This window comes from Varanus komodoensis, unplaced genomic scaffold, assembly GCF_004798865.1.
Source record: "Varanus komodoensis strain SLA01 unplaced genomic scaffold, ASM479886v1 scaffold9, whole genome shotgun sequence".
NCBI lineage: Eukaryota > Metazoa > Chordata > Lepidosauria > Squamata > Varanidae > Varanus > Varanus komodoensis.
The window spans coordinates 24,674,009-24,818,187 of record NW_025336598.1 but is presented as its reverse complement, the minus strand read 5'-3'; the positions used below and the strand labels follow the sequence as shown (position 1 = coordinate 24,818,187).

General features: G+C 40.1%; 3 protein-coding genes across 6 annotated transcripts; all 3 read right to left on the bottom strand.

Annotated features, from left to right (window-relative positions):
* Positions 1-43,719: 43,719 nt before the first annotated feature.
* On the bottom strand, positions 43,720-81,773 carry CEP135 (centrosomal protein 135). Its single transcript, XM_044418417.1, has 26 exons — positions 81,464-81,773; positions 80,374-80,527; positions 78,931-79,121; positions 76,924-77,091; positions 75,925-76,066; positions 74,816-74,900; positions 74,260-74,388; positions 73,384-73,599; positions 71,846-71,911; positions 68,984-69,134; positions 66,736-66,929; positions 62,666-62,809; positions 62,113-62,256; positions 61,120-61,197; positions 60,565-60,716; positions 59,073-59,188; positions 58,440-58,594; positions 56,354-56,409; positions 55,462-55,630; positions 54,414-54,524; positions 51,372-51,557; positions 50,810-51,019; positions 47,733-47,935; positions 46,879-46,983; positions 46,353-46,484; positions 43,720-45,919 (listed from the first exon to the last, which is right to left on the bottom strand). The coding sequence occupies exons 2-26, from the start codon at positions 80,484-80,486 to the stop codon at positions 45,898-45,900; spliced, it is 3,438 nt and encodes a 1,145-aa protein (XP_044274352.1). The 5' UTR covers positions 80,487-80,527; positions 81,464-81,773; the 3' UTR covers positions 43,720-45,897.
* A 3,345-nt stretch (positions 81,774-85,118) lies between these two features.
* Positions 85,119-121,073, bottom strand: EXOC1 (exocyst complex component 1). Of its 4 annotated transcripts, XM_044418037.1 has the most exons (20): positions 120,985-121,073; positions 119,175-119,308; positions 118,396-118,526; positions 117,653-117,812; positions 112,477-112,664; positions 109,589-109,816; positions 108,192-108,324; positions 107,949-108,058; positions 105,534-105,578; positions 103,867-104,016; positions 102,557-102,662; positions 99,022-99,066; positions 96,949-97,112; positions 93,938-94,048; positions 93,706-93,782; positions 92,366-92,594; positions 91,207-91,390; positions 90,105-90,304; positions 87,792-87,986; positions 85,119-85,713 (listed from the first exon to the last, which is right to left on the bottom strand). In XM_044418037.1, the coding sequence occupies exons 2-20, from the start codon at positions 119,296-119,298 to the stop codon at positions 85,561-85,563; spliced, it is 2,733 nt and encodes a 910-aa protein (XP_044273972.1). In that variant the 5' UTR covers positions 119,299-119,308; positions 120,985-121,073; the 3' UTR covers positions 85,119-85,560. The 4 variants fall into 4 exon arrangements, with proteins under 4 accessions (XP_044273972.1, XP_044273974.1, XP_044273973.1 ...); XM_044418039.1 differs by lacking the exon at positions 99,022-99,066; XM_044418038.1 differs by lacking the exon at positions 105,534-105,578.
* Positions 121,074-125,827: 4,754 nt separating this feature from the next.
* Positions 125,828-135,978, bottom strand: EXOC1L (exocyst complex component 1 like). Its single transcript, XM_044418280.1, has 3 exons — positions 135,858-135,978; positions 127,912-128,042; positions 125,828-126,094 (listed from the first exon to the last, which is right to left on the bottom strand). The coding sequence occupies exons 1-3, from the start codon at positions 135,976-135,978 to the stop codon at positions 125,828-125,830; spliced, it is 519 nt and encodes a 172-aa protein (XP_044274215.1).
* Between the last annotated feature and the right edge of the window lie 8,201 nt (positions 135,979-144,179).

The window sequence follows — 144,179 nt, the reverse complement described above, 5'->3', positions numbered from 1 at the left end:
CCGTCCTGTTCAGCTCTCCCAAGTGGGCCCTGATAGAAGAATGGTTGAGAACTGCTGGCCTACAGGAAGTCGAACTTTGCACCTGGATAGTTCAGGACACTATGCACAAATCTGAACAAGAGATTGCTGTGCATTTCTCCAACAAGACAGCAGCAAGAAGAATATCTCAAACTAGTTAAGGCACATCCATGACACTCAGGACATGGTAATATGGGGCAAATGCAGCCCAGGTACTCTAATTACAAAGCAAACCTAAAAGGAAAATGTCTTTACATCTATGAGTCAAAGCTTCAGACATGAAGTTTACTTTATGAAGTACACTACACATTGGATAGAATACTTGGCTGAGGAAGTGCTGTTGCCAATACATACAATGAATGAGCCACATTGTATCAGGCTGGAATTTAACATAATATCCCAGAAAATGTACATTTATCCTTGGCAACTTGCAAGTTTTATTTATGAAGGGTGAATATGTATTATATACAGGAACAACTGCTCCCACAGACAAAAGGAAAGCATGTAAATTAATCACTGCCTGCTAGGCCAGTGAGACCTCTACCTAGCAGGTGAAGAAACAAAAGCTCTTCACACATCTAATAGTTTCTAGTCCCTCCCGCAGTGAAAAGTGCTCCATTGATAATGTTATTCCATCTCGGCAAGAAGACAGCAAATCGTGCTTTCAAAAGCACAGCCAGAACTTTCAAAATGAACTATCTGAATGAATGCATAATTGCAATATAGAGTCCCAGAAGAAAAGGTGAAGCAGATGCACATAGATTGTGTACCTTGGCAGCAGCTATGAAGTTGCTTAATAGTCACACCTAGTCCTAGTAAAAAAATGTGCTTCTGATACACAAGGGAGCCTTCAGTTATGTTAAGTGATTATTAGCCGAATATCCAAAGAACCACGCAAGTAGTTCCAAGGGGGAAATTAAATGGTTCCTACAATAATAGTTCTCTAAGCTGTATGAGTTGGCAAAATGCTTTTGAAAGAGAGGGGAGGTCAAAAGCAATTTATAACATGGCACTGGGAGAAAGGGCATTTCAATGTTGTTCAACAGGGGGAAAGAGTAACTTGGCATACATAAAATCACACTTTAACAGGTATGGGGAATCTCCAACCTGCAGACCAGATATGGCCCACAGAGGATTACCATCCATCTCCATTCATCTATTGTGCCAGCTTCTTCCCCAAGATGTGGTACATTGCAGAACATGCAAATCAAATCTAAACTTAATAAAAATCTTCAAAATACTTGTGATGTTAAGTGAGTTCCAGTATGACATTAATTAGGGCAACTTCAAAGAGTATAAAGAGGAAATATTTGCAGCATGTCCACTTTTTCCAAAGATAGCTAAAAGTAGTATTTCAAAGACACTCTTGTCCTTGACATATACCCACATTTATTTATTTTGCAAAAAGATGCATAGCTGATCCTTAAGCATTAAAACCACCATCATTTGCTTTGTCTATTGCCTCAGTGCTATACATAGCCATGCACATTTACAGAATAGAGAAGTGTATGTACACATGGTCTTCTTCTCTTGATATCCCAGCATTTCACATCAGTAGCAAACAATTTGTACCTTTATTATTGTCTCTGTTGGCAAATCAGTTTGCAAGGAACTTTGCCAGCCACATGAGCACAAAGTGGTAGTTTCACATCAATCATTAAAGAGAGGCAGGCAAATGACCCCATTCTTTCCTTTTATAACCAGAGAAGCATGAAAGAAATACTCTCCCTGCTGAGTAACTGAAAGAGAATGCGCTCATGGTAGATAGCGTTCTGCATCAGTGGTCCATGGCTTGCGCACACATGTACACGCACCACCCCTCATGTCAGAGCAGATGGAAGATGAGTTGTGACATACATCTAATTTCAGTCTTGTCAGCTCCTGATCTATTAAAGCAGAGAGCTGCTAAAGTCCTGCACTGTAGTGTGGCCAACAGGGTTAGAAGCATCTCAGGAGGACAAAACATGATCCTGGAATACAGTAATTAAACATTGCACCACATTTGCCTGATCTGACCCTCACAAAGTATTGCAATAAACATACTCACCTGGTGCAAATAATTGGATTAAATGGGAGGGGTGGAGGGAGTAAAGGGTTCATTTTGTCACTGTCATTTTCAGAAAGGTGAATGAGTTATAGTAATTTATGGTCAGGCTTCAGTCCAGGACAATTCTGCAATGCTTTCTTATTGATTGCTAATGAGCTCTGCACTGCAGTAGCATATGCGTCTTATCCAAAAATGGGACTCCATTTTATACACACACTCATCTATCACAAATATTAGGAATGCACAACCTTTTTGGGCCAGCACCTGCATGGATTGCTAGCTTGCTGGTTGTGTGCACAATCACGCACACACAAAGCTATCTGTATTAGGTTTTCTGGGGAAAGGAGTCCATGAGGAATTTGGCAAAGGTATGGGGGCAGGGCTCCCTTGGGGGCCCCAGTAAAAACTACTGGGGGTCCCAGTAAAAACAGGTTGTGCACCTCTGCTATAATTTTAAAATGCATACGCTATTTGTTTAGGTTAAAAAGTGTAAGTAGTGGGGGGGGGGACTATGAAGCAGGATCTGTAGGTGTCAGGTTCTGATGAGCTGCTTAGACCCACACAAGGAGCTTACACTCACCCCATGTAATTTTTTATACATTTGACCAGCATGCCAGATCGAAACCGCTTTTGAATTATCCCTCCATTTCAAAAGAAGTTTAGCACGTGGTAAAGTGACCACATTTTGGGGTAGTGGGCTGTTGGGATCACAACACTAATCACATAGTCCTCTTCACCCATTCATCAATTCTTCAGAGTTATAAACTGCATTTCCATTGGCTGCCCAATATGGTAACGGTACCTCAAGGAGGTGGTAAATGCAGTACCACTGATCTAGGGAAAGAATTATCTCTCTACCCCTTTCAAAACTAATATGTAAATAATTCCAGTTCTATACATAGTAATTTTCCTTTACGATTTAGAATTTCATCGTTTGTCACTACTATCTGCCCTAATTCCTCGGACTCCCTTCCAGAATGCATGAGCTTGGGGGCAGGTATCTGCTCCTCATCCTCTGCTGTGAAGACTGATGAAAAGCTTACATTCAGCTCCTCTGCAATCTCCTCAGCCTTGCTTAGTGCTCCTTTAATTCCATTACCATCCAACAGTCCAGCTACTTGTTTAGCCACTTTCTTCTGATATATTTAAAGATCAAGTCTTTATTGTTGGCCTTGATGGTGTTAGCAATATGCTCCTCAAAGTGTTTCTTTGCTTCTCCGATTGTCTGCTTGCATTTCCCTTGTGCAAGGTCGTGGTCCTGCCTGTTCTTTTCATTTGGGCAAGACTTCCATTCTTTTAAAGGAAGGTGTCTTCTCCCTGGCTTTGCTGGAGGCCTCCCTGATTTCGTTTCCCATTTCAAGGTCACCCTGAACTGTTTGCTGTGGGGTACAATAGCGCATTCCTATGACTTAGTTAGTTTTGAAGCCTGGGAGTTTCACCCATACTGCTTCTGTGAAGGAGTCTTCACACCTTAAATTATCAATTTTGCTGGACATGGAGGGCAACACTCCCTCCAGTACACCTTTCCCTGTCTTTCCTATGCAGTTTATATCCAGAGATGACTGTATCTCATTGGTTATCTCCACCCCGGCAGGTTTCTGAATGCCCACCAGCTTCTCTTTATCACCAGGTAGTCCAGCTCTCCTATTTCGGCTCTAAAGCTTCTGACATTTACATAGAAATTGCTAAGCACTTCTAGTCACATGCAACTATTTTTCTGGCACTGTTCTCTCCAGATGGTTATTGTGGTTTCCATAACCTCGTTATCTGCTTCCTCCCCTTCCCCACTTGAGCAATCTAAAATGTCCTCACCTTCATCCACTAGGGATGATTTGACCCAAACCAGATGCTTCCCACCTCCTGTTGGCTTCCCCCCAGGGTTCAATTTAAAAGTTGTTCTGCCACCTTGTTAATGATTATGCACCATCAGTCTGGTTCCATTTTGGTTCAAGTGGAGCCCTTCCCTCCTGAGCAGGCCTGGCTTGTCCAAAAACATCCCCCATACCTCACAAACGTGAAACCCTCCCCTGTACCCCACTGTCTCATCCACGCATTGGGACCATGGTTGCACCAGTCTATCTGGCCCTGCACATGGAACTGATAGCATTTTGCAGAAGGCCACCTTGGAGGTCTTGGATTTCAGCCTTCTACATAGCAACCTATACTGGGCTTACTTTTCTCCACATCACTGGTACCAATGTGGACCACCCTGCACAAGGCTACCTAGGTGGTGTGATACCCACCACCTCTGCATCAGGCAAGCAATTCACCATACTGCCCACATGTCCATTGCAAACCCAATTTTCTATGTTCCCGATGATCAAATATCCCACTACCACCCCATAGAGGTATATCATCTCTGCAAGAGGATACATGCTTGTCTTCCAAGGAATGTCCCTTTCTAAGGGATTGTTTCCCTCTTCCTCAGAATGATACCCACCTCTCCCGAGACCCCCTTTCTCTGTGACTGCAAAGGAGCTGTGACCCAGGAGATGGGACCCTGCTAGTTGGTCCCTGGGGGTCCCATCATCCAACTTGTCTGCCTCTCTGCTTCTCCAGGTCAGTAATCTTGGCTTCAAGGAAATGAATATGTTTATCACATGAAACACACACACATGACTTTTGATGACAGGGACTCATGAATGTAAATGATAAATGTGCTGGAAAAGCAGGGTGAATGGAAATGCCAGGTAGATTTATACTTCATATAAATCTTATGCCCTTGTTAGGTCCTATTATTTCAAAGTAAGAGATTTCAACACATGCTTATCAGGGGTAACCAAAAATATCTGGGACCCAGACCCCCAACAAAAGTGCATACACCCAAATTACAGAAGCTTTAATGTCTATAATGCCTATTTTAAAAAGGGATGTGTGGTCAGGGGAGAGGCCTGCATTTCATTTCAGGCACAAGGATCCAAGGCTGGAGGATCAGACAGTGAAGCAAAAGGCCAGCCAATGCAACAGGGATCATCAGGACCATCAGCCACCCACTGCCGTTAGCCCTGTGCTGAGCGGTGGAAAGCCTCTGATCTGGGTAGGCATAAAAAGTGGGATAGTGATGCTGTCCATTTCCTTACAAATTACAAAACAATTTATAAACCACAACGCTGAATGGGGCTTTTGTTATGTAAGCCACCCAAGGGCATTTGCCCTTTGGGCAGCATATGAAGTTAATTAATTAACGATGCAGCCAACCAGTCTTCTATGACACCCTGGCACACAATAAAGCTTCTAATTTTCCTGCCTGCCTGTGAAGTAGATACATGGTTTGGGAACGGGCGCTCAGATGTCTCAGACATCACAAAGCTTTTCCACACTAGGTATTTGTTATGCACTCACCATTCCCTAATAGAAGTTGTTTATGGTGTCATCAGACAGCATCATGAACCTCAGTTTTGTTCCTCCTTGTAAACAGCACTATGCATGAGTATTTTTAACCCAGGGGAAATGGGGTATTACTTGAAACTGGGGATTAAATGAGACTGATTCTGGAAACAGTTTCTTAGAAAAGATAAGTTTCTTCAGAACAAAGTGTTGTTGTGGGAATAGGATTAAGAGCAGGAGAAGGAGAATGATGTAAGCCTCTTTGAATTCTTTTCCTTTTTTAAGGCAGGATATAAATCTGATAAATAAGTAATACAAATAAATAGGAAAAAGGGTTTAGCAAAGCCGAACAACTATCTGCAGGATACAAAGTTAACATGGTGTATATACTTTTTGGGTTACAAATGTGCTCCACAAGCATGCTGATACAGCAAAGACCGCCACATTCCAACTCTTTAGGGCAGATAAACCAGTTTTGGCTAGAGGGCCCCTAACTCATTATCTTGTTCTTGACTTTGGTCATCTTTGCTCTCTCATCCCTTTCAACTTTTTGATTTTGCTCCTTACTTGGTTGTCACAAACCTTCAAGCCATCAGCTTTCTTGAGCGATGGAAGCGGCTTTCTTTCTCATTGCAAAAGAAAATGAGATCTCCTCTTGTGCACTTGCACTATCTTGCTACGTCACGGTGCCATCTAGCCCTTTTGTACTAGAAAAGCAGGAAAGGAGATGCTCCTGCTGCAGCGCTCGGAGCTCCCTTCTGTGATGAAACCAAAAATAAATGCAGCAGATTAATAGCCTTGTGTAGAAAAGCCTATCATCATCTCATTACTACCTTAGCTTGGTGGATAATGGTTATTATCAGCATACTATAGAAGGGACCTTGGGGATAAGTGAGTAAAGACGTGCTTTAAGACACAGCGTGAAACGCATGGCTGAAGAGACAGTGGAATCCTCTGGTTGGGAGAAGGGCTGCCATTGAGTGGCAGAGCAGAAACATTGCCTGAAGAAGGGTGCAGTTTCTTTGTGCCGCTGCCATTCAGTGTCAGCAATACTAGGTTAAATGGACACACGGCCTGACTTAGTACAAGGCAGTGTCTATATCCCCATGGCCAGCGGCTCACAGTCATGACCCCTACCCTGCACCAGCTCTCAAGCTCCATTCCACAGATGCTGCTGCACTGCAAATGATCGCTCCACCCCTCAGACAACAGCACTGCACCTGCATGGTGTACCTGCACCTGTATGCAAGCCTTGCATCCCATCTCCTCTGTGCTGAGCATCAGTGCCTTTGCAGACATTCATGGCAAGAAGACCTGGTCACAGGCTGCAGCTGCTCAGCTTTTCTTACAAAGACCTTTGCAAAGTGTTGGACATGTCCCAGAATCGTTACAGATACTGGTAACCTTGCCCTATGATTCAGCTAGCACAAATGTGCATCTTTTTAATATTCAGTGTTGTGTCTTCCTTCATCTAATAGTTTTGAATGCAGACAGAGCCAAGGAGACGATAAACATTTCTGCCATGCTTCACTTTCCAATTTGCATATCCACTTTCCTCAGGAGCCATCAGTTATGCAGAAAGAGAGAAAAAGTAAAAGGCTATTAAAAATACAGTCTTGTAAAGGAAGTGATATTTCATTTTAATTATATGAGAAACTCATTAACCGTGACTGTGATTCAAATGATTTAGTGAACTGGACATGTTTCACATGGTTTGAAATCCTAATGTTATCCAAATAAATGATTCTATTTATTACTCAAGGATTGTTGTTTGACACCCACTGGCCTATTAAATCAATATATTGGTGTTTAAATGCACTTTATATACAGCCATATATCCAAGTGCAAAAACCCCATTGTCTTGTCAAAGTCCCCTTGAGCTAGCTGCCAAAGCTCTTAAAACTCCTTTTTCCCCAGGAAAAAAAGGGGGGCACTTTGCCAAGCAGCTAGATTATGGGGAGTGCAAAACATACAGCATCCTGAGGATGGTCAGACTGGGGGGAAAGGGAACTTGGTACAAAAGGGTGTAAATCACACCATTGTCTTTTTGTGGGTAAAGACCAGTTGTGTGCTTGGTTTCTTGTGAGAGCTTGCCCTTTGACAGCTGTTAAAATAAATCAAAAGCAGAGGAAACTACTTGCAAGCTGCTTGGAGTAATGTCCAGCTTGGTACCTGCTGCAGAACTGCAAACAGTTTTAAAAAAATTAAGCATGGTTTGCACACATTTTGTTTGCATACATTTTGTATGCAGAATAAATACATTAAAAGTTCTGGCAGCTTCTCCAAGGTGCTGCTCGGGTAGTTCAAAAGGCCTGTCTCTGGCTGTCAAATCAAGGCCTGGAAAAGCCGGCTGTGAGTTGGTTTTCCTGCTCGCAAAAGAAAAAAAAAAGTTAAAAATGCAAAAGAGCTGCAGGGTCCTGAAAATGGCTCTTGCTTAAGGCAGGAAGGGCAGCCAGGCTGAGCCAAGCACCCACACATGCTGTTTATGCACCTGTGGGTCAGCTGACACTGGTGGTAGCTAGGGGAAGCTCTGGAAAGCAACAAGGGGTTTTTGCAGCTATTCCCAAGTGAGTATCTGGACACTGGACTTTACCCACAGTAGGACTGGTCATCCACGTTCATACAACCACCCACCATGGGTAAAGCAATCCCTAGAACAGACCCTAGGTTCTCAGAGTGGCTGGCTGAGTTGCTTGCTTGCTTATGTATTTATTTAAGGCTAGATTTGGGGCGACACAGCACTCAACCAGATCTCAGAGCCCAAAACACTATTACTTCATCTGATTGCTGCAGTCTATCCATGTTATAAATGCATTGTAATCCTCTTGTGGGGACAGGGGGTCCCTTGATATGAACAGAACGAATTCTACTGAGTCAATCAAATTTTAAATATAGCCTAGGAAATAAGATGCAATGAACTCACTGAGATGTATTTCTGAGAGAATATGCTTGGTATTGAAAGGTGTGGTAAAAATTGTTATGGCTGAAAAAACCTCTTTTGAAAAACAAACAAATACATAGGCATAGAGACAGAACCATTCATTGGAATTAAATGGGAAGCTCATAAGATGTCCTGAGGTTGCACATCACAATTTTCACATGCCCCACACGACGTAAATCTTCAGTGACTATTCCCACCCCACTGAGTGCAATAATTAGAATACAATTACAAAGAATGATTGATCTAGAGAAAGTAAAAAAGGCACTTTGGAGACTATCCTCCACTGGGTAGGAGAATAGAAGTTTAATATTAAAGTGGATAATATCTATGAGGGGATTTTATAAAAAATATATATTTATTATTTACTGCACTATGCATTCCTTTATCATTTTTTTCTATTTGTATTGTGAACATATGGTGGGCTACGCATCATTGGCTTTCATGGATCAAAATGAAGTACTGGCAGCCATTCATGCAGTTGTAGAAAGATACATTCTGTGCTTGGGTTTCTACACATAATTTCTGTCTTGAAAGGATATTATTGATTTTCATCTTTATACTGTGCCATGAACCTACATTTCAATGTTGTGGAATTCATTAACAATTGATCTGCCATGTAACTGAAATGCAATGTAACTGAAACAGAACAATCACAGCCTTGCACACTGTTTGGCTGATAAATCCCATTTGTTACTCTTTCAGCAATCTCACCTTATCAAAGACCGCAGTCTAGGCAAATGATGCAATGCAATGCAAGAGTGGTGATCTAACATTGCCAGTATAATGCAAATCATGTTATGAATTTGTTTTAAAATCAAAATAATATGTCCGAAGTGACCCGCATCGGTTAACATCACGGAAGCTAAGGATGACATTCACCCCAAGCCTACAGAATAAGGATGGCTATTTAAACAATATAAAAAGAACCACTTTCTTCACTTACTAGCTTACACCCAAAAGTGCATTATCCACAATAATAAATCTGCTGTAATCAGGGAGCATAATTCCTTTATGCAATACTGAAGGAGAATCTTTTGCCTTGGATATGGATTCAGTTCCTCCTTGTATATCTGATGTTTCTTTCTGTTGTCTCTGAAACATTGAAAGAGCAACCCTATGCTTGTTTAGGCCGGAAAAATACTATTATTCCCAAAATGTCCCAAATAGCATGGCTGTTGGGGCATGCTGGGAACTGCAGAAATTGTAGTCATAGCTGCGCTGACTGGGCATGCTGGGAGTTGCATGAGCTTTTTTCTGCCTAAACACGCACAGGATTGCATCCTTAGAGAAGCAATAGTGGGGAAGGAGTGGTATGGTGTGGTAAAGTGTTGGACAGGGGTCCTGGGAGATCCGGGTTCTAGTCCCCCTCAGCCATGAAGCTCACCGGGTGACTTTGGTCCAGCCACAGACTCTTAACCTGCCTCACAGGGCTGCTGTTGTGAGGATCAAGTGGAGTTGAGGAAGACCGTGAAAAACACTTTGGGTTCCTTGCAAAAGGAAATAAGGCAGACTATAAATACAATGTAATAATCATCATATAATGACTTGAGCACCTATATCATTAATAATTAAAAGGTATTAAAAGTAACCAAACCAAAAGCTCTTAAAATGTCCTGCATTTTGCAATGGAATCTTGAAAGTATCCAAAAGAAAGCTTTTCAATTCTGCTGCAAATGTTTGATTCTGAAATTGCTTTGATCTGTCCACCAAACCCTGAAATGACGCTTCTTTATAAAGTTCTTTATAACTTCTTTATAAAGTTTTCCATAAACCAAATTTCAGAATAATCCAGGCAGAAAATTTAACCCACTGCAGATGTATCCCTTTTGATGAACAAATCCTCAACACCTGCATCTTCCAGATGATCACCATGGATGGTGCTTAGTTGGGAGGAATTTGCTGTCCGCCACAGAGTAGCCATCTCAATCACCAAAAAAGAGGACATACTTTTGGATTAAATATGCATGTGTTAATACATATGTATCGATGCAAATTTAGAAATGACTATTATAGTTCAAATTGAAATTTAGTACATCAACCCATAGTTTGGAAGTCCGTGACCAGGTGAACTCTGTGCCTGCCCATTCAGTCCATTGCTAGGGGCTTATTGGTGATGGACAATCATTTCTATGGTTTCTTAATGACAAATTGCAATTAGACAGACAACTAAAGATGCCTTTAAATAGAGAAGTGTCTGTGTCAGCCCTTTAACAGAGGGGTGCCCGCTGTAAAAGAAAACATATGGCTGCCCTACCATAGGTTAAAAATATTTGGGCAAGTTCTTTTTCTGAAAAACAATATTTGGTTCTTTTCTGTTTAGTTCCTGCAGTGATCTGACAGAAAGATTTTTTAAAAACTCATTCTAAACTTGCACAAGAATATGATTGAATAGAGGCACTTACTTGTATGCCAGAAAATTGCTGCAGGTACTTAAAGATAGGTCATGACTTCTTTCCAAGAAAAAATAAAACTGGAAAGTGGCAAAGTTTGCCTGTGGCAAAGTTCTGAGTTGTTACCTCCAGATGTCCAAGGAACTAGAGTTAAAACTTTGTTGTATGTTCTGTTGATTGCATACTCTACAGGAGACTTAGCTTAGGCCAGAACTACATAGGGACAGAAACTTGGTTCACATATGAGGAAATGCCCCTGTGGGGGACTTCCCTGTGAGGCTTGTTGTCATGGTGGCCACCATTTTGGATATGTGAGCTTTGGTGAGGACAAGCTTACACTGACACACACATCTATTCAAGATGGGTTGTTGAGTTGGTTGACAACTCACCCTCACTAGGATTGTACAAAATCACAAACTATGATAGCCCACCATTCGAAATGTTAGTGTATGTTGTGACAAGTAGCCTCATGGGGAAATGCACTGACAGAGGCTTCTTCTTATGTGTAAAATGGCCCATGCATAGTTCAGAGATTCTGCAGCTGTTTTGCTTTACAAAATGAAACCACAGAGGCTGCAAATTGAACAAGGAACTTGTGCAAAGAGGGGCTTCTTCATACTTTATTTTTAGACCATTTCCCCCACTGAAAATTATCCCCTAACTGCTTTTATTTTATTTCTAGTCTACCCTTGATTGATATAAGATATAGGAACACCACAAAAATACACACACAAATACACACACAACAATATAACCATACTTTCTTGCTTTAATAAGAATAACCTGCCTTCCTTGCTTTCAATGTGCTCCGCAACTGATGAAACTAAACATTATGAAGGAAGCATGGGTTTCCTCACCTCAAGTTTTCTTTGTAGCATGAATGCAAGGGCTGGAGGGCTGCTTAGCTGCTCCTCTTAGCTAACCATCCATCATTAAAAATTCCACCAAAGCAGTCTTATCCTGCTCCAGAACCAGAAGAAACCCTGCCTGGGGAGAAATGGCCTGGTGGTATTTGAAGAGGAGAATCAAAGGCGAGTGGAAGGTCTAAATACATCCTTGATTGCCCACCAACTCCCATTAACTCAGGAAATGCAAGTTTAGGACCACATGCTTGCTGAGATAAGGTTCCATCCTGTCATACTAAGACTGAAGCTTATTTCATGCTATTGACTTAAATACAAAGATGTACTGCAGTCTGTGGGTTGGAGATTAGGTTGTAAGGAACTGATCTCTTTGTTTGTTCATTGAAGGTTTCTGCTTATCATCTTTAAATGGCTCATGAGTATTCTCTGCTCTTGTGAACATTACACTCATTAATCAAATCTAATCACACACACACACACACACACACACATCCTAGGTATACTTCATATCTAGCTTGGATGAGACATTCTGTCTGAGTGAGTTTCCTAATGAGAAAGTTATTTTCTACTGATGATGAGATCCAATATAAGCCATAAAGATCTTATTGTTATGCAGAATAATTGCTGTATTGTCTATTAAATCAACCAGGTAAACTATAAGCAGAGCCTTTTCCTAAAATGCCCAGTGCCTGCAACTGTATCTATAAGCATTATTAGCAAGTTCTCAGATTACCTTTGTCAGCACTTGTCCAAGAGATTCCCTGAGAGCAGAAATGAAGGGTATGTCATTACAGGGCTGCATTAGAGGGGATCTTACAGGTGGGTTCTATTCTAAGCCCTTTTCTAAGTGATGAGGAAGATTGGGACAAGAGAGGGAAGAACCCAGTGCAATAAACTCAGTTACTTCCAGGTGTGAGTGCTGTTTACCTCCCGGTTTAAGTGCCTGGTGAAGAAGTCTCAACAAGAATATAGCAGCCTTGAGTATGCCATAGATCCAGGAAAGCACATAAAAAGTGTGAAATGGTCTGTACCACAGAGCATTTTTTTGAGATTCTCTGCTTCATTCGTAATGTTCTATATGTGTTATCTGACACATTGAGCCCATTTACCCCAACATCCAAGAACTTGATTTGGCTGTATATTCTGACAACACCGCTTTACTTCAATGAAACTTAAATCATCTGAATGTCTGCATATTCTCTCAAGAGCCGTGATCGTTTTAAACATTACAGTAACAGCACAATGCACGTGAAGCACAGCTGTATCTCGACAAGATCAACAAAAAGGTGAACCGTAAAAGGAGATCTAGCTAAAAATTGTCATCTTTTCTTATATCTCTTCAAAGTCCATTTCTGATTCCAGAATCACAATGAAGAGCGAAATAAATGCTTGTAACTACAAAGCAAGAGGAGATAAGAAGAGGATGTTATTTTCCCAATCTTGCATGAGCCTGGATGAAAAACGCAACAATGGGGCTGTCCCTCTGTGCTGAGTCAGGCAGGCCAGCCCCTGCTTTGTATCAAATGTGCAGGCCAACAGGCGTCCTTTCATCCCCTGTGGGGTGATGCAAAGGCCTAATGAACCAGTACGGCTTTCCTGTCACATCTGAGTGCAGACTGAAAGGACTGAAAGATGAAGGAATGTACACAAATCCCACAGGGTGGCACATGAAACTGCTGATAAAGATGGGCTCATCGGGGGGGCGGGGGAGGAGGATGGGGTCTCTGATAGTATCATTTCTCCATTGAGGATTTACATGATTTAATGAAAATAAATCCTGGGAGTAAGCCCCACAGAAGTCCGTGGGACTCAGTTCTGAGCAGAAATCCATAGGGTTGCCCTGTAGGCCTCCCTTACAAGAGGTGACTATAAAAGTTCACAGCAGATTGGGAACCAGGATTTAACAAAAAGGATTTCCCAGGGAGAAGACAAATCCAGAAATCTAACAGGGATGGACTGGGCAACTCTTTACTTTTCCTAAGTCTGTGGTGGGACAAGGCAAATATAGCAGGCACTCCTTCTTCCTGCTAAAGCTACTAAACATAACCTACATCCCATCCATCTTCTAAAATTATGGATTCCATACAAGAATGCATATCTTCCTATATGATCTCAGGAATATGTGCAATATTCCTGATGCAACCCATGTGGGAGCTCGAACATGGACACGGAGCCTCATTATTCTCTGCTCACTCTAGTGGAGAGGTTTAGCTCTGCTCACATGCTGAACAGAAAAGCTTCCATTTGTGTTGAAATGGATAGGGCCGCCCCCTAATTACACAAATGCCATTACATTGTACTATGTATTTATAGTACCCTGAAGCTGCCTCAGATACAGAAGTTTATGGAGAGCTGTATCTTATCATATTTGACTCTATGTTTCCTTGCAGATTATTCCATCGTTTCTCCCTTGAGGAAGAACATCCATTAAGCTGAAAAGGCCTCTTCAGCTATGTGGGCTACTGACCTCACAGAACTCAGGCATACGACAGCTGCCTGTAGGAGCCTTAGGTGACCCTGTCAGTGTCCAAGAGAAATGTGTGGACAGGCTTTTTGGCATGGTCAAGTGGCAGGGCTGGACAACATCTAGAAAAATGAGAAACCTGGCAGCGCTGCTGCAATGGCAAGGAAGTGCTGGTTGCTGAGTTAGGCTGAGCCACTAATAGGAGTAGGCTCCTATTTGCATCACACTCACCCAATAAAGAGCAAACCTTTTATTTATAAAAACATATTTGTGCTGTGCATTGTCTTCCCACATAGAAGCCTCACTGCAGCTTATAAAAACATAATAAAACACCATTAAACATTAAAATAAACAAAGAAAATAAAGCTCAATAACAATAAAACATGTCATGAGCAGAACCATCAACAGAGCCATGAGCGGCTTCTTAGCTTTTAATATTTATGTGGAGATGTTCACAAGCAAAGTATTTGACATACAGATCCAACACACTAATAGTCATTGCTCAAATGGCACAGTTGCTTTTGGGCTGCTTCATATGTGAGTTTTCCCTTTCAACCACTGTTCCAGAAACAAAGAGGGCCACTGCTCACATAGAGGTAAATGAACAAAAGCTACTTGACTCTCTGAATCCAAAGAGCGGCAACCTTCCTTGCGAACTCTGTACTTCACCAGTCTAAACAAATCTCTAATTCACGAAGCTGGACACTTCAGAGTCATTTCCTTCTGTGTAAGCACCTTAACCCCCAAAGCGAAGGGCATCCACGGCATATTTATTCATGCATTTCATTTTTATTCTGCCCAATAGTCAAAGGCTCTCTGGGCAGTTAACAAAAATTAAAAGTTAATAGAATCTAATGAGAAGACAAAGACCACATATGAACAGTGAAGCAATAGAATGATAAGACAATGAAACAATAAAATCACAGCAGTTGCAATCAGAACGGTACAGAGGTACATCAGCAGTAGAGAATAAAAAGCAGTGTTAAAACTAAAAGGTTAATTATTAAAAGACAGGGAGAATAAAAAGGTTTTCACCTGGCACTGAAAAGAATAGACAGTAGGCACCAGGCACACCTCTCTGAGGAACTTGGAACTTCTCCCTCTTTACTTCCTTTGGATGCGGCTTCGGAAGGACCCCAGAGGATGATCTTCTGCCCTCAGTAGCTGCATAAGGGACAAGGTGTTCCTTCAGATAACCCGAAAAACTGTGTATTGCAACGTGAGAAATTCAGCTGGAAGCACCAAAATATTCAGTTCCCCAGCACAACCAATTTCTCCTCTACTTCTAGTTTTGTAATAAGGGTTCAAGCCCGTGTGCATTGAGACAGAAGAAAGCATAGAATTGCCCAAGAAGTGGCCCCATCTCTTCAGGGCTAAGCCAACACGTGTGTGTGTGGGGTGTGTGTGTGGGGTGGGGCACAGCTTCTTAGACTTCTGTGATGTTCCCTTAGCAACTGTTTCTGGAAGGCTACAAAGATGCCATGATCTGGCTATATTCGGCAGGGTCAAGGATGTTCCCCCATTTTTTGAGCTTTGCATGTCCTACCTAGTGGTGTACACATGAAATATAACTTGGGGAGATGTACACTAGAGCCCCTTCTGTTTATGAGGGAATACAGTCAAGGTCTTTATGAGAAATTCATGAACAACTGCTAATGAATACAGTGTAGTGACACTACATGAGCTTGTAGGAGACACCAATGCAATTATGGGATAAAAGTTGAAAAGAAAATGTGTGCAGAAAAAACAACCCTACATGTTTTCTCTGTTTGCTTGTTTTGCTCAATTAGCTATCCGTTGCATGAACTGGCCTCTTCCCCCTTTCCCTTCTGCTTATCAAACTCAAGATGAACCCTGTGAAGTGCAATTCTTTTACAGAAATGTAATGGATTACAGAACAGTGTGAACTCTAAAGTAGCCTTCTGTTAAGTTGAGGAAAGGGCATCTGCCCATGTAAAGAGTTTAATCCAAACTGAAAACTTCCCTTCTGTCTCCTTTCAGGAGCCTCCATCTTCAGAGTGGATCTTGCTGCTTGAAGGTTAGATGAAGGGAACACCAGAGATACTTCGATTGTGCAGTGTACTTCTCCCATTGCCTCCTTATCAAGTCAAAGATCAGGTTTTACATTTGTTCCCCTTCCCACCCTAAAAGCCCTTTTGCCCATTCCAAAGCAGGCGGGTTCGCCTGCTCTGCCTGAGGAACTTGACTAGATACTCTTGAATCCGTGGCCCCTTGCTCCTCCTTCACTCCTCTGCTTCCTCAGAATCAGGCAAAACTGAGCACACTATAAGGAGTGAGAAACGGATCCACTCACTACAATGTGAAGGTGCTAAGATGTGAAAAAAATGAAATATTTGAAAATAAAAGAAAGAGAAGTAATTGACAGTTCTTCTAGTCCCCTCACAAAAAAATTATGGAGGAGGAGGAAGAATACTACTGCTTGCTCTTGTGGGGTGAAGTCAGTGGGAACAGTACTTCAGAAGCAGGCAAGTACTACTCCCTCCAACTCAGACTTTCCACAAGTTCACTCCATTGACGTAAATGCAATTGCAAGGCCATTGAAGATAATCTGATTTACTTCTGAACAGACATGTGTTTCAGCTAGTATTTCTTGAGTAAGAGGACAAAAAGAAGACAATCAGGAAGACTTGAAAAAACACAGAAAACTTCCTTTTTTCAGTGGAGAAAGGAAGGAACGGGGCACTGGCAAGTCAGTGGGAGACAGAGAGGGGCCACAGAGCAGGGGGCAAGGGAGACAACAAAGTGAGTGAAAGATCTTTATTTTTACATATTCCTGACAGGGCACCTTCTCCCTCTCCCCTGCCTGCCGTCCAACAGCCCATTAAAGTTATGTCTGGCCCCAGAGCAGTAGTGGGAGTTTAGCACACACTGAGACATGCAGAAATACCAGGACAAAATGGCGGCATATAAAAAAGCTATAACATAACAGGTTTGTACAAATCTGGATATATTGGCAGAAATAATGCAAGGAGAATGAGTTGGGGTGAGGATCATGTGACACACTAGTGAGTCAGGCATTACAATGCCAATGAAATGTCTTGTCAACTTGCCCCTTGGCGACTCAGCATGTATTATGTGAGATGATGGGGATTAGAAGTCCATGGGATAATGTCATGCCATGAGCATCACAAGGATGAGAAGGTGAAGAGACATGGAACATAACACAGCAACTACAACATCTGTCTGAAAAGACTGACAGTGCAATCCCAGAGAGGCCTACTCAGGTGCTAAATCTCACTGAGTTCATTGGGTCTTAGTTCCAAGTAAGTGGGAACTTACTGCCCTTTTTTTCTTCCCCACTGAAATGCCCAAATGTTGGGAGTTGTCGTCCACGTATGGAGGGTGCCAGCTTGGAGAAAGCTAACTTATGCGATGATTTCCCCAACAACATGTTCCAATTTTCATTAATTAGAAACTTTGAGAGTTTCAGCTAACTGCAGTTTAAAAATTGGAAGGGAAAGGTCACTTCAGATTATCAGTAAAAGGGTGAATGTGAACATCCCAAATTTGAGGTATGGCTAGAATGAAGATTCAAAGTTCCAGTTTGTGTAAGTATGGAGTGAAGCAAATCCAGTGGTCTTATCTTTAGCTCTAGCAAATTGATTGAAGCTCAGCTTTCTTCCCCAGTCATGCTCCCATTCAAAAAGATCATGTGAGCTGCAGTAAACACAACTGGGCATTTTCTCAAGTCACATAATACGAATTAAAAAGGAATGGATTCCTAGCTGAGTGGGAGCTGATGTACTGGCAACAGAAGCTGCTCTTTCAGAAAAGAACAAAGTGATCTTGTAGTGATTCAAGATGCTCCTATTGTATGGATTGTTATGGGGAAGAAGGAAATGCTGGCTTTCAATTACAATTTTCATCTGTTAATTGGCTATAAAGAACATGAGCGATAACATACATGATGAGTTTTCTTCACCAATTTCTTCCATAGATGAAACAATGTGCTCCAAATCGGACACGTGCTCTTTCCATTGTACTGTCCCATTGTGGCTTCTCAGTCCATGTGCTTGTGTGTGTCATAGCTCAGGTCCATACTTAGCATGATGCAAAATAAGTCTTTGCATTCAATGCACCTGTTATACCTACCAGCCTGTAGGGAGGAGGCCATAATTGTGGAAGGAGGAGAAAAATGCTACTCAGGATCAGCCAATGGAGTTAATAGGCAGTAGATCTGGGGCAGCCAAATGAAAGAACACCTTCACCAATGCAAAGTTAACATAAGAGATTAAACATATATGGCCATGGCTCCTAGCAAAGCTGTCCCAAGAGATACAACGGCCTGAGGCAAAGGTCAAGGTGGCACCTCTCCACACATACATAAGTTGACTGGAATGGCAAGTGCATCTTATTTGAGCACCAGTAAGAGAAGTAAGACACACGGGGCAAGCCACATATCCTAAATATCTGTCCTCCAACACTTCAGCACCATCGCTCCAGCATCTGACACAGGAGGGGGCGGCTACACTTTGCCTAATGGTGGACCGGCCCTGACTGCCAGGTTAAATGGCTGAAAACAAGGCAGTGGCAATTGGTCCAACAGCAGCTACATCAAGTTAACCAACAGGTAAACGGAGCCTCCATGTTTCTGAGGCAAAGTGCTGTTGAATGCCAATGCCAGTTCCAGTCCGGGGTGGGGGGGGGGGCAACACTGGAAGCTCATGGGCTTCCAGAAAGTATTTGGTTGGCTACTGGGGGAAACAGGATGCTAGACCTGATGAATCTTTGGTCTAATCCAACATAAACTTGCTCTTATACCTTGCACAACAGGAGTCACTCACTTCAACTCATTCACAGGTCACTATAAAACCTAAAAAAATATTAAAGCCTTTTAAGCCATACGAAGAGCATGATCCAAATGCAACAAATAAAGAGGCATCAAGTGAGAGTAGGGTGATTATACAACTTCCCATTAGACTTGCTGGTTTTACATATTAAATTAATAGAGAGAAGTTGCCCCCACACACACCCATTACACTATTAAAATTATGACCACCTACTGCCCTTTACACTCAAAACACTAGCTTGCCGAAACAAAAATGGGGATTCTCTTCACACACTGATTGCATGGCAGAGTTTTGTCATATCACAGCAAAGAAAGGTCAAATAAATGCCAGTGCATAAAGTGACTGAACCAAAAAACAGAAAAAGAATTGGCAAAAGTAGACCACAGGGGCTTAGAGAAGAGGCATTTATTGTGTAATTGTCCTACCTCAAGTATGTAATTTTACAGGGGGTCCAGATGTTGTCATGCTTTCCCACTGCTTATCCCATCATTTTTCTTAACACAGAAAATCCATTAGGGAGGGAAAGATGGAGTAGCTGTACTATGTCTTTAGATAGGTAACTCCAGGAGCCACCTGTTCAGAAACGCTCAAGGTAAGCAAATGGACGGCCACCCCATGACACTGACAGGATGTTCCTAGAACAAGCACTATTCCTCCTACGGCAATGTGTTTCTCTGGGTAGCCAAATACAGATAACTATCTACTAAACAGAAATTTACCACAGTGTGCATCTAGTTAGTTGGTGGGCCAGCTGTATCATCCTACTAAATAGTTGTTTAAAATAGTCCATCAGTCATTAAGTGCTGAATCCTGGACAAATCAAAGGAGTACAGTTTAAAATAGAACCCAGTAACACCGTGAAAACATTGCTGAAAACTTCAAATTAACATGAACAGAGATGGTGCACTTACTTGAACATAGAGGCTTTTGCCTGGTGCCTAGAAGACTGTTACCAAAAAGCTTTCCCAGGAAGAGCTTTCCATAACCACCACACCTGAAAACACGCTGTCCTTAGCTGACATCTGCCTCATCACCAAAGGCTGAGGCACTTGAAGAAGAGCGTTAGCAGGAGATCTTAAAGGGAAGGCAGATGGAAATAGGAGAATAGTTGAACCACTGCCCTGCTTGCTGGATATCTAACTGAATAGGATTCTACGGTAAACCATTCTCTGCTACCTGGAGGACAACAAAGACAGTTAGCTTCCCTCGAAGGAGTGAGAATACAGGGAAAGGCACTCAGTGCTCAGCGGCCTTTGCTTTAGACTGCAGTTCTCATTAGCTAGGATCAGCCTAGCTAATTGCCAGGGATTGAATGGGGTGCAGTCCAAAACCACATGGTATGAGGCTGTCTACCCCTGAGGACAGAAAGAGCCAGTCTGGGATGGTGTGTATGTGTGTAGCAGGGTAGGAGAGAATTGCCACTCTGCTTCAGCCCTGATAGGGGAAAGGATGCATGCACACAAGCACTCACACACCATTTTGGTAAGCTGTATAAAGCACAGTGGGTTACGGTAGCTGCTTTTGTTTTGGAGACTTGTCTGCAAATTGAGGAATACAGAATGTATGCAATCAGAGACTGTTCGTGTTTATTTCTAATGAGAATTCAGCGTCTCATTCCTACTTTTTTTGCATCCATCATTTTTGCCGGTTTGGGTGATATTAATGCTGACTGTGACCGACTTAGCACAAAAATGAACTCAATTGCTCGCTACAGCTGGGATGGGAAAATCCAGGATTACTAAGGCCACTCTGCATTTGGCAGCCTTACAATTCCTACATGGCTGTAATTCATTAGTGCCATACAGGCAAATTAGCTGAACAGGCTGCCAGGTGTGGTGTTCTCACCTGAGAGGTGCCGTACCTGCCTCAAGAGGGCTTCCTGCAAATGGCAAAAGTACCGAGGAGGCTATTTCCATAATCAAGACAAAGACCTCTATTTGTACCAAGAGCAAAATAATTGAAAAGGCTGCCTTGATCAGAAGGAACATTGCATTGTAAAACAGTTATATAATGCGGATACTGTCTGTCATATTATCCAATGTCCTGTTTGTGTAGATCTGTGAGAAAAAAGATTGCCAGATTTTAGGCTTAGGAACATTTTCATTGCACAAATTCACTAAGTATATTTCCCAGAAAATTTGATCAGGAAAACTTGTGTGCCTTCTTATTCGGGTCATCTTGTGTATTTCCTTATTTGAGCTGGCAGTCAGGAAGTTAAAAGCTGGACTTTTCTGCACAGCCCTTAATGTTTCTTCTGCCTTTGCTACGGTTTATGTAGCTAAATCATAGAAGTATTACTATTTTACAAGAAGAACCACTTTTAAATGATCATCTTCCTGTATACCAACTTTCTTCAACACAGTGTCCTTCAAATGTGTCACTTATAAATCCCAGCATCCCCAGACAGCCAGGAAAAGGTTTCCACTTTTGCATTGCCAGCAGCAATTTATGCTTAGGAGCCTTCAGTGCAGTGGAAGAAGAGGTGAATTCGTTTTCTTGCTTGTGTGCAGCCAGCTTCCTGTATGAGTGGAGAATACACTCTAGATTTCTTTGGGACAAAGTCTGGGCTTTCAGGGAACACTCAGCTGGACAGCTGAAAATCTGAAGTCAGCAATAGTGGACAATAAGAGCCAACTTGGAAGCTGAGCAGAAATGTACAAAGAATGGTGCAACTCACTTGCCTCCAAGCTGAATTCACCCATATGGCTAGTCTGGAGCTTTCCCAACCATGCCGTGTTCAGTTGATTATGACCAAAAAGCAATTGTTCTAAAACAGTGCTAGGGAAACTCAGACCCGGGGGGTGGTTCAAACCCAAATCCACTGAAGCCCCAATATGACCCTCCAATTGTTCCCTACCCCATTCCCCTGTTCCCATCCCCTTAATCCCAAGCTATAAATTGTTTGTGATTTTCTGGCTTTCGTATTTTAACCCATTCTGAAAGGTTGAAATGCCTTTTTGGAGGCTTAGTTACTGGCACTAAGAGCTTTAAGCTTTAATATACTGGTACTTTTTAAACTTTACCTCTCTTTCCCATTATAGCTGACCAAGACAAAGGATTGCACAGTACTTGGGCAAGCAAAACTTCTGGCTTCTCTTGGAGCAGGTTGTCAGAACTTGTGGCAAGTTATACTAAGTAGAGCTGCCATCTTGAGTGGAATGACTGTAGCAGTGGGAGCCTTCAAGCATACAGGGAACCAGATTTATAATCTATAATCATCACACATTGAACAAAGTATTTATGTTTGAAGGATGAGAAGTAGCTTTGGGATGACCATTAACTTCATTCCTACAAAGAATAGGAAGTGTCACTTGTGACGGATTGGCTCATCTATTTGCAGCCTGTCCCCCGTGCATTCAAAAAAGGAAAACAAGAGAACCTGCTTCATATTAATTCAGACTACTGGGCCAGCTTTAGTACTATTTACTTCAGCCATTCCCAGTCTGGTGACCACTGGAAGGAAGTGTTGAGCTACAGTCCCATGACTATGCCACCTGGAATTGTGGGGTTTGTTGCCTGACACAACAGGAAGGTTGGGAAATGCTGATCTACTCAAATGGGCCCAATTCCTTAAGGCCTGAAGCAAGGGCCCTTTCCAGCCTGTTATTTGATATCTTTTTAACTGGAGAACCCTAGGATTCTAAATGCACAGGATGTAATCTGCCAGTGAAATCCCAGACAAAGTAAAATATTCATTGCATGGATTTGTTTAAAACTGAACCTCAACAAGGAAAGACAAACATTTTGTTATGGCAGGTTCCAGTTCAAATTGTCCCATCCTGGACAATCAGTTTTCCCTATCGGTTGCTCTCCAGAGTCTCCAAGTGTTCATAGCACAATAGCAGAAGACTGCAAAGTAGAGGTGGGTGGGGAAGAAATTGGGTAACCTTCTCCACTTGTCCACCCTAAACCTCCCCAAGGCCTGAATGGGACAAAAAGGTCATGTTCCTGACTGGCTGGAGTCCTGAATTCACTTCAGGGGATGGGAGGCTTTTATGGTACCATTGCCTTGCCTCATTCCTGGAATTTTATGGGGGGGAGGGTCCAAATGAGGCCTTCAACTTGTAACCTTCCCATAATTTGCCACAGATTCTTCCATCTTTTTTATTACCATAGATATTCTAAGGAACAAAAGAAGGAATAACCACATAACACCTTCTCCTTGGCTGGGGTCACCTGCATACCTCATTCCATTACCTTGGTGGATATTACAACCAACCAACCAAGCTGGAAACAGACAGTCTTGCTGGCAAACATCCCCTGTAATCTCTCTGGAGCTCTTCTCAGCACAGCTCAGCCACAGCGTGCTGTCAGGGCCCTGAATTAGAAAGGCAGGTGCCCACCAGAACGTCCAGGGCTGCCATGCCAAGAGCCCAGGTGAGGCTGCCTGCCGAGTCAGCATCAGGGTACACATTGGCCTTACTCAGGGCTGGGACCATCAAGAAGTACCCAGCTGTGCTGCCTATTGAAACCATGCCAGCTTCAACATTCCAGGTCTAAAACTGCGCAGCCGATTGATGCCTCAAGTTGCTCGGAAAGAGGACATGAAGTGATGGCCATGTCACAGCTGTGTGTGTTTTGTTTTGTTTGTCTGTAGCAACTACTACTTAATCATGTGGCCTTTGAACAGGGAAAGTCTATTTAGCTATTATAGCTATAATATACCTAATGAGTTACTTATGGTATTAAGAAACCTTCCTATCTCCAGATGCATATCACTACAGTATGTGGTACTGTATAGCAATATTCCAGATATTTAATGATTAAATAGATCATTCTTTTGTCTGAGCCATATTTATTCATTTATTATACTTCTATCCCACCTTTTTTTCCTTTCAAGGAACTCAAGGAAGAGAAATGTAATTCTCTTCCTCCTGATATCACTCTTATCCCCACAACAACAACCCTGTGAGGTAGGTTGGGCTGAGAATCTGTGACTGGCCCAGAGTCACCCAGTTGGCTCCATGGCTGAGCAGGGACCCAAATCAAAGATAGAACCCAGATCCACTGAGTCCCAGACCCATGCTTTTAACCACTACACCTTACTGGCTCTCAAATTTTTGATTTGATTTTGATTTCTTATAGAAAAATCAAATATGTTATTGTTGCAGGGAGGAGAACACACAAGCACACTATCATTCTCTCTACACTGTCAACACTTTTATTAACTTAATTCATTTATTTTTGTGGCAGCACCTTCAGCTTGCAAAAGACTCCACTTTCACCAAGAAGAGGCAGGAGTTGTCCTTGCAAATGAACTTGTCCTTGCTGCACCATCTGGTGAGGAACAGTGAAAGTACTCGCAGGAGTTAAGTAGCCGTAGTGCAGTGCTGACAACCAGAGAATTGTGGGGAAGATAAATGCAATTTGGACCTTGAAAGCTACCTGAGTGTTGCAACTACACCAAGTAAGAGGAAACATCTGTGTGAGTTTAGAGAGAAAACTACTTCTGGGGAATGCTGCAAGACCCTTTTTTTCCTGACTGTTTATAGGATTGTGCCCTGAGGCTCCCAAATTGACACATTGCTTTAGCAAGGTTGGCTTTCTCTGCTCCCACTTCATGCATGGAGTTTTAATTGTGTTATTACCTGAAACTTCACAAGCTTACCTTGCCACTCATCTCCCTTTCTATATCCTCTCTGTATCAAACAACCAGGGCTGGCAAAGTTGCCTCATCCCCCCAGTCAATACAGCAATATTTAGGTCTGTGCAGTATTTAGTTCAGAATCCTTTACAAAATTGGCACAGACTTCGAGTATCATTTGCAGTACACATAGCAAAGGGTTGGCTAGCAAAGAGTGTGATATCTTGAGAGTGATGGCTTTCAAACATTCTGTCTTTGCTGCAGATTTCCCTATTTGTTTGCTGCCAGGGTATGAGGATGAGGGGGTGTTTTACAGTCCACAATAAATCCACACTGGATGCTGGTCAGGTCTGTTGGGCTTTAAGCAGTCATTTGTGTGAACTGAAAATCTGCCCTTGTTCTTGATTTAGCAACCAACGAACAGGGGCAGGTGTGTGAGAGTATGTAAGCCAACCAGTTTGTTGCTGCTACTGTTGATTTCAGGCAAGATTCCTGAAAAGGCCAGTTTTTGTATCATTGAAAAACACAGATTTTATGTTGGACTTCAAATCTGCTGCCTTTTAAATGCCTTCCATGTATATTCTTAAGCAAATCTCATCTCTGTATGAGTTTTTGCAAAATATTAGACAATGGGAAAAGTTGGCTCGGCAGTAATTTCAGTGCAGTTTTTCTTCTGAAGGTATGGCTTTGGTCAGCATAGCCAAGAAAGGCAGATGATTTCCTCTCTCCACTGTAGCTTCCTCTGCACTCGAAAAATTTACACAGGAGAGAAGGGCATCCTTCAGGTGAAGTTTTCTGGAGGCTAGAGAGGAGACAGAGGAAATGTCTTGGGGCCTGGTTATCTAAAGGAATGCCTTACTCCGTATGTTCCTGCCTGGACACTAAGATCATCAGTGGAGGTCCTTCCCTGGGAGCCACCCCCAAAAGAAATAAGGGTATGGGCTAGAAGAGCGGCTTTTTCAGTAGTTTCACCCCATCTCTGGAGCATGCTTTCCAAGGAGGTGCACCTGGCACTATTCCTGTTTTTCTTTCAGTGCCAGGCCAGGTGAAAACCTTTTTATTTTTGCTTCAGAACTTTAAATCAAAACTCTCTCCAACTGTTGGAGGTTGTACAAATAAAAAAACCAGTTACATTTAAAGGGAATCTATAACATGACGTGCAACAGCATAGTATTCACACTCATTTCAAATTTCCTAAAACATGACAAGCCCTTCTCCACATATTAGCCCACTCATCTTCTTTATCTGTATTCTATTCCTTTTTAAAAGAGGGAGACAAAAAAGGGCAGGATATTTCAAAATCGGCGCCCCAAGGGGAAACAAATTACTACACTGAAATGAATTGGTACAGTGTGTGCAATTTATTGCATGGTTATTTTCAGTTGCTGGTAAGTTGTACTTAAATAGCTCGTTTACCAAGTAACAGAAGCAAAAACAAAATACAGGCAATTCCTGCCCTGAAGAGCTTATCAGCTACATTGTGATAAAGGAGAGGGAAGAATGGGTGAGGCATGGCCGACAAGAAACCAATGTGAGCACACTTGGCTAATAAAAGATCCTGTTGTTTGTAAGTTAAATGCCTACTTCTAGCCCAGTAGGTCTGTCAACTAGGCTGGGTGGATCCACTGTACGAATATAGGACAACTGTTCCTGCTTTAGGTGTGTTTGCTGAGATAGTTGGGTGCAAAGGCAACATTAAGCTGCTTGCTGTGTGGCACTGTGGGAATACAGGAAATTGCCAGGCACATGACTGACAAGCAGCCTTTAGAGACTTTGAAAGCTGACAAGAAAAAAACACAACAAGGTTCCTGGAAAGACATGACGGCAGCAACTATATCCAAAACTGCCACCAGTTCTGTACAATTGAGTTACCAAAGTAGATGGCAGGCACAGTATCCACGTCTGCAGAAACAAAAACGGGCTTCCAGTACAGGAAGGATGTGCCGGATTTTGAACTGACATCTCCAATTGAACAACTCTACAACCATATCCCCCTCCTTAAGCAGGCACTGCTCATTCCCAAGGTGCCACCAGCAGTTTTCCTTTGTGTTCCTTTTTGCATGTGGGGCAAACCAATTCCCCTCCCCCCAATTTAATTCTTCAGCAATATCTCTACACCCTGGAGTGATCTCTTGATTAGGCTTTAGTTATGATCTTGCCCTGTGCCACACATGGAATTTTATGGGTTTTCCCAGCACATCCCTGCAGGGACTTCCATTTGTAACTCTCTAGGGTTCTCCCACTAAGTGATCCATCATCTTACTACAGAAAGGAGGGAATAATTGAAAAGCTGCACACTGCAGGTTAACTGGTGGTGTGAAGAGTTTTCATTTGGAATCACCACTAATAAACATCTGATTTAGTTAGGAGCTCAATTATTCCTTATTACACGCATAAACAAAAAGCATGCAGGAAGTGTAATCATCACACTCCATGTCTTATGCTTTTTGGTCCTTGAACCCATAGGCATTGGATGACCACTTGCAAGTGCTGCAAGTGCTAATTAAGATTAGCAGTTTAATCAAGCCCAACATTTTCAGAAGAAAGTTAACTTATCTTTAGGGATTAGTGACACCATTTTTGATATCCCCAAATACGGTTAGGAGATAAGAGAACTACTATATCCCATTTAGAGGAAAAAGAGACAGAAAAAAATCAGAAACATTCCCAGTACAGCAATATAATTGTACCTCACCTTTTGATTTTCACAATGAAATTTTTCAAATCACCCTATAGGACATATCTGGCTGGCCAGCACTAAGCCAGCAACCTCCAAGTAGCCCAGCATCCCAGGTAATCACAGGGACCACCTGAATTCAAACATGCCAATCAATGCTCATAGCAGGAATTTCAATGCAATAAGCAGCTGTCACCACTGCCTGATCAGCAGGGGAATAAACAGGGATCCCACCATGCTTTCTAGATTGATCGCCACTTTGCTGTGATCAAACTTTATTCACAAGAATAAAATACATTTTTTCTACCTCTCACCCTGCCGTGCTTAATTGGGCTAAGCATGCCAGGTCCGGACCCCTTGTGTCCAACAACCCTTATATGAAAATCATTCCAATTACCATGTCAGTAAAGTTGCCAACTAACCAGAAATGTTTTTTCCCCCAGTCTAGTCGCTTCAAAAGTGCAGGGCAAGACCTTTCCCACTCTCCCTTGGCTTGGTCTAGCTAAACAACTTGGTGAATGGATTAAAGAGGGGTAGGCAATTTCCAAGGGTTGGAGACTATGTTGCCTCCGTGGACTCAAGTGGGATCCAAAAGCCCACCGCTGCTTGACCTGGCAGCATTATGTAACCAAACTTTAGCAGCAAAGCAGTGTGTGTGGCAGGGGAAACCCCTCTTTAAAAGGAAAATCAAGGGTTTGCTGCTGAATTTTTGTGGAGCAGTGGTAACAGCAGCAAAAGTGGTTTAGTTTGCTTTAAAATGCATTGTTGAACCCACACAATATGATACTGTGGTGATCTACAGGCCTTCCTCCTGTTGTCTAGGATGCACAACATTGATCGCCAGCACAGGACTGCCATTCGCTCAGCACACCACTGAATAGTGCTCTCATACGCAGAAAGCATCCCCAGGCTACACAAAGAAGGATTCCACATGGTCTTTACCAGTGCATTTTTTGTAAGAAAAAAGGTGCCAGAACTCATGAAATTATTTACCTTTCGCACGTAGTCAATCACTGTACACACACCCACACACGTCAGTTGTGTACCGAAACATAATGGTCGCTGCTCACAATAAGCACTCAGCGCGCGACCACATGATCAATCAAAGCCGACCAGTGCCACAAGCCGAGCAGCGCCATCACAACCAGTGCAGACAAAGTACGCATGCAACGGACTCGACACACAAGCAGCCCGCATGCACCATTTTAATGATTTTGCCGCCAACCTGCTACGCTTGACAGGGCGATTCAAATCCACATGGACCAAACATCAAATTTTCAAAAGTTACTTTTAAAACTTGGAAAATCTGTAGAAAAGGGGTGTTGGAATTCTGTTCCGGTGCGTTCTATGACAAAAAAAGCACTGGTCTTTACCAGATAATGGCAATAGCAGTTTTGATTTGACTTTTTTCTTTCTTTTTTACATTGAGTGCTTTGGGTGTCACACCCATGCTGAGGCTTCATTTGTTACACTCTTAGCTGTGCAGAATATGATGCCACCCACATGCCTGGAAAACAATGCTGTCATCATAATCAAAGCGACCAACACAAATCAAACAATATATTACCATGTTCCTTGCCAGTTCCTGGCTGAGAGACAATTCTCCAGCACCTCATTTTACAGGTGCCTATTCTCAGGTCCTAGTGGAAAATATCAGAAGGAATTATTTAACCTAATGAAGGAATCACCCACAGATGTAGTTTCAAATTCGTACTGAAACAGAACCCTTGACTTCTCTGCCTCCCAAAACCAACCAGGCATTCCCAGGTGCCCTCTACTTTCAGCCGTTGCTACTATCAAAGTAGGAATTTTTCTCTTCTCAGACCATATGCACATCAAGGCACTTGAAAGATACTACTGACTTCCTCAGAAGAATAAAGTCCTTCCTCAGAAGAATAAAATCCTTTCTCTCATCCTTGCTACCGTGAATACTGAGGATCTTTATACCAAGATCTCTTTATGTCAACTCCATCACTCTTTACTTACTTTAGGGTCTGAAAGAAAAGAAAACATCTTTAGATCAGTGGCACGGCCATAGTACTGCCATGGGATGGCTCCACAGTAGGCGAGAATTTCCCTCAAACAACTCTTTCAGCTCCTGTCCCAATTCCACCCCCCACCCCCCGCTTCTCCTGGAGTATATGGATATCTTTAACATCTGGAGCCACAGACAGGTGGCTCATAAGAAATTCCATCAAATTGGATTTTATTTTTTATTATATTCCACCTTTTTCCTTTCAAGGAACTCAAGACAGCTTTACATAATTCTCCTCCTCCTCTCATTCTTTGTCCCACAACTGTAGGTTGAGCTGAGAGTCTGTGACTGGCCCAAAGTCACCCAGTTACCTTCATATCTAAGAGGGAATTAGAACCCAGATTGCTTGAGTCTCAGTCCTGCGGTCTTAGCCACTACAACACAGTGGCTCTAGATTCTGCTGTGCAACTACACAATGGACACATAAGCATCAGAAACCTACTGATCACTATACACATCAATGTACTTCTAGCTTTTATCTGAAACACACTACAAAATCCATTGTCCGTAGACAAACCCCATGATACAACACCATCAATTTCAAACTGTTGGAAAGAGACTGGCAACTTAAGAATGTATTAGGCAACAACACCTTCCAAATGAAGTGAAAAAGCAAATCAATAAGGCCAATCTGCTCATGAGGAAAAATTCACTAGGGATCGGATGCTGAGGAGAAAGTGCTAGAATACTGTGTATTGCACTTACAGCCCTCAACTAAACCCATTCCAGGATAGTAAAAATCTGCAGTCTATCTTGGACAATAATACTTCCCCTTTTGCAGAATTTGGGTAGTAGTCCGCTCTTTCTTACAGACAGCCCCCCAACCCAAAACAGTTGCTCACCAGCCACAACAGGCCACACAAGAGACACAAACCTAGATGCCAATTCTGTCCTTCTGTGTGCCCTGGAAATGCTATCACAGGCCTTAATAACATCAGCCAGGACATCAGGACAGCCAAGACATTTACCTGCACATGTTTGAAGGTGCTAAATGCTATAATCTGTCAGCAGCACCCTTTGCATTTTACACAGGAAAAACAGGCCAGTCTGTATGCCAAAGAATAAACAGACACAGTCAGAACTGAGAGAATATTTAAATCTCTAAGAACACTAGTAAGACCTTAAAACAGCCTTTTTTGAATTTCAAAGGGAAATTTTGTTGGATTACATTGTAAAGAAGCTCAGTTCTCCCACCCCTGACCTGAATCAAGATAATGTGCGCTCATTAAAATAGGCCTCACCAACCAGGTGCTCTTTAGAAGTGTTTAATTATACACATCTGGGCATGTTGGCAGAAGATTATGGGAGCTGTTGTCAAGCATATCTGGAAGGCACCCAGTTGGGGAAGGCTGCACTAAAATATTAAAGACATAAGAAGAGTCCTGCTGGACCAGACCAAAGTTCTATCTAGACCAGCATCCCAAAGCCACAATAGCCAACTCGATGCCAGTGGGAAGCCCATAAGTGCAGCATGAGTGCAATACAACCTTCCCTCTCATGTTCCCAGTAAATGGTCTTTAGGGCTATACAACTTTGGTAGCTCCATCCTCCATGGACTTGCCTAAAATTCCCTTAAACCTATCCAGGTTGCTGGTCACCCATTTTATGGACAACTTGAGGCCTTCCACATACTTTGGTCTACAACCTCCATCAGCCCTTGCTAAAGGGGAAGCATCATGGGAGCTGTAGGCCCAAACATTTGGAGCGACAGCACTTGCCTGGCCTTCTATTATAGTTCCATTGGATACCAAGGTCTAGTATAGTGAAAGGGGGAGGAAAACGTAACATGCCTGTTAATTTATTTAGCAATGCTGGGATACTGGTGTCACTATCAACACAACTTTCTGAATGGTCCCTGTGGTATTTTGCATGAATTTATGTTACAGTCTGTACTTCTTGTATTTCCTGTCTCCCATAACTTGTTACTTATCATTATCCTTTCTAAAGCCATGTATATTTAACTATGCATGTTTGTCTTCCCTCTACCCACAATCATTTGTATACGTATCTGCCAATTTAGGACATGGTATATATCAGATGAAGTTGAATCTGGTCCACTGAAGCTTATGCCGTAATAAATGTATTAGCCGTTAAGAGGTCACAAATCTCTTGGAGAATGCACAAAATAACTGACTGAAAGGAACAGCTGGAATTCATGCTCTCTGCAGTTATTTCTTTGATCCAAGATGCACTTCAGGAGAAGCTTTATTTACTATTCATGTGAATCTGGGTTTAACGTTCTACATGAAGGTCAGGCAGGTACCTGGATTATCAAACACAATTGGTGACTATTTATAGAATTCCTGGGCTGCTTTCTAACCCTCTGCCTTTTATAACATATTGCCTAATGAAGAGATCTGGGGACCTCAAAAGCTTGTACAATTGGTTAGTGATTTTTTAGTTACCGTTTTTTTTTTCTTTTGGCTGCAGCTTGCCAGATGTTACATCTTTAAGAAGTGTGTGCCTCAGAAGTCATATTTCATGGTTTAATAGCTCCTATGACATTGTTTCTCAATTCCTTTATACCAAAGAGAACTGCTATGCTTCATGGGTGGTCAAATTTCATGTTTGTAACTGTTCCTCTAATATGCTTTCTCATCTCCTTTATACCTTAGAGAGCGGTTATGCTTCATGACTAGCTACATTTCATGTTTTTAACAGCTTCTATGCTATTGCTTTTAATTTCCTTTACCTTAAAGTACTGCTAGGTTCTATATTTCATGTTTGGCCACACTTCCAGTGACACCTTCACACCACCTTTGCTTGATCAACTTTCTGTCCCACAAGTCAGATTGGCCATCAGCTACCACTAGTTGAAATGCAGATTTGGCCTTATATTTCCCTGTTCACATTGGCTCCATCATCCCAACAGACCCTGTAAAAAAGAGCAGGAAAAAGCTGCCAGCAGGCTTGGTGATGCACAGACTTCATGCCTGCTCCCCTTCCTGAACACACAACGCTGAAGTGCCCCACACATATTCTCTTTGTCTTGCTCTGCAACGATATACCTACCTGGCCACAGAGAGGTCTGTTGGTGCAGTTTTACCAGCACTGCAACCTGCTGACATGCCATGGAGGGTGAAATGACCATGGCTACTTCAGCAAGCAACCACCCACTCCTAACAAACCAAAGCAAAGTCTGCATCTTTGGGAAAAGAAATAGAGTAATGATATCAGTGGCCATGTATGTGCCAGGTGGATGTGCTGGAATGCAACTCCCATCATTTTCCGAACAGCATGACTAGGGATGGTTAGAGTTGTAGTCTGCATGGTAGCATTGTAGTCTAACACATTTGGAACCCACCACGTTGGGAAAGGTTGTCTGAAATAGATCAGAGATAGGGAACTTTTGTAACTCCTTCACCATTTGCTGTGCTGGCAAGTCAGATGGGAGTTGCAATCCATTAAATATCTGGAAGACCATTAATCTCTTACCTCTGCTACAGATAATGCAAATGAGAGGAGAAAAATGCTTAAACGAGGCATTATCAGAAAATATCTTCTGTAAGAACAGAATTAGGAATTTCCTACCTCCTTTTGGTCATCCTAGAAAAGTATAAAAAGAAAAATAATAGATGTTCATCTATAATATGCTACTAAAAACTCTCAGGAAGACACATTATAGATCAATACATAAAACACTGCAAAAACAAAATAGCTGAAGCAGCAATGATAACAGTCCATACTCTGTATCCAGCAAAACAGATAAACTCTAACATATATTCCACACTGAAATGCCTGGATAATAAAAAGACTCCAAATACAAAAGCCGTAATATCAAAGTTGGCACTGGCTGAGTTTCTTTGGAGAAGTCATTGACAGACAGTACACCAAAACCAAAAAGTCACTACCCCTGTCAGGGTGTGGAGAAAGATGACAGTGGTCCTCAGCTGATGACCATGGAGTCTGGCCTGGCTCATGTAGTAGAAGGCAAGACAGTCCACCTGTCTAGGACTTCATAGACAACCACCACCAGTTCAGCTGTTTAAGACCTGACAAGATATGATAGTCACATTTAGCTGCAGTTAGTAACTGAGCAGCTGCATTTTGTTCTAAAGTTTCAGATAAGTCTTCAAAAGCAACCCTTGTACAGCGTAATGCAATAATTTAATCTGGAGATCACCAGGTCACTGTGAGTTTAGACTCTTAGTCTAAGATAACCTGGCCATGAAATTAATATTTACCCACTTAAGAAACAATTAGGTGCTCCACAAAGATACAGAAAAGACCTTCCATGCCTGCAATCTAAAGGACAGGAGAAGTGAGCAAAAGCTATATTCAGTTTCATAAATTTTAAAAAGGAGTAAGGACAGTTCTTGCAATATTCAGGCACCAACAGTACTAAGAATAGACAGTATCCAACACCATCCACGTGCAAATGGAAACCACTGCTAGTGAAAGTGGAAGACAGCAGATTCTGAAGCAATTGGAAAGACCTTTTTCTAGAATGGGGTAGGTCAGCACAGCTTGAAGAAAGGAGCTTTGCTGACCTGCCTCATTCTGGAAACAAGCATTTCTGTTCATTTCTAGGAGAATGAATGAGGAAAAGTGAGCTTCCCATTGTTTTTGCAGTGGATCCCATTGGTACAACAAACAGCAAGGAACCAAGCAACAATAACTGATACTTCTCAATGTTAGCAGCAGAAAAGTGGGGAGGGGAGGATACAGATAGTTAGATATTAATTAGATACATATGGAAAGTTCCAATAACAACTTGGATCTGCACCACAAGAAATTTAAAAGTAACTCTTCATCCAACTCACAGGTTATTTGGGAAGATCATTGAAAGGAAAATAAACTAAAGCAAATGAAAAAAAATGTTTTCTTGAGATGCTGTCTGAGAAAATTACCCAAGTTGTGATATCAGAAAAGCAACTGAATATTTTAGAAAGTGCAGATGGGTGGAAGAGAATCAGAAAGATAAGGCCATACATTTCAGCCTTTTTTCTAGTATTTTAAATTCTCCAGTGGTGTTCATAGTTTGCACTGTAAGCTGCTTTATATACCACTGGTATACTGTATGCAGCTTAACCTTTCTAAATAAATCATTTGCATAGAAGATGTGAGAGGGAGACAAAGTGGAAGCACGCAGGCAACATAAGGAGACCAAGAACATATTACTGGGTAACACTGACAGGCATAGAATAAGAAGAGGAAAGAATTTCATTGGGGAATTTCAAAAAGAGTGATTGGATGGATGGGCTAAACTGGGATAAAACCACAAATTCCTAACTCTGTAAGAGGAAGAGTGTGATCTACAGTGCTGAAGGTAAATACTAAGTTAATTGCATGCAATGAAAATCAGTTGAATACTGGTAACAGTATTCAAGAACAATATTAAAGAACAGGTAACAAAAGATAGAATTAAGTGGCTTATTCTCACAAGGAAGGGAATAGCAGTGAGATCTTTCTAAGATCTCTATCAGTATATGGTATCTGAAATATCTGTAGGTAGGAAAGGCAATTAATGTAGTAAGACCATCAAGTGAGAAATGAGCAAGCATTTTGCAGACTATGTAGTGTTTTACCATCTTGATACAGGATACTGAAAAGTCAGACTACAAAGAACTTCCCAAAGATCTCCTCATACTGAGTGATTCAGTAAACAGCAAATGAGATTCAAGGTAAACAAATGTACAGAGATAATGCTCTCCACCCAACTAATCTCATGTATAGTGAAGGTGTCTAGATTGGCAATAGCTAATCAGAAAAGAAATTGTGGGGTTGTAATAGATACACAATGCATTAAAGCCACCAGTTTGATATATGGCAGTAGTTAATTTTACTTATTATTTAAAAAAAAAGAAAAAAGACAAAGCCATTCATTCATTCATTTTACATTTGTATGGTGCCTCATAGCCCAAATTTCATGCTAGATTATTAGGAACTGAAAACAGAAGAGCTAGTATCTTAATATTTTTCCATAAAAGCATGATATGACCACATTTGGAATACAACAGAAATACATCTGTTGTCTAAAAGAAAGCAAATCCAGCTGTTATATATTGCATTACAGGTGCTCAGGTATAATGAGCAATGCTGGTTTGTGCTCATGTTGCCAGTGCACCTGCTGTGCAAGTGGGGTTCTGCTTTTGCACGTATGATTTGTGTGCTTTGCGTATTTGCTGCTTGTTTAATTTCACACACATCCTGCACCCATCCCACAACTCTAGTCCACCTGTGCTCCATGCTTTGGTCAGACTCCCATGTTGTTTGGGCTACCACCTAGTGACTAAGATGCAAACACCCACACTGTAAATAAAATCTGTGCGCACTGACATGGCAGTGTTTGCATGTGCAAACCCATGAAGGCACGACACAGGCAGCAGGAGAGTCTCTGTGTTAATGGTAGGAGTGCATGTACTGTGTCAGCAGGCACTACACACATACTGTAGGTAGCAGTGGGGACAGGCCCACACACCTAGCAGTGGCCACAGGTTGTGCTTGCGGCATGTGGATTGCATAATTAGCAGAATGATTCAGCTCAAAGAAGGGAGCCACTAATGTCCCTGAGCATTGGTGAACTTGATCTTGACTTGACTCACTTCCTAAGCCAGGGCTGTGCACAGGAAAGAAGCCTGGCAAATATAAGAGAGCTGGATTCTGGGTGGATTTCTGCATCACCAGCACTGAGGCAGCGCTGCTTGGTGAGGCAGGCAGGAAAAAGCAAAATGGCATTTCATAATGCCTCTCCAAGTGATGTTACATCAGGGTGACAGGAAGGTAATTTGGACCCCAGCCCTGGAAAAAACACCCAGTAACACACTTCCCATTTCTCTGCCCATAAATAAGATGTTGAACATTCTGGCTCAGGGCTAGCGATATTGATCTTGAGCAGACAGTGAAGGAGGCTGCTTCCATGGTTGGTAACCCAAACGCATCTTTGGTTTGACCTAAGAGAGCTGTCTTTTGTTTCATTTAGATTCATAGATTTCTATAGGATGGAAATTCTATAGAATTAAACACATGCCCTGAACCAACTACTAAGCAGTCTATTCTTACGTTCCAATACGATAAATAATAAGAAATCTCTAGTTGCCACTGTTCCTGGTGGTATGCAGGACTGGGTCATAAAAATTTCTTAGTAGAAAGTAGATTCTGGAGTGATCATGCTAAGCAATTTCTAATCTGCAAAGTGATGGAACTAGGTTGCATGGGATTGCAGCTGTCAGAAGCACCTTCCACTTCCTTCCCCAAACCTTAATTTGGTTAATTAAAGCACGGTGACAGTGTGCTAGACTTTCTTCTCCCACTTCTACTTGCACATTGTATGCTCCTTTGCTACCTGGGGGGAATACTGAGTTTGGTAGCTGTGCTTGCTCAGAATGTTTCCCCAGATCAACAGAACTATCTAGAAAGCAAGAGGAAATAGCAGGGGTAAGGCACACACTTCTTGCCTCCCGTATGTCATTGTTTTGGGTCCTTGACACTTGTGCAGGCCTCACAATTTATTTCCTAAGAAGCTTGGCTTCTGAGGGAGCCTCACCCCAGTCCAGAAGGCTAACCACCAGTGTTGTTCCTGTCAATGCCTGCCCAAAGAGCAGCAGGTGGTGGTCAAATGGCAGCAGAGACCATGAAAGAGGTACAGTCATGATGGGAAAAGCAGTGTTAGGGATGGGTCTCTCTGTGATGGTGATGTGCTTGTGCTTTTTGTGGGGGTTGGCTAGGCGATTGTTTTCTGCATGTGGGTTGCTGGGTCTCTGTCTTTCTGTGTGGCTGGCTGGGTCTGTGGATGATGTGTGTATGATCACACTGTGTAAAATCAGCTCACTTGATCTAGACTAGACACCAGAGGAAGGTAGGGTTCTAAATATTGTTTTATAATATGGGGGTAAAGCTTTCCAGGACCTTTGTGGAATTTTGCGTTTCATTTTGCCTTCAAAACCCAGAATAGCGCTTTGACAATTTCCTGTTGCAAACTTTTATCATTATCCCATCTTCGCCACCTGTACTGTTCTACAAATATGCCACCTTCTTCTGCGTTATCAATTCTATCTTATTTACTTAGTAGACATGTATATGATTTTTTTTTACTGTGCTGGTACTTCTGAGTAGATATGTGGAAGGGTACCTTGTGAACATGCAAAGAGTGGATTGCAGATACTTTCAGAACTTGCTGCAGCTCTTAGGGTATTATCACCATCCCACCCCTTGCAGTTTTGAAAACATGCTCTCTACATTCTCTTTTGTAATGGATTGTCAGTTTTTACAATTATTTTGTGTAGATTCCTGCTCTCATCCTCCATTTTTCAATTGTCACCTTATGCTCACTATCTGCTAAAAGTTGCAAAAGGAGAGTGGTACTTTTGTATGGCTTACCACTCATTTTTTGCATGATTCTTTTGTGCAATAGTTGCTGTTGCTAAAATATGTAAATGGAAATCTAAGAGTGTTTTTGTTTGGATCCTCCCATTTTGGATTCATGATCTTAAAGTTTATGTGCCTCAGTTTTCTCTTCCTGCGGTATGGTCTGCTGGGAATTCAAAAGAGCCAGTGTGGTATAGTGATTAAGAATGTGGGAGTGGGATCCAGGTGATGTGGGTTCTAGTCCCCATTTGACCATGAAGCCAACTGGGTGACTTTGGGACAGTCACACACTTTCAGCCCAGCCTACCTCACAGGGTAGTTGTTGTGGGGATAGGATTGAAAGAATTATGTAAGCCACTTTGCTGCAGGGAAAAAAGCAGACTATACATCTAATTAATAAAGATGGCTTCATCCCTGATGAACCTGCCTTCTATCCAAGTAGTGTCAGTTGGCACCAGCTACCACTAGCAGCTTTATGGGTGTTTCACAACTGTTTGATATGACATGAGTTGCTATTCAAAGAGAAAATAATTTTTAAAATGCGCACACCTAAATGGTACTTGGATCCCATCCAGTAAGCTTTTCTGGAACCACCAGAATATTCTTAATACAGTATTATTACTGCAGCTTAGCAGTTTGTGCAGAAATCTTTTTCAGAGTCTAGAATGTCTTGACTCTATTCTGTATCTGCAGATTCTTGCCCTCCTTGCCATTGGACCTGAATCAAATCTACCCAGACAGAATGTTAAAAAGAAACACATTCACACAACACATATAATACTTAATTTCTCTATGATTTCTTTTAGTCTGATTGGTCCCCCGCCTTTCAGCCAATTAATCCTTCCCACAAGGCAGTTGGTGATAAATCGCTCTGTGGGGGAGAAGGGGCAGTCCAACTGAAGTAGGTCTGAGGTGGAAGGAGAAAGAAGCAGGCAGGGAGGCAAAGACCTCCTCCAAGCCTACTTTGGCCAGCCTGTAGAGAATCCTGATGACTTATTATACAGGCAGGCAGGAAGGTTGGTTGGGTGGGTGAGAGGGAGGGAGGGAATATATGCATGCACACTGGGTTTGATTTTTACTCATATGCCTGAATGATTTCTATCTTCAGGGGGGGTATATATAAATACCTGTAAATAATTATATAAAGATAAAATGCAATAAATTAGTGAACATTTAGTTGGTCCTAAAATGTACTCTATGATCACTTTTAAATATTTTCTCCCTCATTCAGCAGTAAAATAAAGGAAATTAATTTAGTACTTGAGTGCTAAAATACACCCTTACAAATATCACACATGTACAAATTTTGAAAAGAGTGGGGAAATCCCATTTAAAATTTGGCTTTGAAATACACATTGTTGTATTTGTAATGGGCACTTTCCTTTCACTCTACTAACCTCTTCTCCTCCCCTAGCAGCTCAGTTTCAGCAGCACTATTGTTAACCATATTAAAATTTCAACATGTACAGTTGTGGCTTCTAGTTTTCCTGTAACCTACTGAAAAGATGATCATATAAGGCAGATCTTTTCTAAATTCCAAAGTATTTGCAGAATAATTCTATAAATTCATGCTGTTTTGTAATTATCATATTCCTCTCTAATAATCTGCCTTTTGAAACAGTAGCATTTGTATCCCAGCTATTGTGGGGAGGGAAGTAAAAAAAATTAACCTATAAATTAAAGGGGAGGGGAGAACAAGCCTACCTATGACAAATTTAAAAACCAACCCAACCCAACCCATGAATGAGAAGCTTAAATGGAAACTGATTCCCCATTCTTGGTCATGTAACCTTTAGTACACTTGATTTAGTCCAGAGTGGGGGTGGGGGTGGCAGTGGCAAAGGGAAAGTGCACAGAAAACTATAGCATCTGTCTTTCAACCATGACAACTAGCATATTTCAGAGCTCATTAAAATATGGTGACCGAGTTCTGTGATAAATGGCATTAGAGAAGGTTAGACAAAGCAATGCAGTACTGGAGATGGGGTTGGAGGTGGATGGGGAGGGGGGTACAGGAAGCAACAAAAGTCATCCCTTTATCTCTGCCTTTAAGAAAATGAATGCTAAAGTGAAAGAAAATGCTAATCAAATGAATGAAAAAATACAGAACAAAATTAAACATGTGCATGTACACACTTGGGAAAAAGATATGCCATGAAAATACAGCCAAGGTTGTTTTTATTTAACATTTTAGGAGAGCTGCCAATATGATTGTAGTTCACCACCGCCCTGTCTTCATCACAGCAGCTGCCTTTCGCAGATGCTCAAGGAATACCATCTTTTCAGAAAACTGACACATCCCCTAGGTTGACTGACAGTAAGCAAAGGCAGCCTTTCATGCCAACACAGCACCCAAGGAAACACCAGCCTTCAGGCTAACAATAGACAAAATGAAGCTCTCCATGAAAGACAAGAAATGCATTGCAGGAGGTTAAGTGGCACAAAGGTGTTAAAGCCTGAAATTGACAAGGTCAAAACACAAGGGATTGCAAATCGAACTTCTGCTCTTGATCATTCCCTTTATTAAAAAAAAAAAAAAAAAAGCACCTCTAAGAAAGAAGACAAAAGAAAATCTTGGAACATGACAGTCCTACCTTGGTCCTAGCCTTGATTTGGCGACAGGAAATTTGGTTGGGCTTTTCCTTTTGCAATGGATCCAGCAAGCAGCGGCGGCAGCCCAGCCCCGTCTCTCAAGCAGCCTCCATTGCTCTCCGCGCTGCTGCCACACCATGGCAAAGGAAAGAGCAAGCAAATTCAATTCAGGCGATCACATGTTCGCTCTCTCTCCCTGCAACCCGACAACCTCAGGTTGACAAGGGAGGGAACAGCTTCGTTTGGGTCGAAGGACGATTGACCTACCAGATAATGGTGATGATTATAATACCACCACCACCACCACCAGGATCCTCCCCAACATTTCCTTTTTAGCTTCACCTAGCAGATCCTGCCAAGAAAGAGCTTTCTAATAACTTTAGTGTTATTAGACTGGCTTGTGTTAAAGGAAGAATCTCATATAATCACAATGCCACTTCTAAGGGGTTCAAGAGGGACTTCTAAAACAAAGAACATTATATAATTCTAACAGATCTGGGTAACGTTTTCCACCCAGAATGAAAATAAGCATCTTTTAGTGTCTGATTAAATCACATTCATTTTAGTGGGTCTAACACTAAGTTGGACTAACATTGGATACAACTCTTAGATGACTAGCCACCAAACTGCAGCTGATAGGGACTGTTCAGTATGAACCACAGCATCAAAAACTAAAATTCATATTCTGCTGAAATTAAGTTTAACTTGACACTCATCCCCAAATCTTTTTATTTGGAAATTATCTTTCACATACAGACTATTCATGCCACCAGATATTTTGGTGCAATCAATCCATATAACCATCTTAGATTTTTGTTGAGTGATTTGTTTTTATAATGGTACGAGTGATGGGAGCAAAATTTGCTCAAAACTGTTTGGTCTTTGAGCTATGACTACCACCAGAATTCATAGCTCATTAAAATATGACCAAGTCTTGGTAAGCAATGGAGCTCTGCAGAAGGGGTGGGAATGGGGCTATGAAATGGAACAAAACTCAAATTTGTCACTTTGTGATGGTCACTAGAAAATGAATTTAAGATGATAGAAAAGAAAGTTCTGCCCAATTGCAGAATCACAATCCATACCACAAATTACTACTTGCCAGACCCAACTTCTGTTTGGAATAACAGCTTGTCAACATGAGCATCAGTAAGTCATGTGGGATAGACAGAAATCTTGTATTATACATATAAAAGTCTAGAAAAAAATTGTTATTTCCTAGTTAGTTTCAAATTTGCTGTATATGTGAATGCAATAGAAAGATTATACAAAATTTGGGCAGGAAGTATACAATCCTCTCACACAGCTATTATTTCTTGAGGTGAATGTTGCAGGATTGGTCCTTGTTATCTTCTGACTTAAGTGATAACTCTGTATCACTTCTATATTTTTATTTATTTGTTAAAAATGTATACTGTTCACTCAGCCATGTTCGCACTCTGAATGGTTTACACTCAATAAAATCCAAACATAATATATTTAAACAGAGTAACAATCAATAAAATAGGTAAAACTAAATAAAACAGCTTACAGCATAATTAAACAAACTGGTGAGTACAAGATCCCAATAAAAACAAATACAAAAAAGAACCAGGACAAAAGTAAAACAAAGACCTGCTTTGTAGAGATTAAAATGCTGAGTGAAAACAAAAGTTTTTGCCTGGAGCTGCAAGGTTGTACAGTGTTGGTGCCAGGCATACTTCTCTGGGAAGTGAATTCCATAAATGAGGTACCACTACCAAAACGGGCCTTTCCTGAGTAGCCACCTTCTTCACGTCTTTTAAAGGTGGCTCCTGGAGGACTTCCAAAGACGATGTTAAGGTACAGGTAGGTAATAATCATGTCTTATTTTTCAAATATACATATATTTTCCTGTGTCAATTCATGCCACAGTGATCACATTGCTTGGCTTAATATAGTCACGTTTTTGGAAGGCAAAAGACCCAGAGAGGTCTGCCTGGCACTGTCGTTATTTGTTTTTTGGCACCAGGCAAAAACCTTTTTATTCAAACGTTAATTTAATTGTTCATATTATTTATTTTATTCTTTGGCCAGGGCGACTTAATTTATACTGTTAAATTATATTGTTTTATAGGATGTTATTTATTTATGTTTGTGAGCTGCCCCGAGGCTTCGGTGAATGGGGCGGCATAGAAGTTCCCTAAATAAATAAATAAAAGCTAGCCCCACCCATATACACTTTAGTAAACAGAATGGGATTGCACGGGACGTTGCTACCAAACCCATGAATGCTCACTGGGCTGTCACTGTATCTGCTAAAGCCTACTGGGGTCTGCAGTGCCTCTAGTTTCGCCAGTAGATGTGTTGTCTGTTTCTGATAAAGGTTTCAGCATCTGTGCTCTACACAACTACCAGAATTCTGCAAGAATTCTAAAGCGGAATAAGGCTAGACGTTTAACACAATGGCAGGCAGGAGTCACAGTAATCATATTTATTGTGAAGCTATCAAAAAGGGCAGTCAAATTTATGGAGAGGATAGCAATCAATTACTATTGAGTCATGATAGTTACATCAAACTTCAAAGGAAAACATAGCCCATGCCATGGTTTCAGTAAAACTAAACACCTTCTCCCACTAAACACCTATTTTTGTACCAGCTGCAGAGTATCTCTAATGTTCTGATATTATAGTAATCAACTGTAGCTGACCATTTTCCTATCAGTAGTGGTGAGGCATTCTCATGCAGACTGAGCATTGTATGGACTATTTAGTTGTTCTACAACTTGTTAGCAATAAGGACATAAGCAAGGTAAGGTAAAAGATTTATTGTTCTAGCTTTCATGATACAGTTCATAGAACCTAGCAATGCCTCTTCATATTAGCTGCCATATGGTTTACCTCAGAAACAGATGATGCAAATACAAGAGAAGTAGAACTCAGGTACCTAGGCAAAAAATCTGGTGTAACCGACCACAAACATAAGCATCTCCGTTAGAACTCTGAATATGTTTTAACTATCCTCAGTCAGCCAAAGTCCAAGCAGATTCCAGTTCCTCTCATTAATCAAATGTGCCCCTGCTCAGTGTAAACTTCCTATCAACAGGGAACTACTTCCATAGCAATCCAGCAGCAACAGGACCCCTGTACAATTCAGGAGAATCAGGGTGGGGGGACTGCAGAGAACTGGGTTTCACAGTGAAAGGATCCATACCCATTGCACATTTCCGTGTGCAGTTTCTGTTCCAAGTAGAGATGTGCAAACTGAAGACTGTTTATATAAATGGACACGCTTAAGTTGTGCTAGGTTGTGTAGCAAAAAAGAATGAACAACTTTTTTCTAGTTGCAGGGTACTTCTCTTTAATTTGGGTTTGGAGGACTGGAGTTTCACAATCACAAAGTAGTATATGGAAGAAAATTTGTTTTTCACTAGTGAAATTCACAATGAAATGCAACTGGAAACCATGGTTTCCTCCAATGGGCTTCTGTGCTACTCATCCTCCCAACTCCTACTCTATGACCATGAGATTTGAGGTTCTTTTAAACTCTAGTTAAAGGACAAACCAAGATCATAAACCATAGTTCAGTTTCATGAGTTTGGACGAAATGGTTAAATCAAGTTTAAAATCGAGTCTTCCAATTTCCTTTTTGGAGCCATTAAAAAAGGAAAAATGAGCCTGAGCTTCATTGCATCTTGTGCACATAGCTGGAAGTGATGGTTTCATTACAGCTGAATTTGGATACTTTTAGGTTGCAGGGCTATCAAACAGAAGATATCATGCCACAGTTCGGTAGCTATTTTGGCTTTTGTTTTTTTTAAACAGACTTTCAGTAGGAGAACAAAGAGCTATGCATAGAAGACAGTGTATGAAACCCCCCTTATAAAATTCAACGAATGAGGTGCATTTCAGGGTTATGGTGCAATAAGAGTCTTATCTGAAAGCACTCTTATTTAGGAAAGTTTTAAGCTTACTTTTCTTTAAAAGTTTCCTAATTTCTTCAAGAGATTTGTTCTTTTATTCAGCATTTATGTAAAAGTGTTAATTATAAACTTGACATGTTTACTATTGCCCTGAATCTCTAACACTAAAATCAACAGAGCTTGCACTAAGTTATTATGCCGATTTGCAAGGTCCTTTTCAATATCCAAAAGAGTAACTTGTGGTTCTGCTGTAACACATGAAACAGTGATGACGACAACTTTATTGAAAAAAAAAACCTGTTTATAATTTATTTTCTCTTTTCTGTTGCCACATTCATTCTAAATGATGCAGAAGGTATAAAAATATATCATGTCAATACCTTTAAAGAAGTACTAAATGGTAATCCTTATATTTAAATTAAGTAAGATTCTTCTGCTCACACCATTATTCTAGGAATATATTTTTTTATTTATTACAGTATGTTTTAACAGTTTTCTCAGCAATAGTCTAGGCATAGTCAGATCTAGGATTTGGGTCCCCCTTCTCTGTTGCATGCCATTTCTGTTCTTCTTACACATGTCTATAAGGGAAATTGAAAAATATAACTCTTCTTCATAATTGCACATCAGTCTGCAGTGCTTTGAAAACTGAAGTTTCCTGATCTAGTCATAAGGAACAATAGTCTCTTCCCATTGTCATACTCTGTTATATCAACAAGAACATATGTTACAGCAGAAGGATATTAAGCATTAATATTTTAGAAACATTAGTATAGCAGAAATATAATTATTCCAGATATACACACTAATCTAGCATTTCATGTACATTCTGATACACAGATGGCTTTTAGTATGCACATGGAAGTCTTTGAACATTCAATCCAGAGATATCCTTCCAAAGACAAATCCATCTCCTTTAAAACACGCAGAAACAAAAAATGGGCAACTAGTACAGAGAAGCAGCTCTGTATTTTAACATACTTCTCTTCCAGGGAAAGATTGCTGATTGATGATAGATCCAAGGTGGAATTAGTAGTGTAGACTCTATTGTGGAATGTATGCTTGAACCTGCTATTGTGACATTATTATGACAAGAACTTCAAGATGATCAGTCTTCTTGAAATAAGATTCTTACTTGCTTACTTACCTAATAATTTTTCTATCTAACCTCCCTTGTTTTATGCCCTTAAAAGCTGGAGCTCAGCTGTGCCATCTCTTCAAACTTTATTTCTGAACTTTAAAAAAAAATAAATTATGTTGCCAACTCTCTTTAAGACAAACAAATACATTGCATTATTTAATACTAACATGATCATTTAGTACACATAATTTTCTTTTTAAAAATTCAAACTGATTTTTAGAATATAGGCTCAGTTCTGAAGATTAGATCAAGCATTCATTAAAAAGATAAAATTACTAATATATCCTGGTCACTGTTTGACATCTTTGTTATGGTTATTGAGCAAAGTCAGGTTAAGATGAACAATAACTTATTATATATAAATCATATCAGATTAGCAGAGTATAAACAAAGGGTAGCATCGTATAATACCACTAAGCCTCTGCTAGTCCTCCGCAAAACAGAGATACTTCCCATCTTTACCTGTTTTGACTAAACAGCAGTAGCAGCTTGCAACTCCATGTCTGATTTAAGCAAACTTGAATAAGCATAAATATCAAAATGAAGTTAACAATCCACACCACTTACTCCAACTGAAAATTTGGTCCTAATCTACAATGCCCTTCAGCATAGCTAAGAGGAAATATCTCAGTTGAACTGCAGTAACAAAATGTAGCAAGGATTGATCACGCATTAAACATTCCTACAAGATTCTGTTGCTTCAGTTTTCTATGGTGTTAATGATTTAACAATATTTTAGAGGTAGAATTCGTGTCAACGTTGACAACAAGTCCAAACATGTTAAACCTTCCATTATTGTTCTGCTGTTAAAGTAACTGATTAATCCTTGAAGCCCACATTTCTGAGAAGGAAAAAAAAAATAATTACACTGACGGAATGTCCATTTAAGACATGATAATACAGAATTATTTTCTTCAGATTCTATAGACCACACTATAGTAAATAGTATTCTTCCTAATATGTACTGGGCATTAATTTTAACTATACAAGTTTCATAAAAACCAGCACAACTCTCTACATCCAATAGGTAGAGTACTCCCAGGCACTGTAGTCAGAGGGCATAGGATGAATACCTCAGCTACCATTCCCCAAGTCAGAATGGTAAAGAGGATGCAGAGAAAGCCTCTTAATATATTCTTCTACAATCTCCTAGGAAAATGCCAAGTGCAAAACCATTCTGACATTTCAATTTTGAAAATATTAGTAAACTAGCAAACTAGTAAAATGCAAAAAAAAAAAAAAATCCCCAAAACCTAATCTATTTAATTACGTACTTGTCTGTCCGTTCTGTAAGTGCTCTCTCTGGAGAATGGGAAGGAGATCTCAATGTTGAGCTAAGTGGAGATGAGGCATGTAGAGAAGTTGTAGAGAGGCCATGCCGTCGCATCTCCTGAATGGCACGTTCCCTGTCATGTAAAAATCAGAATTGGAATTTGGGAGTATTTCCACACATTTTCTCAAACATTAAAGCAAGCTGACCACTATGCCTATATGATAAACTTAATCCCTGCATACCCTACATGATCAGGCTTTTAGCAGCCTGCCAAATGGTCAATGACCTGTCAGGAGCCTGAGTATACTGAGCAAAGAGGCATGTGTGGATGACTCTACCCACTGCACTGTTCTCTAGCTGTTCTGTCCAACTGCGCTGGAAAAGAAGGCATGCAGGGAAAGTTATCCTGAATCATTTGCAATCAACTGTATATAGTTTTATCAACAAATATTGCAAGTCTATTTGTAGTTTTCCTCTTAGATACAGGAATACAGATAATGGTATTTCTATAAAGCATATTCACTTACCGTTCAAATCGTTCTGTTGTCAGCTGTCTTTTTACAATATCATAATCAGCCTGCAGCTGTGCAAGTTTATTTCGGAGTATAGAAACTTCTCTATTAAGACTTGTGCTAAAAATAGTAGAACAAAGAAAGGTCTTAACAATTGCACATTTACAGAGGGCATCTTACAGAAACTTTTAAAAATAGCCACAAGCAATACAAGCAGATAAACAAAAATCATGAAATTATGCACCAATATGCATACATATTAATTAACGCACTCATATGCAAATATGTACAGCTGTGCAAAATGTGGATACTATTTCTTAACAGCTAGAAAAAATGCTTAAGAGATTAGTCCAGTTCAAGTATATATATTTCCCTTTTGCACTGCCTTCTTTGACTGATCCACAGTTGCATGATGATGTTACCAAATGGATAAAAAATACATGGCTATAAGAGATTGAATACCCTGATCATCAAGAGAAAATTTAGTATAGTACTGCTGCTGGCAGGCAACTTCACATATTCTGTCACCACACTATCTGACCCATATGGCACTGTGCAGAGGGAGCAAATTCATCACTACCATTAAAGGAACATATGAAATCACCCATTTCTTCCATGTTACGTTAGTCAAGGTATTTGAGCTTTGGATGCAGGGTTAGCAGAACTAGGATTCCAGACAAAAGAAATTAGGCTTAACGGCTTCTCACTATGTTTATGTGTAAGTATGCACTAAACAGAAATGCTGGATTTTATCAGGTGAAAAGACTTGTACATTGAAGTTTTATTAAAAAGAAATTAGACATATCTGCATTCAGTAACAACAGCTGAAACAAAATGTTAAAAATGTAGTTTTATGCTTTAAAACATACAGTTTACTTTCTGAGAGTGTTAACTTGTCTTTGAGTAGCTGTATTTCTGATTCTTTCTCATGGGTTATCAAATGATTCTGAAAATCTTTGTCTCTGCTAGTAGCCAACAATGTTTCCAGGTTTTGTATTGTAAGTCGTTCACTGGATAGTTGCTTTTTTAAAAGTTCTGCCTCTGCTTTTGCTTCTTCCAATTCTGACATAATCTAGGAACATAAAAATAATTCATTCCAATTAGCAGCCTCATAGTAAGTATTACATATTAAACGTCTTATTTATAGAAAAAGAAATCAAATGCATAGCTACAAGGTGAGGGATACCTGGTTCAACAACACTACACATAAGAAGGATCTTGGAACTATTGTAGATCACAAGCAGCATAGGAGTCAATAATTTGATTTGGCTGCAAAAAAGGCTAATGCTATTTTGGGCCGCATTAATAGAAGTATCATTTTCAAATCACATGAAGTACAAGTTCCCCTCTACTCAGAACTGGTTAGGTATTATCTTGGGTACTATGTCCAGTTCTGGGCATAACAGTTTAAGATGCTGGAAAGGGTTCTGAGCAGGGTAACAAAGATGATCAGGTGACTGGAAACAAAGCCCTATTATTATCACTATATTAATGTATACTATTATTATTATTTTACATTTCCATATGATGTTTGGCTGCTGCTTAAGGGCATCAACCTGTGTGCCAGCTGATTATGAAGGTGCAGCCAGAGTGGCCCCACCTCATCTCCACCTCCACAAATGCAACTACTCCCCTTTCTTCCTCTCCTCGGCACCAGAGTTCTCACTACTTGACATGCGGGGGCGGGGGGGGGGTACTGCAGTGACAGGCAGTGGGGGCAGCAGAAGCTGTGCCACTGTGCGGTAGGCACAGCAGCACAGGCGATGCCAAGGAAAGACTGAAAGAACTGGCCATGTTTAGCCTTGAGAAGAGAAGAGTGAACCTAGATATAATAGCATTCTTCAAGTGCTTGAAAGGTTGTCACCCAGAAGAGCCAGGATCTATTCTTGATCGATACAAGAGCAGATAATGTGAAATAATGGACTCAAGTTACAAGAAGCCATATTCCAACTGAGTATCAGGAAAAACCTCCTATTAGCGCAGTACAACAATGGAACCAGTGGCCTAAGGTTCTCCCATGCCAGACATATTCAAGATGCAGGTGGACATTGCTTTAACTTGGATGGTTTAGGGATGCTTTTGCTTGGTGTCTGGCATTGACTGGGTGGAGTGTGGACACAATGGTCTTACTGCTACCTTCCAACTCTAGTATTGTGATTCTATAATTGGCTTGAAACTTAAGAACTTGAGGTCATTCACAGAAAGAGTTGTGGGTCTCATTTGACTCCTCGCAATCCCTTGATATGGGATTTTAAGTGAATGGTTACTATGGAAGGAGGAGGACTGCCAAAAATTGGGTTTGGATCCAAACCTAAAGGAAGATTTCCAGGAAACACACTTAGCTTTTGAGGGAAGGCGTGAACAGGAAGCTTTCTATCCATAGAAGTCCTATTCACAAACTTTCTATCTTTAAGTTATATTCTGTAAGAAAAATCCTTTTGAAAACTTAACTTAGAATGCAAGCTGTTGGGTATTACGTTAAATTTTTATATTGACTTTGCAAAGCATTTTAGGGAGAAAATTGCTCAGATTTGTCACGAGCTGGACTCCACTAGTGACCCAGAGGCTTCTGGGGAGATACCAATGTCGCAGTCTGGTCCAAAATTGATGGATGAGTTTCAGTTACTGCGGCCTGATGATGTGGACAAGGTGCTGGGACAAGTACATCCCACCACCTGCCTAATGGACTTTTGCCCATCTTGGCTAATTAACAACGCCAAACACGGGATAGGGACCTGGATCTTGGAAGTGGTTTACGCCTCTCTGAGGGATGGCTGGGTACCTGCCCCTTTAAAGGAGGCGGTAGTCCGGCCAGTCCTGAAGAAGGCATCCCTGGATCCAGAGATGGCCATTAATTATAGACCAGTGGCCAATAGCCCGTTTTTGGGCAAGGTGTTGGAGCAGGTGGTGGCAGGACAACTCCAAGCACTCTTGGATGAAAATGATTATCTGGACCCATTTCGGTTCGGCTTCAGACCCGGGTACGGTACTGAATCTGCCTTGGTCGCCCTGTATGATGACCTGTGCAGGAAGAGAGACAGGGAGAGTGCGTCGTTCTCCTGGACCTCTATAGCGTTCAATACCATTGACCATGGTATCCTTCTGGATAGGCTAGCAGGATTGGGAGTAGGAGGCACTGCTTTGCAGTAGTTCCGCTCCTATCTCAATGGCTGATTCCAGAAGGTGGTGCTGGGGGACTATGGCTCTGCGCCATGGCAGTTATGACATGGAGTACCACAGAGATCCATTTTGTCCCCTTTGCTATTTAACAACGTGCTCTACGTGGGGCTGCCCTTGAAGACTGTCTGGGTACTTCAGTTGGTTCAAAATAGAGCTGCCAGGCTGCTGACGGGACTGGGCGTTATGTTCACATGACTCCAGTTCTCCGTCAGCTTCACTGGCTTCCCATTGAAGTCCGGGCCCAATTCAAGGTGTTGGTTATTACCTATAAAGCCCTCAACAGCTTGGGTCCTGGTTACCTAAAGGAGCGCTTACATCCATACGTGCCCTCCCGCCCCTTGAGATCAGCGGGGGAGGCCGTTCTCCAGGAACCCTCCGTGAAGGACATTAGGGGGGTAAGTACCCGGAGGAGGGCTTTCTCTGCGGTGGTGCCCAATCTATGGAATGCGCTCCCCAGAGAGGTCCACCTGGCGCCGTCATTATTTGCTTTTCAGCACCAGGCCAAGACCTTTTTATTTAAACATCATTTTAATTGTTAACATTATTTATTGATTTTATATCTTTGGCCAGAACATCTCCAATTATATTGTTTTATATGGTTAATGTGTATTTATTGTTGTGAGCCGCCCCGAGGCTTCGGTGAATGGGGCAGCATAGAAGCTTGCTAAATAAATAAATAAATAAATAATTGGTATTACGTTCCATTATTTCACTTAAATGTAAAATTTATTTAGATGCATTAAGAATGAAGTTCTTTCTCTCTTACCCTTTCTAATTCCAGAGATTTGGAAGTTAACTGACGTGAGAGAAGGTCTTTCCCAGATTCCAGTTTAACACACATTTCTCTAACAGAAGTAACATCAACAATGACTGAAGACTTTTCTTCTTTTTCTTGCCTGAGACTTTCCTCCAGTTTGGCCATATTTTTTGCCATTGAAGAGATCTGTGATTCATAAGCTTGGTGTGCAATGATATGCTAAGTAAAAGACAAAAGCCACTCTATTGATACATGCATACGTGCAAAGATCCTTCTCACCAGACTAACAAATTCAGTTTCCCATACTCATCTATTTAAAAACAAACAAGAAAATCCCCGGTAACTTGAATAATTTTTTTCTTTTCAAAATACACTTACAACCATTTGCAAGAATTAACTGGGCAAGAACGGAAACAGATCTGAAATTAGTTTTCCCTTGTGCACATACTAATGATTAATTAACATCACTTGATCCTTGTAGCAATCTCCAATTATGCCAAGGCATTAGATTAAAAAAGCACAGTATTTAAGTGGACCAGGCAGCAAAATTTAGCTATCACTGATAAATTACCTCTTGAATTTCTTTTTCCAGCAGTTCCACTCTCTCCCTAAGATGTCTTCGCTCAGTATCAACAGAAAGGAGCTCCAGTCGTACAGAACTGCTTTGTCCCTCAGCTTGATGGGCCTTTACTTCCCAGTCCTCAGCCTGGCTATGGAGCATCTGAAACTTCTCTAACAGCTCCTTGTTTTCTCTTTCCTGATTCAAATTGAAACAGCCAAGCACTGAGCAATGAATCACTGTATCAAATATCTTCTATCCACCAGTCATTTGACCCTTTTTATTACTACAAGTCAAATAAGTAAACAAGTTCACTACACACATTTTCCACACCATACACATCTCATCTCCTTTAAAAAAAACCAAACACTGACACAAAAAATCAAAATAGATGAATGTACCTCCACCTTTCTTATACTCAGGTTGAGTCCCTGAGTTGAGATTTCAAAACATTTAAAGCAGAAGTTATTTTAATTAACTCACAAAAATACTAATTATTGTACACAATGGGCAGGTTTGGACAAAGTTTTAAATCAGCCACCCTGGGCTTGGGGTCCCTAGCTGTGCCCAACTAACAACTGGACACAGACAGGTCCTGAGGCGATACTTCTCTTTCTTCCCCATCAGTTCTCTCAGCAGTATCCTAGGTGACAGCATGGGAATACTGAAGGAAACAGTGATGAAGGCTCACAAAACAGGGCATTTTTGGCAGTTGTCATATGCTTTCCAGTCTCATGCTCCTGCTGATGCTGACAGAGCAGGCTTGCTCATAATCAATCCCAGTCTTCCAGTATCAGCAGGGGTGTAGGGTGGGGAATCTGGAAAAAAGGTAACATAAGTTGCCTCATTCTAGGCTTCCAAATGTAAGGCTGCCCTTCCCAATACTCAGCAGCAGTGCCACTCCACTGATCAGCACCAGTGTGGAAGCAACTAAACAGTGGTAAGCAGCTTCCTAAGCAGAGCTGGGAGGGCACATCCTTCTGTGTGTCAATGTCATGCACAGTGATAATGGTTAGAAAAAACTTCCCTCGGACCTACCCTACACTTTTCATGGCTGCAAGACCCATGCACACCACAACAAACAAGGACAGTACCTTTGACTGGGTTTCCACCCAGCTAACTCCCACCCCACAGCTGCCGGCATAATAGTGACTCTGTGTATGGGGTGGCCAGCAGGGGTGGGGGGAGCACATTTAGCTAGGTCCCCCCAGGAAACAGCATGGCTAAATGAGCCACTCCTGCTTGCAGTTGACATAGTGCCTGCAGGCAGCACACCAGCCAGGAGCAGTTCAGTAAACCAGTGTCTGCCACATGCACTTTTCCAAGCCCTGAGTGGGCCTTGGAAAGGCAGGTGAGGACAGGCATCATAGGCACTACTGCTGGCCCTATGCAGCACTGCAGATGGGGTGGAAATATGAAGAAGGAAACACTTCTTTTCTCCCACACTGGCCAATGAAATGTCAAAATGATTGCCCTGCATGACTTGGGGAAGAAGAGGTAATTCTGAGCACCAAACAGCTCATGCCACTTGGGCACTGTGTTGACTGTCATCACCTAGAGTCCTGTGGCTAGGTCAACAACCCTTCTTTGCCAATAGAGTGCTGGACTGGGGACAGGATAGATTTGGATTCTAGTCCTTACTCAGCAATGAAGCTCACTAGCTGACTTTGGACCAGTCACTTTCCCTCAACCTAACCTACCTCAAAGGTTTGGTGTGAGAATGGTATGGATCTATGTATGCTACCTTGGGTTCCTCACAAGAGGGAAAAAGGGTGGGATGTAAAGCAGCACTGGTAATAACAATACAGGTTTCTTAAACCTCAGTACAAACCATGGCTAGTTGAAGTGGTTTAAATGCTGCTTGAGGGTGACTTAACATGTCATGTGAGCTAGTCAGTGATTCTTTAAAAATCAATACAGCAGACTAACATAAAGAGCTAAGTAGGGTAAAATAAAGCTCTTTCAACATGTGTATCTGTACCATTCACATACACTGGTCCATGAGTGGCAGGACCTACCCCAAAGGGTAAACCAAGGTGAAGTGATTTAGAAGAAAGTGGAGGCATTCAGTTCAGGATGAATTTTCTGTCAGCAAAGGAAAAAAGTAGGATAGAATGCTAATAAGTAAATAGACTTTAGTTATAAAGCCTCTGTCCTGATCAGGAAAAACACTGATGGTGACAGTTCATGCAGTAACAAATAACAAGCTTGAAATAGTTGGGGAAAAATATGATTTAAAATTGTAAATAGATTCCACAAGCAAATTAAATAAATCCATGATCTGCATGTTACATGAAAGACATTGTATTGTCCAACAGTGAAATGTATGCAGAATTAGAGATTGGCTTTAGAATTTGGAGTCCTGAAGATGGGCATAATCCAACCATTTATATGACACCTACACTCACAAGGCTACATTCCATGTTCTCATCTGTAACCATAATGATGTATCTCATCTCTGAAAGGAAACAGGATGGTATTGGCTAGATCAGTGCTTAATAAATGGGCTGTGCTACTGAAAATGCCCCTGTGCTTTCTGTCTAGGAAGTACCTGGAAGTTGCTTCTACATTAAAAGCTCTATTCAGAACTGAAATTGTTTTCCATCAATACACCTTAACCTCCTTTCTGGCAGCCTTTCTTACCTCTGCAGCACTCCACTTGTATACTAAGACTGTACTGGATCATGCTCAATCAGTTTAATTTAAAAAACAAACAAACCAGTTTTTATCATCTCTCAGGTTTTGAAGTTTGATTTATAAAATATGTGGGCAACACCTGCTGAATTTCAGAGGCCAGAGGAACTTATCAGTATGCCAAATAATTTAGGAATGTCTGGCTTCAGTGCCCAATGTAAGTATTTGTCCCTCCCACTGGATAGCCAAAGAATTGAAGAAAATGAGTATACTCTTGCATGAATCCCATAGTTTACACAGGTTTCAGTTTTATGCAGAATTTCAGTTAATGTAGTGCCGAGTATACACGACTCTATTTATGAAATTAAAACATGGTACATTTGTTTCATAAAGTATTCATATTAGTTTGTATTTCCTCACCTTTGAGGCCATTAAACTTTCAAACCTGGAGACTTCCGTTATGTAATTATGCACTCTAATTTTCATGTCTTCTTTTTCACGTAAAGCTATTTCCAATTCAGTTGAGATTGCCTGTTTAGATTACACATAGTGTTAGGTAGCATAATATATACAAATATAAGAGGCCTAGCTCACCTATGTCTGGGCTGGATAACCTCAGGTGCATGCTCACATGCCCAAGTATTTCAGCATAACAAAAACCAAAAACCACCCTGCAGAGATTTAGATGTCAGGGAAATGGCTACTCCTGATTTCTGATACAAGTATTTTATATCTACAGGTGTTCAGCGAAGACACTGGTTGTCTACCTTAAGGGGCACTAGGCCAATAGTACATACTTTAACTTTTCTCTTTGTACATTTACTCAACAGCTATTTTAACATTTCATACATTTTTGCAACTGAATGTCTAAAGCGGCAAAACCCAAATTTGGTAGGAATATTCATTAGTCTTTTGCTATGTAATGGAAAAAGCAATTGGTTCTGAGTTCTAATGCAACTGCAAAAGTTACTTAAACAGAAAAGTAGAGAGATGATTTATAAAAACTCAAAATGTTCATCTAGATTTACAAGGCTTCTTCCTATCCGATGACTGTAGACAGTATTAGAATAATGTACATGTAGACTTGTCATTTTACACAATATAATTTACTAGGTTATTGTGACTGTTTTTATGAAATTCTGTGCATTCTCTACTGACACAGCAATTGAAGTCAAACATTTGAAAAAAGATAATTCTATAGTCAACACAATTTAAGAAACCTAAGAGCAGACACACTTGAGAACAAGCTTGATATGTGAATAAATACTTGGTAGCAGCAGTGGTACCACATTACCATTTTCATGGCAACTGAATATGTTTGCAAAGAATATGAACAATCTAATACACAGGTCAGACAAAACTATGCATGCTCTTAAAATGTAAAGGCTCTTCAGTGTCACTTTAAGTATGCTTATTCAGTTTCAGCAGTATGAAAATTATGGTGTGTATCATTCTATATTATCATCACCTGGTTTTCTCTTGCCATTGTGGTCAGATCATCCTGTAATCTTCTGTTTTCTTTCAGAGCAATTTCTTTCACCCTGCTGGTTTCTCCAAGCTCAGAGTGTATTGCATCTAGCTGGCGACGGAAACTGGCTAGTTCACGATCTTTACCACTCAAGGCATCCTTTAATTGGCTAGCAAATGGGGGATTTGGAAAACCTTAAACAGAATTTATCTTTTTGCATTATGGTATATAATTCTAAATAATGACCACATTCTGTAATTAAGATCAATTGATTCATGTGTTTAGTTTTGCACTGAATGGTGCTTATCACATTTTAAATATTACCAACAGGCTTTGATAGCATTATACCAACATGTATAATTATATGAACAAGTATAATTCTATCTTTGTAGTGAACAGGGATTTCTCACTGTTTATTGACAAGCCAATCTGTGCAGTACACTTGAACGTCTTACATTGCCATGGTTGGCAGCACTGGCTGTGTTCAACAATTGTTATAACTTGTGTTAAGCACTGTGCACTTGTGTTAACCACCCCTAGCTACTTGCACTGTTTGGGGAATACTAGGAGTTGCAAAACTAAAGCTGTATAACTAAGAGATTTCAAATTACCTGCCTCCTATAAGAAATATAGAATCCACTCTTGGAAATTTTTACTCACAACATACTCCATTTCAGGGAGAATTATTCTCTTGCAAAATGTACACAGGGTTGCTGTTACAATATGCATTAGAAATTGCTCAGTTAGGTAACATAATTGCCTAATTTAGTGTTTTCTAAACTGTCAAATATTTTTTCCTCATAACACCTTTTTCTGCAATGCTAGTGCACATATAAAGACTCTATCTTGACCACAGTAACAACCAAAATTTGTAATTTCTGCTACTACTTACTCTAAGGATGACTCCAATTGCGTAAGTGTTTGTCTCAAAGTGACAATAGTTTTTTCCTATAGAAAGAGATATGATTACATATGTTGCTGTTTTACTTTTCCTGTAATTCAAAGTCTGAAAACAACATTAATGAACAACATAAGCAGTACTACTAGGACTGACAAAGTATCTCTGAAATAATCAACTACAGATGTTTCAAGACCACTGTAACAAATATACAGCGATAATAACAGTACTCTCCAACAGAATACTCACTGCTGTTGAACTGTGAGTTGTCATGCTGTTTGAAACTTGCTGCAATGACAAGCCATGGTTTGTTAACCATGAAGACAACTATGGTTTGTTGTTGACTAGTGAACTGTGGCTTTTTCATGGTTAATAAACCATGTTTACTTATTGCAACCGAATGCAGACAACATGACAATCCACTGTTTAATAACAACCCACACGCAAACCTTGGGGTGTCTTCACCAGCAATCTCTGGGCAAATGAAACAGGGTACTTACAATCCCACTGAGTCCTATCTGCCCTTCTGTTCAGCAAGTGGTTGTTCCTGCCAATTCCACACAAGATTTGCCCATACATAAGGGACATCTAGTGCTTCTAAGGGGAGTCCCTAGAGAGTAAAAAGACTCATTTCTCGAAGGAGGCATGTTGGCCTAGTTACCTTTTATGCTCTCTGCTGAGCTGCCTCCTTCCAGAAACAAGCTCTTCCACTCATTTCAGGTTGCAACAGAAGTGCTAAATTGTCATTGCAGAAGCAGTCAAAATTCAGCAGGGGCATAAATGTCCCATTTAATTCTGCCCTCTGATAATTCCAAATTTTAGGGGCAGCTAAAACATACATGATAGTAATAGTCTTAGATATTCTTAAGATATATTTTTTCTACTGTGGGGGATTTTTTCTGCACTCCAGTTTTCTTGTGGACAAAAATCTCTGTTTCTTCACTAATTTCCATTGTTACATGTTCACAAAAATGATCATACATGCTCCACTTTCACGCATATACTTCCTCAGGGAATAAGCTCATCTAACCTTGCAGCCTATGCTCACACTTCCCCATGATATTGGCCACAAATGGTTCTGATAGTATGGTGGGGAAAGGGAGAATTGAAGCCCAATCTTTTTCCCTTCTTCACATATATTGCAGTATGTTTTGTGTTTCTCCAAGCCCCTATCTGATATATTTATTGGAATAGGAAAGGAAGCCTTGTGTTCAAAAGGCACTAGGAAAGCATCTAGAGCTCATATACCTATGTTTTTCATTCAACCACCTTTTACCGGAAGCCAGAAAACTGGGAAAGGAGAAAAGAAAAAAGCTGAGGTGTTGTTGCAGCTGCAGGTCTTCCTGGCATCTATTTTTATTTTCTGCCAATGTGTCATATCACATTCATATTCACTACTTAGATCAGGGGTGAGTTACCTTCCCTGGACGCACAGTTCTATTGGTGTTTTAGTGAATTCTACTGATTGTACTAGTGTTTTGGTGAATCTGCTATAATGTGCTCTAAAACTTTAGTTACATATATCAAAAATATTTTCAATTTTATTTTCTATCCATTGCCTTGTCTTTCTAGCTTTTAGCATACTATTTACTTTCTAATAAGGTTTTTAGGCAATTGTAAAAGCAATTCATTTTCTTGAATTCATTATTCAGCTTTGTTTAGTTATATTGTATTAATATGCATATCCTACCCTCAGAAGCACTGGCCAGGATGCAAAGATATATGAACGGTACTCTGCTAATGAACAGAGCTTTCCAAGTCCCTCCTCTTGTCTGCATCTACATGTGCCCCAAAATCTTTTCTTCAGGTCAGGGGAACCCTTAAAACAGCATGGAATGGGACCGATTGCAGAGGGAGAGAGATATTTGCAAGATTTTGGCAAGGGGAACTTTGTTCATACAGTAGTAACTTCTACATATTTAGAACCTTTGGAACCAAGCTATTTAATTTCCGCCACCATTTTGGGTATCCACTCTTTCAGTACTATGGTTTCAAGAACTATCTGCTCATGCTGCAATATGAATTAATATATCTATTATAAATTGGTTCATATAATCTATTTCATACTTTGTATACATACCTTATTGGCTAAATTGTCATCTAGATATGCAATTCTTTCTGTCTTTTCATCTACACATTCCTGAAGCCTGTCCTTTTCCTTATCCAAGATATTAATAGTACTTCTGAGCACACTGATAGTCTCATCTTGTGTGGAGTTTTTACTATTGAATTTATCTGAAAATAAATGAAAAAATGTTAACTTAGTTTGGCTTGCTTGTTTGAACCATCTATAACTGCAGCCCACTGTACTGTACTATTTTATTTATTTGTGTAGATTAGAGGATTCCATGAGAAACAGAGTGTGCTTCTTCTCACAACTCTTTGTCCCCTCAAACCTCTTATCAAATGGAAATGGCTCAAAAGGACAGGGCAATCATTTTTTTAAAAATGTATGAGAAAGAATTCCATCTCCCATGCACTGCCCTCCTCTTACTTGTCCTCTAATCTTGGTAAGCACTTCAACAAGACTGGAGAGGAAGAAGGGATGGCAACTGAGTACCAAGTTCAATCCTAGAGCTATGAACTATTGGCCTTTAACAGACACTGGAAAAGGGAAAGGCAGATGATCCTGACTTTGTGAGCTGAAATAGCTGTATCCCATAACTTCTAAATGTCCAAATCGTTTTTTTAAAAGAAATAAAACAGCATTTACCCATTTTATCTTCCAACATTGCAATCTTTTCTTGAGCAGAGTGAACTTGATCTTCCTTAAGGGACAACTGATGCTGAACCTCATTTAATGACTTCTGTATTTGTTCATTTAGCAATCTGCAGAATAAATACATACATATGGGAGTTGGGGGGAAAAACACAAAATGCAGATTTTTAAGTGCAATTAAGTCAGAATAGGATTGACACAATCCAAAAAGACCAAAATATATGATTATGCAGTAAAAGAAATTAATGTTTCCTGTTTAACTTTAGCAGGACTATAGTTGCTAGACTAGTACAGAATGAACAAAGGTAATTAGTACAGGTAGTCTCCGAGTTATGAACATCTGAGTTATGAATAACTCCTGCTTATGAACAAACTGCTTATAAAGCCTATTAATTTTTTTAAATTACTGCAAAAAATCATCATCACCATGGAGAGAGGGAGGAAGTGAAAGGGGGAAGGAGGAGGACTCCAAAGCAGGCCTTCTTGCCTGGCCCATCCAGAGAGGGAATCCCTTCAGCATGTCCTTCTTGCAAAGAGGAGGCACTGGTGAGTTTGGGCAGTGGGGAGAGGCTAGAGATATTTGCAGTTTTTCTACTTTCATGTAGGTCCTGTGCCCTTAACCCCAACGAATGTGGAGGGTGACTACATGTGATCCGACTTACATAATCATTTGACTTAAAGACAAATTTCTGTTTTTCTCAGAGTGGAACTCATTTGTAACCTGAGTTACAACCTGGTAACCTGGGGACTGCCAGTATCTGTACCTTTTAAAGCTAGTTACCTATTGTAGGATTGATCTCCAAAGCTAAACTCATGTTTTAAAGTTTAGCTTTCTTACTAATTGTGCTGATTTTCCTGTTAAAATTTGTGGTAGAAAATTATATTGCCAATAATACTGACACGGAATGCTATATGCTTAAGGAGCACAGATTTTTTTCTCCTAAAATAGAAGACTGAAGGGCCTGTCCCAGTTGAATTTGCTCCCCCAGTCCAGATAAGGTCCTCTATCATCAACAGCTCTGCAGGCAGGATTTCAGGAAAAAGAGGGAATGAGATGAGGGTAATACACCAGATGCCTGCTCCAGCTAGTCTCTTCTCACCTCTTTTAATAACTGCCCTTTGGGAAGGATCCTGATTAACTTTTAAACATGGTAATACTGTTTATTATGACTTTATCATTTTTATGTTACTTGTACAATAACTTGGTAGGACTACTAAAATAACCAGATGAGCCCTAGAACATAAAAGATAAACTACCTGAACATATATAATGTGTTTTCCACTATTTTCAATATGGAGCAACCAGGTTGTCTAGCTGCTTTTTGAGATTAAGAAGCACTATGCCTGATAGGATTATCAGCAAAAATAGTTCTCCCACCTCTCTTTTAGGGGCTGGTCAAGTGATGTAAAAATCTCATGTAAGATGGTGTGAATTACAGATTTGTATTTAATGCTAAAAGGATACTAAATACACTGCTGAACTTACTTAAGTGAGTTTACTTCTGTCTTAAATTGTAAAGTATCTTCAGATGACTGGGAGAGTTGATGAGACTTGACATTTAATTCATCTTCTAAGCAGACTATTTTGTCTTTCAGTAATGATATAGTAGTTATCTGGTCAAGTTGTTCTGTTTCCAGCTACAGCACAAACAACAAATGAATATTATTTTCTGAATGTGCTAAGTATTTTCTTGAGGAATATTAACTTGAAGGTATTTTTGAAATTTAAGCAGAAAAGCTGAGTATAATTCACTCAAAGAAATCAAATAAAGCCTACAAAACTAGGGTTGCAATCTTAAGAAATAATAAAAATTAAAGAGCAAACTGTTTCGATCCAAGCCTGTAATAATACAACTACCATCAAGAATCTGAACAGGAATTGCTACTGTTTCACATGTTGCTTATCACAAATCCCATGACTCGAATGATCACGAAAAATGACATCTAAGTCTTGGTTCTAATCTCAATCTAAGTAGTCAGTACAGAAAAAACTAATGACACCCATCAGCATGCATGGCTAGCAAGTATCCAAAACACTTACCCTTTGAATAGTACTTTCCAACTCTGATATTTCCTGTTCCAACTTTGATTTTTCTAAAGCATCCTCTTTCTGATGAATCTAACAAAATAAAAAACAAAATTCAAACAGTATGTAAACTAAGGAGATTATCATTAAAAATACAGGGTAGCACAGGGAAATAGGAACCTTGGGGCATTCCAATTGTTTGGAACCAGTGCGACCTCATTTAGAACCCCTTGCCATTAGTAATAATGGAGCAGTGGAGTAGTGTGCAATGAGCATTCGCTGTAAAGGCCTTTTATAAGAATGGTGACAGTATGTCTGCTATGCAAAGGGAATTTTGGCATCATTACCAGTTAGGATGTCAGGATCACGTTCCATCTGTGATGGGTGCATAATTTCTGTTTCTTCGAAATTACGAAACCAGAATCCCAGTAAGAGTACTGCTGTTTCTCATGCAGTGTTAATTTGGAATCTAGCACCTCTCAAAAAAAAGAAACAGCTAATGGGTTTCCAGTGTTTCCTTCAATGCAGACCAAGCCTAGGGAACTAAGATTTTTACACTCTTAGCTCCTAAATCTTCATGGCAACAGGCTCCACAGAGGTGCAGAACCCATAAGTGTGATGAACAGAGACCATGAAGAAGAACTAAGATTTGACCACTATAACGAAACTAAATAGTTTCTTCTCCCATGTAGACAGTCTCATACGGATGTAATATTTTATGATATTTCTGCATTTATTTGTGCTTTAATTTCATTATTTAATAGCCACTCTGAACACCTGTGCTGAACCAACAGACAAAATATTTACTTCCACAATAACAGAATTTACTTCAGCAATGCTTTTGTCATTAGTAAAACTCCCAAATGTACTTTTTAAAAGTTGGAATCTTTATTACTAGAATCAACAACTGCCCTGCTTGCATCATCCATGGCAGTGGCCCCACTTGTGAGATAAGAAACTAGCCCAAAGTCATCAGAAGTCTTTAATGCTGCAGAAAACATGGCTCACCTTTAATTTCTCTCTCAGTTCTTCTTTCTCTGCCACTATCCTTCTGAAATCAGCCAATGCAATGTTTCTCTCCTCTTCAGCATGACTTTGAGTGAGCAAACAAGTTTTTGTTTCTTTCCGTAAACGATTTAAGTCATCTTGAGACTAAAAGTACATTTTTGGAAGTGATTGTTAAGTAAAATATGAAACCATGTGTGGGAAGAAAGTGTGAGTAGGTAAGGGGAAGAATAAAGAAAAAAGGACAATGAATTTCTGCCAGATGTTAGAAGAGTTTGACCTGGTAATTTACTTATTTTGCCAATATGCTTATCCAAACTTAGGCCATTCCCACCCAACGTATAGTGCATTTGGCACAGACTAGGCCATTACCCCAGCAGCAGTCTATTATGAGTCATTTTATTCTTGCAGTTACTCCTTACATCATCACTTCCATGTCTAATTCTGGCTCTGGAACAGTTATATAACTATAAATTACTTAATTCTTGTTCATGATTCTCCAGATCTCAGACAGTAACCCCATGTGTTAATTTGGATAAGGCAAGTATTTATTTACCTGTTCATAAAGAATATTTAATTTGTCTCTTTCTGCCGTTAACAGTTTGACATTAGACTGAATTTCTATCATGTGTTTTTCAAATTTATCTAGCATAGATTGCAGCTCATCTCTCTCTCTGGTAACTAATCTAAGATCATCATTCTGTAAAGTAAAGATACAAAACAAAGAAAAAAGGAAATTATATAAAGCATTAAAACAATATATTCTAAGTTTACTGGGACTATAGAACCCTTACTATAAGAAAAGATATATTCCACTATCGCAAATTATCAGGCTGACATCTTTGTTTCAGTACTACTGGAGGCAACAATAGCTATATCTAACAAAATGATTGCATTCAAACTATGGACTGGCAAGGATGACCATTCAACACTCCTGAAGCCTTCAGTGTAGGCTGGTTTATGAAGCATAGACTGAGCATGTACTGGGGCTGAGCAGATATAATTTGTACACTGCTTTTTTTCTTGCTTGCATTAAGCCAGAGTTCATTAAACCCATTGTGTCCAAGCTCTGACTTAATACTTATGTTATCAAGTGTCAATGTAACCAAGATGACTACATTCAGACAAAATGTTAGGTTTAGATATACAAAAATGAACCTAGGCAAGACTTGGATGGATGTGTTCTACTCTCCTGATCAAGTTGACCACTAATAAAATCTTTGCTAGTAATTCAGAAGAGAAGAGATGCGACAAGAAGAGTTTGGTAGGTGCCAAAACCAAAGCAATTCTGTTGCCTACCAAACATCAATTAGCATGAGTGTGCTGGTGAGGAAACCAGCACACTCACAGCTCTGAGTGTACTACAGACTTCAGCCCCATGCATAACCATGAGCACCTCAGCTGACTCAGTGACTGAGCAGCTGGTAAGGGCAAAATATGCTCTGAAATGTACTGGTTCCGGTTTGTTTAGGGTTTTAATATTTATTCATTTCATTTCTATACCACCCCACAGCAGGAGGTTGTCTGGGCAATTTACACAGTCCATAAAAAAGAAGATAAAAATACAATAAAACTATCATAAAATCAGAAATTGTACTGTAAAAGTTCAAAACAGCTAAAACAGATGATAAAGCAGACAACAACAAAGAATAATGAAAGAGTGACTCTGTGACCCTGATCACCTCAGAAAAGAGGGCCATCTTAAGCTGGCACTAAAAAGATGACAGATTGGGTGCCAGCTGGAATGTAGTGGGGGGGTTATTCCATAGATGGGGAGCCACCACCTAGAAAGCATTCGTTCTTGTTGCTAGCCTCTGCATTTCCCTTGGAGTTGGCACTCGGAGGAAGGTCCCAGAGGATGAATATATTGACTATGTACTGCAATTGGAAGAGAAGCTCCAATAGGACTGTGGTCCTAAGGCTTTATAAGTTAAAAGCAGCATCTTGAATTGGGACTGGAAGCATACAGGTAGCCAGTGCAAGTGGGCCAGAACTGGTCTATTATGTTCAGACGTGTGGGTTTCAGTTATTAATCTGGCTGCCACATTCTGTACCAGCTGCAGCTTCTGAACCATCTTCAAGGGCAGTCCTACACAGAGTGCATTGCAATAATATACTTTAGAGATTACCAGAGCACAGGCTACTGAAGTCAGGCTATTCCTGTTAAGATGTACTAACAGATACTTAGAACTGGCTCAAGAGCAACAAGGCAGCCAGTGCAGTTCCATTAGCATAGGTGTTATATCAGGGGAGGGCAACAAGGGTTCTGCAAGCTGCATGAACCACCCTCCCCCACTCCTAGACCCTGCTATTCCTGAAGGTGATATTGACACTGAACTGCAACTAAACTTTGAAAGTATGGCAGCAAAAACATACATTGCCTTTAAAGCAAGGTGCACACTCACAGCACACCTTGTTTTAAAGGAGAAATAGAGCTTTTTTGCAAGGTGGTGGCAAGGTTGGCTGTGAGCTTTTTAGCTTCCAGACCCACCAAGTTAGCCTGCCTATGTTACATGCTGAAATGAGGTAGTATCACAACATAGATTGCAGAATTATGTGCTCTTGGGGCTTGCTTAGTTGTCTGCACTCAAGTCTTACAACAATAGCAATCCAGCTAACATTCAACTGGTTTTATAGCACAGAGCTTCGTAGCATATCAGACACCAGAGTGAGCACTACAGTGCCAAAGAAGACACTTAGATGTGACACACCATTGACTCAATTGCAACTTACTGTTCCAGAGAAAAAGTTGAGGATGGATGACCACTACATAGGAATGGGCTACACATGGTATCACAGTACTACTAAAGACTAACATCATACCAACTCATATTGAAGCATGGAACTTGTTCTGAGAAATTCAGCTTTACCCTCATTTATATAGCATTTATAATTCAGTCAACACCCTGAATACTTGAGAATGCTGCCTGTCTCATTCCTATTATAACTATTCTAATGTCTACTAATACTAATTACTACTACTAATATCTTAGTAATAGAGTGTTAGTGTAAACCAGCAATATATTTCACCATCAAAAGAACTCGGTCTCGAGGAAACACTCTCCAAGACTGACAAAGACAACTAAATACCTTTATTTGGGATGACAAAAAGCCAAGAATTAGATTTAAAATCCTTCAGGACAAAAAGGAGAGAGGAGGCCTTGCAGTACCTATCTTAAAGCTATATTGTGGTGCCTTGTACTTCAAACTTAATTTGTTTCAGGAGGCAATTTGAACTTTGAATCGTTCAAAGTCCGAAGCAATTTTCCCTATTAGAAATAATGGAAAGTGAATTAACCCATTCCCAGACCCTAAATAATACCCATTTCAGTAAACTTAAAAAGCAATACAGCCTCCTGAAACGAATTAAGTTTGAGGTTATATACAAGGTGTGATGAAAAATTATGATGAATGTTTATTACACTAAAAGATACATTACCATTAATCCCCCTCAAAATACTCCCCCTCGCTTCGAACACACCCCAGCGCTGTCATGGTTGCCTCCATGTCCTAAATTGAATCAAGACGATTCAAGATTAGGGACCTAAACGGTTTTTTTTTCCAACTTGCAGCAAAAACATCATCGGTTGTGTGCTCAACGGCATTTTTTTCACTTCACTTGCAGTTCGAACTTAGAAGCGTCATTCAAACTGTGGAGTGATTTTATCTTAACTTTAATGTTTAAACTCTGGATTATTCAAGGTTAGTTGTTCGAACTATGAGGCACCACTGTACTTCTATGCAGCTGGTCTGGTTTTTATTGCAGATTGGATTATAAATGCTAATGATAGGCAAGTGAAGTTAGAAATAAAAGATCTAGACGATGGAATACACAACCTCTTATGAGTTAAAGAGTTAGTTTAAAAGGCCCTGATATTAAATAAAAACCATGCATTAAGAGACAGTCTAATAAAGATTTGGTATTCTGTGAGAAAAAAAATAGTTCTCCAATCTCTCCTCTCATGGACCTGGTTAAAGCATATAGGAAAATTATTTTATAACTTATGGATTGATCAACAAAGATGAGTCAAATCTTGCCAACAACTAAAAGATGGAAAAATATACAGTGGTTTGCTTATCACCGATTTCAAGATTGAAAGGAGAATTGAATAATTTAATGACATATGGAAATTCTATTATCTCCAGTACAATTAATGGGATGTAAAATGGAGCTTTTTAAAAAGTAGTTGAAGATGTATAATTGATTTAAAGTGACTGGAAAATTTGTTGGTGTACAGAATAATAATTCCCTTTTTTTCTGAGTTTCCACAGGTCTTGAATGTATTGGTTTTACTTGTTCAAAATCCCTTGAAATCTTTATTTTACTTTTATACATACATACTTTTCTTCTTTCTGTATTCTGTTTATGTTAAGAAAATAATAAAAATAAATGCAAAAGAATTCCCTCCTCCATCTCCATTGGAGAAATCCAGCAGGCAGTTGAAGGAGAAGGAGAGAAATAATCTGCATCTCCTCTGCAAGACCCAGTATACTAGTAACAGTTGTGAGCTTATTTATAAGGATCTTGTAAACTATTACACCTTGTAAAAGTTCATGTCAAGGAGTTTCTAAACTTTGTATATGAGATTATTAAAGAAACAATATACTTAATAAAATAAACATTACCCTTTCTGGGGATCTGCGTAATGGGCTAGATTTTCGTTTAAGCATCTTCCGGAGACATTCTAGTTCTCGCTTGTAGTAATCCCTGTCCTCTTCAATCGTCTTTATAAATGCATCTAGTCGAGAAGGTGATTTGTCTCCAAGTGCTATGCCACCTTCTAATCTCATTCTTTCTAGTTCTTTAACAAGTTCCCGATCTGTAGGAGAATGTAACTGATAAGCATGAACAAAGTCTACAATTAAAGCATAAGTGATATTTTATTTATTACAATTAATTAAGAAGTCATTATGGACTTTGTAAAGGTCAAGTTCCTTTGCAAGTTTTCCATTTCCATTCAAAATCCCTTACACAGACAGGAAAAATACTAAAGGCTTGGATTCAGACAGATTCTACCACTGTTGTTGCTAGTCGCGAAGTTGTGTCTGACCCATCGCAATCCAGTGGACAACATTCCTCCAGGCCTTCCTGTCCTCCACCATCCCCCAGAGTCCACTTAAGCTCACATCAACTGCCCCAGTGACCCCATCTAGCCACCACATTCTCTGCTGTCCCCTTCTTCTTTTGCTGTCTATTGTTCCCAGCATTAGGCTCTTCTCCAGGGAGTCCTTCCTTCTCATTAGGTGGCTAAAGTATTTGAGTTTCATCTTCAGTATCTGGCCTTCTAAAGAACAGTCAGGGTTGATCTCCTCTAGGACTGACCGGTTTGATCACCTTGCAGTCCAGGGGACTCACAGGAGTCTCCTCCAGCAGCACAATTCAAAGGCCTCAATTCTTTGGTGCTCAGCCTTCCATATGGTCCAGCTTTCGCAGCCATACATTGCAACTGGGAAAACCATAGCCTTGACTACACGCACTTTTGTTGGCAGGGTGAAGTTTCTCCCTTTTAGTATGCTGTCTAGATTTGCCATAGCTTTCCTCCCCAGGAGCAAGCGCCTTTTAATTTCTTGGCTACAGTCCTCATCTGCAGTGATTTTGGAGCCCAGGAAAATAAAATCTGTCACTACCTCCACTTCTTCCCCATCTATTTGGCAGGAAGTGAGAGGACCAGATGCCATGATCTTAGTTTTCTTAATGCTGAGTTTCAGTCCAACTTTTGCGATCTCCACCTGCATCAAGAGGCTCTTTAGTTCCTCTTCACTTTCTGCCATTAATTCTACTACTATCATTGTTCAAAATAGCTGTCCTATTTTATTAGAGCTGATCAAACATTTTTAACTGATAAATTTGCCTTTTCACCAATTCATATATGAACAGATTTTAAATATAACATATGAAATCCCCAGTGTAATTGCCTATTTGTAATCTTGAAATGTGCAAGATAACTAGAATTTTACAAAACAGAAAACCATCTTCCATTACACACCTTTTCATTTCTCAATATAACCACATTCCAGAACATAAACAGCCTAAAAAGAACAAGTCTGTGCTTGACTCACAGTGTCATGGATTAAAACTGGTACCTTTTAAATCAAGCTTTAGCCGATTAAAACCCTGATAAAAACGTCAGCCTTACTAATTAATTCTTCCATTTTTGCCTCCCAGAGTAACACATTTTGACATGTGCATGCAGTTGCAAAAACGTATTTTTCATTATGTCAACTGTAACATCTTCTCAGGATACTGCAATTTTGGGGCTGGACTATATGGGACTGGCAACTGTCAGAACCAGAATGCATTCTGCTTAAGTACAGTGTATTATAATTAAATATATTTTATTCTACCTTTTAGGATATTCATCTTTTCAGTGAGACTAGATAGGCTGATCACAGCATTCAGTATAGTTGTTATCAACTTGAAAGAGTGAACAAAATATCCCTCATGCTTTGCAGGTCGTATTTAAAAACACTGTGTAGATCCAAATAAATATTCAACCACACACAAAAAAAGCTGCACATCCAAAAGAGAACAAACTGCACAGATGAGATGTAACTGATTAGACAGCTCTAGCACTACTTCGTATTAAATTGAACAACTGAAAAATGCTGCTGGAAAATAAGCAAGTTGTTTTAAGATACTAACTTTAAGTAGTACCACTCAAATGAAAAATGGCAATGCTTCATCAGGGGAAGCACCACAGTTCAGAGAGAGCACTTAAGGGAAAAAGGTCAGAGGCAAAGTTGTCACTGATGCACCTAAGCAATTTAGCAGTGAATTAAGGGTGGGGGTATACATGAACAAGCTTAGGTACACACTATCTGGTCTTAGGGCTGGAAATAACTCCATTTTCCATGGGTTTCCTTAAATGCTTACCTATAATTTCAAAGTTTTCAAGTTTTTTGGCCAGTCTATGGTTCTCCAATTGAGCCTGGTTTAACAACAGCTCAAGATTTTGTTTTTCCTCTGCTTTTCCAAACAGTTCTTCAGTCAGCCTATCTTTTTCCCTATGATATGAAGATAGCTCCTGAAATAATATAAATATTGCATGAGGTTAAGAATCCTAAGTACAATAACAACGAGAAGCTAAATTTCAATTATGTCAGATACCTATTTCCACTTATATATGACACATACACCTTAATTCTAACCATCTTTCAATGTCATGGGTGGGAAAGATGGAACAAGATAATTTCCCCCAAAATGCTGGTATATTTTGGCTTAAAGCTCTTCATTTCAGTAACTAAACCATAACAGAGACATTTCAACTTTTTATCATGGCGAAAATGCTGCATAATGGCTGGGAAGCCACCCAAGAGTTGATGGCTGGGAAAATGGAACATAAACCCTAGGGGGATAGATCTAGTCCCCAGCCCTTAAGTTCTGAATCTGTGAGTTAAAATGGCAAAACTTAGAATAATTTATAGTAATGGACTATCTACATTAATGGAAAACATTCAGACCACTTAGTGTTTTATTCCAGAGCTGGGAATGACAGAGACTGCTTTTTCAAGTTGACATCATTTCTACCAAGACAAATCTGGCAAGTTGTATGGTATGTGTCTGTCTACATCAAATCCAGGTGAGTTCACATGACACAGAAACCCACTCTGTTGTTGTTCCATGATGATATGGTTCATTATGGCTTGACCCCTGCCCTCCTTGCCACTTGGGCCTCCTACAAGTATCTTAGGGAACACAATGATAGAACCCTTCTTGTCTCTTCTCTCCATTCTGATGGTGACCCTTTTTGTGGTCACTACAGTTTCCCCCATTTTTTAAAGATTGCTTTTGCAAGCTATGATGAAACAGTCAATGAAAGCCCCTCCGAAGTACCCAAACAACACATCAAAGCAGTTATGACTGGTTTGTCACCTTCTTTTCTTCTTTTGGTACCAAATGCTGTCATTAAATTAAAAAAAGAGTTAATATTTCAGAGTTGTCCAAGCACACAACACCAACTACCCCAAACTTGAAGCTTTATTTGGTCAGTGTCCTGATAAGCACCTACTACAAAACTAGGCAACAGTCATGGACACTGACAAAGCCAGGCTTTAAATAAGTTACTTTGCTATCATTTGGTAGCTGTCAAAAGAAAAGCAAAGCTGCAAGATGATCTTCCAAATGACATCCGTTAGGTATTAAGTTTGGACCAGACCATTGTCAGGGTCCTCCACCTTTTCCTGAGCTTCTGAATGCTTGGCAATATGGAAAAAAAATAATCCATCCTATTTGCAGGGGCTGTTACTTTTGACAGGTGTAAATGTTATAAGTTTCTTTAAAAAGAGGATTTTTTTCACAAGGCTAAACATGGTTTTTAAAACCTAGAGGATGTCATGAAAGAACGTGGCAAGTTGATCATCCCCCTTGGCAGCAAGAAAAGGTCTTTTTGTAGTGTGTCTTTGTGCTTGACAGCTTGCAGTTTGACAGTTGTAAAGTGAAAGCAAAGTAACATATTTGAAGCCTACCTTTGTTTACATTCACTGATGTTGGCTGTTTTGACAGCAGGTACCAAGCAAGACAATGAACAGGCAAGGCTTTACGTTTTGGATAGGGTTGCACAGTTCTGAAATACTGTCAATTAAAAGGAAAATTTAACAGGAACATATGCACATATTTCAGACACACGCAGAGACGCATCTAAAGGTAGCACCAAATCGCTGATATACTGTTTGAGCATTTTGCAGGGGCTGTGACATCAGAGATCATGAAAAATGATTTCACCAGAAAAAGGGGAAATGGTTGTGGCAACCCCTCCCCCTCCAAAAAAGAAAGAGGGGGGGAAGGGCACATGCTCAGAACTAGGGAGAAAAAGCCAGTGACAGTTCTACCTCTTGGGCACTTGGTGGAATGAATGCTACTGGTGGTGCCTTGGGCACATTTGGCAGGAGCAGCAAGGGCTTTGCTGCTCTTGCTTCCCACAACCCATGATGGTGTCAAGTTGCATGGGTTCAGACAACACAATGACCCATCATGGTTTCTAGAACTAGTAAAACAAATTTGTCAGAGTGACTTGTGAAGGGAAAACAACCAACATTGCCTGAAGCAGTCCAGGTTCATATAAGACAATCCACAGTGGCTAATTACCCATGATGGATTGCATGTGACCCTATTCACTATTTCTCATAAACCATGTCCAAGCAATGTAAAAACAATAATGTTCCTTAGCAGAGGATCCACAAACACACTCCTTCTTTTAATCAAGACAACTTGCAATTTGAGTTTTTATATATGTATGTAATTCATTTATGACCCATTCTGTAGCCAAAGCTCTCAGAGATATTCAAAATAAATTATAGGAAGAATCATATTATCAATTAAAAACTAATTATTAAAAACAGCAGTAGCAATTCAATAGTACAAAAGAGAGGCTATATTAAAAGCACAACTTCAAAATGTATCAGGAGGAATAAAATAAGTAGCAGGGATGGGGTGTGACTAGAGAATGGATCACTGAAACCAGGACATCATCACCCATGTACCACTAAGAGCAAGCTATCAAGGGGGTTTTAACTGTACCCTCAGCTGTGGTATGTGCTGATTCTATTTGTACTACTTTGAAATAAAGAGTTTGAGTAGTTCATGTGCTATCTTTCATGTGCTATATTTATGCATTAAAAATCTGCTACAACAGAGATTAGTATCAACAAGTAGTACTGCTATTAAGATACAACTGTCTTTGTAATAGCCAAGTTCTTTAACAAAAACTAGATTCATTTAAGAAGCAGTGATACTAACTGATTTAAGCCTTGCTATAGTCTCTTCACGATCTTGGATTTCACTGTATTTTTTCTTTATTTCTTCCTATAAATAATAAACAGTATTTTTTTAAAAAAAATAAGGATATCTATAAAGAAGTCATGATACAAGGTGAACATAACACAAATTATTTTTTCTATATTACATTTTAATATGTACGCATGTGAAACATATAAAGCCCAATGAGGGACCTAATATTATAGCTGAAAATTGTTTAAACCTTTGATTCACATAATTTATAAAGAAAAAACAAGAAAATGTACATCTGCTATGTGTCTTCTCTAAGCAATAACATAAATGAGTAGTAGACTTAAGTTTCGTTTTTCTTTGGTAAAGGCAAACAAAATGTTCCTCTAGCAGTTGCTGAGGAACATTTTGAAAATGGAGAGACATCACTTCAAATATTCTGAGATGGGGTCAGGTCCTAGTCTGATTGGTTGGGGAGCAGTGGGAAATGACAGTTAAGATAGACAGATGAGAGGAGATAATTCCAGATTAGTTTGTGCTGGTTGGTGTGCAGTGATTCAGAAGAACCTAACAAGAAAAGGAATGGCTATTCTTTCTCTGTGGACAACCATAGATGGGTGGTGAACATCAGGATTAGCAAAGAGTTGGGTGTGTTATGCCAACAAGTGGCCCTAAAAATCTTGCCAGAGCAATTATACAAACAGGCAGTTAAAATTCAGATCAACTGACCAAGCATCCAGTAATGCAACTGGAGGAGCTTGGGTGTCAAAAGAAAGGTGTACCTCAATGCTTGAACCTGATTGTAAGAGTATTTGAATGGAATAGAGGTTAAATGAATTTGGCCCGAGATAAAAGAAGTTTTTAAGGGTTTGCAATAGCAACAGTGTCTATTGCATCCTAAAGAAGTGTCAGTAAGTAGTCTTTCAAACTTCCCTGGCCTCTCCACAAATAACCTTTTATTAAATGTACTGTTTCTCTTTTCAACTTGTCTCTGGTGTTGGTACCTGTCTTATACCCAAGGGGTTTATATTAGCTGCTAGGAGATTCTCAAGTATTTAGAGAGAACTGGTGGCAGCAGAAAGGATCACCTTCTGGAACCCTGAGTTATAGTGGCAAAGAGTTCCTTGGACCCAGAAATACAAGAATTTGCTATAAATCAGAGACCTCATAGATAACTGTCCAGTGAAGAAGCAGATTCCTCATAGGAGGCAGTAGGAGATAGGAAATCCCATAAAATGTTACTCAGTTCCAGAATTTCTTGAACTAATGAACAGACCAGCTATCACTATAAAGTTGCAAATATTTTAATACACAACAAACTATGAAAACCCAAGTACTAAAATGTGTATTTATATATAATAAGGTTACACAAAAATTTGGCCATATATTAATGAGTAACTGCACTTCAGCAATGTGATTAAAACAAATCTTCCACATACTTCATGAAATTTAAGATATAAGAGAAAATGTCCTCAAAACAGTTTTAACTCATTTTCACAGGCAGGTAGAAAATGTTCTTGATGTTCTATCAAGCTACCAAATTCTCTTACCTTAGCTTCTCCAATTTCTTTATCTGCAGTTTCAAGTACAATTTCTTTGTGCCTTTCCAACTGTTGGGCCAAGTGATCTATTTCACTCAATTCTTGGCACAGTTCTTCATTCTTATTACTTAATTGAACGACCTCACTAGTCACATTTTGTCTACTGTCCAGAAGATCCTGTATGCGCATTTCAAGCTCTTTGTTGGTCTGCTGCAGGAATTCAACCTAAAATAGATATTAAAACCACACAAAAATGTTTCAGGTTAATAAATCAGTAAAAGTTGATTTACATCTGAATGGTGCTTACTCATTAGTACTCAAGGAACACTCCATTATTAACAATTACAGTATTTTCTGTTCTAATTAATGCATGAAAACTATGAGTGCCAAAGAGCTAATGTTATACATAAATTGCTTTAAGCCATAAGTCATACAGTTAGTTCCCAAAACTTTGAAGAAGCTATGAATTTAAGAGCAACACTAACACTTTTCATTAATATTACTAATGTTTTGTTAATTTGCAGCAAGGAAGCAAGCATGAAAAGGAAAAACATATGAGTGGGCATGAAGTTTAGATGCACAGAAGAGGTCTGGATATGCAATAAAAGCATTCTTGCTATTTTTGTTAAAGCAGCTCCAACTGCAATGTATGTAATTCAGTTTATAATAAAGTAGCTTGCCTCTTCAGCCACTGCAAAAACAAAAACTACAAGTCAAGTCAGAGCACTGCCAACAGTTATTTCACAAATGAAATAACTACTCTGGATCATAGCATTTATTCAAAATATTTTGGACCTGTAGCACTTCACTCAAGTTGTTTCAGGGGCTAAGGAAACTCTCCAAGTTTTCTGAGCCTACAAACTGAAAGAGACTAAAGCATGTTACCTGCAAATTTAAGTGAGCAATTATTTTTTCATTACTTCTGCTTTTGGCTTCCAGAGATATGGCTTCATGAGACCGACCACCATTCATTGCTAGTGCTAAACGTTCAATCTCACTGTCTCGCAGTTCAACCTTTAAGACAAAATTATTATTTTTAAAAATTCTTTAGTGCCAATGCTAACACTTTGGCTCATGACTTTTGCATTTAGCAAAGGAAGACATGGGGCTGGTGTTTGGAGAGGAGAAAGTATGAAATACTTCAATGCTTCCATTATTATATAATCTTCTAAGGGCCCTGCAAGTATATAAGCAACATACAAGCCCAGCCAAGTATCAGAGAAGAGCAATGAAGTGAGAAAGAATTTCACTGATAACAAGGCAGAATCTTAATTCCTGCCTCTCTTTTTATGTGGCACTATACTGAGGTAAGCTGTGGTAGAGAGATCCAGAATGCCAAGTTCCATAATTTTCCAAACAAAGTATGTTGCTATTAACACATCTCCAACAATACAAAACACAAATACAGACTACAGTAGCATTCTTTGAAATATTAGTTTACCTGTTTGCTGTAATTTTTCATTCCACGTTCAGCTATTTCTAGCTTTTCCTGCAAGTCAGCCACTTCTAACTGCAGTTCATGAATTCTGAAATATTTTATTTGAATAATTCATTCAGAAATTCTACACTCAATAAAATATTTTCTACAGAAAATTTTCTCATTATTTGTTTGATAGCCATTTGAGATTACTAAAAGTCAGTAAGTTGCTTTCATGCATTTGGAAGGATATGGAAATGAAATAAAACCAGTAGAATGCTTTCTACTCATAAATCAAGTATAAAAAAATACACAGTACCATACACCTAAATATCTAGTAAAATCCACTTAACTTCCTAATTTAACATTCAGTAAAAATATAAATTAAAACAAATTAATAGTTTTATGAAACAGTCCTATAACCCCTAGATAGTGCTTGAGGAGCCATGCAGTTCTTTGGATTTCCAGCTCTGAAGGTGGAGACAGTAATCTGAACACAGAGATGGGAACTGGATCCCTTCCCATATAATCAACACAAAAAGAACCATGCTGACTGCTCTACAAGTTTGGAGAATCAACCAAAAAGAGGGGCATTCTGAGGGCAAGGAGGGGAAGAAACTGGGATGGCCAGGATATTTTTAAAAAGGCCGTTCTAGTGAAAATGCTGAGAGGGAGAAAGGAGAGGTGACTCTGCACTGAATGCCTGCTCTCAAAAGGAATATATCCTTAATCCATTGTTATACGATTGACAATATACAATAATTATCTTGGTCTTAGAAGTGTATCACATTTCTATAACAACTAGTATCTGAAGCTCTCATAACAATGTTACAGGCTCCTCTATTTTTTAAGAATAAAATTCAAGAGGGAGTCACAGAAACTACAGAATTTTGCAGTCACAGAAACAGTTCTGCCACCAGAGGCCAGTTCTTCTACCAAACTCTTCTAAACCTCTGTAGGATTGAGCTGCCTGTCACCCTCACACAGAAAAACATAAATAGCACTTTACAAACAATTAGTAGTAAACAATTCATATCTGTAAAAGGAAAAACAGTAAAGGCTGGAGACTATTTCAAATGTATAATACGTTAAAGTAGCATAACCAGTATTTCAAAATTTTAAGACACAATCACCTGTTGTCTGCCACCTGCAGAAGATCGGCAATATATGGATCATCAGGCTGAGGAACTGGATAGGCACCAATTCCTGATGGAGGTACTGGTTGATCAATCTGCATACGTTGTCTCCTGAATGGAATATTTCTTTTCCTACCACCTAAAGAGATAACTATATGTAACTTCAATATCAAATGGAGCATAACATGTTCTCAAAAATAATGAATTACAGGTTTTTATGAATTTTCTGAAATGAACCTTTTATTCATTGAGAGCATATACGCCATGTCATTGATGACTAATTATGTGAATAACAAATTAAATAATATATTTAGTGAAAATCATGAAATTGTGTCAATTGTGTGTGCTACATTGATATAAAACATTAAAATGATGTATAATCGAGAATATGAATCAATTTTATCATACTGGTGTGGAAATAAGAATGATTGTATACATAAAATAGTGTTAATATGTACTTAGTATTTCATATGTCCTTGCATTTCTTTTAAAATAACCTGTCACTTTAATATTAAAAACATGTACTCAAGAATAAATCCCCCTGAACTCAGTGGAATTCTTAAAAAAAAAGAAAGAAAATTTACATTAGTAGAATATTCAGTGCCTAGGAACTGTATACAAAATGGCTAAAGCTAGTGAAAGCCTGGACGTGCCTTTGTCTGAGAGCACAAAGGCAAACCTTTACTACTTATAAAATACTGACAAATTATGTGTCCCAATCTTTTAATTCTTTGTAGGTAACACTGTTCTATTATTCACACAGAACTCGTATCATTGTGGCAGGTTTTCACATCAGCTTTGGCTGAAAAAAACTGAAAAGGGATACATATGTAAAGTACTCTCTTTGCAATAGTAACTAACGTATTTACTGAACTTTTAATTCTCTACTTTTCTTAAAAAAAATAAACTCAATTATTAATCCTCAGTATGTGGGTGCAGAATCTAGTAAGCAAACAGGTAGCAGGTTAGAAATGATCACATAATCAGATGCTGTACCTGGTGTCTGAACCACTGCTTGCAGATTTTTCTCCTGGAGCTGTTGGATCTTTTCAGTTTTGGCTTTATTTTCCTTGTCTAATGATCTAATTTTATGTATATATTGGTTATTCAGAAACTTCATATCTGCATTTTCATGTTCAAGTTTCCTCAGTGTAACTTTCAAATCTTTAAGTAAGAAAAAGAGACATTCAACAGTATTCATTTCTATTTTGACTATACAATGACAGGAATAAGGACCAGTTCAAACGGCATTTCATTCTGCGCAGAAGTACAAACATACATACACTGGATGCCTCCACTTGCCTTTCAGCTGCTTCTTTCTTTGAAATGCAACTCAGTACCTGTTCCCACAACCACCAGAATCATTGTATGCTAATCACTCATCAGTTTAAAGTGATGTGGCTGAAACACACACATACATACACACAATACAAACTGAGACCAATGTTTTGCTAAGCATATTCCAGTGAAATACCATTTGGGACAGCCTAATGAATAAGTAAATTATTTTTCTGTTCTTTCTCTTTAGAAAACTGTAACTCCTCTGGTTTAACATTTCTTATTACAGTTTAAGATCTGGTTCAGAGATTGTTGGACAAGCATGATGGGGAAGCTAAACCATTTTTATTTTCGGGCACCAATTAGTAGGAGTACTGGTTTCATTCCCATAATCCGTATGCAAATTTGCATTCAATTAGGTCTTTAAAAGCACAATCCTATTGCTCCCTCAATGCTTGAATGCCCCTGAACTTGGAGACTCATAACTGTTTATAAAGGAGAAAGCAGTATTTGCCTCCCCCATCCTCCTGCCTGCATTTTGTCTGTTGAGCATTTTGGAGGATAAGAGAAAGAAGCAGAAGAGACTTCAGGATAGCTTATGTCCATCCTTTTCCAGTTTTCTTTCCTGTCCACCCACCAAAATGCTTTGATGATTCTGAGCTGTATGTCTGGAGATAGCACTCTGACCTTGGAGCTAGGAGTCAGAAGTCCAGTTTTTTCTCAGAGCCAGCAGAAACGACCATTCCAGGTGCTGCTCCATCATATGTTATGACCCCTCAGATATTGTTTAGAGGCTACAGAATTGCTCCATAATAAAATTATTACTAGTGTTTCCAACTTCTCAGATCATAGTAAGTCATTTAAAGAAAACAGAAAATATAATACAAAAATAAAGACATGAGTGATAACAATTTTATTTTTAAAACAAAAATAAACTCTTCAAATTGCAAAATTCTATCACATGAGAAAACATATATCAATATACTGAACAGTACAACAGTTTGTATTTGAACAAAGTACAATAAGCAGTTTGAATACATGGAGCAGTATCCCAGCCTGCCTGCAGGACCAGTTCCACAACAGAGTACCAGCTGCTCTAAAACCAGCCGAAAACTAACAGAAACACCTGTTGCCAGAAAGGGGCAGAAGGAAATTCTGCTGATTGATTCCAATCCATAAACAAGTATGTCCACTTCTTTTTGGGGTTGCTTTTAAAACCACTGGTTTTCTATTGTGTGAAATGCGAGTCCCATTTGCACAACTGATTGAATAGGAGTACAATTGCAGTACTGATGTTGTCCATGGTTAATGTTAAGCATAAATTGGTGTTGTAAAGCTGCAAATTGCCATATGCCAGGTGAAAACAAATTGTCTCTAGAATACTAGGGCTACTTCAGGGTCTGCCCACTTTGCCAAAAAATTTCAGTGACATTCTGGCCTTTTCAGAAGAGGAAGACTGAGCTTTCCATGTTGAGTTGGCCACTAAATGTGTGCTTGATATCTACGTATAAAACACTGAGATTGTTCTTTCATTCTCTTTCTCATGACAAGAAACTTCAGAACTGCACACAACAAACTGAAGTGCCACCAGCTGCCCTTTTCCTCATGAGCTTGGAACCTGGGAAGAGGGCAAAGGTAAACACTGCTGATCCCTGGACTTAAGTGTAATGTCAGAGATAAGATTGGTGTGATCAGACAACAAAGCATTAACATTTTTCATATTACCTTTAACCCGCTGTTCCAATTGCTCTTTCAGTTTCAGAACTTCTAAATGTAGTTCATTATTTTCACGGGTGAGCCTAGCATTTTCTTCTCGATAAGGTTCCAAAACAACATCAAAGTTACTATATTCTTTTTCAATTTTTCCAGCAGATAACTTTGCACTCCGGAGGCTCTCAGTTGTATGAACAAGATCACTGAAATCCAAGGACAGCAAATTAGGGATAAGTTCTGTAATGGACTAATGCACACCCTGAATGCTCTGCTTCAATCACTACAGACCAGAGCACAGCAGATTCTGCTTGGTTTTTTAAGTAATCATAATCACTACAATCACTTCAGACCCTACTGAGCTCTCTCCTTTAAGTTATTTATGCATGGAAAGGTGACTGCCCTACATATCAAATTCTAGGCAGAAGAACATCACACACCTACCTCGAGACTAGCTCATATTTTCCTGAGCTAAAGTCATGATGAGGATAAATCATTACTAGGGTTAGGTTTCCTAATAAGCTGGCAAGCAGTTTTGTGGAGGCATGGCCCAGAATTTTCAGATTAAGTTCTCAGTTTGAGCGTCTTCAGTGAGAAGAACAATAAGGAAGAACAACTTTCCCTAAAGGCAGGTTCCTGAGAATATGCAACTTCAAAGGCGAATTTGTTATAAGGGTTACTTTCTATGCAAACCTTCCAATGTGAACTGAATGTACACTCAATGGTCACAGCAGATAAACAAAGCTTGTTCTCCCAATCAAGTCAACATAATGACGGAACCCTAAGGGAAGTAAATTTGAAAACCAGTGTTCTTAGACTGAAGTATTTTTTTGGGAAGATGCCTCTCAAATGCTAGAAACTAAATTTAAACCATCTAACTTCCTTAAGGGTCATTTCTGGTAGAAAACTCAGATATAAATGAAATGTTTGCCTGCATTTTGAAGATTATTATGCATAGACTGAAATCTTAAACATAAATCTTTCAAGGGTGGGAAACCTTGGTGGGAAGGGGTTGGGCAGACAGCATCCTTCCTTTTCCAAGATTAATGTTGCAAGACCTCATTTATGAATGCTCAAAATCTATTTTTCCATAGTAAAGCATAATATAGATAACAGGAATAATGTATAAACTCTTGCCCTGGTTGATTCGTTACCTCAAATTTCATATGAGTAGAATATTCTCCTAGATTTCTTTCTGTCACAGAAATATTTGCATTTGTAGAGTTCTAGAATATTAGAGTTTTTCTAAGCATGGCACACAACCCTGCATTCTAAACCACTGAATTTGTTTTAGACAGGCTTTTAACAGCATAGCTTAGAGTGCAAATATTTGCACTAACCCCAGACCAGTCATGATGTTAATAAAATATCAGAATGTTCCACAAGACCAGTTTTGCATCAGTGTCATATATTCTAACTGTACTCATGATTTTTTTCTATTCACTGTTTTCTCAATACCTAAAAAGCTTTTCCACCAAAGGTAAACTCTCCACTCCCAGTGGTTGTCGGTATCCAAGCTGATCCAACCGCTTCCTTAGATTAATGAACTTTCGCTCTGCAGCTGTACTCATTATGAAGATATTTGGTGGGGGTTTCAGCTAAAAATGGAGATCTGTAGATAATTTAAAAACATATACATGGGTATGCAACTTAATATATACATGCAAGAACAAGTCCCTTGCTCTCTAGCACTTGGATAAGGCATGGCAGAGTTTAGTGTGGTATTCTGGCATCTCAGGCACATTTTTTTTACCTAGGAAGACATGATAGGGGCAGAGGTAGCTGCAAGCTTGAAGCTACTTGAAAGATAGGTTCCAAGCACCTGACCAGACCAAGTTCCTAAATAAGGTATAGCCAGGCATCATATCAGAGGCAGAAAGAAAAACATAAGCTCCTCTTAAGTACAAACTCATTATACACTAGCAACTTTTGCATGTAAGACTGGGAGAGTGCATATGTTAAGCAAGCACAGTCCACAAATATTCCAAAAATAGTTACCATAAGGTCAACTGAGTAGACTCATCTTAGATTTCTATCACTCTGTTTGCTTACCGGGAGACTTTGGACCAGCCACACTGCCTCAAATTAAACTTCCTCACCAAGTTGCTGTGAAGATAGAACTTGAGAGGATGCACACAATGTATACCACACTTAAGTTCATGGAGTAAAGAAAGCGTTCAAAGCAAACCAAACCTGATAGGTATGCATAGCAACAGTAATTGCCCCTGTAACGAGACTTGCTAAAACCACTTCTTTAAAACTTGAAAAATTAGTATCTTTTGAACACTGTAATAAGAATGGGATAGGTGGTATAGCATGGGGAAAGCTAAAGTCGAAGAATTCCTTCAGAAGAATGAGCAAAAGAGGACAAATGCTCTAGAGCTGGCTCACCACGTTTTACTATGTGAAACAGGGCCTTTCGTTAAACTGCGCTAGGGTAGAGAAGAAAAGAAAGGGCAAGGCTGGCAGATGAATTGCTTGTGGAGGCGGCAGAAATACCTGAAGGCGGCTTGGAATGGGAAAGGGGTTTAAATGAGGGGAGTGGTACCTTAGGCGACAAAGCGAAAGCTATGGGGGTAGGCCTGGACACAATAGCAAGAGAACGAAACCAAACTCAGCGCACTGCGGGACAGCAGCAGGCGAAGGCACCGATGCCTCGCCAAGACAGTAGCCTCCCGGACGCGACCGGTTCACAAGGCCCAGGAAGCCCGACAGGCAAGTGCGACGTCCTTCGGAATGACGTCATTACTCTACCGTCATCGCCATCACCATGGAAACGGGGCTTCACCGCCTCAAATCTCGGCCTCTCTCTTACGTAGACGGAGCGTTAACTGCATCCGGCCGTCTCCATCATGACCACCACTCACCGAGTCCTGGAGACGGGAGCGGTCTTACTCTACCTTCCTCTTGCCTCTGCCACAACCCAGGCTAGAGAGTGACCAGATAGGCCTAGCGAACGGTTTGAAAATGGCGCGCGGAGCGTCGGCTTCTTCCGCCCAGCGTCGCCCCAGCAACCGTTCAAACGCGCGAGCGTCCGGAACCAACCGACGAACCAAGCTCCCCGCGTCCCCACAGCGGCCCCAGGTGGACACCAGTGAGAATAAAATGTGCGCGGCCTCCTCTCGGTAACTCCGCCTCGCGAGAATCTCCCTCCGCCCCTCCCTCGCTCCGCCCATCCCAGGAAAAACTGCGTGAGCCAATCAAAGGGCGAGGGAATCCGTCGCCGCTCGTGTTCCCGGGCCGATCTTCTGGTCGAACTAATGAGCATGCTCGGAGCAAGCGCCGTTCTCCTTTGCAGCAGAAGCTGCTGCGTGAATGTGTTGCTTTGCTTGCAAGGACAAAAGATTTCCCGGTTGAAAACCGCAACAGTTTTGTGAGCAAAACTGAATGCAGGACAGCAACGTGGATAGTGGAAACGGTAGAGTTTCCGTTAACATTTATACAAATGACCTCCTAAAAGTCACCGCACTGTCTGTGGGCGGAGAAATCGAGGAGATAATTTCACTGAGTTTCTCAGGAAGGAAGCGAAATGCGAAGCGCTTCTGATAGCTGCTTGCCGTTGGCAGGGGAGTGGCACGGCTTTGTTCCCTCGTGGTTTTTGTTTGGCAGATTGACAGTCTGGTTGCCAAAGCGAGAGGGAACGGTATGGGGGGAAAAGGCGGAGCTATTGGCGTGCCAACATCTGTCTTTTTTCCTTGAAGTTTCCATTCCCATCGTTTTCGCTATACCTTCAAGCATATCTAATTACTGGGAGGCAACCTAGTGTGTTGTATTCTTAGTATTAATCACTTCTCAGTGGCTCTGCAACCTCGAAGGCCCAAAGTCACTCAGCTGAGCAGGGATTAGAACCCAGATTGCCTGAATCCCCTTCAGCCACCTAAGGAAGATGAATGCAAGAAACCTGAATTAAGCCCACGAGAATTTTGCCAGAAGTTTCTTCTCCTTTTGGTTTCTTTTCAAAAAGCAATGTATCCTCTATCAGATTGAATGTGAATGCTCAAAAAAGGCTGGGAATTTTTTTAGCACAGTATTATGCTTACATGCATCTTCCAATTAATGAAGATGTTTGGTTTTTCAGATCTTGTCTCATAGCCTGCTTATCTGCTGACTCATACTGACTTTCGATATTTCCCGTCTACATCTGATCTTCAGTTTTGGGCAGTTTTGGAATATCTTTGGAGGGTTCCTAAATGGGTGGTGTTAGAAGATCATACAGGGATACTCCCACAGTACAACAGTAAGAAATGTGTGACGCACAAAGCCATGACAATTACACTCTGTTCCATTCACCATGACATATGGGCTTTATGAGGCAATACAGATCTAACATTTAGTAAGCAAGTGGTAGGCATGGAAAGATAAAGTTCTTTTAGTTTTGGTTCAATTGGTGCCTCTTTTTTTTTGAGGGGGGGGGGTCATTTTCTGGCTTGCCCACCAACTATTACTTGCCAGCTGTGGCTGAATAGAATGCTTGCATCAAAGTCTCTGCCATGATAAGAAACACTTTTTGAGGCTGGTCAAGCAAAGTGGCCCATGAATGATATCTATAAATACTAGTAATTGGTGAACAACTATGATATAAAGGGTTTTAGGCAGGAATGGAATGAGGAATTGCATTGTTCCATTCTGACTAGTCAGTGGATTGCTGCTTTGGCATCTAAACTTATTGTCTGTGGATCTTGGGCAGCAGCATATTCAGCATATTTGTTTCATATCTATTTGACAGCACAAATTCTTTTGCATAAGAAATTGTCTAATTCCAAGTAATTGCTCATGGTTTAATACAGCTTATAGTTTTTGAACATCCGTTTTGGAAATGTCTAATAGTTGCTACTTTTGGGGAATGTATCATATGATAAACTTTGTACTGGAACAATATTTAATATTTGTTGATGTACATGCTCTTTTAAATGCTCTTGGAGCCAGTGTGGTGTAGTGGTTAAGAGTATGGGACTGGGATTTAGGCAGTCTGGGTTCTAGTCTAAGCTCAGCCATGGAGCCAGCTGGGTTCCTTTGGGCCAGTCACAGACTCTCAGCCCAGCCTACCTCAGGATAAGATTGAGAGCAGGAAGAGAATGATGCAAGCCACTTTGAGTTCTTTGTTGTTGTTTTTTAAAGGTGGGATATAGATCTAACAAACATAAATTGTTTACTATTTAATGGACATCAACCAATGGTGAGCATAGATTTTCCACACCCTCGACAGCTAAAATACTGATATTAAAACATTGAAAGATTAAACATTCATCTTCTCTAATGGATCATACTGAGGACCTTACAATACTTTCAACATTTGAATGGATGGTGTAAGAATACCATGTGGTCTGCTTTTGTTGAAGCCTGTTTATAATCACAAGTAAATTGTATTTTCATATACAATAATTTAATACATACTTATTTTGATGAATATATTTATATACATAGAATTTATTGACATTTTTCTTTAAAATAGATGTTTGTGCACACACCTCGATTGCCTCCTAGATAAAGTAAGCCTAAGAAAACCCGAACCCCTTCCATGAGAATTTTTCTGAAACTTTCTTTTCAAATTGAATGAGAATGGTTTCAAAAAGAAAGAAAAACATTGGTGGAAAGCTACTTTCCACACTGTTGTGATTCACTGTCAAGTATCAGTTACTTTCTGTATGTACCTACTTGTTGACAAAACATCTTCCTTTTGCACAGCTACACTAGTATGTACTGTAAACAAATATATAAAAAGCAAATTACAGAAATGCCTTTAGACACCAGTATCTATGGACAGGGGAGCTATATAGCCCACCTCTTAACTTGTATGTGAAAGGTGTGCTCCTATCATTTCTACATACTTGCTATAGGAAAAAACTAGTACTTTCCTATGATTTTGTTGCTAGCACAGAAGAAATTTAAAGTTAGCTGTTAAAGGCACAGACACTCATCAGGGGATAATCTGGCTACTTCAACTCACTCTCTTGCAATTGCTAATGTGCATACTTTAGTAAACCCACTTGCTTGGATAAACCTAAACAGAGAGCAAAGTTTCTTTTTCTTGGACAATGTTCAGTGTTTCCAAGGAAACCTCAGCTTATGTATGTAAGCTTATTAGAAGGAAAAAAAGTTCATTACAATATCTGTAAGCCTCATTTGTAGAAGCAGATGGTAATTGTTCCTTTGTGCAATGCTCAGGCAGAGTTCAAACTCCCTCAAAAAACATATGCAAGCAATGTCTTTGTAAACATTTTTTTTACTTCATATCAGAATGATATCCAAATAGTCATGAAAATTGATTCTCAGAAACATATGCCAGGATGTCCCACTGATGCATATATTAACACACTTGAATGTAGGACCCTTTCACTCATTTATAATTTCAAAACACACACAATTCCTAGATATTTAGGAAAGCAGATGAGTTTAGTGTTTAATGTACAATGTACTAGCGATATACAAAGCTTTATCAACATGGAACTAGGTGGGTTGAATTACATGTGAACATGTATGATTTAACACTGTTTTTATCCAGTAAGCAAGCAAATGGCTTAGGCCATCAGTGGATAGGCATGAAGATAATTAAGGATACTCCTTATCATTCCATCTCTTTAACTGTCCAATGTTAATGATACTTCCCAGTCAATTAGTTTATCATGGTTTATCACTTGGCAGACATTAGTGAGACTGTGCAATACTGGAGAAGTAATCTAAAATGTCTTGGATAGTAAATTCCATGGTAATGCCAGATCCAGGATAACAACGTGCTATTAAGCCTTCAAAGTGTTTGTACTGCCGTATGAACTCTTCTTGCATAGAATGCCACACCACCTGTCCCAAAAGAAAAGCAGAGTTTTAAATAATGCAAATACTATTCATGGTTCCAATCCAAATCTTCATAGGCCTGCCTCACTGCCTAATAATGGTGTTAAGGATATGTGTGTGTGGAACTGTCTCCAACATAAGGTGGTAACCTTTCTCTAGGCTACTTCAGACCATGGGTGAATGTTCCACTATACAAATAATTTCCTCCATTTAGAACACTAGCAAGTGAGGCTGAAGACTAAACTAGGTTTCTCTTTGACAAGTTAGTTTTCCATGTTTTAAAAAATGTACCTAAGGATTCAACAATCTAAGACCTCACCTACAATTTGAAGCAGTTCTACCCAAATTTATCACCTCATTGAGAACTAAGCCCAACCAATGCGCAACTTGATACAGAGATGTGCATTTCTGTATATATTTAGGCTACCCTGTCTTCACTGTGTTCTATGTTAACAGGTGCTTCCCACTCCTCCTCAAATGTCTTCTTCCACTGGTCTTAAAATGGGTTCCCCATTTTTATTATTTTTAAAAACTGCATCACTCTACCACCCAACAGCCAAAGCCCTTTGTGTAGTTCACAAAAGATAAATTGTTAGAATACATTGTGAAACCTTTACAAAGTTGAAAGGAGAATAAAACCACAGTAGAAGCTATCAGCAGAGTAAAACACAAAAGTCACCCTTTTCTTAAAGTAAAGTTTCCGTTTTTAAAACTGCAGGCCATCTGCAACCTTTCCTGAGTCTGACTTGGGAACAGTTATCCATGTTTTAGTTTCATCATGATTCAACTATTACACTCTAGGTGTAACTTCCCCTGCAGAGAGTCTGGAAGCTTCATTTGGCACAAAATGCGGCAACTAGGTTGCTAACTCATATATGGAATTGGGATCATATTAGATCTGTTCAAGCGCAATTTAAGTTCTTCCTCTTAATTTTTTAAAGCACTAGGGTCTGGCTGTTCTGCTATGAACGTGCACAACTATTAAGAGTTACACAAGAGGCCCTTTGAGGGCACCATTACCCATACAGGCCCATTTGTCATGTAAGAAGAGCCAACACTGGTTCAGACCAAGGGTCTGTCTACCCCAACATTCTGTTCCCACAGGGGCCAACCAGCTTGTCCATCAACAACCCACAAGCAGGGTATGAGTGCAACAGCAGCGCCCCGCCCCCTAGATTTCCCAGCAACTGGAGTACACCAGTTGAAATGACTTCAGAGAGGGCTTTCTGCTGTGTTGTCTCCAAACCCTGGAATGAACTTCCTCAAGAATTATGACTGGCTTCCAATCTCTTTCATTGGCCAAGACATAGCTCTTTAATTTAGCTTTTAAAACGTGGTGTGCTTGCAATGCTCATTTTTATTGTTGCAGTTTAAAAAAATTATATGGCATACTGATGGCTTTTTAGCAGATAAGGATATATTTAAACATATACAGACAAACAAATGGCTTGGGAAAACAAAAAGGTCTTCACCTGCTGCAGGTAAGACATAGGTACCAGGTGAGTCTTTCTGGGGAGGACACTCTACAACCAGGGTGACCCCACTGAAAAGGTCTTCTCCCTAGTAGCACCTGCCTCAATTCATTTGGTGAGGACACCCAGGGGAGGTGAGGATCTCTGAAGATGATTTTAAGGACCGGATAGGAGATGATTGTTCAGGCAAAGTGGCCCCGAGCCACTTAGTGCTTTAACAGTTAATACCAGCACTCTGAATTGTGCCTGGAAATGAACAGGGATCCAGTGAGGATCACAGAACGCTGGTCTAAAGGAGCCCACTAACCAGTCCTTAATTGCTGCACTGTTTTGGGCCAGCTGAAGTTCCCAGACTGTTTTCTGAGGCAATCCCATTGTAGTAAACACTACAGATGCATGGCCAGCATCCCTATGTGAGGCTACTCTAACACATATAACCCTGTCCAGATAGGTTCATAATTGGTATATCAGCCTAAACTCATAAAAGGTGCTCCGCAGCGTCAGTGACAATGCCAAGAGCACCTCCAAATACAATATAAAACATTTATACAATATTAACTTGATTAATATGGGATTATTCTCTAAATCACAGCCTACCATCCAATATATTACCTGGAGTAGGTTTTCCTCTTCACAGAGGTGTTTGTCCACCTTCTTATAAAGGTTATCTAGTCCCTTTTTCACTTCCTTGCCAGGGTATTCCTTTATAACTTTTCTTAGCTCTTGTTTATTGAAGGCCAACTGGTAGCTCACTTCCTCTTCTCTCACACCTTGGGCCACACGAGCTTCAACCCCCTCAAAGAAGTGCTGAAAAGAAATCAATTTATTATTTAATTTGCAAACAGGGTGCTCGCTCTTAGCATCTGGTAGTAAGCTTTGTTTCTATACCCTAGAACTGGAAAGCAGATTTCACAGATATGACACTGACTTGGCTTCTCTTACTTCCTGTCAAATGAAAAAGGTCAGAAACCATCCAAATTAGCTACAGGCTCCACATTGCCACCAAACTGTAAGTTCCCTGCTTGTGCCTCTGTGATAAATCTCATGCTTATACTGTAGGCAGCCTGGTACAGTTATATGTGCTGATACATATTGGTGTTTAGGACATACAAGCCCTTCCTTAGTTTAGGCCAGCCTATTGCCAGCCATAAAAATGGTTTACTAATGGCATTCCATCATGTAGATATTTATTGTATCAATCGGTAAGAACTGATGAGCTACCATAATCCCAGTAGCGGATAAAAGGAAGGTGCTTAACTGTCTGCAAGCTTGCCTCTCCAAAACGGGATACCACAGTGACCATTTCTATGTCATTCCTGTTTCTATAACAGCATCTTTTCCCCATATCTCAGTATCACACTACAGCATAAGAGGAGCACAATAGAAGAAACTCCGTTCAGTGCTTTTGTGGCGATGACCTTTGTGACCCTCTTTTTGACTTTTCCACATTTTGTTGTGCTACAACCTGGAAATGAATTCAATTAGCATTGTTACCACTTCATGTACACTCTGGGACTGCAAAGTATTTTTACTGTGGCACAGAAGTTAAGCAAACAAGAACAAACTGGCACCTGTTTGGGTGTAAGTATTCACCCTCCTGAGTCAATATTAGACAGTAGCATCTTTGGCAGCAATTTCAGCTGCAAGTCTTCTTGGGTAAATTTCTATCAGCTTTGCACACCTGGGTCCTACAATGTCCACCTATTCTCCCCAGAAAAACTGTTTCATCGGGCACTGTTGGTGAACAGCAGCTTTCAGGACTTGCCACAGTCAGACTGAGAGTTGTCTGGACCATTCTGAGACATTCAGTTTCTTATTTTTAAACCACTCCAGTGTAACTTTGGCTGAGTTATAAGGGTCACTGTCCTGCTGAACAGGTAAGCTTCTGAGTCCCAAATCCCTCCCAGCCTGAAAGTTTTCTCTAGAATTGCCCTGTTTTTGGCTTACTCAACGTTGCCCTCAATCTTGACCACTTTTCCAGCCCCTCCTGAATTAAAACATCCCCACAATGTGATGCCACCTTCATCAGTTTTGGTGGATGGCCTTCTCTAGGCCGAGTTGAACCATATTCTTTCCATTTTGTAATAACAGATCTAACACTGCTCTGAGGGATGTTCATAGTTTGGGTTTAAAAAAACCTGAACCCTGATTGGTGTTCTCTACAACTTCATTTCAGAGTTGCTTTGCTAGCTCCCTAGTCTTCACAACACTGTTTGTTTAGATATGCTCTCGAACACACTCTGGGGTCTTCCAGAAGCAGGCATATTTAATCTGAGATCATGTGACAATGAAATTACACTGAGACAGACTCCATTCATGTATTTAAAGTCTGTGCCTTCTGAAAGTAGTGGTTTGCACCAGGACTTATTTAAGCATATCACAGCAACGGGGCTGAATACTTATGCAACCAACAAATGCCAGTTTGTTTTTGTTGACTTAACTTTTTTGCTATAAGAAAAATATTTTGCACCTTCACAATGTATCTAGCATAATCAAGTGGCAACAATGCAGTTACAGTCTTTTCAGTTCCAGGCTGTAATACAACAAAACGTAGAAAAGTCAAAGTTGTGGCAGTAGAATACTTTGCCATCTTGTCCTGCTACAGGGAAACATTATGTGCAAAATTGTATCTGCTGTTATTCTGCAAAGAGCTGTGAAAAGGCAGCTTGCAGAAAGGTCAGTATTCACTAAATAGCAAATAAATCTGAAGATTTGTCACTACTTCACTTCTTCCTGCTCTCTCCAATAATGTTTCTAAAACTTGCTTTTACAAATTATAATTGTTCGGCATCCAAATGAATACTGATAGATTCAGAAATGCAGCACTTAGTGGAGGAAAATAGAAAGGCTCATTTATCTGCTGCATGTACACAAAAACTTATTATAAACTGGAATAAAAGCTATTAAAGAAGTTTAATGTCTTACATTCAATTTCTCAAGTGGCTGTCCCAAAGAGTAGATGACATACGACTGCAGATGATCTGTGTATTTTTGCTTTGCTTCTTTTTTCTCAGCCTCCAGACATGAGATTTTCAGCCGAGAGAGTGTTGCAAAGATATGGTGAAAATTCTCCATCATGACCACATCCCTGGGTGTCTTTTGGCTCTCATTTGCCACTTTTTCCACTAAAATACAATATATCCCATACACATACAATCATAAAGGTGTCAATAAGCCAGAGAGTGCTTCTAGAAGCTGGACTACTAGTGCTGCCACTTAGAAGGCACCCTATAGCTATAGTTCTTTTTCTCCATAACAGATTTTGCTGGTAACACAACTATAGAATTAGTGGGGAAAGATAAGAGGCTTACAGAAATAAAAAAAAACCACAATGGCATCTGGATCCTCCCATAAAATTCTGTGGATAAGGCAAAATGCTGCTGAACTAGAAGCCTCTGCTGGAAGTATCCAGAATGTAAACATTTTCATGATTACATAAGCATAACTGAACTCCAGTTTTCAAGTTAGAAGGGTGACATCTATGTGATTTTAGGAAACCACGAGAATTGTTGGGGTACAATTATAACAAGGGTGGTCAACCTATGGTCATAGTGCCTCTGACAACTGTCAAAGGTCCCGGCCACCCCCATCAATATTTTTCCAAATAAATTGTAAGATAAAAATGGTGTTAATATTTCTTGTAGCTGCTGTGGATGCGACTTCCTTTGGAAATATTTTTTTAATCTGCTTGTCTGTGCACACTGTGTGTGTGCGCACAGGGGAGGGAGGGGGTGTTGCCTGGTGAGGAAAGGGAATGCTGGTCATCATGGCCCTCCAGATGTAAACCCTCATCTGCCCCAGTCAGCGCAAGAGATTTTGGTTCAAATAGAGGGGGAAGCTCGTGTATGCTGCCTTGGGCTCCTTGCAAGGAAAGGTAGGATATAAATTTAACAAATTACAGCAGTTGCAGATGAAAACAGCTGGAGTGTCACCAATTTCCCATGCATGGGGTGTATGATTGCAACTGAATACTGTATTTCTATGAGACATTAGACCACTGATTTTCTGCTCAAAAGAAAACTCCTACCATTAGCGAAAACTCCTCGAATAAGTTTCAAATAGGCTTTATCGAGATCTCCTCTTCGTTCTGCATTTTTGAAAATAGATTCAGCTAGTGCTGCAAATTCTTCAAACTCAGCAACAAAAGGGAGAATTCCAACTTTACTCTTCTTGGATATCTTTACTTCTTCCATCTGTTTTATTTGGTTACTCTGAAATGAAAAGACAGAGTTGGTAGGCCATAAGTGTTTGTCTTAAAGTTACAAGGAGATGGAAACAATCTACCTTGAATCAACTAAGAAATGCAAAGAGATAACAGGAAAGCAGATATATCCAAACCATAACCAACAACAGCATGAATGCCCAGCTACTTAGTTCTGGCTGCAGAAGAATTTAAGACCTTTGTAATCTTAAGAACAAAAAGACTAAAGTATTGTGAGGTGATGTGGGATAGCAGAAGTGTGCAAAGGGAAGGTGAACATTGAAATATTCTGAGGCAACGGGCTTGCCATTCAGTGACAGTGAGATCTTCCAGGCAGTGCCCAAGAGGGCTTATCCTGGTACTTATCAGACTTCCACAGGAGCCCATGTTGTTGACATACACAGGTAGAAATCTATGCCTGTATACATCAGTTACCATAAGGAAGGCTGAGCACTGAAGAATTGAGGCCTTTGAATTGTGGTGCTGGAGAAGGCTCCTGCGAGTCCCTTGGACTGCAAGGCGATAAAACCAGTCAGTCCTAGAGGAGATCAACCCTGACTGGTCTTTAGAAGGCCAGATATTGAAGATGACACTAATATAATTTGGCCACCTAATGAGAAGAACTCACTAGAGAAGAGCCTAATGGTGGGAACAATAGATGGCAAAAGAAGAAGGGGACAGCAGAGAATGAGGTGGCTAGATGGAGTCACTGAAGCAGTCGGCGTGAGCTTGAGTGAACTCTGGGGGATGGTGGAGGACAGGAAGGCCTGGAGGAATGTTGTCCATGAGGTCGCGATGGGTCGGACACGACTTCGTGACTAACAATAACAACAACAACACATCAGTTAGATATTGTGGTCAATGCATTGAAGCAGGAGGTGGTATGATATGGTCCTGCTTCATCTGCAGTCTTATCCAGTTTGCCCACTGCCCATTGCCTCCATAGATTTAAAGAACCCAATTGTTCAAGCTGTCACAAACTTACAATGCACTTGTCAAAGTTCCTTTTGACAGTCACTAATACATTTCCAAGTGTTGTGCTGAGGAAAGAAGTTGGATCCACATTTTGTGCTGTCCATACATGATGACTCATTTTCACCAGCATGTAAAGAGAATTGAAGCTATCAATCTTGTCCCCCAAAGCAATAAGGTTATTCAATTCTAGCTCAACGCAGCGAAATATTTTTGTCATCATCTGCCGGATCATGTGATTCCTGTGAAATGGGGAGCAGGATATATAGATCAAAATTGGCTCAGTACCATGGTTATTTAGCTTTATTCATTTTTAAATCTACATCGTTTTTTATTTGCAGGTAAGAATTAGTCTCCAGATCTTCCAGTACAGGGATAAAGGAGAAAGGGTTTGCATTAATTTTAATGATGCACTGCCTTGGTCTTAAAGCATTCAACTTTTAAGAAATCTCACTTATCATGATTCTAGAGCATGGGAATCCAGCCCAATATTTTCCACCCTCTGACAATGACTCTCCAGGTTCTCAGGCAGAGGTCTTTTCACATGAGTTACTACCTCATGTGTCTCACTAGCAATACCACAGACTGAACCTGGGACCATCTAATTAGAAACTATTTGTCAGAGAGCTATGGTTCCTCCTACCCTCGCAAAACACATTATGTAGAGTTTGTGCAATACTCATAATTCCAAATAGTTTTCCAAAGCTTCTCTGCTTCATTCCTGTAATGCTACAGTGAAGCAGGTAACATCACCCTTCTTGCACAGGAGCTATCCCAGTCCTCTTGCACAAGAGCTATCCCAGTCTGATTAGGGATTGATTGATTCACTCAGGCTGGATTGGGGACCTGGAAACTCTGGGTTCTAGTCCCCACTTGACCAGGAAGCTAACTAGGTGATTCTGGCCCAGTCACTCACTCTCAGCCCAACCTACCTCAAAGGACTATTGTTGTGAGGATAAAATGGAGCTACGTATGTAAGCTGCCTTGGATTTCTCACAAGAGTAAAAAGGGGCAGGAGATAAATGCAATGTAGTAGTAGTAATAGTTTGTCAAATTTACTCTATTACCATTATTTGGTTACAGATATTTCTGGCATGTAGCATTCCCAATACTTGCTAGGAAGTTCAAATTTGTATGTAGATTTCTGTCACTGCTTTACTACATGAGTAGACTAAAAAAAAATTTCATGATTAAATATACACTAAACAAGTTTACTGCTACAGCTGCATGGTCCAGTAGTTTTGCTGTGTTTTCATTATTACACAAGGAACATCCAGTTTTAAAGCTAACAATGCATTAAAATGCATGCATATTTGCAGGCTCAAATGGTATCAATGAAATATTTTCACATACTCTGAAGATATTGACTGAGGACCACCAGTACCATGCATTCTTGATAAAGTTCCTCCATCTGTCTCCTCAGCATCACTCTGAAAAAGAAATCATGCTTTAAATGGAAGTCACTCAAGAGTTTTAACAATTACATTTTTGAGTTGATCATCCTCAAAATTAAGAAATACAATTAAGATAGTCTAAATTACTGGAAATAGGTGGATAATAATAATAATAATAATAATACGAATACCATTGGTGTTCCAGGAATGCTAAGATGTTGTTGAAGTTTGAAGAATTTACTAATGAAGTCTTGTTCCGCAAGACACAGGGGCTCCAGTTCACTTAGAACTTGTTCAAAAATCTGCAAATATCAAAATATAGCTTTGATACACAAATAACTACTGCCATTATACTCACTTTATAAGGAATGAAACATGCTTCATGATCAAAAGATAGTGTTGCAGACAGAGGAGGAGGAAAGAGCTGTGCTTATTTTGTTTTGACGTTCTTGCTAGCATAGCTCAGACAGCCGAAGAGACAGGCTGCTTTTTAAGTTGAACAGCAGTTTGTGTTGCTTTAGTACTGGAGCATCTGAGTCCTAAAGAGTATTAGAGCTGCCCGTTGGCACATGTACTTCTTGTCTGCACACCTAACAGATAGCCAGTGGGGCATGGTGGTTAGACTGATAAACTGGAACCCAAGAGATCTGAGTTCCAGTGCCTACTCAGCCATGGAGCTTACAGGGTGACTTTGGGCCAGTCATATACTCTCAACCTAACCTATTCACAGGGTTGTTGTGAGGATAAAATGGAGAAGAAAAAACCCTTGAAAGTGACCTTGAGTTCCCTGCAAGATGAAGAAAGGCAGGATATAATGGGAATGCAATAGAAGCTGCTGCTGGTGCTCTGGATTTCAGCTTAGGCATTTAGAGTGGCACAATTCAGTCATCAGTGCCACAGACCATGTGCCATTTATACTATAGCAATGTGGCACATAGAATTTATTTTCAAGTCCACACAAAAGCGGAGGCTTTATTGCCTTCTACTGTAACAAGCTGTTACTATTAAATATGTGAGACATATTAGTTCAGCTTTTCCAACCTGATGCCCTCCAGATGCTTTGGCCTACAGCTTTCATCAACCTCAGCCAGCATGGCCAGTGGGCAGCCCCACGGATGGTGGAGACTAGTCTAACACATCTGGGAGGCTCCAGGTTGGAGTAGATAGCACAAGTTTCACATGGATTGCACTTGATTTCAAGCTTCCATATAGCCTGCAGTCCCCGATTCTGCCTAAATTGATTATCTGGACCCGTTTCAGTCCGGCTTCAGACCCGGGTACAGTACTGAATCTGCCTTGGTCGCCCTGTACGATAACCTGTGCAGGGAGAAGGACAGGGGGAGTGCGTCCCTGTTGGTTCTTCTGGACCTCTCAGTGGCTTTCGATACCATCGACCATGGTATCCTTCTGGCTAGGCTAGTGGGATTCGGGGTCAGAGGCACTGCTTTGCAGTGGTTCCGCTCCTATCTCAATGGCCGATTCCAGAAGGTGGTGCTGGGGGACTATGGCTCTGCACCATGGCAGCTATGACATGGAGTACCACAGAGATCCATTTTGTCCCCTTTGCTATTTAACATCTATATGAAACCGCTGGGAGAGGTCATCCGGAGGTGTGGGCTGCGAAATCATCAGCACGTTGATGATACCCAGCTCTACCTCTCGTTTTCCACCAATCCAGGTGAGGCAGTGGCTGTGCTGAACCGGTGCCTGGCTGAGGTAATGGGCTGGATGAGGGCCAATAAACTGAAGCTCAATCCAGACAAGACGGAGGTCCTGTTGGTTGGTGGATCGGGCTTCGGAGAGGGTGAATTGAACCTTGTCCTGAATGGGGTTGCACTCCCTCTTAGGGACAAGGTCCGCAGCTTGGAAGTGCTCCTCGACCCAGAGCTTTCACTGACAGCGGTGGTGAGGAGCGCTTTGTTTCAGCTTCGGCTGATCCATCAGCTGCGCCCCTACCTGGAGTACGACTGCCTGGCGACAGTGACACACGTGCTGGTGACTTCCCGCCTTGACTTCTGTAACGCGCTCTACGTGGGGTTACCTTGAAGATGGTCCGGATACTTCAATTGGTTCAAAATAGAGCTGCCAGGCTGCTGACAGAGACTGGGCGTTATGTTCACATGACTCCAGTCCTCCGTCAGCTTCACTGGCTTCCCATTGAAGTCCGGGCTCAATTCAAGGTGTTGGTGATGACCTATAAAGCCCTCAACGGCTTGGGTCCTGGTTACCTGAAGGAGCGCTTACATCCATATATGCCCGCCCACCCCTTGAGATCTGCAGGAGAGGCCCTTCTCCGGGAACCCTCCATGAAGGAAATTAGGAGGGTGAGTACTCGAAGGAGGGCTTTCTCTGTGGTGACACCCAATCTATGGAATGCGCTCCCCAGAGAGGTCTGCCTGGCACTGTCGTTATTTGTTTTTCGGCGCCAGGCGAAGACCATTTTATTCAAATGTCATTTTAATTGTTAATAGTATTTATTCATTTTATTCTCTGGCCAGGGCGACTTAACTTAATTTATACTGTTAATTTATATTATTTTAAGGAACTTTATTTATGGATGTGAGCCGCCCCGAGGCTTCGGAAATGGGGCAGCATAGAAGTTTCCTAAATAAACAAACAAACAAACAAACAAATCTCGATGGGTGACTTAAATGTTATGAACTGCCCAGAGAGCTTTGGCTAGGGGCAGTATAGAAATGCAATGTAATCGTGGTGGTGGTGGTGGTGGTGGATCCTGAAGATTTCTTCTGCGCATGAACTCAGCAACTTTGTGAGAAACATTCAAGAAAAAAAATAGTTCAGGAAACAGTCCTGCAGGCTATTAAATTATTGGTGTTTTTAGGACTGTAGAAGCAGTGTGCCTTTTCCACTGCAGCCCCTTCTCACCTTCCCTTGTCAGTGCATGATCTGTTTCTGCACAGCTCCTTCCCCTGCTGAAAGGATAAAAGCAGGTGCTACATGGGTAGAGTGAGTGCAGCAGCCCCTTCCCACACCTGCACTGCACCAGTTTCTGGGGGGAGCAGCATTAGCAAGAAGAGGGACTGCCTCCTGGGCTGCTCTCAAGTGACCTGGGACTCCTGAGGTTACTTCGGTACTGTTCAAAGAAGCTACGTAACTCCCATGCCACACATGCAACTTAAGACTGGAGAGTTAAATTAATATTTTCTGTATTATGGCCTCTTGCAGCGCTCTTGCGTTTTACCTTATCAAACTTGGTTCTGTCAGCCACATCAAGGTCAGATGCAGACATGTTGCCCATATCTAGCAATGAGGATGATTGAGACCTGCGATTTCCTGAACCCTGAACTGAGAGTTTGTTTAGGCTGGAAGTTGAACCTGTCAATTTCCCAGAGCTTCCATGAAGGCCTACGATTATAACATAAACCAGGTAAGAAGCTAGCCTAGATGGAATATGCATTGCAATACAATAAACATTATATATTAAGTAGCCTTGTCTTTTCTCCCTTAAGATTGTCAGTACTTCCCCTACAGAATAGGCAGAATAGGCTGTGCTCACATTTTTCCTCATGAAAGAAACTAATTCAGGAACAAACATTTAGAGACAGACACTTGGGATAAGGAAATACAAGGACTACTGTAAGGCCAATAACATTCCAGAAAAGAGAAGAGGTAAGGCAGATAGAAAGGCCAGATGCAATTCATAAAAAGGCATCCTCTAGAAGCAAAAGCAGAACAATGGCAAAATGTTACTATTTTTCTTAAAAAGAAAATAGTAGCAAACATCTGCGGGAAAGGTAAGGAAACCCTCCATGTCCTCAAGAAGTCTTTTGGTAGAAATGTTTCCACCATAGGCTACTCCATACAGATAGACCTTATCCACCAATGAAGGTCTTCTTTCACTCAAAAGGTGCTGGGATTGCCAAGCTCTGACTGCACAGAAATACTTATGTACTCACACAACTTCTGTGGTCCCCCATTTCAGTTACAGAGAAGTACCAAGCATGTATATTGTGAATGTATATTGTGCAATTGCACTGCTTCAGTATAGGAAAAAGCCACCACTTTGGCAGGAATTTCAAAGCTGGCTTGGATTTTAAAAACTGTGAATAAAAATGTCTTCCTACTCCCAACCTTCCTGTTTCAGCTAAGTTTCTCCTCCAAGTCTCCCGTGAGGGTTGGGGACAGCGGACACTGTGAAGTAACAGTGACTATTTGATAAATGTAGGCAAGCTTGAGGATTGCATGCTCCCCTCTCCTCCAATGCAGCTGCAGGAAGATCAGAAGCTTCTGTTTTAGATCAACCATGATTTAGTAGGACACCTAAAGCCTGAACAGTGATTAACCTTAACTAAAATTAGTGAAAATGGTTTAACGTTGGTTTGCTTAACCCCAAGTATGGTTAGTAGAAACAAGCCAACTTCAGACCATCATTTAGTATTAACCACACTTGGCTAGGTTTGGACGATACAGGAAGCTGAAGTTAATTTAAAAAAGAAGCAAAATCTTCTGAATTTCTCGTCACAGCTGCATTAGAAGGAGGGAATGTGCAAATCTGAGTTTTAATCTTGAAATTATAGCCCTACATCTCAGAGTCCTTTTACTGTAAGATGAGCAAAATCCTGCTACCTGGGTATAAGTAGAAAGTGTGTCAGATCACCAAAGCCTGGAGGGCTGCACTGCTGTAAAGAATTTGGCCAGTGCTTTGGAAATGGCTGGCAGCTGTTAGAAAATCCCTGGATTCAAATAGCCATGCAAAATTACATGGCTGCCCTTTGAACTGAAGTGGGCATAAGTCTTTGGGAGGAAGACCTTTCCCACTGATGGGACTTGAAGACTGCACTAGCACAAAAAGCTGAGTGTGGGCTTCCATGATGGCAAGGATTTTGCAGTACCGAAGAATCCCATACCAGTATCACCCCTCTGGTAGTGCTGTTTGCAATTGTACTGTCCTGCAGTATATATGGCAAAGAACCCTGAATTACAGGCTCCATGTAAACTTTAAAAAGATGGGATGCAAATCTTGCCTCAAAAACATGCCCTGTGCAGCCACTGCTTACCTACATTTAAGAAAAACTTAAGAATGCTTTTATATTGCATTTAGCCTGTAGATCTAGTCTCACTGGATTTCTACAAGATTCTGTTGCCAAGTTTTCCTAGCCTTGCATCCAAAAATTTAGTTTTACTGTAGCACACACACATTTGTGCAAAAATATGGCACCCAACATTTCTGGAGTTAATAGGTTTTGCCACAATTACTTTTTACAGAGACATGAATGTACTGGCAATAACCAATTAAAGCACTGGTCATACTCACTCTCTGTTTCCTGTTTGACAGCACTTTCTTTTCGAGGCAGTGTAGCTGGGATGGATTAGGTTGCAAGCATCAAAGACAAAGACAAGTTAAAAATGCATTTTTGCACAAACCATGCACGAGATGCAAGTTAAGCACTAGCTGGAAAGAAACATGCAGAGACCTATGAGAAGCCAGTAACTACAAGTTGCAAACAAACATGGCTGGGGAGGTACCGATTTGGAATACTTAACTATGAAGACAGTGTGTGTTAAATTTCAAACAGCCCATTGAAAGCTTACCAGTTTGTCATCAGAGGGGAGAAAACAAACCAACGGCTGAGCCCCGACTGTACAAGCTGTGTCCAGCTAAGGCTGATGGAGCTCCCGGAGTACATAAGACATGACACAGGTAAGAGAAGGCAGTTCTTGCTCAGGGCATTGACTGCCCAAAGAGGCTACAGTATGTAAACTGGATGTGACCAAGGATCCCTTACCAGAGATTCCAAGGACTGCCCACCATACTGTGAGCACTGGCTGCCCACGATCCAGGAGATTTTCCCCAATATCCTTTACAATGTGGCAGCTCGTGGATTGTAAAACTACTATTATTAATCCATGTCCCTTGGCTACCTTCTATTGAAAGCCAAGTTCAGCTCTTAAGTGACTGTTTTAATACTTGTATTGTTCAAATGGTTCTGACAATGGGGAAGTTCAACATGTATGCAAAGATCTGCACTGCTATAATTATGTAGAAAACATCAAAATCACAGCTTAACACTTATATATGAAACCTGGTCCATTATGGGGATGAGAAATCATTACATTCTTATGTCCACTAATGAAGGCTATAGAAAATATTGTAAAAAATTATATTGTACAGTACTATGTGAAGGAAACCTACATTTTAGCATAAAAGTATATTCAAATCCCAATATCTTGTAAATCTGGTAAGCCTAGAGTATTATCTCAGTATTGGATACTTGGATAACTTACACTGCCGTAATCACCTTTCTATGTGGTATACATGATTACATGAAATACCTTCCAACATTGAGACGAATCCAAGGCAGAGAACAATAACTCCAATTCAACTACACAGTACAGGCTTTAGAAAAATTAATCCCTTTCCTCCCACCACGGGGCTATAAGACTAAAATTTCTATATATTTCTAAACATTTCTAGACAATCTATATTTATTCTGACGCCACAAAAATTCTCAGTAAGATTTTTTCCCCCTGAGATTACAGCAGAGATGCATAGTTCTACAGGTTTTACACAAATAACCAACTGGAGTGGAGACATTCTCAGATCACAACACAAAAACAAAAGATGCCATGTTACTAAACACAAAATATCTGGTAATTACATTCCAATCTAGTATTTACAAATGAAAGGATGGACTACATAGGCAGAAGAACTGATTAATAATATCTACAAAAAATAACTGCAGACATTGTGCAGTCTCACAGGTTCACTCAGAAATAACCTGCTCTGTGTCCAATGGGATTTACTTCTAAGGATGCAAGGTACTGCATAGGCTACAATGGGAGTAAACACCATTGAATACAATGGGCTTTATTTATTTATTTAAAACATTTCTATGCCGCCCCCATCACAACAAAGCCTCGGGGTGGCTCACAAAGGATACATAAATACATAAATAACAACAATACAACAATTCAAAAAAAATGTTTAAAAACCCCCAGTGCATTCTCGGCTAAAAATTTAAAATCCTATTAATTCAAATAATTTAACAATAAAATAAGTCTTAAATAAAAAGGTCTTAGCCTGGTGCCGAAAAACAAATAACGATGGCGCCAGGCAGACCTCTCTGGGGAACGCATTCCATAGATGGGGCGCCACCACAGAGAAAGCCCTCCTCTGGGTACTCACCCTCCTAATATCATTCACAGAGGGTTCCCGGAGAAGGGCATCTGTTGCTAATCTCAAGGGGCGGGAGGGCATATATGGACGCAAGCGTTCCTTTAGATATTACTTTAGATATTTTACTGCTAAGTAAACATGTATCAGATTGCAGTGTTGGTCATTACCAATTCCAGATTTTCACTGGAACTCATGCTTAAAAAAATATAACCAAACAACTATTCATTTTCATATTTTTGTTGGTGCTACATGGTGCAATCTGTACAATTCTTCTCTTCATTTGCAATTTGTAACAGAATGCTTCCCAACAGCAATTTCAGGATACTAATCCACTAAAATCCAAACAATGGGCATGCAGTTTGCACAGCTTGTTACATATGGCAACTGGGATATCCAGGAATGTTAATCAGTACCACTCATTGCTGGCATGCATTTCCCAAAAGATTACCTCTTTAGCTTTCCTACACTGTAAAATCTATTTTGTTCCATGGTTTTGCGATTAATCTATATCCAGAATAATATAGCGTAAACACCATTTGAAAGCCTGTGTGGTATAGTGGCTAAGAAAGCAGGACTGGGACTCAGGCAATCTGGTTTCTAGTCTCCACTAAGCCACCTGGGTGATTTTGGCCCAGTCAAACTCTCAGGGTTGTTTTTATGAGGATAAGATTGAGATCAGGAGAAGGAGAATGATGTAAGCTGCTTTGAGTTCTTTAAAAGGACAAAGGTGGGATATAATACTAATAAATAAATAATAAATTTGGAAAGGCTGGTGAGTTCAATTTCCTTTAACTAATCTGTGCTCAGTTCAAGACACTTAGGAAGGAACAAAGAACAAAGCTAAGACAAGCTAAGTGTGTTTCTTTAATTCTGCTGTAAGTCTTTAACTGGGTTCACATGACATGAAAACCCACCCGAGTTAACCTGCCACAAAAGGTAGTTGCATTAAACAAACTGAGAAGAGTCATGCCCAACTAAAGCACTGGAGATCTCACCACATATGTGGCAATCTAACCATCATCCCCCTTTGCAAGCCTAGATCTCTCTCATTCTTGTCGTCCCTTGACAGTTCACCTTTTGAGAGCTGTAAGAGAGTGCAAACTAACATAATAACCTTATTTGCAACCTCTCTGGGTCAATATCTATGCTTGGTAACTGTTGCATTTTATTTACCTTTTTCATTTTTATACTACCCAAGAGCTGAGGTTCTCTGGACAGTTAACAAAAGTTTTTGTGTTTTTTTTTAAAAGCACATAATAATTAAGTTAAAACCACATCAGACCAATAGAGGACACTGACAAGGTGAGGTTTTCTATTTTAGACCCTGAATTAACTCCCAAAATCTCACAATTTTTTGCACTTTTTAAAAAATCAGGGTGGCAAAACAGTGACAGCCCTTCCAATTACTTCTTGGGCACTTTGAAGAGGCTGTCATCTTGGATCTCATCTTGGATATTTCAAAACATTTTCTCCTTTAAAACATGGGCGTTCAGATATTACACTGCATCTACTACATGCTCTGTGGGAGAGCTCATTTGCTCAAAACTTCGTTTAGCAATCACTACTAAAATAATGGTTATCACCTGCAAAAGGAGGAACCAGTTCAAATCATTCTGACACAATCTACCACTGAGCTACAACTGCAAAAAGGAAGCACTTGTGAGAAACTTACCAAACTTCTTTCCTTCCTTGGTTGCACCTGTCATTTTAATCTTGACAACTTCAAAGAAATCCCTTATTTCCCTTTCATACAACCGTGATAAATAATCCATATAGTTCTTAAAGAAAAACAAATGCAGAATTAGCTATATGCAAGAAGAGAAAACATTGCTGGTATTGACACAGATATCAAATGCTACCTATCTTCTTCCTGAAGAAACCAGAAACACATAGAAAAGCCTGATTCTTCAAAAGGGAGCTCTGCTGAACTGTCCCAGAAACAAGCATTCTATTTATTTCCAGGGCTATTTTAGGAACAGCTAGCCCTGTTGCACCTGTAGTTAGACTTGCAGGTGCAGGAGAATGAGAAAAGGTACAGCAACAGTATTGGATGTACTACCTACATCAGTTTTACAAGTTAAGGAATTCCTTCCTGTACCATAAAATGAGCTGACAGGTGCAATACCAATAATAAATGCCTATTTTCTTTACCTTACCCATAAGCTATACACTCAGTAATCCCAGCTTTTCAATGACAGAAAAGTGCAAAGTAACTGATAGGCATTAACTTGCAAAGCCTTAGTCTGAAATTAGCACATCATTAGATTGCAAACTCCTCAGAACACTGGGCAACATTACTAGTAACCTAAATTATATTGGACTAGCATTAGTGATCTCTAGCACAACGTCAACAGCATTTGCTGCAATGACATTAGCAGTCATGTTGACTTAAGAGTTTTCCTATCATGCTTAATATCGCAGACATAGTGCTTTCCATTGGTTTGATAAGCCCAGGTTTTGACAAGGTAAATTGCCCTTAATATAAAAACTGCAGGCAGTATCCAAAATCCATGAAGCTGGTTGGCCTATATATAAAACCACACTGGACTGACTTTGCCTACTTCTTTATGTACCTTTGTACTTTGCAGGCATATACAAATATTATTCAAATACATGTATTATGTAGAATAGGTGTGTGTGTGTGTATAGATGCAAAAAGTAATGAACAAATCAAGGGTGCTGCATGTACTTGTTTGGTGTTGAAGCTAAGAGCAAGTACCTCAAAAGGTGATGCAACTGAAAATGCAACCTTGAGTCTAATAGGAAGCAGCAGAGAAAGCATGCAGTGACTGTAATGCATAAACTTTCCTCATGACCCAATCTTGAAAAGTCAAAAAAATGATGAAAGTACAGCACTAGCAGCTCACACACTTGAGAAATATCTCAATTTGCCACCTAAGTTAGCAGAAGAGCAGGTGGCTCACTTTTGCCAAACAACAGCATGTGCCATGACCTATTTCACTTGAAGTCTGAGCCACTCACCTTTGTTAGTCCTTCATATTTCCCATAATCTGTGTTTTTCAACCATTCCATCAGTTTGGCAAAGCGAAGCAAATCTCTATGAAAGGGATGATGGTTTGGCAATGTCAACTCAATGGAGTGCTGAGCAAGAGTGGAACTCTGGTCATGACCCTTGGCAGAAGAAAGCAACACAAGAAAGTTGTGAGCAAACACTGAGGGAGTTCAGACTAGCTGGATAACCTGGGAAACTGACAGATGTTGCCTGACATTTATAAGGTATGTCTTCCAACTTGTCTGTGTTCATTTTTGTACTTGGAAAGTCAAAACATTGTAATATATTTGCTTTTGCAAAACAAAACAATGAAAGGACAGAATAAATGCTGAGCTACACATTATGCATTAAGAATGATTTTTTTGCAACACAATGCATCTTATCCAGAATTGCTTTATCTACTTGAAAATGTCAGGATGGCTCTCCCTAACTTATATTTCACAGCTAAAATATTATCCCTTGGATTAATTTCAGTTTGCACTGTTGGTCATGTACAATTATCATCCATACTATTTATGCAGAACAAAAATTAACCTTTCTATCTTGTGTTTCTACTTTTGATTGAGCCAGATTCTCCAGAATTCTTTTTTTAAACAAGAAAGAGCTTTCAGCAGAAATATTATGTATGCTTTTTTATTTTAATGCAACTCTGGACAAGATGTTAAACACAAAACAATGCCAATTAATAAACATAATTCACATATATTTAAGCCACTCTATTACCCATTCAACCAAGTGACCAAGGAAACACATAACGCTGTACAAGCACAAATAATGCAATGTCTCAATATTGAAATGGAAGCCATTCTTTCCCTCTTCAAGTTAAGTAAATGTTAAATGTGATCAGTGCTAGCACTCACATACAGAACTCAAAGTTACCATGATAATTAGGTGCACTATACAGTAATAGCAAACTCATTCTATGAATCCTTGTGTAATCAAAATGGCAGCATCCACACACAAGAAAAAGGTATCAAAAGACTTGGGGAAACCTCAAGAGTTTGCAGAGGTATCAATCTCTCAATCAATGGATAAATCTCTACGAGGGGAAAAGCCCAAAGAGCTCAGCGAGGACCAAACATGCTCAATGGACACAGAAAGCTGGCTGAATGCTTGAGAGTGGATAGAATAGAATGGAATACCTTTGAAGAGAGGATGACCAGTTGGCATCCTACAGAGACTCACCTAAAATGGCAATGCTTTGTTGTAGGTCCCAATGGTTTTTTATTATATCTAAAAATGCATTTTGGAATAACCCAAATATCATTTAATTTCTAGAGGTACTGAATTAGAGGTATCCATCTGTCCTCCTTCCAACAGTAACTTACTTAAATATAGCAATAAACCTTCAGTCATGCACAAACAAATGCACTTACTACAGCCCCAAAACACTTCACAGTCCATGTTGATTCAACACCTACTTGCCTAGATTATAAATCTTTTAGAAAGCGTATTAATTCACTTATGTGGGAAGCTGCTGGAGTAACAGCAAAGAGAGTTTCTTCTCTCAAGTCATAAGCACTATTTTCTATTTTGCAGAGACAACACTACAGAAAGGAGTTAGGCTTAGCAAGCTTTTGTTTTTAAAGAAGAGGCAGAGAAGATTAAAGCAGCTTGATTCAAACACTGTACTCACAGCAAGTGAAAGATAGTAGGGCCTGCTACTCTCCAGCTTTATAAACTATTTGGAAATAAAATACAGGGATAAAAAAATAAACCTGCTGAGTAGAAACACCCATACAACCCTCTGGACAATGAACTTCCAATGTACAACCCACAAAGCTTCAAAAGAAGGATGACACAGAAATCGAACCAAATATTTCTTTCATAAAAAGAAATCCAACAAAGATCTCAAAATAGCAAGAACAGAAAGGGAATCACCAGAGCAGTTTCTCATTGGGTGGATTTGCCCATAATGCTAAACCACCAGTGTGAACAACCTATGGGGCACCAGGCAGGCAATTAAGTTTGTCATGGGTTTTTCTTCTCACCTTTCTCCTTAGTCTTCCAGCCATCAAAGTACATACCCAGAGTACTTTGTAACAGAATCTATCTTGCCCCTGGCCCATTCTGACTGTTATCCCTTTTTTTTCCCAAGCATTCCCCCCTTCCCCAGAGCCTAAAAAATGCCCAGTTAAAGTCACAATCTTTGAAAAAAAAATGTGTTGTAATTTTACAAGTGGGCTCTGATGACCACCTGCTAGTATAATTCTACCTAGTCAACCTCCTTACATGCTTCAGCTGTCAAAGGGCATGACAAAGTAGAGTAGGCAACATGCAAGGAAGATTAGGTTTTCTTTCAGCTAATTTGCACTCAGTTGCAAAGGACCAGGGGAGGAAATAATGGTAAAGGAAAGGTGGGATCCATTAGCACAAATCAAGAGCTTTGAAAAAGGGTAGGGGAGTTAAAAGATTGAGGGCACCAAAGGGGATTGATGGGTGGGACAATACTGTCTATATGGCAATAAGATTTTCCTAAGCACTAAACTGACCCTTCTCAGTATCCTTGAATATATTTGGAGGCAATGACAGCAGCAAAAGAACATTATTTCACTGCCTTTATTCAATCCCCTCTTTGCTACTCAGTGGTGCTTTCTGGATACAGCTTTTTAAACAGCTCCTTTCATTTGAGCAAAACCTATTTCCAAAGCAGATGTTCTTGGGATGGCAGTATGCCAGCCTCATGGGGTTGTCATTCAGTACAAGGCTTAGCTATCCATGGTTGAACACCACAAATCAAGGCCTCACTGAGGGTGAAGATAAACATAGGAAGCACACAAAGAATGACTACGCAATTCTCTTCAGACCCGTCTTGCTGGATCAGACTGATAAGAGACCAAATGATAAAACTTTAGTCTAACAAAGGCCAGCCCAATGTCATATGAATCTGGTGAGCATGCATAACCCTTGCATAATACACACTTGACAGGTTTGCACAATATCACAATCCCCAAGGAAGGCTTCCTAAGTCAAAATGGTGGCTACACAAACTTACAGATTAAAGGGCCCACCCCAGGCTGTTATGTTGTGCAGTATCTATTAATAAAAAATACTGGCGCGAAAAGTTGCTGCCTTTTGCATATTGTGCCAAAAGAGCCAAGAGCAGGCCTCTCTTGAGCACCATCAATTTGTCTGTTTTGTACAGTCTTCTAAGCTAGCAACCATCTCCACATCTTCTGTCAGTGGTATCATGTTTTATTTTTTTCAACTGTTTGTAATGCAGTCAGATAATTATTTTTATTGGAGCAATTAAACAGATAACAAATAAAGAAACAAACTGAAGTGGTGGAAGTAGTCTTCCCCAAGCTGTTTCCCATGGCAGTTCTCTCAGGTCTACCTAGCTATCATGCCACAATGGAGTATGGGGATTTTGCTGAATGGGTAGGCTCTAGGGCAGAGGGCTTGAAAGGAAGGAAATTGACACATTTGAAACAAGGTGCTGGAGGAGAGTTTTGTGAATACAGTGGACCAACAGAAAGGCAAACAAGTGAGTCCTAGATCAGATCAAACCAGAACCTTCCCTAGAAGGAAAAAATGACAAAACTGCCATACTTTGGGCACATTGTAAGAAGGCAAAACTCCCTGGAGATGGCAATCAAGCTAGGACAATTCGAAGGCAGAAGAAGAAAATAAATATACAGTCTTGAATTTACAATAGCTGAGCAGGGCTGTCATGGATAGGGCCTTTTGAGGCCTTTCATACATATGGTCGCCATAAGTCAGAGACAATTTGACAGCGTGTAACAACAAACAACTGAGCAAGATGAGGAAGAGAGGGATCCATGAGCAAAGCTTCACTCAGGAAGCTGCATCTGTCAAACATTCAGGAATCCCTTTGCTCCACAGCTTCCCTATTCAACTGGTACCCCCAGTCCTTTGGGTAGCATTTGGGGACAGGAGGGCTGAGGGGCTGCCACAGGGAAGGTGGATAGGGATGACCACTTCAGTCAGCCCAGCTGCTGTATCTGGATACAATAACCAAAAGCCCTAATAACCAAAATGAGCCATCAATTGAGAAAGCAGCGATCCAAAGAAAAGGAGCAAAAAATACCTGCTGAACAAATACATTGTTGAGATGACTGGCCAGTCTCCGTGCAAACAGCTCCCGCAGTTCGCTAAAGCGCTGCTGCTGTTGCCGGACAGCATCGAGCTTCTCATGTCCTACAAACCATAGAAATGAAATGAGACCGTTTCAGTAAGAAGGGATTTTGGAAAGAGAAAAGGGGGCTGGAAGTAATCAGAATACTCCAAGTGGAGAGATACAACAATATTAATGGTATTTTGCTTTACTTACCTGGCTGAAGAGCCACGTTCATACACTGTAAAAGAGCATCTGCTGCGTTGGTGCAGGCCTCAATGCCCCGGGAGGATGAAAGGTCTCCTTCCTGAAGTGCCTTGATGTGCCCTTTTGCCAAATCCATGTGGTTCTGCCAGAACAAGTATTCACTATGTTAGCCTGAGATCTAAAGCCCTCACTCTTCATGTGTCAGAGGAAGAACCTAAATTATTTGAATATTCCAAAGAAGACCCTCTGAAAAGTAATTTCCATCCATATTATTGTTTCCAGAAATTTTTATAAATGTCTGTAGCTGCTGTTAAATTAGACACTTCCGAATATGTAGCTAAATTAATCTGAGTGTACAAAAGCATTTAAAAGAACACTGAGTGGTGCATGTCTGCAAACAACATCCAGGTCCACTATGATTGTTCCCCTTGGAATTGTAATTCTATTTTATTACAGACATGGACTAGCATAAGCCAATGTGGGCCAACATGACAAGTTAAAGGATATTTTAACCCATTGGAATGACCTCCTTAAAGTCAAGTCACTACAAAGAAGCAGAGCAAGGGCTCCTGAGGAAAAGCAATAAGGCAAACTGGATATTGTATGTGTGCCTAACGCTGCTTTCAGAGATCCACAGTCCAATTTAGAAAGACTACCAAGTATGTTAAGTGCCCATCCGCATGTATACACACACTCACAAAGCTCACACCAATGCTACAGGAACCAGAACAATAAAAACACAATGAATACAAAATTAGAGTAGTATGAATCATTAAGCTGTGCAACACTTCTAGAAAACCAATAATTTCAGTAGAATTTCCAATACATCTTTAATTGGGACTGTCTTTCATGCTTTTGTAGCCTCAAAGCTAGACCTCCACAATATGTTTGATTGAGGTTCGTTCAGATGAATATTTGGAAGCTTCAAAAGATGCAATATGCAGTAGCACTCCAGTGCTTCCATTGCTTCACTCTTGTCTGAAGAGTACTCAAGATGCTGCGGTTTTGTAGCTCAAGTTACAAACTGACTTGAGATCTACACATTTAAGAATCTTAAAGTATGGCTGTATGGCCCACCATGACCTCTACAACTAACTCTGACTGTCTGCCTAACAATTCAGTCTATAAGCCCAGAACTTCTGCAGGGCACGAAATTGAGGAAGGCTGTTTTAACTTGCAGGTAGCGATTAACAATTAATAACAAAACCTACCAGACATGTCAAGGCCCTTGGGCACACCTAAAGTAGTTCTTGAATACTGACAGACACATCTGAACAACTAAACTTATGCCATTAATATAACTGCAGTGTAGTCTTTACTTTTTCACCTATTGTATTGCACCCTACGTTTTGGTGTGGGTGGACTAAGTATTTGGATGAAAATTCATAAATACTTCACGTGCTTACAACAAGGAACTCTATCTCTGACAGCAGCTTCAGATTGTTAGTGTTGCTAAGATGAATCAGATGGTTGCTTTCCGAGATCTGATCCATTTGCTCTTTTACGCTTTGCAGCATTTCCTCGTAACTGCTCAGTTTCATTTCAATTTGGTCCACTTCTTTCAGTGCCTCATCCAGGAGCTTCATCAGAATGTTCACCTGCTTCTCAGAGGCCATGATTGATTGAATGTTTGCCTACAAAGCAAATCATGTAAGTTAGTTAAAAATAAGACACTAAGTAACATATACATTCTAATCTTTAGTCAAGAATGTATTTATTTAGGTATTTATTCAGTAAACTTCTATGCTGCCCCATTCGCCGAAGCCTCGGGGCAGCTTACAACCATTTATTCCAGGGAAATCTGATATTTGCTAAATAAAGCAAGGCACTATCTTGGAACACAGCTGATTAGCAAAACCTTCTGCTAAAGAATTATTATAGCAGCACTAACTTACAGCCTGGTAAGTAGTATGAGGCAGGAGGAAATATGGTGGAATCAGTAATTAACTCTCCCAGTTCAAAACCAAGCCAAAACATTCTCTCAGATTTGCTCTTGATTGCAATAGGCTTGGCACCAGCCCTATTTATCATCATCCACTTATTTCCCACTTAAAAGGACAGGCAGGCAATGGGGCTTTATGTCCAAGGAAGCTGATGTAGTAGCATAAGAATTCAGGACTCCTGGGAAACAACAAGGTGAGCATGCTCCCTTCACCTACCAGATAGGTTCCAAGAAAAAGGAAGGTGATGATGCTAGGGCTTAAAATGGATGCAACAGCTGCTGAACTCTTGAGATTTTTGGGACTGTATTTTTTACTTACCTGCTTACAAACACTATTTCTACCCTGTCCTCAAATGTACCAGGATGGCTTACAATATAATAGCGTAGGCTGTACGGGGGCCTACAGTTTGGAACAGACTTGAAAATGATAGAATTTTCTTTGAGATATATTTGGAAAATAATTTAAGCCAAATAAATTCAGAATTGGAGGTAAGTGACCATATAAATACAGCTAGTCACACAGTCCTGCTACACTACCCAACTCTAAGTATACGTTTTTATAACAGATAAGAAGCTGCCTTATACTGAGGTCTAAGTCCCTGTTTGAACGCTATTTTAACAACAGGACTTCCAGGCACAGACTTCACAGCTTTGCGTCCAAGTGAAGTATTTTAAAAGCTCATACTAGTAATTTCTAGATAGCATTACTTTATTTCCCCCTTAATAGTATTTATTAAGAGCTGTATTAATGCAGTTGAGGATTCCTAAACCCTTGATTTATAAAGTGGCTCACTCCCTGTGACAGCACTAGAAGTAACTTAAAAGCAGCATATTCTGATTTCAGCAACATTACTCTCCTTAAACATATGTAGAAATGTTGGCTAATTTAAACCACATGGACTATCTTTAACTATCAATGCTGAATGAAAGTAGTACAACTTGATGGATGAAGCACTAAATTAGTGGTGACTGATTTCTTTGGCAAGTGTGCCAGATGTTAAATTTAAAGAAGCGGTTTTATCACGCCAGTGCACAGTGTGGTACATATGCCAACCTCTGCTGTAGGGCTTTAGTGTGCTTCTATCTATTTATTAGATTTCTATCCCAACTTTTCCCCATATAAACTCAAAGCAGCTTATATCATTCTCCTCCTCCTGCTCTCAATCTTATTCTCACAAGAACCCTGTGAGATTGATTGAGCTGAGTGTCTGCGACGGGCTCAAAGTCATCCAGTTGACCGCATGGCCAAGCAGGGACTAGAACCCAGATCGCTCTAGTCCCAGTCCTGTGCTCTTAATCACTACACTACACACTTCTGATATGCTCTGCCAAAAGCAGGAATAACCAACAGCACAGAAGAAAGAAGACAGGTACATGTGACACCTTGATCCCACGCAGTGACCGAATTCTTCAGCCTGTGCTAAGTGCATTGGAAGTCCTCATTGTCATTCTACATCTGGCATTCATGCCAAGCATAGGTCAGCTGTTTATTTAATAAATTAATCTAAATTATTTTGTTTGTGATTCAGAGGACTGGGAAACCAGCCTCATGAGTCTAAGGCAGCACTCCCCAACCTGATATTCTTCAGATGTTTTGGTTCATAAATCCCAGCATTCCTGACAGCTAGCCATGCTCACTTGGCTTGTGGGAGCTGAAGTCTAAAACATTTGGAGGGCACTCAGATAGGGAAGTCTGGCCTAGAGTGGACTTAGGTCAAAATCCTATGCACATTTAAACAGAAATAAATCCTACATCTCTCAGCATTCTCCAGCCATATGTTTCTATTTAGATATGCACAGGTTTGCATCCTTAGATTTGCCATTTTCAGACATGTCAATGCATTTTTGAAACAGAAGACAGTTCCAAAGGCAGTTTGTGGTATGGCACCAAGTAGGGTGTCCAATTTTAGTCCAGCTAAAATTCTACTGAACTAGCAGCAGACAAGCCACTCCTGTGAGCCCAAGCAGGTACATGAGAAGCTGCTTTGCAGTAGCTTAGACTATTGGTCCATCTAGCCCAGTAATGCCTACTTTGATTGGCAGCAGCTCTCCAGAATCTCAGGTTTGGGGTCCTAACCATTTCTTATTTTTTTGCTCAGTATGAAGCTTTCCAAGGTCTGAAACATTGACCTAATCCAGGGGGCTTTCTCAAGAGAGCTTTTGGAGAGAACACTGGATTAATATAAATTGAACACAATATGGACTCTGTTAAGTATAAATGTCAGCCTTACAAACCGTGCTATGCACATGAGTTGAAACTGAAGAGTTCTTACATTGTACACAGGCAAATAACTTTTCAACTACCCTCTCTTTAAGTACACAGTCATGTATTATTGCACAAGAAATCCTTACCCCATCTAGCACTTGCAGCTCCCTGGATAACTTATCAGCAAAGGCTTCTGCATTAGAGATGGCGTACTCACAGCCTTCCATCATTATTTCAATGTCCTGCTCTTCTCTTGCATTTAACTCTTGATATTCATCCAGTGCCTCTTCATCACCTCCTGTCACATGCTGATTCTCTCCACTTGGAACAGATTCTTGAGAGAGGAACAAGAAAATAATATTTGTGGCCATGCAAGATGGGCATGGTACATAATGTCATTTTGACTGATGGGCAACAAAGTCAAGAAAAGAAAAGATAACTTGTCTATATAATGTAAGATTTTTTAAATCAGCAGGACAGGAATGATTAATATTCTCCAGGTTCTTTGGAATATTAAAGTAACTAACATCACAAAAGGTGAAACATTCTGCTTTAATTTTTCAGACCTCTAGTTAGGTACCACAAGAGAGATAATTAGAATTTAAAACTCAGCAAGAAAAAGGAAACAGTTATATTGGAAATCCACTCCTGGAATTATAACCAGCCAAAAAGCTGTATTTGTGTCAGGATCCTACCTCTACATCTTAAAGCAGCAAACCATTGCTGTGGCCAAATGGAACTAACTCTTGTCCATCTCCTTCACTTCCTCAGACAACATCTGAAAATGTTTTTATCACCCAAGTACTTTTAAACGATTCCTTGTATATTTGCTCTTCACTGTTTCTCTTTCCTTACCCTTTTCTGCCTTTGTATAAGAAGAGCTGGTTAGGATTTCTAAACAGAGTTCTTCTTTCTTTTCTTTAAAGAACTAACTGAATGTTATCTGCTGCTTTTTTCCAGTATAGTGCATTTATAGTGCAGTATAGTACTTTGGTCATATCATAAGAAGGCAAGACTCACTGGAAGAGAATAATGCTAAGGAAAGGTGAAGGAAGATGAAAATGAAGATGAGCTATGAGACAGATCAATTCCATAAAGGAAGCCACAGCCTTGAGTTTACAAGTGCTGAGTAGAGCTGTCAGAGGCATTTGGGAGAGCATTCATTCACAAGGTCACCATAAGTTGGAAAGTACTTGATGGGAGATAGCAACAAAAATCATCAGATATGTAAAATTTTAGAATTGTTAGAATAGTATGACTAGTTGAGCCATAAATCTTAGTTCTGGCTGATGTGTATTATCAATGCAAAATTATAAAAACTTTCTCTAGCCAATTCCATTGCAAGGTTTCCCCTTTAGAACATCTACTGTTATACAGCAGTCCCCCAGAAGAGTAGTAACTTCAACAGATTGTCAAATAGCTCCACAAGCCCTGCCCTGCAACTATCTGACACAATCATCAAGGGCTTAGTTCTGAACTGGCAAGCAGAGTTTGGGCTATTCCTCTTGAGACTGTTTGCCAATGCATGCTTTTGCTTAGAGTCAGCCTCCTTCCTTGTTTGATGTGAGCGCATACATATCCCTTTTGGAACAGACACTGCTTTATCAGTGCACTGAGGACTTTTATGTTGTGGTGGCCCCCCGGGTTTGCCCAAAAAGTTTGGGCATTGAGGAGAAAGGAGCACAGGTGGGCCACCAGAATTGGAGTTGTGTTGTTGCTACTACTTCTGCTGCTGCAACAAAGCAAGAAAAAAGAAAACGAAAAAAGGGAGTGGGGAAAGAGAACACTTTGCCACCATGGCTAATAGGGATCCTCCACCCCCAAGCTGGCAACAATCAAGTGAATTGAGTAGCCCATTTTTAAGTTTAAAAAAATTTAAATTTTAAATTTCGTTGGAAATTGATTGAAGCATGCAGTTTTCCTAATACTCGAGATATTCTGCCTCTTCTTCTCTGGAACAGAATTAATATCATGTCAGGAACAGAAAATCCAGCCAAGAGAATCCATGAAAAAGTCTAACTGCATCTGACCTACTCCTCATTTTTGCTACTATGTCCTAATCTAGAGCCATTAAGCTTAACAAACTAAACCCTGTTTTAACTTAAAGAATAATCTAAAGGTCAGTTTTAATTACTGTCAAAAGAATTAAGACTAAATGCCAGACATCAAGATTTTTTCAAAATGAGTTAGTGTATAAAAAAGCGAGCTCAAAGCACAATCCTAAACATGTCTACCCTGATATAAACTCCACTTAATCCACTGGCAATTACTACCAGGTAATTGAGTATAGGATCGCAGCCTAAATTTTTAAACTAGTTTAGGGCCTAGCTATGGCAAATGTAATATATAGTGCATTAGTACAAAAGAAACATTGTAACTTCAGAAATTGCTTAATGGAACATGCTGAAAATGGTCTGGCCAGAGATGTTGAAGGAAATCTTGCATTTGGAGAAAACTATAATGCTCCAATGATTTCTCAATAAGAAATCAACCATTTATTCAATTATTGGTAGAAACTTCAGAAACATTTTCAGTTCCAAGAGGAAAAAAAAAAGTTAAGTCAATACTTCAAAAGGCAGATTTTGACAAATGCAGGTAAAAAGTGACATCGGGTACTCATTTTTTTGCTTCCACAATAGCTGTCTGTGAATGTAGACAGTCCAACTTGTAGCATTAAGGTTTCAACAAGCTTAGGTTTAAAATCTCTCAATATTTTCACCTACATTTTCAGTATATTCCCAACTGACCTGAGAAATGTGGTTTGTTTAACAAAGCAAAAGTAAATGAATTAGTTACACAGAAGAAGGAAAATGGAAAGAAAAGGTGTTACGCACCTTCAGCAACTTTAGGTAGTTCTGGAGAATTAAAAGTATGAGAAAAGCAGAGGAAAGGAAGCACAGAATATTAGCCAAGCAGTGAATGAACATAGATATTTTGTTTTAAACAGCAACAAAGTTTTAGTGTTTGAAACATTATGAGAACTTTTAAGTAGCCTACAAAGCAGATTTCATCACACACATGCAGCATCTAGAATGTTCATAATTTACTACCATGTTTAAAAACATATCAACATGCAAGTTTGACAATATTAGCAGCAGTTTGAGACACCTCAGTATTATAAGCTTGTATGGTGTTGTTATTCTGAAAATGAACAGGTTAGACCTGCCAATTGATCTGATAAGTTATTAAATTCAAATTTAACTTTTATCAAAAACCATCCAGATTGCAAAATTTTCTCAGTTAAAGATATTAACATCTTGATCCTAAAACTTACACCTTGGGTTGATTTCAATGGAATTTCCAAAAAAGTGGATCATGGCTTAATTCTATATGGTAGCTATCTTTCTGGCTCATATTACTCCTAGTTTGTGTTTACTTCTCATTCATACTACTCCACAGTAATCCGATTTCAATGTCATTTGCATTGGCTGCCTGATAGTTTTCAGGACCAATTCAAGGTGCTGGTGTTGGCCTTGGAATATGGCTGAAGATTACATTATCTGAAGGATTACCAAGAACCTTATGAGCCTATTGAAGGGCCAAGATCAGTATTTTTTAATTCAATATTTAAATTCAAATATTTAAACAAACTTTTAAATAAATACAGCTCCATCCTTAAATACATGAGGCATGATCTAGTAAAACAACTATGTAACTAGGACTTCCTTCAGCTACAAAGGAAAAAGTATTTTTACAATCTCACAGAGGTCTCTCTGTTGCAAACAAACAAACCCTACTCAGAAGCTACAGTGTATTACTGCTGTTTGATTATTTCCACGCTGAAAATCAGAAAACACAGGAAGCGTCAGAGCATGTGTAGCACACGCATTTACCATGCACAAGGTCCTACTTTCTATTCCTGGTATAGCCACCTAGGGGTCAGAGAGATTGCTTGAAAAGTTCTGCAGAGCCAGGGCTAGTCAATGTGGAGCAGGAATGTGCAGACGTCAGGCTTGTGCAATCTACCTCATTCTTTTTACTAAAGTCCCATGGTCCACCAAATGGAGTTGGGATGGGGCACAGTGGCATCAATTACCTGTTACATCTCCTAAACCATGCACCATATATTCAACTACAAACCTACATTTTAGTTACAGCAGATCAAGGATGCTAACGCAAAGAATCAAAGTGGCCAGCATAATGCACAAAAGTCTGGTCAAGGGGAACATATTAATATCCATACTGTACATGGTAAAAAGTGACACGGTCAAGAAATAAGCAATTTTGGCACCAGATCAGCCATGCAGATATTTTCTATAAACCGTCAATTTCACCTATTATTGTTTAGTTACTGGGAATCAGAAGCCCTTGCTGATTTATACCAGTAGATCCCAATCTACCTTCCACTCATTCCTGGTACAGAAAGTACTAAGCAAGATGCAGCAATGATCACTCTGTATAAGGCAATGTTTAATGTATGTCAATAGAACATGAGCTCTTACACTGGTTATCACTTGCCTGAGGGCATGATTTACTGTACTGATTATTATCTTTCAAGCCACAAGCAGCCTGAGCTCACCTAATTGCCAGCATCACTTCTCCAGGTGTAGGGCAAACAGTATACACAAAGACTATATATACACACAAAGAAATACAGACAAGTCTTTGTTCTAATAGTTCATTTCTTCATAACTTCTAACCTGCTGCTATCTAAACTGGCAAGAATCATTCCAACCAACTGTTATTTGTGGGGAAGAATTCCCCACTTTTCTAAGGTGATAAAAGCCTGTTTTGGATGGTTTCATAGACAACTGTACATGCCATGACATTTACTACATGGATTTGCTTATATAAGAAAAATATAATTTTTAAAATCTTGTATAAACAGTGTGATCTTGGATTGTGTAGTACAAATACAATCAAATTCGAACCTGGTTCACCACATGACTTTGGGCCAGTCACCTAGTATTAACTACTTCAACCACCCAAAAAATGTGGGGAAGGGAGCTTAAATCATCCCAAACTCAGTGAAGAATAAGCAGGTATACATGTATTAAATACAATTTAAAAAATAAAATAAAAAGAGTGGAGCCCACCTTGAATTTCCACTTCGATGATAATTGGGTTATGACTTTTAAAAGTTCATTAAAAGCAGAGAGCAATGGTTTTGGATCACAACTATCATGTGAAAGTAAGACCCATTGAAATCATTCTGTGTAATGAATTTAGGATCAGGATGAAAGATACCAGAACCCCAAAGGAAACATTTACTTACTTTAGATGCAAGAATGAAGGTAATATAAACAATACGAATCTTTTACATGTTGAATAAATATTTAAAATATAATGTAGCATTACAAAAAAGAAACCTAAAAGTTATACCTTCCAGAAGCTGAGAACTAACATTTATGAAGTCAATCTTCTTTCTGATATACCGCTGATTAAGTTTCCAAATACATGAAATAAAGGTGTTCTTTTCTGCTACACTGCTAGCAACCCATTTGTATACCTTGTCAAAATGTAGATCAAACTCAGGACTTTCCTGGAAAACATGTACAAATCATAATATGCTTTTAATATAATACACTTTAAACACCAAATATTATATAGAAATATGGGCTATTTAGCTAGTTATAAAGCACCAAGAGCATGCCAGATGCTGCCTGCAAAAGCACAGAAGTGGCACAATCTCCACCAATGTTTAATATTTCCATAAAAAATTAATAAAGGATTTATTATTACACTTGTCTATCTGGAATTCAAAGAGACTGTTCATAAGAAATACAAACATTGTAATATTCATGAGAAAAATTCTGAGTAATGTTTGGTTTAACATCACATCAACATTTTTGTTTAGTAAGTGGAAGAAAAAGAAACTAACCCTTTTGGACTAGCACTGCATTCACCCTCCAAAGGAGGCTATTCTCTGAAAAAGTTCCATATGCAGGCTTATCATATGCGCATCTTACTCAGAAGTCTCAGGACTGACTTTCAGTAAGTGAACACAGGTTCACTGGTCACAGATAATAAACATCCCCAAGTCATGAAGATACAGTCAAACTAAAGTTGCATTCAGTGACTTTGCATAGTGACGATTTGCAGTACAGATTATAATTACAACATACTTTGATAGCATCCTTGGCATCAACAACAGCAAGATCTCGAAGCACCCAGGCAGTCTGCCTCTTGTAGAAATCGCCCTTATCAGATTTTTTCACCTTTACCACATTCACCTGCACTGGGCGTTCAGTTGTCACTGTTGAGTACAGCACATAATTAAACTCACTGTTGAGTACAGCACATAAAGATAACCATCAGCTCTAAAACAGATAATTGCCCCTGCTTAACTTACAGGAAAATATAACACTAAGAAATAAATCGAAACACAACCTATATTCAAAATGGTTTATAATATAGGTAGCAAGGATGTCATCACTACGAATGCCTCAAATATGGGTCTCCCCAAGGTGTCTCTAGTTGGTTTTAATTTGGGAAGTAGGAGGAAAGAAGCTGAGGTGCTGCCAGGATACTTCATGCCTCAGGGGCTGGTCTCCTTCCTTCCTAACACTTTGGATGCCACCTAAACCCCTTCTTGGAGTTCACTGCTACAACCTCAGAGAAGCAGCTCATGCTGTTCTTTCCACACCAGCTACATGTAGAGAGATCCAAGAGCAGATCCAAAGCCGGCACTTTTTTCTTAACTTCTTCATTTCAGTGAATCTGAAAAATCCAGTGGATTTCTAGATGTTGAATAGGAGCCCCAGGATTACTGGTAATTGCTTACACTACACAGGAAAAGTTGCATAAGTTTAAAATAAAACAAGCATAACTCTAAATTCCCATTGTACATCACAGACAGTAGAACTAGAGAAAATGTTTGCAGATGTTTCCAGAACATGCATACCTGTTGCACACAAAAAGCAGTTTCTCTTCTTTTTTCCTGCTTTGCAAACATTAACAATGCTTAATAAGCGTTCATCATTTGGAGTAAAAATATCTCTCTGTAAGGCATGCTTGATTGCTGTCATTTTCTCTGTGCTGCAAAATATGGATAATGCTCAATAGCTCTACATTCAATTACATTTTCTCAGCAGGCAAACATTCTATTTGTTCAGTTCCTCAAGGACACTCTAGTTTTCTACAAAGTCAGATGTAATAGCCCACTGAAAAAAATACAATAAAATTTGATTAACTAGAAAAAGCAAAGGAATTAGTTATGTGTGCCAGATTCAGTTCTCAGTACTGCAACATGTAATATTCAAAGAAAGCATAAATCCTAAGCATAAAGTATAACTATGCAAATACCAAATGCTTACAGAAATACCAGTAAAGGATTTTCATTTTTTTAAAAAAAAATTAAATATTGTCTTTTCTATGTTTTTAACTGCAGCCAGTGTGGATCGAGAATTTATTTATGTTATATTTTATGTAAGCCGTCCTGAGGCTTTTATTTATTCATTTATTTATTATTTATTTAAAACATTTCTATGCTGCCCCATCACAACAAAGCCTCGGGGCAGCTCACAACACATAAATAACAGGACAGGACAGCATATAAATATCTTAAATAAATAAATCCAAAGCAGAAATCTGAAATGTCAGCAAATAACAACAGAATAGCATACTGAATATCATGTACTTGTTCATGCTGGACTTTGAATAGGGTTTAATTCATGATCTGGCTGAAATCAAAGATAAACAATAATTTAAAAAATGGTAACTAGACAGCTGAAACAGGCCCAATACAACATCATATATACTGTACTCACAAAGAGTTATATAATTCCCCTGGTATATAAAACACATCCAGATTACCAAGTTAAATAATCATAAAGGAGATAATGGCCACAGAACTACATGTTCATTTTAAACGTGAAAACTTGTTCCACCTAAATAAAACCAAAGCAAACGAAAGAGCAAGATTAAAATTTGTAGAGAGGATTTAAAAATAACAAGGCAGCTGTAGATGATTTACAAACCGATTCTATACATGTCTACTCAGAAGTCCCACTAACTTCAGTGTGGCTTACTCCCTGACAAATGGATTCAGGATTGTTGTTTCTATTATTCAAGTTACAAAACTGCAACTTAAAGCACAAATGGGTGCATCAAAGCTGCAGCATCTGAGGACTAGATTGCTATCCCTTCTGGGGTAAGGCACAATTATAACAGGACTGTTCAAATAAGTTCATACACAGCTCAACTATTTGTACTGAATTCTTGTAGTGTGATTTTACCGGGTTGTTGAAAAATTGCCAGTCATGTATTTTTGCTTTTTTTAAAGATCGCGTTTCATTTCCGGTTTATGATTTTTGTTTGAATGAGACAATGCTTAAAGAAGGAAGAAGCAAAGGGGTGCATATGTTGTTTTCCGGTGAGAAATTTTGGACGCACTGCTGTCCATTTTCAGACAGCAAAAGGACCCAGCAAAAGGACCCACAAAGTCCACCAGATGTAGGACTTTCTTCTGCCTAAACACGAACACAATTGCACCCTCAGAAACGGGATTCTGGCCCCGGGCCTCTATGGTCCCACTCATCTGGAAGGCTCCCGGTCGCGGAAGGCTGATATACAGTGTGAGATGAAGGCGTGGCTGTGGGATGTCCAGGATAGCAGGGGAAACATTATTGGGATGGCCACAAGCACTGCCCGAGCCCAGCGGGCTCTCCCCAGGCAAGCGCCCCCAGTGTCGAGAGCGATTTCCCCCTCCTTACCCCGCACGCTGGGCTTGGCGGAGGTCTCTTCCCGACCTAGTCCTCTAAAGCCAGCGGTGGTTAAAGACCCGCCTTCTCTGTCTCCAACAACACTTCCTGCTTCTGCCACATGACACTACCGGAAGTACGTAAGACTCGTTCTCAGCGTTCTATGGACGATCCGCGCGCACCATAAAGACTGAGGTGAGGAAAATCTATAGAGATAGAAACTAGTAGAGTGACACACAGCCTAACCGGCTTTTTCATTTTCGCGAGAATTTTTCCTGTCGCTGCACTTTTTACATGTTTAAAAGCGAGCAACGTATTCGCGCGCGCACCGCACGACCAAACATTTCTCACGCGAAGTAAGACCTGACTTAGAAAGATCGCGAACGTCTAGTTTTCTCTTTTATGCAAGCGCCAATCGTAACTACGATGAACCGCTCGAATTGAGCCTCCCATTGAGATCAACGGGAAGCTGTCATGGTCTGGAAAACAGATATTTAAATAGCGTCCAGGGCCGACCTAAAAGTTTTCTGCTCAGACACTGACAGCTGTAAAGTGGAAAATAGATCCAGCATGGGACGGAGGATTGGGGAAGAGGGTAGGTTTGGGAAGCAGGGAAAAGGCGGAGAGTCAAGCATGGCATTGGCTTTGCTCTTTCCAGACAAGGGGAGTGGCAAAAATCAGGGCACTAGTACAAGGGTTGGACACGCCCCCACCGCATGTGTTGAACTGCAATTCCCATCAGCATAGCCAATACTAAGGTATGATAGAGTTGCATTTCATTGACGTCTGGAGGGGTCACCGTTTAAAGCCGGCAAGCCCTCTTGGGGAAAGAAAAGGACTGGTGTAGCTTGAATAATTGAATCAATGTTTACTATATTTTTTCCTGTTGTGTTGGAAGTTACTATATGTTATCTCCCATGGAAGTGAGCCAGGAGGCAGAGTAGGTACTTTAAAATAATTTAGGTCACAGAAAAGGGTATCCTTGCTGCACGTTGCTACGCAAATCTAGAAAAATGAAGCAACAAAGACGGGACTGGACGGGACACTGCTTTAGGAATAAACCCTGCACAAAATGAAAAAATAGCCTTTCAGCGTGAGGCTGGCTGATCCTGTGTGGCCTGCACCGTTGATCCCTCTTCAGTGGCAGATTGTTTCCCCCCAAACTCTGGCTTTCTTTTCCAATCAAACTTTTCATGGTTCCCGAGTGTGCTCCGTCCTTGTAAAGTGTAGGGTTGGAGGGCTTTGACTCCTTAATATTCCTTCTCTTATTGTATTTGTAGGGGAATTCTGCAAAATGTGGAGTTTATTTACATACATATTGTTTGCAGTTTTAAATCACCCAATAGCACTCGTTAAAGGACATAAGAGGTGGGAATGAGGCCTTCCTGGCTGGTGTGTACGTGTGTGATTCAATGCCCCTCCTAATCCATCCCCTTAGAAGAGAGCCAGCACTGCAGTGCTGGATCTAAGAGCACCCCCAACTATGAACCTGCTCTTTTAAGAGGAGTGCAGATTGCTATTCAACTGACAGATGTGCCACTGAACTGGGTGTCATCTGCAAAGTGGTGTCACTTCAGCCCACATCCCCAGATAACCTCTCCCAGTGTTTTCAGACAGATGGTGAAAAGCATGGGGAATAACAGAGCCCTAAGGAAGACCTTAGCACAATTGCTATGGCGCAAAGCAATAATAACCCAGCACTACTCCTGGAAACAACCTTCTAAATAGGTTCAGAACTATTGCAATGCAGTGCCCCCATATCCCAATTCAGCCTGTCCAGGAGAGTACAGTAGTCAATGGTATCAAAAGACACTGAGAGGTCCAAAAAAACCCATGCTCTTTAACAGCTACATGAAACCACAGGGAGAGGTCATCTGGAGGTTTGGGCTGTGGACTCAACATTTACATCTAATCCAGGTGAGGCAGTGGCTGTCCTGAACCGGTGCCTGGCCGAAGTAATGGAAATTGAAATCCCCCAGGAACAGCATATCTGTATATTGCTTAGAAAAGAATGGCAAGGAATAATTACAACTGGCTGTTTAATTCATGTTGTTTAAAGTCTTAATAAAAGGACTTTCTGTTTCACTGATCAGTATGTCCTCATGCTATCTAAATATAAGATTGACAGTTATAAGGGTCTATCTCAAGTATGACACAGTATTTTTTTTCTTTTTGTGTAGCAGGGTGTAAGTCCTGTGGTATCATGAAGACTAACAAACATAATGTGGCGAGGGTTCATGTAAAAAGTTGCTTGAAATGGACATTCACTTGAATCCAGGCAGTCCCTGGGTTACAAATGTCCAAGTTAAGAACAACCCGTACTTGCAAATGAACTGCCATAAAATGTGTTAATTTTAAAAATTCACTGCAGAAAATCATCACCACTACAGAGAGAGGGGCAAAAGAGGAGAGAGAGAAGCCTCCAAAGCATGCCCTTTTGCTCTGCCCATCCGGAGAGGGAAAGTTCTCCCAACATTTCACTGGTTCAAAAAGGAGATGGGGAAATGGGGGGTGAGAGATAGCCATAGTTTTTCCATTTTTGGGAGGGTTCTGCACCCAATCCCTGGAAATGTGGAAGGCCAATTGTATGCAATCGGACTTGCATACAAATTCTACTTAAAGCCAGATTTCAATTTTCTCTAGTATGGAACTCATTCATAACCTGGGGACTGCCTGAATTGATAAACATTCACACATGAACACAAATAGCATATAATGCTTAAGTATGCTACAGAGCATTGTGTGAAAATGTCCTTATTTTGACTCAGACTAATATACCATACTGACAAAGGTTTTCAGTTTCAGGCATATTTTGTTAAGAATACAACTTTTACAAGATCATTTACAGTTCCATCATTCATTAACTGTGCAGTGGCAAGTGGAAGTTTAAAGGAGAAGGCCCAGTATGAATACTACATGCATTTAATCACTGAACCATAACATTTCATTGATCAGTTTCACTGCAGAAAAAATGTTCTGTAACATATAATCAAAAAATTCAAACATGACTATATAAGAAGTTTAGTGTTCAGGGCTAACTGGTTGACTAGTTGTAGTCCAAATAGAAATGAACCATTCCCAGCACATTTGTTACTTTTACAGACCAAGCATGTGCAACTTGTAATCTGCTACGCTGAACTGTTCACCAGCTAGACTTTGCATTTTCCAGATGGAATATCCACCCCGTTGTTGCAGTCCCAGGCAGGCAGAGCAAGCAGCTTTGATGAGACATTATCTAGGGATGACAGCTATGTTCAACTTGGTGGGTCTCAAATTATTTACGCCTGCTATAATCAATCCCCTGACCAGGCATGTGCATTGCATTTTAATCCCATGTTTCTGAACTGGGAGTTGGAACCACCAGTGGTCTCAGCCAAGCTTTGGCTGGGTCTCAGTGCTCTGGAATGCCTACTGCTTCCTCACTTGACCGCCCTCTTGGATCAAGCTACATAGGTGCGTGTGGTGCCAGGAGTTGGTTAGAGCAGAAAGCTAATATGAATAATGTTAATAATGATAAAGTAATAATAAACCTCACTTTAAAAACTGAGAATAAAGAGGAATGGGATAAGAGAAGGAAACTGTTATAGTAGGAAGTGAATGTAAAAGCAGCAAGAAACTAGAGGAACTGGCAGCTGGGGAGAGGTACCACTTAACTGTGAAAGGAGGAGGGGAAAAGAAGAGCCAGGAGATAGGTAAGATGAGATTGAAAGGTATATGGAAGAAGAGGAAAAACAGTATTTTAAAAATTCTCTATTAAAAGAGATTCAGAACTTTGTGGGCTTGGTAGGGCACAATGGGAACTTTGACGCAATGACATGGGCACTTGCTTAAAATAACTGCCACAGAGGAGCTTGGTCATTCATGCAAGGGTTGCAGTGGTGGGCATCGCCAGTCACAAAACTCTCGCTTCACAGAAGGCAAACTGAATGGACTATTAGAATAAGTAGCCCAGCTATGAGCCCAGATCAGCAATTTCTTCCCTCAAAGGGGTGGTGGAGTCGTTATCTTCAAAGCCACTGTCTGTATTTCATGTGAACAAGCTACATTACGGCATATCCTGCTGAAATGAAAGAGCTGAGGCAAGGTTTTCAGAAAAGAACGATTTGTTATCAATGTAAAATGATTATTGGCAATCGTTTTACTGATAATGCCAGCTGATAATGTCAAACTCCACCTTTGTTGGTCACCATTTTGTATGGGCCTTATAATATCATTTTGTGACTGATGTGTCTCGGTCATGTCCATTTCTTTCAAGTGGTTCTCCGAGGTAGAAAGTTGGAGAACTCTGTTTTAGGTTGTTCGGAACCCAGAGGTAGAAGAAAAGAAACTTTTCTAATAAATAAATACAAATATGGGACAATGACTAACTTTGGGTTTGCTGCCCCTGCTGTAATGCAATTTATTACATGCACAGTAACAACGAGGATGGTCCTTTTACCTTTAAAGGACCCCCTCATGCCACATTACAATTCGAGCAATTCTTTGGGAGAAACCAAGAAAGTTTGGCTAGTATAAAACCAACCTGCATTTTTATGTAGCCTTTAAGTGAAACCATGTACATGTCTACTCAGAAGTAAGACCCATTCTACCAAATAGTATAAAAGTAAGTCATGTTATACTAATTACTCCCAGAGAGGATAGCAGCACTGACTATGCATTTCATGATGCTGAAGTAAATAGTTAAGGAAATCAATAAGCACATATATATTGTCAACACTATATATTTGAGATAATTATTGTGTTAAAAATGGTAATTGCTATGAAAAATAGAAACCCTGATGGTACTGAATATTGATTTATCTTTCTTAAAATGTTAATTCAAAATTATATCCAAATCTGGAGAATGTAATAACAGTCAGCCTGGCAGAGGGCACAGAGACAGACACAAAAGGTTTGATGCATAGAAGCAGATCTTCATAAGTACCACACAGTCCCCATTGCTGGATGACCAGAGTGCCTCATCATTGATGTAAGTAAAATCAAAGTTCACAATCTTCAAGTCCTTCTGGAGGTACATCTCATTCAATTTATTTAGTGTTCGTGCAAAGGCGTATTTGGATGCACAGCTATAAGCTTCCCAGCTGTAGACTTTCTTGAAATGCATATCAAACCATGGATTATCCTAAAAAGACAGAAAGAATAATTAGTGTTTGTATTACAGGCTCTGAAGCCTTTATTGTGTTGCACTAAATAATCTTGTAACTTTGGTACCTGGTTGTGGCTTAGTAAAAACATCTTATTAATGCACTGTGGCTTTTCCTGAAATCTCATGAGTTATGCCAACAGATGCGGGTTGCTGTTTGGGAACCATCTAACACTACTCAAACTAAAAAGGCACAAGATCTGTGTTACAGGACAATCGATCTTGCAGGGGCTCAGGCTTCAATCAAAGCAGGTATACAAGAAGATCTCTTCTACGGCAAGTAGTGCCTGTCTATACAAATTTTGAATTGGGTGTTGTATAATGAATTCCAAGGTTGTTACAATTGGGTACGTAATAGAATCCTGAATCCTCTGAATTCAGTTATTTGAATCCTCTGTCCATTTTCAACACAAGGTTAGAACGATTGTATGTTTTACAGTCATCTCATCACATGGTGAGAAGGTTACATCATCCAGCAGTGCTAATGTGTTAAACCAGAATTACATGGAGAGTGACAGTATCAACTAGTAGTGGTGTTGGGCAACACTCGGTTTTGGGAGATGTCACCACTGTTAGTGGTGGGTCTGCTATCTGGAGCAGCAAAGATCACACTGGGATATCAAAGTTCCCCACCGACTGATTCAGTTTATATGAAACTAAAAAACCTCCTTATGCAAGCAGACTTAGATTTCAGAAGTATTAAGATGAACACATCACAGAATTGTTAATAGCTGTTACAGGGGGTTCTTAGTCCAGCATGCAGTCCGGCTTCTCGGGATTTACATGTCTTCCTTTCAAAGTTACTGAATTATTTCTTCATGTATTGTTTATTTCTCTGTTTTAAATTTATATTTAATAGTATGCATAAATGTTGGTGTGCATGCATGTGTTTATAAGCCGCTCTTGCAATAAAACTACAAACATTACTAGTCTGTAAAAATGTTTGCTACCTCTGGGAGGCTACAGCGAGAGACAGAGACTCTAGTCTTCTTGCACAGCCTAATACTTTTTATACTGGGCACAGAAGATGGGGCTTTCATCCTCTAGTAGCCAGCTTGGTTTCTATGATGGGCACAGAAGAGGAATGAAACATCCTTCCTTACCTGCATGGAATTCCATGCATCTGCAAGCAATTCCATGTAATCTATGTCTACCAGGCTACTGTTTAAATACAAGCTGATACATTTCAGGCTGCAGAAACAGACCCATTCCTAATATAAAAGAGATTTTAAAGGTTGTAGAAATGGGTTCTGAATCAGATGAAGGGTAAGGGAGCTAGAATCCACAGCTGAAATGCCAAGTCCAAAAACACAAAATCAAGCCAAGCAGCCACTGAGAATCAGACAGTTTCAAATTTTGCAGGAAAATTTAATGAGCACTTATGGAAGCAGGAGGACCTAATATCATTAATTCAAAGATATGCCATCAGGTTAAGTGGGTGGACTAGTTAAGAAACATCAGTAACTCCAAGTGATTGGCCCTGAAGCAGGACCCACCTCGAAGGTTTAGATTACTCTTTCCAATTTAGAAGGGGAAAAAATCATTTTGGAAACAAATCAAGCATGCATGCATTCTTATCTTTATGGCACCTTTCCCAAATGGCCAATATTCCAACTTCGCTTGTTTCATTTGTTATTGAGTACTGCAATTTTCTTCTTTTATACTATAAAGCGTTCTAGCTGGCCAGCTTTATCATAATAAAGCCCTTTAAATAGCTGTTGTCCCTGTCTGCTAGGAAGGAGGGTAGAAGAATGGCTACTTCTTCTGTAGCACTTGCAGCAAAATGTAGTACTTACAGCATCAGCCTCTTTTCCATCAATCATTTCCAAATCATCAAGAAACCATTTTTCAGATATTTCATAGTTCTCATCAAGGCCTGTTCTAAAGTGTTTCACCACAGATATTTGTACTTCTTCACCCTTTGTCACTGCAAGACAAAAATGAATAACCACACCAGTTGTTCATACACATCTACACAAAGCTGGTTTTAAACACACTTTAAAAGTTCTGCTGACATGTCTGGTAGTGGAAATTAGCATTTGGGCTCATTGCTGGGCTTGCTCTAGAAGTACTCACTTCCTCTTGTGCTAACAGTAGCTACCACTGGCACAACACAAACAATGGACATGTAACACTAGCACTGGATACAGCCCATGGTGTCTAGTAATTAGTGATTATGTATTGAGCCATTCTTAGGTTCTCTCATATGAAAATTCTACCACATTAAAGACTTTATCAGATATGATCTGGATAGACACCTTGGACTATCCCTCTTCATGGCTATTTTCATAATCCTTTACTATTATTAAGAGACTTTTCAGTGATCTTTTTGAACTGCTGCATTTGTTGGATCCATTCACTAAAATTTATTAATTAAAGCTTCTTCATAGTCAGGCAGTTGTGCAGCTCATGTCCTTTTTTACGCAATACTAATTGGGAGAGAAAGGGATTGCAGAACAGCTGCATGCAACCATGTGCAAGAAAGCACATTTTATGAAACAAAAGCTTGCAAATCCTTGGGAGAGGAAGACACAGATTTATGCAGAAAAGCATTGAAATTGGTTCTGTGCTAAAGCTGAACAAAACTGAAATGACACAACATTGCTTATCATAATACATCCTAAATCTTTCCAAGTACTCATTTGTTGATGGAATTGGTTTCTGTATGAAACCGTGTATGTGTGTATACTTAACGAATCCTCACCTTTCAAAAATGTTAGTTTCAGAAATAAGTTTCAGAAATAATGTTAGTTGTATCCTGACAACTGTCTGACTCACATAACTCGAAAGTGGTTAATAAGCTATCTGCATGTCAGGCTCATTTCTCTAATTACCCTCAGCAGGTACAGCTTGCTGTTGTGTGGGCAACAAATCACCCAGAAGCCACACTCCATTGATGGTGATTCATTTCTGGGTGGTTTGTTCATATGTAACAATAATCCATGCCCAGCAAGGGTAATTAAAGGGATGGGGTGGCACACATTTGGTATGCATAGAAGTGGTTAATAAGCCACTCTGCCTTATTAATCACCAACAGACATACAAACTGGGCCTGTGCTAGTTTCACTTCAGTGAAACAATTAATCATAGCTGAGGTCCCAGAATGTTCCAAATGAGGTTTGTGTCATGCATTCATCCTGCCTCACTCACCAATTGCGGGCGGGGGGGGGGGAGTACACATGATGATGTTTTCCACTTGTAAGCTTCCTGTCTTCTCTCATTGCTTCTTCCATTTTAAAAAGCATCCACAAAAATCCATTAAGGAGGAAAAGGCAGAATAGCTACACAATGTCTTTTTACTGGTAACATTAGGAAGAACCATCTGGAAACACCTCCAATGATTTCAGTAGGGACTAAGTGCAACTAACAGTCTGGATCCAACTTAGGCAAGGATTGTTTAGCTTTCTCTTCTACAAGTGCAGTTAATTCTAATACCTCAAAGGTCATTCCTAATGGACCATTCCCTCCAATTTTGGGGTGTGCTGGGTTAGCTTCAGCACAGCTATGGGGTTTATGGCTTGGACACAGATTCAAAACAGGAGGATTTAGGATCCAGCCCATTCATGGAAAGCTCAGGCTAGAGAGCTTAGCTCTAGTCCATTGTATTCTGATTGACAGTCAAGGAGGGTGATATTCCCTCATAGCCACAGTTGCAGGAGTCAACCTTCAATGGGACATGTGATTTGCAGCCTGGAAAAGCAGGAACTGTGCAAGACTAAGTGTTCATGAGCTTGGGATGTTACCCGAATTATGATGCCAACTGAAAAGGGAAGAACACACCCTCAGACACAATGCTCATTTTACAGGTCAGAGTCCCATGTCAGGCTAGATCATCAGAAAATAGTGTGTACAAGCCGCTAATCTATAGTTAAACCAGTGCCCAAGCTTTGCTGAGAACATCTTAATTGCTCAAAATACTTTCTTGCCTAGACCTATTATGAATCACGAACTTATGCCTGTCTTCAATCTTGCAACTGCAATAGTTGACGGACTTTGACTCTTTATGAATTCTTTCCTTAGATCTGTATCTTAAACAAAGCAACATGTTGATAGCTTTTGCACAGGTTTTAAGCTATGCCACAAACTCTGGAAAACTTGATCTATGTAACCTGATCTTCTTCTATAGAAAGTTTTGTTGTAATTGGTGAGCTGTGCTGAGTTGACAAGATGTCAGAAAGCTTGGCCTGACAGTGAGCAATTTTTTAAAATGGTGCATTGGGTGGTTTTCCAAGGGAGGGGAGGCTTCCTTTTGTGTGTGGGAAATTTTCCCACACAAATTTATTCACAAAGCACTTGGAATAATATCCAACAATGTGAACAATTTTGCTCATTTATTGCCTTCTCTTCATTATGAAATCATGGAAAGACAGATGAGACTGTCTGAAGAAGGAACACAAGACAGCCATTTGCAGGAAATACCTTCTGTCTTAAATGATGACACTCTATATTAATTTCAATGCAGTTTGACAATATAATGAACCATAGTGCCAGTTCAGCTGAACTTTCTTTTGTTTCTGTATATTGATTATATTTAGTTATATGTTGATTGTGTGATATTATTGTGCCTTAATCATTTATCTTCTAAACTGATCATCTTTTTTTACCCCACGGAATGCCATGTTGATTTTCGATATTGATTTGCATTGGCACAATATTACTAATCTTGCATATAAGCAGGAAATATTTTGATTGCGAGCCATTTCTATGGAACTGTCCGGAGTGCTGATTAAGGTTTATACAGGTTGTCCTATGTCCAAGGAAGACCGTTGAGAGGGCTACCTTTGTTGTGCCTTATGGTCACAGGCTGGCTTTGTCTTTTGATAGATGTATAAGGTATGTTTAAAAAGTACAAGAAACAAAACTGGTCATATGCATTTCCAATTTGGAATCGTAAGTGTGCTAAGAATTGAAGCCTCAGTTGCATGCTAACCATTGGATGCAAGCAAGAAATGTATAAACAAAGAATGCAGTCTCAAGCTGCAGTCTGATGTACTTTTATGTGGAGTAAATGCCATTGAATGTTATGGCATTTACTTCTCAGGAAACATGCATAGAATCACATAGCAAATCTTTTAATGTACAGCGGTACCTTGGCTCATGAACTTAATCCATTCCAGGACTCTGGGTGTGACCCAAACTGGTCATGAGCCAAGTTAAATTTCCCCATAAGGTTCAATGTAAATAAGGTTAATCCATTCTGTAACTATTTTTTAATCAGAAAAATGTGAAGCAGAGTGACAAAGAACAACAAATATCACAGCCATCTCCCCCCTAGCCCGAGCACAAGCGTGGCCATCTCCCCGCCCCGCCCCGCCAGCAGGACCGCGATCCTGCCTGTCATCCCTTCCTGTGCCCATCATCCCGGCGTGCTGAGGGAGGGGGAGGGATGGGCGCAAACGTGGGCACGCTCGGGGTAGTGGGGAGATGGCCACGATCGCGGTTGCCATCCAATGTGGAGTTTGTGACCCGAGTCAATTTTTTAATGAAATTTTTGTTTGTGACTCAATTTGGTCATGAACTGAGGTGTTCGTGAGCCAAGGTGTCACTGTATATCGTATCTGTTTGTCTGTTCCTTGGCCAAGAAAACACTCACTGAGAAGCTCCTAATCAGTAAAATAGTATTGTTTTACTGCCTGCCTGAATGCTTATAATCTTAAAGAAGATAAAAGACATGAGGAAAAATTGGAAGAGGAAATTTTAGCATACTTTCAATAGTGCCAATAAAATGGCCCTGCTTACCCTCTTATTTCCCAGGTGGGAGATAGTCCTATTGGAATAGGCCCTGGTGCTCCCTATGCCACCTTCTATCTCTCTCACTTCTTCCCATGGGGAAGATGAAGGCACTTGGCCCTGCAGGAGCTCTCTACCTGAAACATGCTTTGCACTGGTCTCCTCCTTTCCTAAAGGGCTGTTGATATCAGAGAGTTGGTGTGGGCAGTCTAGTTGGAACAGAACCTGGTGTTCAGACCCTGATTTATTTAGAATGAAGTTTCTCCAATTCCAGTGGGACTTATTTTAAGACATTAACATCATAACAAGTGCCTTTTAGTCAGAATGGTTTCTGAAACAGTTTGCAATTAAAACAAACCACACATTAAAACAATTCACAGCACATTTAAGTATAAATATAAAGCTAAAACCAAGAGATTAAAAAAAATCAATCCTGATAATTTCTGGAAACAGCACAAGAAACAAAACTAAATAAACTAAACAGCAAAAATGCAAACAAGAACCACAACATTCAGCACCTAGAGTCAGGAGCAAAACAGTGGCTCAGACAGCAGGACAACGAAATTAAGGAACAATTAAGGCTGACAGATCTAGGAATTTAAGACCGCTAGCCAAAGTATTTTCATCCCAGAGTACATTTCTGTCCCCCTGCTCACACTGTGTTCTTTTTCAACAACCTGATTTAAGAGAAGAATCATTTTTTAGTTGCTATTATTGCTAGCTAATTAAGATCCAGCAGTATTTGCTGCTCTACAGCAAATCACCATGATATAACTGTAGATCCAAATCAGGCTTCTGCCTATTTTTGCCTAAACCTACCATATTTTTCCATGTATAGGATGATACTTTTTCTTTAAAATATTTACCTAAAAATGGAGGGGCGTCTTACACACGGGGCATGAGAGGAGAATCGCAGTTTTGAAACTGCCTATACCTTATCTCGGCAAACTAGCCTCACAAGTGAAACTTCCAATTCCAGAAACAAGCTAACAGGTTTCATCCAATCATGAGCCTTATGTAACTGACGTCAGCTGATGCTGTGGAGCGCATGTAGCCCAGGGGTCCTCAAACTTTTTCAACAGGGGGCCAGTTGAAAGGCGGCGGCAGCAAGCATGGGCGCACTGGGAGGGGGGGAAGACTGGCGTGATTGTGGGCGCACACACGGGGTGGCAACAGCTTGCTCGAAGATTGGTAAGAAAAGTGGGGGGCATCCTATACATGGGGGTGTCTTATAGATAGAAAAATACAGTAATTGCTGAAGACACCACACCAGCTAGCACAACTGGCCCACTAAGTAATAGTGGTTTTGGCACATGCCTGTGGCCATTCTGAATATATAATCTGAAACTAAAGACAGGTTACGAGTTCTACATGGCCCCGGGTTTGGATGATGTGACTAACCACAGCTTAAGTATTCAAGATGATGCCTGTGGAGCCTTATACAAGCTATGATGAGCTGCAGTGATTGTGTGAACCTGTTCACTGTAAAAAAAAAGGAAGTTTTCACACACAACCTCCAAAAAGAGGAGAGATTGTTATTGATGAATCTCAAATAGAAGATGCTTCCAATGAACTGAGGCTACCACAAACAATGTCCTGCTTCTTGCTAAGGGCAGCCTATCATCCAGAATTAATGATAACTAGAGAATCCTATTTCACATGGAGGAAAACCTTTCCTAATATGGCCAGGATACCTGTCCAGATTAAAGAGGTATAGACAGAGAAAGCTGGTGACTATGTCAGTAGGGCTTCTTACCATTTCAGCTTTTATTCTGAGGTACTTGAAAGTTAGCTTTACTCATCCAGTGGAATTAATTACCAAGTCAGAATAATTACAAATGGTATTTTACATCATGATTCTAAATGCATTAACAAAAGAGCTGCTTTAGGTACAAAGGTTCAGCCATGTCCAATATAATTTTTGACTCCCTGTCCCTCCAACAATCCATTAGGAAGTCTTTCATTTTTTAAAGTGTTTTTTTCTTTGTAACTTTATTATCTGATATTAAACACAGTCTCAAATCCTTAGTTGAGCTGGGCTAGTTTTGTGTGTATTTGGAAACCGGCAATTGTTAAGATAAATGAAATATTCCATTAAAAGTATTTTTGGGAAGAGAAGTTTGCATAACTCCTCTTTGCACCCTTCAATAAGTCAAGCAAATTGATTAGAATTGAACTTCTGTTAAGTAATGCAAGTGTGGGTGTCAGTGCAAATCTTGAATAAGCCAAAGTGAGAAATGTGAATAAGAAAGTGAATTTCAGTGACAGAAAATAGTTCTGAAATTATCTCGTGACTTTTCCAACTTGGGTTTCAGTCATTCTTGACAAGCAGTGCAGCATACAACCACTGGGAATAAGCATAAAATATATACCAAAGATGTTGTCTTGAAGGAGTTCTCAGGTTTTGCGGTCAGCCACTGAAAAGACTGTAAAAGAGTTGTTGGAATGAAGCTAGTAAGAACAAAATATTATCTAGGAATGGACTCCATCAGGACAATCAACTATCAAACAAGTCTTTAACTACAGATAACAATGGAAGTGTTGCCCCAGAATTATCCTACTCCTAATTTTATTCCTTTCTACCACCAACTTCTGTGGATTACAAATGTTTCTCCATCTGTTTTAGGGAAAAAGCTGTCCATGTCTGCATTACCTGGATGCTTTGCACTTAGAATTATTTAGCAACATGAAATGATGCAAACAATGCTTTCTCATATTGCTATTAGTTACATACCATGCACCAAACATATTAGCCAGTAGAGTACACTTTGTCTCAATTTATAGTTAGATGACAAATAAGTCATTTTGCATGGAATTATGAAATAATAATTGTCAAATTCTCAAAATGCCTTAAATATCCATATATAATTTGACTGCTACACTAAGCATTTCATTGAGCAGTCACTTATATTGACAGGTTAGAAAGAAGGGAAATAGGTTTATTATAAGATTCTAGGAAGATATCTCTGTTGAATTATCAGAGTTGTCCAGTTTAATGATTTGATGAGATTTTTGTAATTTATTGAAAACTTATGGTGATAAATTTTTACATTGCAAAGATGCACAATGTTTTGTGTTGACTACTAATCCACAAATCATTAAGGCCCAGAACATTGCATTCCATATTTACTTATATAAAATATAAAAGAAATACCAAACACCTCTACAATGTCTACCAGAACATAAAATCCTACACAAAACAAATAAAATCCACAAACTATTTCTGGGAACTGCTCTATCAGTACATTTGACATAGCAAGAAACCCAAGAAGTCTAGTTTATTAAAGCAGTCATATCTGTGCTCTTTCTGTAGAAAGATATATAATCTAGCTGAATACAGATAAATACAGTCCTGTTACTAAAACAATTAAATCATAAGCATGTCATGTGATTTGGGCTATCTAGAAGCATAGAGTACCTAACAATATAGTTCAGACAATCATGAGCATATTGACTTGAAAATGAATGCTGTAGGGATTACTGCCACAACAATGTGTTTAAAGTTACTGCCAGAAATTGAAGATGTCAGTTTGTCTAGAACAATATTAAACCTATCTCCCTATAGCTCACACAGTAGGAAATAAGCATTTATAGCTAAACACAACTTTGGAATTAAACTGTACTGAATTCCATTGAATTTACTTTTGAGTATGCTGCAAAATTAAATTACTAGGTTTGGGGGGGGGGTGAATTAAATACCTGGACAAAACTAGCCCTTATTCCTAAACACATAGAATTTTGTATGCATCTATTCAGGCACATGCTGTATTGGATTTAGTGGGACTTACTCCAAGTAAGTAGATAGAAGAATGCAGCATAAAAGCCTGATCCTAGATACAGTTAGTTTGAAAAAGATCCATAGAATCCTGTGAGTCTTACTTCCACGGAGATGTACTTAGGTTTGCTGCCTTTTAAAACAATGCCATACCTAAGAAACTGCAAACTCTTAGCCACTACACTACAGCAGATGGATACTTGGAGCCTGGACATAATTAGTCCCTGCCTCATTTACCTGAAGCACAGAGGTAGACGCGATCCTTGCCTGTACATTCAATTTCAATGAACTCGTACAAGCTTTGCCCAAGAGATCGGAATAGCTTCTTGTTGAGGTCTTCCTTCACCAGTGATGACATTGCCTTGGCTTTTGTCACAGTTGATATTGCTGTTTCGTTCCTAGTCCTCTTTCTCCTTGGGTCTCTCCAAGAGTTAAGTTTTGGTTCAGTTACACAGCAATCTGACCACTGCACCCAGCTTCCAACTGTCCAGTTTGCTGGCTAGAGGAGCAGCAGCAGCAGCAGCAGCCCCATTCAGTGCCCAGCCATGCAGAAGAGATTCCTTTACTCTGCCATAGTTTGCTGATGTGATGGAAGATCCTTTCCTGTAGATCTTAGCAACCCCCTGACTATCATAGGTCAGAGGCATCTTTAATACAAAAGCAGCAAGAAAGCCCCATCTGCACTAACTCATTCTGATTGCATTACCCCAGCCAGTTAACAGCTGCCTGGAGGTATTGATTGGGATGATCTTCCATTAAGCATATTACTACTGGCGAAAGAAGAGACAGAAGCAGGAGCTACATCTCCTCACCCGCCCTCATCTGCAATGCCGTTGCTGTTCCTGAACACTTAACTTTTCCCACAAGTCTACGTGCATCACTTCAGAAGCAAAGGAGAGCCAGCCAGTTCTGGCTGCAAAACCACCTGGCAGTCCAGAAAGAGATTCAACACTAAATCCAAGTCTCCACTATCATGCTAGTAGGCAAAAGAGTCATCACCCAGGTTATATATTGTAAAAGCTGATCTTTGACTGTAACCCTTTCTCTCCTAGGATTCCTATACTATAACAACATTGCAAAACATTTTATTTATGTGGAATTGTTCATGTTCTTTACTCCCTTCCTAAGCTCAACACTAATCATTTTCATGTTTCTATGCAGTTTTAATTACCTCACTTACTGTGTTTCCCTCTATATTTTCCATTAGGTTCTACATGACATATCTGCTGCCCTCTTTAACAAGGATGAGCCCTATTAGGGAAAAAAAAATGTCCAAAAGTACTAGGTTGGCAAGCTACCTCTGAGCTGACCTCCTGAACCTTGTAGGTGCTATTTGGATTGGAAAGGACATCTGCATACACTATTGATTTTGAATAATATCTTTAATTCATCTCCTTGCTCATTAGTAGAATTGCTTTCTCTCCTCTCCTCCCTTCTTTCCTCCAGAGACTGTTAGCAGCACATGACCACTTAGGCCATTTTCGCAAGTGATGCTTAAATCAGCTTTGCATTTCCTATGCAATATGAAGTCTGTATCAGTTACAATGCACAATCAATTTAAACTTAACTCTCTTTCACTTTCTATCCTGTACACAAATAGAACATAGAAGATCCAAAGTAATTGTAAGACTTACAATGCTTAGGACTGCACTGTAAGGTGGCTATCCTGAGCAAGTGCTCAGCATCAAATACTTGCACTAAACAACCCTGACTGCCCCTTTTATTTTGAAAAATTGCTTTCAGCATGGGGTAGGTGTCCTAATCCTTTTTTTCACTTGCCAAAACACTCTCATCCAGAGCAGCTGTTCAAGTTAAAAAGGCCCTTTAGCCTTCCATTATATTAATAATGTTTAATTTGGATCTCAGTTGGACTAACTTCTGATGGTAACTTCAGATGTGATGCAAAGCAGAAATGTACCTGACTTATACTTCCTCTCCACTACATCTCATTCAAACCCACGTGCATGTAAATAGGAACAGTTTGCTGCACATATGGGTGGACCCCATCTCTCTTAATTTTCACTATGGAATTTAATGAAGAATGATTGTCTGAATTTTCTTGTTTCCCTATTCTCTCCTTATACCTTTTCCTCTGTTTAGGTACACACAAACACACAGTTTTATCAAGTCCAAATTTTAACCCTCATATTAAACCATTGACACAATTTGAGGAAGAACTCAGTTCAAAATATATTTAAAATATAAACAAATACATAAAACAAATTAAAATATCTTCACTTGTCCCTGGATGTTTCCTTTCAGTCCCATGCTATCAATGCCTTACCATTAACCTTAATAACCAGTTAGCACATTTATTTACATACAAACATTTATAAGCATTTGAGAGGCTTCTTCTTAACTGAAAGGAGCCACTCCCCATCCCTCCAGAATCCCTGTGTTAACAACAACCTGGTCGGGCAACAGGCAGAAATCCAACTGGTGCAGCTTCTCCAACAAAGGAAATGACACCTGTTGAACTTGTAGGTGGAAGATTTTTTAATTAACAGTTGTTGTTCACTATTTAAACATTTAATATACCCAACCAAAACAAAGGGTGGGAGGGGGCAGTGGGTTTTTGAGACAGGTAGGTAAGCGCGAGAAGCAAAACGCCCACCTCGGCAGGTACTCCCTATGCAAAGGGAAGCGAGATGAACGGCCACGCATCAGTGCAAATAGTGCACATGCCGAACAGAAGCCGAAGCAGCCCAGGCGGCCCGACGGGTGGCGACGGCAGCAATTCCCTCCTTCTCCGCCTGTGGCGCGACGTCCCCAGTTCGCCTGTGCTGAGAAGGGTCATCCCTCCCTGCCGGGGAGGGGAAGGGAAGGGAAGGGAAGGGCAGCGCAGAGCCACCTGGCTGTGCACTGTTTCTTTGTATTCTCGGTTACCACAGGAATGAGCTGCTCCTGGCGGGGCTGCGGCTGCCTTTGCTGCTGGAAGGAGCCCGAGCCATGGACGCCTCTGAGCAGGCGGCGGCGGGAGCGCGGCCGAGGCGGCGGCGATTCCGCGAGGCAGCCTCCGCCGTCGCGCATCTCTGCGGACTGGCTTTGCGCGAGAAAAGGTACCGCGCGCGACCTGCTCCGTCCTACCGAAACGCTCTCGTGGTCCTGGCTGCCGGGACGGCGCTCTCTAAGCCAGGCAACTGGGGCGCTTCCGAGGAGACCTTAGCCCTCCCCCCCCCCGTGCCCCATCTGAGAGCCAGTGTGGTGTAGTGGTGAAGAGCATGTGACTGGGACTCAGGCGATCTGGGTTCTAGTCCCCGCTCAGTCATGGAGCCAACTGGGTGACTTTGGGCCAGTCACAGACTCTCAGCCCAACCTACCTCACAGGGTTGTTGTTGTGGGGATAAGATGGAGGAGGAGAAATTATGTAAGCTGCCTTGAGCCCTTTGTAGGAAAAAGGCAGGCTATAAATTGAAAAATAAAATTGAAAATAAATAATATGGCACGTACTACTTTCACCACATTTCTCTCTCTCTTGCAAGGAGGCTAACAATCTGCCTCCCCCTTCTTCTCTCCGTTTTCATCCTCACAACAATCCTGCGAGGTAGGTTAGCTAGGGAGAGGCAGTGACTGGCCCAAAGTCACCCAAGTGATTTTTATGGCCAAGCAGGCACTGGAAACTGGATCTTCCAAATCCAAGCCCAACACTCTCACACTACCCTACACTTATGTGGTGGTGTTTCAGCCTCCTAGCTTGACTTTCAAAGGCCCACCTCATTGAAAGTGCATATAAGACTGGCACTGTACAGTGGGGAATGCACTGTACACATGCTATAGGGAACTTTGTTACTTTCTGGCATGTGTGATGACCCCTTCTCAGGACGATGTCTTTCCTTAGTCCTACAAACCATGAAATTCGTCTCCAGTCTTTCAACGGAAGACTGAAATACTATTGATACAGTGATAGATAGATTTTAAAACGATGTGATCAGAATACTCAGTTCACTTCAGTCCTGTGAGCTGATCTTCATTTGAGCCAAGGCCTAGCCCTGAATTTCAGTAATGGGGTTCAATTCTAGTCATGTGAAGGGGTAACAAATGAGACGAAGTCGCAGCCTTACTGTTACTGAATTTTACATACAGTTCCCATCACATCAGGCTTCCACACAGATTTGAGTTATAGAAATTTGCAGTCCAATGTATGTTTATTTGGAAGTAAGCTCCAGTATGGTCAATGGGCCATACTGCAAGGTGATTGTGTGAAGGATTGTATCTTTAACCTGATGCATAGTTTAGGTTATCCATTTTCTCTTTGGATTTTGAATAATGGTAGGAACGCATGTGCTGAACATTAAATTTGCCTACAACATAACAAATTCAAACACTGGTATACAAGACTATGTGCTACTTTTTGAAGTGGAAGCCCGTGCAGATGACTCTGATGTCTTAGAGGAACAGGAGGATAAAATCAAACAAAGCTCTTTGAATCATAGAACTTTCATAGAGTTGGAAGGGGCCAGGTAGGCCATCGGAGCAGGACACCAATTTACAGCAACCCACTCTGTCGGCTGAACCAATTTTGAATGTCTCTAGTATGGGACAGCCCACAACCTCTCTAGGCAACTGTTCCAGTGTCACATTGCTCTTGACAGGTAATTTTTCCTGATATCTAGGAAACCTTGTTTGTCACAACTTGACTTGATTATTCTGTGTCCTACACTCTGGTATCAGCAAGAAAAGATCTTGACCTTCCTCTTTGTGACACCCTTTGAGATACTTATAGAGGGATATCATGTTCCCTCCTCTTCTCAAGGCTGAACATACCGTGTTCTCTGAGTTTGTCCTCATAGGGCAGTGTTTCCAAACCCTGGATCATTTTGGTTGGCCTCTTCTGGGCCCTTTTTAATTTTTCTGCATCTTTCCTAAATCTTGGTGCCCAGAACTGAACTGAACACAGTATTCCAGATAGGGTCTTACTAGTGAGGAGCATAGGGGAACTACTACTTCTCATGATTTGGAAGTAATGCTTCTATTAATGCATCCCAAAATAGCATTTGCCATTTTGGCAGCTGCATCAAATTGTTGGCTTATACCTAGCCTGTTGTCCACAATCACTCCAAGGGCTTTTTCTTTTTCAGTTCTGTTGAACCATGATTCCTAGGTGGAGGTCTTGGCACTTGTCCTTATTGAATCTCATTCTTTTGGAGGTCCTTCTTCGGAGTCCTCTTTGAAGGAGATTAGGAGACAGGCTACTTGGAGAAGGGCCTTCTCCATGGTGGTGCCCCAGTTGTGGAATATGCTCTCCAGAGAGGTGCTCCTGGTGCTGACACTTTATTCTTTTCAGCACCAGGCTAAACCCTTTTTATTTTCCCATTAAGATCTAATTCTTATTTTAATTGGGCTTTTAATACAGATGTGATGCTGTGCCTTTGTTGTTGGACCATCCTGACACTTTTATGTATAAAAGGTAAAGGTAAAGGTTTCCCCTTGACATTGAGTCCTGTCATGCCTGACTCTAGGGGGCGGTGCTCATCTCTGTTTCCTAGCTGAGGGAGCCAGCGTTTCTCCGCAGACAGTCTCTGTGGTCATGTGGCCGGCATGACTAAACACCAAAGTGCACGGAACGCTGTTACCTGACCACCTAAGTGGTATTTTTTATCTACTTGCATTTGCATGCTTTCGAACTGCAAGCTTGACAGGAGCTGGGATGGAGCAATGGGAACTCACCCCATTGTGCAGATTCGAACTGGTGACCTTTCTATCAATCAGCCCAGCAACACAGCAGTTTAAACCACTGCACCACCTGCATCCCCTTTGATGTATAGGACAAGATATAAAAGTTTTAAATAAATAAATAAATAAATAAATAAATTCTGTTGCTTTCAGCCCAGCATTCAAGTTTATCAAGATCAGCCCAGATCTTCATTCTGTCTTCTAGGGTGTTTGCTATTCCACCCAGTTTTGTATAATCTGCAAACGTGATTATCTTTCCTCGTACTTTCTCATCTCAATCATTAATAAAGATGTGGAAGAGCATGGGGCCCAGGACTGAACCCTGTGGCAAACCACAAGTGACCTTTAGCTGAGAATATTTAATTTTTTTCTTGTGCAGGTACATTGAAAGGAGTCCAGCAGTGCAATGGGCAACATTTCACCTGAAGAGACAAATGAATGTCAGAAATGACCTCTTGTTTAATGTCAGTGATTATTCTAAACAGAAGTTTGTAAGTATTTAAGATATTCTGTAAGTCTTTAATCTCTAAAAGCAAAGGCACTGGATCTTGCCTGATTGCCCTATGCAGCCTCAATTTCCCATCTTTCTTGTGGGTAAAGTAATACAGGTCTATCCACTCAGAGGGCCTTTGGGCTGATGTAGTGGACAATGTCCAAAAACAAACAAACAAACAATGCCCTATAAGTCTGTTGTGAAATCATGGATGTGAATTGTTTGGAAAACCTTAAATGTGCTATACCTTTAGTAATAAAAAATATGCTACAATTTTACTGGACCATTCAGAGTATGCTGTGGTACAGAGCATTGCAATATGACAGGCTGTATAACTGCACATGATTATTTATGTGTTTGATTTGTGTGAAGAATTGTGTTTGATATGTACTAATTGTTACATGTACTAATTGTTCAAATAAAATTATTATTCCTATAGCGTGTGCATTTGGGAAAGAGCAACACTGAACTGTAGTCTTTGTCACTCATGCATAAGGCACTCAGAGAGCCAGTGTGGTGTAGTGGTTAAGAAAGTGGGATTAGGACTTGGGTGATCTGGGTTCTAGTTGCCAGTCGCAGTTTCTCAGCTACAACCTGTCTCACAGCTTTGTTTCTGTGATGGTAAGACTGAAAGGAGGACGAGAATTATGTAAGCTGCCTTGCGTTCCTTGAAAGGGAAAAAAGGTGGGATATAAATGTAATAAATAAATAAAATACTGGGATATAACTACTGTGCTTTCTCATTTAAATAACTGTAAGCTAAAAATGCATCTCCAGGTTTGGCAGCCAGCATGGCTCCCTGATCTTGGATATAGACTGAGATAACTGCTTCAAATCTCAGTTCTGCCAACAGCGAGTCATGAAATTGCAGAGTGGGGTGCTTCTAATTATGGCATGTATCCAAAGAGTCTCTTGCACCACAAGAGTGTACTTTCTGCCCCTGCAGTGTATAACATGTTAGAGTGCTTTGTTCCCTGGGCCTCAGAAATTGCTTTTCTGGGGAGTCAAGAGTCTGTACTAAGAATGAGGGGAGTAAGAATATTCTGTTGTATGAAATTTGTTTATAGCTCTCTAGCTCAAAGTCAATGTATTATAGAAAATACTATTCAGCTTGTACAACAATTTTGTTATTACCAAACTTGTAATTTTAACATTGCAGCTCCTGAAGCCGACCAATTTTATGAACAGAGTCGAGCAGTGCTTTAAAGGCAAAACTAATTTGTTACATGCTCCACAAAAACAAACAAACACCAAACAGATGTATCAGCTGTATCAGAAGCTACATTGAGCACCAGTTTTTGATCATAGTAGTCTCTTCCACTATAATGTTCTATTGAGGCTTGCCAGGCACCTTTTCAACATCAGGCAATTATTGTTTTAGTTCTTCTAAAAATTTGAAAGGTTTTTTAAAAAGTGTATTAAAGTTTATTATTTTTATAGCACAATGCTATGCATGTTTAGGCAGAAAAAGTCCTTCAATTCTGGAAATTGTAGACTGCACCTTAAACATCTTTAAGCTATTCTACATTTAAGGTTAGTCAAACACTGATTGCTTATGGCCAAAAGACTTTGTACAAATTTGACTACTTTCAACAATATGAAAAAACATACCACATTCACTGAAAGGCGTACAGTTGTTTGTGCCACTTTTTATTGGTGATTTTACTGTTCAGTTTTATTATGTATACTCACAAGTATTTTATTTATTTATTTAAAACATTTCTATGCTGCCCCCATCGCAACAAAGCCTCGGGGTGGCTCGCAAAAATACATATAAACATTAATAATAATAATATAATAATTTAAAAGAAAAAAACATTAAAAAACCCCCGGTGCATTCTCGGCTAATTTTAAAATCCTAATTAATTCAATAATTTAGCAATTAAAATAAGTTTTAAATAAAAAGGTCTTAGCCTGGCGCCAAAAAACTATAGTACTCCTTTAGACTTTTATGTTTTCCTTATTATTTAATCTAAGAACAAGTTAAGTACTGTATATAAACTGTATAGAGGGAAAATGTAAACAGTGGACTCAAATAGTAACAGAATACAAAAATGCAGTCAGAAGAAGTGAAGCTAAAAACACAGTAAGCATTTGGAATAGCACTACTGGGTGGTAACACACTCATCCTAGGTTGATGATATCAACACACTTGCGTGAGGAATGTATGTAACTGCAGTAAACATGCATATATTCATGGAACATGTTTTTGAAAAATTAGGTCTCTAAAGTATATTACAGCCTATCTCTAGAAAACAGACACACTAAGCTAAATACAGAGGGGAAAGAGTAACCCATGGCTGCAGTGCACCTCTTTACAGTGTACAAGGTAGGGAAATAGCTAGGCTATAGACACTGATGAAGGAATGAAATAATGTTTATATTTTCTTTGT

What these genes read in the sequence shown, in the direction of transcription:
- CEP135 (XM_044418417.1), bottom strand. Translation starts at nt 80,486, where the DNA reads ATGAGTACAGCTGCAGAGCGAAAGTTCATTAATCTAAGGAAGCGGTTG. An exon ending in ATTGGAACAGCGGGTTAAAG is followed by an intron (nt 77,092 to 78,930) that starts GTAATATGAAAA and finishes TCTTACTTAAAG; the next exon opens with ATTTGAAAGTTACACTGAGG. An exon ending in TTGCTCACTTAAATTTGCAG is followed by an intron (nt 73,600 to 74,259) that starts GTAACATGCTTT and finishes TATCTATTTTAG; the next exon opens with GTTGAATTCCTGCAGCAGAC.
- EXOC1 (XM_044418037.1), bottom strand. Translation starts at nt 119,298, where the DNA reads ATGACAGCAATCAAGCATGCCTTACAGAGAGATATTTTTACTCCAAAT. An exon ending in CTGCTTTTTGTGTGCAACAG is followed by an intron (nt 118,527 to 119,174) that starts GTATGCATGTTC and finishes TGTACTCAACAG; the next exon opens with TGACAACTGAACGCCCAGTG. An exon ending in CAAGGAAGGAAAGAAGTTTG is followed by an intron (nt 99,067 to 102,556) that starts GTAAGTTTCTCA and finishes AATCCATCCCAG; the next exon opens with CTACACTGCCTCGAAAAGAA.
- EXOC1L (XM_044418280.1), bottom strand. Translation starts at nt 135,978, where the DNA reads ATGTCATCACTGGTGAAGGAAGACCTCAACAAGAAGCTATTCCGATCT. An exon ending in CGTCTACCTCTGTGCTTCAG is followed by an intron (nt 128,043 to 135,857) that starts GTAAATGAGGCA and finishes TTTGTCTTGCAG; the next exon opens with TGACAAAGGGTGAAGAAGTA. An exon ending in ATGGAAAAGAGGCTGATGCT is followed by an intron (nt 126,095 to 127,911) that starts GTAAGTACTACA and finishes CTGTCTTTTTAG; the next exon opens with GATAATCCATGGTTTGATAT.